The sequence below is a fragment of the Lagenorhynchus albirostris genome, chromosome 14, assembly GCF_949774975.1.
Source record: "Lagenorhynchus albirostris chromosome 14, mLagAlb1.1, whole genome shotgun sequence".
Classification (NCBI taxonomy): domain Eukaryota; kingdom Metazoa; phylum Chordata; class Mammalia; order Artiodactyla; family Delphinidae; genus Lagenorhynchus; species Lagenorhynchus albirostris.
In genome coordinates this window covers 70,359,683-70,473,073 of record NC_083108.1, presented here as the reverse complement: position 1 = coordinate 70,473,073, position 113,391 = coordinate 70,359,683, and the positions used below count along the sequence as shown (strand labels likewise).

Below are 113,391 nucleotides of genomic sequence, written 5' to 3'. Positions count from 1 at the left end.
GCAATCCAGAGGTACATCCTGTTCTGGCGTTGCCATGGACAGCCAAACATCTGCCACAACAGATGGCTGAGGCTGGCGGCTGGCAGCGGGGCTGCGGATGGGCGAGGGCCCGGACATCGCCCCGCCCCGCCGCCACTCACACGTACGCACAGACTTGCACCCACACGCAGGCACACACACCCGCACACACGCACGTTGGCCTCTTCCAGGACAGACAGATTTCCCATAGAGGAGAGTTCCCAATTCTTGGTTTTCTTCCTGGAGGTCCTGGAGAACAGCCCTGGCAGGACCGGGCCGTCCCGAATTCTTATCCTGGTCCAGCCCACAGCCAGGCTCCCAGAGCTGCCCCAGGCTCTGGCCTGCTCCCCAAATGGAATTTGCTTTCCTGGTTGTTATTGTCATTTTTCCTGATTCGGAAGTCAAGCGCAGTCATTGTAACACAGTCACGTGATGTAGAGGAGTGACGATAGCTGCCCTCGTGGTGGCAGGAGCGCGTACCTCTCACTAAAGATACACAGGCAGAAAGTGCAGTGCGTGCAGCAGCGTCTGACTCACAGTACGCGCTGTACACACGTCTGTGAAGTAAAACAATTGTTAACATGATCTGACTCCGTCTGGCCATGCAGGGATTAGAAACACGTTTTCTAGAGGAGGAAGCTGAGGCTGAGAGGTGCCTTCCCCTGCCGAAGGTCCCATAATGAGTGCCCGATGGGATCTGAACCCAGGTTATACCAACACTAGAGCTCTAAGCCCAGAACCTTCCACCCTCCCAAACCCCCACCCTCTGCTGCTTCCTGAACATCTTGGGGGGTCCCTTCCTCCCATCTAATCACAGGGCCCCAGCCCTGACTTCATTCCCGCTGGAGGTCCCAGTGGTCCCCCCGAGGTCACAGACCTGGCCCTAGACTCCCTGCAGCCACTCCCTGCCGGAGGCCTTTGGGGTTTCTTTTCACTGGTTTGCCCCGTGTTCTTAGGCTCCCAGGGTCTCGGCGCCCTCTGCCTGTCCCCAACCAGGGCCTAGAGCTCAATGGTGTCACACCCCTTCCCTCCCTGCCCACTTTCTCTGCCCTGCCGTGAGGGCTCAGTTGGGACCATAATGTGAGTAATGACAGGTGACATTTCTTGAGCCACACTGGACAAGGTGGACTTTGTCACCATTTTTCGGATGAAGACACTCAGAAGGTAAATGACTTTGGGGCCAGGTTGCCCAGCCAGAAGGTAGACAGAATTCCAGAGCCAACTCCAGGAAGCCATCCCTGGCAGCACCTCGTCCCGCCCCAATTCTGGAAGAGGTGGCTCTTCTGTCCGAGTACCCCATGGGCATGCTCAAGACCATGGACCCCCTGAGGGCAGTGGCTGGGGCAGGTTTATTGTGATCCACCCTGTGCCTGTACCTGACAGAGTAGATGCTCAATAAATATTTGTTGAATGAATAAACAAATGAATGGTGGAGCTGATCTCTTTTCCCCCTTTCAGGCCAGGAGAAGTTTGGGAGAATCAAGCCTGAGTTTGAATCATTCCTCTGCCACTTCCTGGCTGTGTGATCTTGAACCAATTACCTAACCACTCTGAGGTTTCCCTCTGTGGGGAGGGTTGGAGATGACCTACAATGACTGCACATAGTAGATGCTCAGTAAACACTGTAGAGAAACAATTGAGGCTCAGTAAACAGCACTGTAGAGAAAAAAAGGATTCAACTCTCAGCTTCGAAATGGACTATCTATGTGACTTCAAACAAATCACTTTCCTTCTCTGGGCTTCATTTTCCAGATACACCCCGTGGGGATGATAACAGCACCCGTAGCTCAGTGGTGGTGAATGAAGGGACATAGTGAGTCCCCTATAGTAAGTGAAGTAGCGGACGGCTTGTGTGATGGAGAATGAGCTCTTTGGGGGCAGGGATGGCTCCTACTCTCCCACCCGCCCCTCGGGCCCCACTCAGTGCCAGGCACACAGTAGGTGCTCAGATGCCCGAAGGAACTGAATCTTGTTTCAGTTCTTTGTGCTGCAGCCCCAGAGAGCCAGCGCCAGCTCCTGAGCGCCCTCCCCTCCAGGCCGACTCTCCTGTGTTTTTCCATCCCATTTCCGATGAGGTGGAGACAGAGCACCAGCCCTGCCCCTGCCTCTGTGCTGAGCCTGGTGGAGGTGGGGTGGCAGCTGCTCCTCCAGGGCACACCTCCCAGTGGAGGCTGGGAGGGAGGGAGGAGGGAGGGGGAGAGGAAGTCCCTCCAGAGTTAGCCCTGCTTTCCCAGGGGCCCAAGGTCCTCAGACAGGAGAGTGAGGCTTCAAGCCCAGCACCACTACTCCTAGCTGTGTGACTGTGAACATGTCACCCCACCTCTCTGAGCCTCCCTTCCTGTACAATGGGGCTGTTGCTGACAGTGGCAACCCCCTAGGGCTGTTAGGAAGCAGGTGAAGTGTGGAGTATACCGTCGGCACTCCATAAATGCACCAGGCACTGCTGTCTCTCAGTTTTTACAGCTCCTGTCTTGCAAAGATGGGGAAACTGAGGCCCACAGAGGGCCAGTGTCTTGTCCAACGTAGCAGAGCCTATATCTTGCTGATTACAGCCCTGGCCTTAGCCATTCTCCCTATGCAACCCCAAATAACCAGCAGGGCTGGGCGTCTGGGTAGACCAGGCAGGGGGCTCCTGGGTTGAGGGGTTGGGGGGAGTGGAGGAGAGCACAACAATAACAGACTCCCTTGCTGAGGGCCTACTTGTTTTCTCATCAAATCCTGAAATGCCACGATGAAAGTGGTATTACTGTCATCCCCATTTGACAGATGAGTAAACTGAGGCTCAGAGAGGGGCAGTCACTTGCTCAAAGCACACAGTGGTGGAAAGAAGGGTCTTGACTTCAGCCTCAGATCTGTTTGTTGAATGCAGGAAGAGGCAGTGGACAATCGAAGGACACTGAGTTCCGTGGTTTGGGGAGTTCAGTCGCCTCCCCCACCCTGGGAGGAGAGGTAGGGGAAAGACACAAGGTCAGTAGCATCTAGGGTTGGGCTGTTATTAGATGCTCACAAAGTATGGGGAGGGGGAGCCCTGTTACCCTTATCCACCTACCCCCGGTTCCAGAAGCCTCCCGGGGTGGCAAATGACCATCAAGGAGCCTTCTGCAGCTCCCGGAGGCGGGGCGGGGCGGGGCAAGGCGGTGCTCGGGGAGGTGGAAGCGGGGCGTTGCCTCCCGCGGCCCCGCCCACAGCGTGTGGCTGGAGCCTTGCCGTCCGACCCCACGCAGACGCCCACCGGGACCCGCACCGGCTGTTGCGTAAGGTCTTCAGGAGAGTGCGCGCTGCGTGGGCCTCCCGGAGCCCCCGGCCTCTAGCGTGCCTGCCGGCCTCCAGGTGCACCATCTCCAGTGCGCCCCGCAGGGGACCTCGGGAGCCATCTCTGCCTCCGATTCCCCACGGAAGGACCCACTAGTTCCAAGGTCCGAAAGGAGGAAGGCAGAACTCCCCCCCCCCACTCGAAAAGGTGAGCACCTTTTGGGGTGTCCCTCCGCTCCATCGGACCTGCAGACTGGACAGTTATCCCTCGGGGGCATCCTCACATCTGCATTTTCAGTACTGCTGCCCATTTGCTAGTGACTTAGGCAAACTCCTGGCCCTCTCTGACCCTCGGTTTCCTTATCTCTGCCACCATGGCTTGGACTTTGACCTTCCACCCATAAAACTCAAAGACAAGACTTCATTTTGTGAAAGGTTGCGGGATTATAATAACAGGTCCATACAAACCTCCTTTCCCTTATTGAATTCTCACAGTAACCCTCCCCGGGAGCTGTTGTTACCCCATTTTATTGATGTGAAAATGAGGGTGCTGGGACTTCCCTGGCGGCCCAGTGGTTAAGACTCCGTGCTTCCAGTGCCGGGGGCGTGGGTTCGATCCCTGGTCGGAGAACTAAAATCCCGCTTGCCACACGCGCCGCTGCCCCTCCCCCCCAAAGAAAAGAGGGTCGTGAGTGGGTGGAAGAGAGTTGCAGAAATAGGGCCCGGCACACCCCTCCCCCTGCCGCAGGCCTGGGTTCAAAGCCCCTTGCTCTTTCCACTGAAACACTGCCTCCTCAGATCATCTCCTTGAACCCTGCAAGGGCTGGATTCTCAGAGGAATGGCCAGGGGGTCCTTGCTCCTGTTTCTGGTCACCACTTTCAGGTCGCTGAGACCACCTTTCTGCATTATCCCCGGGGAACATCCTGGGGAGGAGGGACAGCTGATGTGGACATTGCATCACTGGCCCAGCCTGTCTGTGACCCAAACCTTCCACACACGATGGAGGAGGGCCCCTCACACAAGTCTAAACAGGGACCCCCGATTTGGGAATCAGAGTGAGGTGAAGAAGTGGGGGTGTGTGGGCAGCTGGAGGTGACAAGTGTTCTGGGCAGAGGGAGGTGCTGGTGCAGAGGCCCAGAGGTGGAGGCCAGCACTCTGGCTTCTACAGTCTAAGCAGTCAGTATAACAGGTAGAGCCTAGAGCTATGGGCCAGGTGCAGACCCTGCAGGGACTTGTGGGCCATTGTCAGGGGTCTGGACTCCATCCCAAGGGAGCTGGGGAGCCAAGGAGGTTGCATACTGTGGAAGGACATGGTTGGTTTTCCCTCCTGAGCCACACTGTCTACTATGGTAGCCACTGGCCACATCGTTATGGACTGAATATTTGTGCCGCCCTCCCCCAAAGTCATGTTGAAGCTCTAAGTCACTACGTGACTGTATTTGGAGATGGGGCCTGGGAGGGGAGATGAAGGTTAAATGAGGTTGTAAGGGTGGGGCCCTAAGTCTATAGGGCTGGTGCCCTTATAGGAACAGGAAGAGACACAGATCTCTCTCTCTCTCTCTCTCTCTCTCTCTCTCTGTGTCATGTAAGGACACTGTTTACAGGCCAGGAAGAGAGGTGTCACCAGGAACTGAATTGGCTGGCACCTTAAATTTGGACTCCCCAGCTTTTGGAACTGTGAAACAATATATTTCTTTTGTTTAAGCCACCCAGTATGAATTTTTTTATGGCAGCCCAAGCTAACTAATACACACGTGGCTCATTAAATTAAAAATTCAGTTCCTCGGTTGCACTAGCCACATTTCAAGTGTTCAGTGCCTACATGTGGCTGCCATATTGGACAGTACAGATGTAGAACATTTTCACCATCGCAGAAAGTTCTATGGACAGCACTGTGCTGGAGAGATCACTCGGGGTTCTGGGTAGAAAATGTTTTCGGAGGAGGAGACCAGTGAAGATGGGGTGCCGGGAATCCAGTGAGAGATGCCGGTGGCCAGCGCCTGACATGGTGCCAGAAACACCGCAGGTGCTCAATAAAATCCCACTGAATGGATGCACGGGCTGGATGAGAGTGAGGTGACGGGGATGGAGATGAGAGGATGATCTCAGGAGCCCGGCAGGAGGCTGAATTGATAGATTGTGGTGACTGGTTGGAAAGCCAAGGATGGCTCCTCTGTTCTGGCTTGGGCAGCTGAGTGGATGGCGGGGCTGTTGCCTAAGATGGGAACCTAGGAGGGAGGCAGGTGGGTGTGGGGGACGAGGACGAGCTCGTGTCTGGGGTGCTGGTGCAGTGGCCACATGGAGGTGTCCGGGAGGCCATTGGATATTTGGACCTGGAGGCTGGCAGTGAGGTGTGGGGTGGAGATTAGGTGGAGATTAGGTGGAGATTTGGGAATAGATGGGCACACCTACAAGAAGAAGGGGCCGGAGGAGGGCCCTGGAGATGCTGACATCGGAGAGGTTGCCAGAGGAGCAGCAGCAAAGCCAGGGGTGAGCAGTGCCAAAAGGGCCGGGATCACCGGGCACCTGTCGACCAGGACCAGCAGGCCCTGGATGCAGCCAGGTTGCTGGTGACCTTGGGAAGAGAAGATTCGGGAGAATGGGAGGGAGAGAGAGAAGAGGACAGCGATAGCTGGCCTGGCCGACCGGAAGTGAGAGGTAGGCCTTATTACTCTACCCTTTTTAAAGTGCTGCAGGGGAGGCAGAGAGAGACAAAGTGACCTGCCCGAAGTCGCTACAATTCTTGAGAAGCTTGTTGGTGAAAGAGTTAAGGCTGTTACTGAAGGTGACGCTGGGTGGGGGGAAGGGAAATTTTTCCTGGAGATGGGAAAACCCTAGCCTGGTCACAGGTTAAGGGGAAATGGGGATGGGGTGCTAAAGACTGGGGGAAGAGCAGGTGCAGTTAATTCAGTGAGGTCCAATAATTGGGGTTTGAAACCTGCTTGACCGTCTACACCAGATCCAACAGCTGATCTGAACGTCCCAGCAAGGTGGCTGTGTCTTATTTAACCCCATTTCGGAGGTGAAGAAACTGAGGTCAGGGGGGTTCAGCAATCTGCCCCCGTCACTTTGGGCACCTTCTCCTAATTCCACAACGGGTCCGCCTAGGCCGGCAGGGCCTGGTCTTGAGTCCAGCCCCCCTGGCTCTGACTCCAGGGTGCGTCCCCCACTCTTCCTCCTTTGGGACTAAACAAACCACAAAGTGATAAACAAGCACCACGATTTCCAAGTGGGAATAATTTAGCCAGAGAGAAGGAGCACGGAATGCCACTCATTTAGTGCTGGTATTTCCAGACTTACCACACATATATCCTGTCGTCACCGCATTCCCGAATATGGTGTCCTGTGACTGTATAATCCAACAGTATAATCCTGACGACCGTTCACTGTGCTCTCATCGTGTGCCATACACTTTGCAAGGCATTTAAATGTGATCTCGTTGCACCTCACAGCACCCATGAGAGGTAGGCCTTATTACTCTACCCTTTGTAAAGTGCTGCAGGGGAGGCACAGAGAGACAGAGTGACCTGCCCCAGGCCACACAGCACGTCTTTGGCAGAGACGGAAATCAAAACGGGGTCTGTCTGCTGCCAAAACCTGTGCTCATTTGCCAAACTGCTTCATCTGTGTCCAGATTATAGCAGGAAGGCTTCTTCGTTTTCTCTGTCGCCTCTGGTTTGCTGACTGAGGCAGAGGAAGAGTTGGCATCCAATTCTCTCACCCTATCAGCCTCTTCTTTAGGGATAAAATTGTCCCAGGCTCTGGGATAGGACTCAGTTTGATCTGCAGGGAGACTGCAGCAATCTGGCTGGAAGAAACCTGTATTTGCATCCACTAGAAGCTTTTTGAGATCCAGGAGCGGTAGGGAAATAGGGACACATGGGGCCATAGATTTCCAGAAAGGGTCTCATTTTCTTTGCTATCCCTGGATAATTAATGTGTCGGGGGATCAAGAAAATGGCTGATCATTTTCCACTGAACCGGTGGAGAGGGAGGGAGCAGGGGATGAACGTCTGTTCGTAATTAACAGGAGAAGGAGTCTCCTATGGCCCTTCCTGCCCTGGATGCTGGAGAGGACCCTCAGTGTCTTAATTGGTGTAGGTGACAGAGAGGATTAGAGAAGTGAATGAGAGCTGACCCCTGACATCTAGCTGGGCAGTCTGCTACTTGGGATTAAACCCTATAGCTGGCTGCTAAACCTCTGTTTGGAATGATAGCCTGGTTAAGAGGGTGTTTCAGCCACACAGGTACTCGGAAACCAAGGTGCTCAGCTTCAATTTTCTGGGGGTGTTGAGGAGAAAGAACCCAGCAGGATGGATTTATAAATGAAGAGCTAGCTTCCTTCCTACTTCACTCAGTCCCACATTGGGACACCCTGAACCTCAGTTTTCTTCCCCTATGACTCAATCCCATGCCCGCCCACAGAAATAACCATTGCTCAAAGTGGGATGATGTCTTCCCAGTTTTCCTCTGGGCATCTGCACATATGTAATCATTATTCCGTTGTGTGGCTGTGCTGAAGTCGACTCAGCCAATCTCATGTAGAAGGACACATAGGTTGTTTACAAATTCTTACTATTGTAAACAATGCTGTGATGAACATCTTCGTGCCTAAAACATTTGTAGCACCTGCCGTCTTTCCTTAGACCTGGTTCTCAGAAATGGCAGCCTACCTCCAAGGGGGAGGTGCAGCGATCCACACCTCCTAATATTCACACCCTTAATGTCACCTTCCATACTGAATTTTGCTGGCCTGAGTGGACAGAAATAACAGTGTGTGACTTTCAAGGCTAAGTTATAAAAGGCATTGCAGCTTCTGTCTTGGTCTCTTGAATCTCTCAATCTGGGGAAGCCAACCGCCATGTCTGAGGACACTCAATCAGACCTGAGGAGGAACTGAGGCCTGCCACCAACAGCCCCACCTGCTTGTCAACCATGCAGGTGGACCAACTTGGAAATGGGAGTGGGGTCTCAGGCAAGCCTTTTGCTGACTGCAGCCCTGGCTTTCATCTGACTGCAACCTCATGAGAAGCCCTGAGCCAGAGCCACACAGGAAGGCTGCTTCCAAATCCCCAGCCCACAAGACATGATAAATGATTTTGCTGTTTTAAGCCAATATGTTATGGTTGATTTGTTTCACAGCCGTAGATAACTAATATACTAAACCAAAGACTAGAGCATTCTTTAGACTCATGATGCAGAATGCCATTTTTTTCTTTCCTTTTTATTATTTTTTAAAATTTTTATTGGGGTATAGCTACCATGTACTTTATTTTTTTTAATTTAATGTATTTATTTAGGCTGCACTGGGTCTTCATTGCGGTGCACGGGCTTCTCTAGTTGCCGCCTGCGGGCTGTAGAGTACACGGGTTCAGTAGTTGTGGTGCGCATGCTTAGTTGCGGTATGTAGGATCTTAGTTCCCTGACCAGGGATCGAACCCGGCCCCCTGCATAGGGAGCGGGGAGTCTTAACCACTGGACCACCAGGGAAGTCCCCATCTTTCCTTTTTATATTGCCAGATTGTCAGCACTTACTTTGACATGTAATTGACCTGGTGGTCTAAAGTGACCTCTTGATAGGAGATCCTATCAGCTCTGGGCATGTGGAGTGCATTTGGAAAGCCCCGTACGTGACCAACAGCCCTTTCCAAACTGTTCCCATGTGAAGATTGGTTTTTGATTTGTGGCCGTGAGCCCTTCCAGGGAGAGATGTCCACAGCTTGCTTCTGTGGCCAGCTAAACCATCTAATAACCTGAGCCGGGCAGCAGAGAAAGCCCAGTCTGTTGTCAGTGAATTGCTCCTTGCTTTCTCTGAATTCTCAAAAGCTTTTTTTAAGGAGTGGAAGCAAAAACATCTGGCTCGCAAAGGAATATTTCATCAGAGGCCATGCAACCAGGATATGGGTTATCATGAGGAAGGCGGCTTCCATTTCTCTGGCACATGTGCTCAAAAGATTCCCCACGTGATGCGCAGACCCGAGGAACCTGCCTGAGCGCTTGGAGAGATACCAAGTGCTCCATTCATTCAGTCGTTGGTATGCTCGGTAAATATTTATTTAGCATTTCAGACACTGTTGAGACAATTCGAAGGAGTGTAAGTTATAGTTTTTGTGCTTGAAGTTATTCACAGAGGCAGCAGGTGGGGTAAAAAGTCCACAGTTGTTATAGTTTGTACTGGGTTCAAATCCCAGCTAGCCTGTCTACAAGCTTTGTGACGCAGGACAGGTTTCTGCACCTTTCTGAGCCTCAGTTTCCTCTTCTGAAAGGAAAAGATAATAGTATTTATTTGCAGTGGTTTGAGGATTAAATGAGATATGCCTATGAAACAGTACTGGACCTGGATCCTGGCATGAATTAACAGGTACTGAGTTTATTACTGTTGGTAGTAAAAGGTCCCACAATGCCTCGAATGAGCCTGCATCACAAAATACGACACTCATATACATACACACACACACACATATATATATATATTTAATTTTATTGAAGTATAGTTGATTTACAATGTTGTGTTAATTTCTTCTGTACAGCAAAGTGATTCAGCTATGCATATATATACATTCTTTTTCATATTCTTTTCCAGTATGGTTTATCACAGGATATTGAATATAGTTCCCTGTGCTATACAGTAGGACCTTGTTGTTTATAATAGTTTGCATCTGCTAATCCCAAACTCCCAATCCATCCTTCCCCCACCCCCCTCTTTGGCAACCACAAGTCTGTACTCTACGTCTGTGAGTCTGTTTCTAACAAGTACTGAGTTTCTTACTGTTGGTAGTAAAAGGTCCTGCAGTGCCTCGAATGAGCCCACATCACAAAATAAGACAGACTCCTATTTGAATCCCAACTGTGTGCTGTGGATCAAATGCCTGTACCACTCAGAGCCTCAGTTCTTGACCTGTAGACTAGGCATAATCAATGTACCTTGCTGGGTGGTGGTGCAGATTAAATAAGGCAATGTCTGCATATGGACACAGCACACGGGAGACCCGTAGTATATGGTACTATCTCTGTGAGGGAAGATGATCAGAAAAGCAAATTATTCCAACGCAGTGTAATAAATGTTGTAACAAGGTCTTTCCCTTGGGTTTTGAAGGCTGGGTGTGGATTTCTGAGGAACCATCCTGCAATCCATTTGTGTAGCTAGGAACTTAAAGAGCGAGTCCTCATTTGACTTTGGGGCAGGAACTCTGGCTGCAGAGGCAGGACCCTGGGTGGTGGGCAGATGGTCCTGGAACTTCCAGGCATGATGGAGTTGTCACCAGAGTCCGTCAGGCTAGGGTCCACGATTCTGCTCACCATCGACTTAGCTAAGTGAAATTAATCAGTGCAGTCACCTCTTTGAGCCTCATCACTGCTTCATCCGTAAAGTAGTGTTAATGATGACAGCTGGCATGCACTGAGTGCCAGCTACATGCTGGACCTTGTTTTCAGTACTTTATATTCATTAATGCGCTTAGTCTTCATACCAGCCCCATGAAGCAGCTGCTATTATCACACCCCCATTTTACAGATGGGGAAGGTGTGGCACAGGGAAGTTAGATCTCTCGCTGGTAAAAGGCCCGGCCAGGATTTAAACCCGGGCAATCTGAGTCCTCAGCCAGTGCTCTTTCAACTCTGTAGCTTTAGATCCACATGATGGGGTTTAGGGAAAGATAAAATTAGGCAACGCATAAAGAGAGCTGTACCCAGAGTCTGTAACATAGGTTATGCCCTGTAAAGGGAGTTGCTGGGTACTTTTTTTTGCTATTTTATTCCATCTTGTACAAGCAAAGTATTTTTTCATTCATACATATTTTAGAAAGGTCATACATCCCCCTAATGCTGCCATCAGATGCACAGAAGAGGTGGCTAGGACACAGAGGGGACTGGTGAACATTTGAGGGTCCCCCGGTGAATGGTAGGGTCTCGAAGAGTTTACATCCTCTAGCTTGTTGTGTGGGTGTCCACCCCATGCACCAGGCTAGACATATCTCTCCAGAGCTTCTGAGCCGCTGATTACAGGTCTTCCATGCTGATGAGGCCAAGGGCATGGCCCGGCTCTCCCAGCAGACCACGGAGCTGACCCAGTGAACACAGCTGTCACCCTGCCAGCTGTCTTATCAATAATTGGCCCTATAGGAATTCCCTGGCAGTCCAGAGGTTAGGATTTCAAGCTTTCGCTGCTGAGGGCCTGGGTTCCATCCCTGGTCAGGGAACTAAAATCCCATAAGCCACATGGTGTGGCCAAAGAAAAAAAAAGTTGGTCCTGCATCAGGGGGCCAGAGATGTCAGAAGGTGCCTCACTGCATGGTGTAGGGGAAAGAGACTGTGTGTTGGCTCCATGACCTCAGGCAAGCCTCTCTGAGCCTCAGTTTCTTTGTCTGGAAAGTGGGAGGATGAGGGCTATGTATCAGTTACCTACTGCTGTATAACAAACCATCCCAAAATGTTAGTGGCTTAAAACAATATATATTATTTAGGTGACCATTCTGGGGGCTGGATGGCTGTAGGTTTGTGCTTACATCTGTGGTCAGCTGGAAGGTTGGCTCATGGCTAGATGGTCTAGGATGTCCTCACTCATACGTCAGGTGGTTGGCAGCTTCTGGCTGGGCTGTCTGGGCCTTGGGACTCTCACCGTCAAGCAGGCTAGCTGCTTCTTCCTGGGTGGCTGGGATCCAAGGACAACAAGACAAGGCAAGCTCCACACAGTTTTCAAGCATTTCCATGTGTTGTGTTTGCCCATGTCCCATTGGCCAAGGCCAGTCACATGGTTAAAGCCAGAGCCAGAGTGGAGAGCAGCTAGCTCCACAGGGCATGGCTAGATGGAGGAGAATAATTTGCATTTTTACAATCTACCACAGTGGCCCTGGCAGAGATATTGGAAAGAACAAATGAAAAATGATGGGATTTTGAACAGTAATTAAGATCATAGAAATCATTTATTGGTACATCTGGGCTCAAAGCATGTTGAGTGAACAATGCTCACTTTCCAGACGAGGGAACTGGGGTTCAGAGAGGTTGATAACTTACCTAGAGCCACACAGCTAATTAGAGTGAAAGAGCTGGACTCTGAGCCCAGGGCTGATTCCAAAGCTCACGTTCATAGCTTTCCTTTCTGCTGCTTTTCCCAACACAGAAGAAAATGTAGTTCAGTACAGACATGAATAGGGACTCATAGAAGCCTCTCTGTGGGTTACAAACCCCATTTCTCCTGTCCCACCTTGAAGGTCTGGCCTCCTTTCAAAGAAGCGCTTGTCATCTGAAGTCCTAGACTGAACACAGTCGAGCCTGGCACAGAGTAGAAACCAGAAAGCATTTGCTTGAATAAAAGCTATTGCCACCCATTCCCTTAAGAATTTTAGCATCATGCAGACGCGGAGGGAGAGCTGCCTAGACTCCCATGTCGCACGGTTCCTTCCTGCTACTCGCAATTTTGGTGGCAAGAGTGTCTGTGTTTTGTTTCACAGCGTTCGTTCTCCCATCTCAGCCATTTATTCTCGCCTCTCAGAAAAGGAGGTGCACTTCCTTGGGGAGAGAGATGATCTTACACCCAATTTTTCTGCTGGGAAAGGCAGCAGCTGATGGGGGCTACGATCAAAACCTGTAAATGGAAAGGGAACAAAATCCAAACCACTTGACAGAGGGCGTCCCGTGGCCCTGAGGACCCCAGTCTGGTGTGATTTCTCTCTGTGTGTTCAGGGATTCCTGATTCTGTAGGAGAGCACAGTGTCCTTGAAGTTCCAAGTGCAGCCCTGATGCTGGAGAGTGGGAGCATGGGGCCTTCCTGCAATTGGTTTCTTTTGTTTCCATCAAGTCAGAAACTCAACTTGATTCTTTTTTTTATTTTTGACCACGCTGTGCAGCTTGCGGGATCTTAGGATCTTGATTCTGCAAGATGGAGTCATAATCTCAAGTTCCCTCCTTTCCTGGAGCCTCAGTTTCCTCTTCTGTAAGATTGGCATGTAATAGGCCCTATCTCCTAGGATTGCTGTGAGGATTACACGAGATCTTTCCTATAAAGCCCCTAGCCCAGCTAGACTTAATAAGGCTCCATATATCTGAGCCCTGGGTTTCTCAGTCTCACCACTACCAACTCCTGGGACCTAAGATTTCTTTCTTGTGGGCTGGGATGGAGGCTGTCCTGTGCATTGCAGGATATCAAGCACTATTCCTGGCCTATACACACTGGACGCCAGTAGCACCCTCCTAGTTGTGACAACCAAAAATGTCTCCAGACATTGCCAAATGTCCCTGTGGAGGGACATTTGGAGGGGGAGGTGGGGAGCAAAACTGCCCCAGGTTGAGAACCTCTGGTCTAAGCCTTTATTGTTGTTACTAATGAACACTAATTCCCTTTTTGTGTGAGTCTGAGGCATCTGATTTGGGAGGGGCAGCCAGGTTGAGCTTTGGAAGCTGCAGCTTATGCCGCTGCAGACAGTTGCAAGGTTTAGTACCTCAATAATGAGATTTACGCGGATGAGTGAGCACTTTTTGTGCCAAGATTCATGTTTAAATTTTGAAAAATCTTCACAGAGCATTGTCTGGAAATTCTTCCAGCTAGGTTCTGCTGAGGTTGTCAAAAGGTGACATTGGGCTTGGGGTCTTGATAGAACACCTTGAATTGATAGAATTCCTCCTCCCCCTTCAAAAAAGAGAATTTGTTTCCAATTTTATGCCGTTGAATGCAGTTTGCAAAAGAAGTAGGAAACACAGGACAGGAAATGAAAAAGGAGACTCACCCATAACTGGAATCCTGTCACTCAGAGATAATTTCTGTTACAATCTGTGTAAAGAAAATTACAGGCCAATATCATTGATGAACAGACGCAAAAATACTATTTTTTTAAATTAAATTTATTTATTTATTTTTGGCTGTGTTGGGTCTTCGTTGCTGCGCGCGGGCTTTCTCTAGTTGTGGCGAGTGGGGGCTACTCTTCGTTGTGGTGCACGGGCTTCTCATTGTGGTGGCTTCATTGTTGCGGAGCACAGGCTCTAGGCATGCGGGCTTCAGTAGTTGTGGCACGTGGGCTCAGTAGTTGTGACACGTGGGCTCTAAAGCGCAGGCTCAGTAGTTGTGGCGCGTGGGCTTAGTTGCTCCATGGCATGTGGGATCTTCCTGGACCAGGGCTCGAACCCGTGTCCCCTGCATTGGCAGGCAGATTCTTAACCACTGCGCCACCAGGGAAGTCCTCCAAAATACTATTACAATATGTGTTTGTGTGTGTGTGTGTGTGTGTGTGTGTGTGTGTGTTTTATAAAAATGGGACATACTGTTTTCCGGCCTGCCTTTTTCATCTAACAGCATCTGGAACATTTTTACATATCATTAAGCAACAAATATTCTTCCATGAAATTCTTTTATTTTTCCTGCTTAAAAACTTCCTGTGACTCCTGGAGGCCTGGAAATAGTCAGGATTCATAGGGGGAAAAGGATGAGGCCACACTCCCTGATTCGTGCTGTATAGGAGTTACGTGGAGACATGGAGGCAGAGACCATAGATCCCATGAAAGGAGAGGGCAGTGCTTGGGTTCTGGGAAGTCATTTTTGCCTCCGGGGAGAGGTACTGACGTTTTTGGCTGCTGTGCGTTCTCTCCTGTGCCTAGCCCCATCTGTCTTTTTGATTGTATCCTTCATTTATAGCATCCTGTCCAGTCCCTGCCCTGGAATGCATCTCCTCTGGTTGTTTGTGTCAAGGGCTGTTTCCCTAGCAGACAGTGGTGTGATAAACATTCTTCCACATATACAGTTGATCCTCATTATTTGCAAATTCAACAACTCCTCGTTAAAATTTGTGACCCCAGAAGCCATACTCGTGGCCCTTTTGTAGTCATTTGTGGGCATGTGCGTGCACAGAGTGGAGGAAAATTTGTCACCCAGTGCACACATTGCCAGCTGAGGTTGAATGAGGCAAAGCTCTGTCTTGTTTCAGCTTGTACTGTAAACAAGTATCCTTTCCTGGTATATTTAGTGCCACATTTTTAGCCTTTGTGTGTTTTGGCATGATTTTGCTACTTAAAATGGCCCCTAAGCATAGTGATAAAGTGCTGTCTAGGGTTCCTAAGGACAAGAAGGCTGTGATGTGCTTTATGGAGGAAGTATATGTGTTAGATTAGCTTCATTCAGACATGAGTTATGGTGCTATTGGCTGTGAGTTCAGTGTTAACAAATCAAATACATATATGTATAAAATTCAGCAATGTACAGTACATATTAAATAAGGTGTCTTTAAACCAAAGCACACATAAAACCAGGTTATATATTGATTGGTTGGCAAAAATGTGGCCAGAAGCCTGTAGGAACCTAACCTTTTATTTCCCCTAGGAGCAATGATTCAATATTCACTTGCTCAGTGTTTCTGTTGACTTTATAGAATATAACTACATAGAATAATGAGAATTGATTGTATCTTTGCATGTCACCATGATTATTGCCGTAGGATAAATTTCTGACAGTGGAATTACTGAGCCTGAGTAGAATACCTGTTCTGAGGTCAAGTTTGTATCAGTTAGTTCCTACTGTGTAACAAACCTCTGTTTCCACCTCTGTAAAATGCTGATTTAAAAAAGCCATATTAGGGCTTCCCTGGTGGCACAGTGGTTAAGAATCTGCCTGCCAATGCAGGGGACATGGGTTCGAGGTTTGGTCCGGGAATATCCCACATGCCACGGAGCAACTAAGCCCATGCACCACAACTACTGAGCCCGCGCTCTAGAGCCTGCAAGCCACAACTACTGAAGCCTGTGCACCTAAAGCCCGTGCCCCGCAACAAGAGAAGCTACCGCAAGCCCACGCACTGCAATGAACAGTAGCCCCCGCTCACTGCAACTAGAGAAAACCTGCACATAGCAACGAAGACCCAACACAGACAAAAGTAAATAAAATAAATAAAAAATTTAAAAAGCCATATTATTTCTCATCAGCTTAGTATGAGGATTCAAAGAGTTAGTGCCTAGCAAGTTAGTAACACTGGGCCTGGTGAGGACTAAGTGCTTAATAAATAAATACAAGCTCCATCATAGTGTTTATTTGTATTAAAGATCTGTGGCAGGTACTCTCACAAACACAATCACAGGTTAGTATTATTTCTCCCCATTAAAGAGATGAGGAAACTGAAGCCCAGGGAGGTAACATAACTTGTCCAAGATGTCCGAGCCAGGAAGTGGCAGGGCCAGTCATTACATCAGGGCTTCTACCAGCAACTCAATTCAGCAGGGCTATTGTGCATGGACTTAGCCTCCAGCACATGCCAGGCCCTAAGCCAAGCATGCAAGTTGCATTTTCTTCATAGATACATTTTCTCATGGATGCTCCCACAACACCAGTAGGACAAAAATTAATCCAACATGGATCACAGACTTAGATGTGAAATGTAAAATTATAAAACTTTTAGTGAAAGCATAAGAGAGGGACATCCCTGGTGGTCCAGTGCTTAAGACTCTGCGCTTCCACTGCAGGGAGCACTGGCTCAGTTCCTGGTCAGGGAAGTAAGATCCCACATGCCGTGTGGTGCGGCCAAAAAAAAAAAAAAAAGCCTTGGAGAAAATCTTTGGGATACATGCAAAGCATTCTTAGATCTAACACCGAAGCATGATTCCTAAAAGGAAAAATTGATAAATTGGTCTTCATCAAAATTGAAAACATTCTTTTCTTGTTTGGAAAAAACAAGAAAATGGAGTGAAAGACTCCATTAAGAGGATGAAAAAACATAAAGCAAACTACAGACTGGGAGAAAATATTTGCAAACCACATATCCAGCAAAGGACTAGCATGTAGAATATATACATATATATAATGCTCAAAACTCAACAGTAAAAAACCAAACAGTCCCACTTAAAAATGGCAGAAGAGGGCTTCCCTGGTGTCACAGTGGTTAAGAATCCACGTGCCAATGCAGGAGACATGGGTTCGAGCCCTGGCCCAGGAAGATCCCACATGCTGCGGAGCAACTAAGTCTGTGTGCCACAACTACTGAGCCAGTGCTCTAGAGCCCACAAGCCACAACTACTGAGCCCACATGCCGCAACTACTGAAGCCTGCGCACCTAGAGCCTGTGCTTCTCAACAAGAGAAGCCACAGCAATAAGCCTGCACACCGCAACGAAGAGTAGCCCCAGCTCGCCGCAACTAGAGAAAAGCCCGCATGCAGCAGCAAAGATGCAATGCAGCCAAAAATAAATAAAATAAATAAATAAATTTATTTTAAAAAAATAAATAAAAAGTAAAAATGGCAGAAGACATGAAGAGATATACAGATGGCAATAAGTACATGAAAAGATTTTCAACAGCATTAGCCATTAGGGAAATGCAAATTAAAACCACAACGAGGTATCACTATATACCTATCAGAAAGACTAAAATAAAAAATAGCTACAACACCAAAGGCTGGTGAAGATGTGGAGAAACTGGATGCCTCGTAGATTGCAGGTGGGTGGGACTGTAATATGATACGGTCACTCTGGAGAAGAGTTTGGCAGCTTCTTAGAATACTAAACATACAATTACACCCATACCTCATTTTATTGTGCTTCACTTTATTGCATTTTTTACAAATTGAAGGTGCATGGCAACCCTGCATCGAGCAAGTCTACAGTGCCATTTTGCCAATGGCATTTGTTCACTTCATGTCTCTGTGTCACATTTTGGTAATTCTTGCAATATTTCAAACTTCTTCATTATTATTACTATATTTGTTACGGTGATCTGTGGTCAGTGATCTTTGATGTGACTATTGCAAAACGATTATAACTCGCTGAAGGCTCAGATGATGGTTAGCATATTTTAGCAATAAAGTGTTTTTAAATTAAGGTATGTACATTGTTTTTTAGACATAATGCTATTGCACACTTAATAGACTATAGTACAGTGTAAACATAACTTTTATATGTTCTGGGAAACCAAAAAGTTTGTGTGACTGGCTTTATTGTGATATTTTCTTCATTGTGGTGGTCTGGAACCAAACCCGCAATATCTCTGAGGTCTGCCTGTACCATACGACCCAGCAATAGTACTACTGGATATTTTTCACAAAGAAATGAAGACTTACGTTCACACAAAAACCTGTACATGAATGTGTATAATGTTCATAGCAGCTTTGTTCATAATAAACCGCCCCAAACTGGCAACGACCCAGATGTCCTTCAATGGGAGAAGGGTTAAACAAACTCTGCTCTATCTGTGGAATACTTCTCAGCAATAATAAGGAACAAAAGGGACTTCCCCGGTGGCTCAGTGGTTAAGAATCTGCCTGCCAATGCAGGGGGGATCCCTGGTACAGGAAGATCCCACATGCCGCAATTAAGCCCATGTGCCACAATTACTGAGCCTGCGCTCTAGAGCCTGTGAGCCACAACTATTGAAGCCCATGCGCCTAGAGCCCCTGCTCTGCAACAAAAGAAGCCACCACAATGAGAAGCCCACGCACCGCAACAAAGAGTAGCCCCTGCTCGCTGCAACTAGAGAAAGCAGCAACGAAGACCCAACGCAGCCAAAAATAAATAAATTTATTAAAAAAAAAAAAGAACAAAAGAAAAATGAAAAGATAACAGCAACAAAAAATAATAAGGAACAAACATGTAACGACCTTGATGCATCTCCAGAGATTTACACTGAGAAAAACCAGTCCCCAAAGGTTGCACACTATATGACTTCATTTGTCATTCTTGAAATGACAAAATTATAGAAACTGAGAACAGATGAGCAGTTGCCAGAAGCTAAGGAGGGGATGGGGGCAGGAGGGAAGTGGGTGTGGCTATGGGTGTGGGTGGTCCTCCTGTTGATGGAAATGTTCTGTATATTGTATCAAGATATCAATATCCAGAGTGTGATATTATATACTATAGTGTTTTGTTAACCTCTTTATTGAAGTATAATTGCTTTACAATGGTGTGTTAGTTTCTGCTGTATAACAAAGTAAATCAGCTATACATATACATATATCCCCATATCTCCTCCCTCTTGCGTCTCCCTATACTATAGTTTTGCAAGATGTTAACCACTGGGGGAAACTCGTAAAGGGTACATGTGATCTCTTTGTATTATTTCTTATACTTGCATGTGAACCTACAATTATCTCAAAATCTAACATTTACTTAAAAAAAGGCATCCCAGGGAATTCCCTGGTGGTCCAGTGGTTAGGACTCTGCACTTTCACCGCAGGGGGCCCAGGTTCGATCCCTGGTCAGGGAACTAAGATCCCACATGCCTCACCTTGTGGCATGGCCAAGAAAAAAAAAAAAGGCATCCCATACTATTATATACAGAATGGATAAACAACAGGGTCCTACTGTATAGCACAGGGAACTATATTCAATATCCTGTGATAAACTCTAATGGAAAAGAATATGAAAAAGTATGTGTATATATGTATAACTGAATCACTTTGCTGTACAGTAGAAATTAACACAATATATTTTTTTGAATTTTATTTTATTTATTTTTTATACAGCAGGTTCTTATTAGTTATCCATTTTATACACATCAGATTACTCTAGTAATCTGAGATTACTTCCAGTCACTCATTTAATTAATAGTATTATTATTTGTAAATGCTTCCACAGGGCTAATCCACTCAGCTTCCATGTTGCCCTGGCAACCTAAGGCTAAGGTCTCCATTTGCTACTAAGGGAAACTAGAAAAATGATTTGCTTAGGAGCTTCCAAATGCAGGTCCCACAGTTCTTTCTTCTTCATATAAGACCTGGCCTGTGTATCATGTGGGGTATGGAATCATTCTTCTTTTTCCTGATCATTAAATTCATCTTCATCTAGCATCAGTCTTTTAAGGCTACTTCAGAAATCAGGTTTTGAGAGCAGGAAAAGACTCTCAAATCCAGCATCTTACCTGGACCTGAATCTCTCCATTTAGGGCCAGTTTGGACAGAACCAGGGTTTCCTTTCGGGCCCACGAAGGAAAGGAATTCAAGAACAATGGGATGATGGGGGAGGAGGGGTTTGCAAAGAGTTATGCAATTTTCCAGCTGCTTCTGGGAGTAGCAGCTCTCCACTGACCACATTTGGGTCAGGTGTGGTGAGGTGGCATTGCTTCTGGCTTTAGATGCTTTCTGTGCAAGAATCACCTCCCCCACCTTAAGGATAAAACTGGAAGGCAAAGGCCTTGGGATCTTTCTCAGCGTATTCTATGGTTGCAGTATGGTGGTGTCATCCTGGGGGAATTGATGTCCTGGGAAGTTTTACTTCTAATTTTATCATTTATAGAACTGGGAGATGGGAATCCACATGTTTTAAATACCTACTGTATGCCAGGCACTATGCTGGATACTTCTCCATGATTTAATTCATTGAATCTAAACTCCTGAATCTTCAAAACCACTCTCTGAAGTAAGCATTTAGACGAATCCCACTATATAGACGAGGCGAGCAGGGCACGGAGAGGGGAAGTGATTTGCCTGAGGTCACACAACTGGTAAGAAGTGGAGCCTAGATTTAAAGCCGAGTCTGTCAGAATCTACAGTCCATGTTTTTCTCTTCTGTCATGCTGCCAGAGAGGCATCTTTAGTGTAATGACTAACTGACGGCTTATGCCGAGTCAGGCACCCTGCTAAGTGTATTACTAACCAGGAGCTCATGGAGTCCTTCCCAAGGTGCATCTGCTATTATCCCTATTTTACTGATGAAGAAACTGAGGCTTAGAGAGGAGAAGTAATTTGCTGTGATAGCTGTTTTGGTTCAGGTGGGCCCTGATTTACATAACACATATTTCTGTGGCTGCTGCTTAACATGAAAAATTCCCCCGCTGTGAACTGCAAAAAGGCCTTGGTTTGGGAAGTAAATAGCCTACCCCACCAGCAGGTCTGCTTTGTTAATTCAGTTCATCAGTCCCAGTTTCCCCAAACCTTGGCATTTCAGAGCTCGGTATGTGAGAAAGGAACTCTGGCTATAAAGAGGACAACTTCACGCTACAGGTCAGGAGATTCAGGCCCACAGAGATGAAGGGAACTGCCTCAGGACACACAGTCTGACAGCAACAGAGATGGACTGGAATCCCGGTGCTCTGACTTTCAGGCCTGGGCCGCCCAGTTATTAAGAGAGGGTCTTTGGCCAGGAAAAAGAAGGGAGGGACCCTGTATCCTTCATTTCCTCACCTGCGAAATTGGGTCAAGATAGGCCCTTCTGTGTAGTGGGGGTGGGGGGATATGTGGGTGTGGTCCAGCCTAGGGGCCGCCACCTTGTGCTAGCAAAGTGACAAGGTCTAGTGGAAGGAGGATCATAGCGTCGCGAATCCCCAGAAGTGGTGGTGGGAGGGTGTGAGGGCAGCAGAAGCGGAACTTCGGGAGCCAGAGGCGGGGATTCGAGAATTCTGGGCGGGGCTTGGAGAATTAACGCTGTTAGATGGGCAGTGGGCGGGACTTGCGATGCTGCGAATAGGGTTACCAGCCCGTGGGCGGGGCTTCTAGAACTTGGGGCGGGGTTTGTGACGCAGAAGGGCCAGTTCTGAAGGAATGAGAGGGGAGCTGGGCTTAGGGAGCCAGGAGGCTGGCAAGGGGTTTGGATGGGGCAATGGGCGGGGTTCAGAGGAGCTGATGTTACGGTTTTAAGGGACTCTGGGGGAATTTTTGAGGAGCCGGGGGATGTGGCCCTGCCGAGCCGAACAGGTCAGTGGGCGGGGCTCTAAGGTAACTGCTCCTGGTTCTTTGGGGTCAGTGGGCCTGGCCCTCCGGCCACTCAGAGGACTAGCGGGCGGTGCTTGCAGTTGGGCACCGCCTTCCTCCGCGGCACTCCTGCATCCCTCGGCGCGACCGGAGGGGGCGCTAGAAAGAGTGAGGCGTGGAACGCCGGGTGGGAAGCGGGCTTCCCCTCCCGGAAGTGGGCGTGGTGCTCCGCAACCTGGCGGCCCTGGTTGGGCGCGGTGCGGCGCGGGGGCGGGGCCTGCGTGCAGCGGCGGGGGCGGGGGCGGCTGTCCGCGCCCCTCCCCGGGGCGGCTGTCCGCGCCCCTCCCCCGCGCGGCGCTCAGTGCCAGGCGGGAGGCGGTAGCGGTTGGAGGTTTCTCCGGGCTTTGCAGCGGGGACTTCGGCAGCGGCGCCTCAGGCACCTCAGCCCTGGTGAGCTGCGCGCGCCCGGCGGGGCGGATTGGGAGCGAGCCGGACGGGCGGACGGACCTGTCCTTTAAGCGTGTGCCGGCGCCGGCTGACAGGAGCGGGCGGGGCGTGGGACAGGGCCCGGTGGAGCGGTCAGGGCTGGGTGGGCGCGCGCGGCGCGGATCCTTGGGCCGGGGGTCCGCCCTGGCCGGTGTACATGGGGTAGGGGTAGGGGCTGCCGCGGGAGACTTGGGATCCGGTGGGGGAGGGAGTTGGGGACCGAACCGGTCGGCCTGGGGAGAGTGAACCCAGGTTCCTGTGGGGAGGAGGCTGCCCTGGGGAGACTTTTAGGGATCCGGAACCCTCCTGGACGGGCGAGGAGCTGACGGGGGACGAGGCTGCCCCGGGAAGGATTTTAGGGGTCAGGGCTCCGCCAGCTTGGGTGGGGTCTTGGGTGGGGAGGGGCTGCTACAGGCTAGGGCGCAGAGCCCGGGGGGCGCCAGGCCTGGGAGGCGGGACTTGAGCCGCCCTGGGGAGCGAGTGGGTGGGGGGTGGCTAGGGGCCGGGCTCACGTGGCGCCGGGGGGAGCTGGTCCCTGCGTGGGAGGGGCGAGGGCGGTGGTCCGGCCTGGGGGTTGCCAGCTTTGGGGTGCGAGGCCGGCTCTGGGCCCTGAAGAGCTGGGTTCGGGGTCGGGAAGGGCGGGGCAGGGCTGAAGCTGGGGTGATGTGGGTGGGGGCGACTCGGGAGGAGGATGAGCCGGGCGTTGGGAGCGGAGGGCTGGGAGTGGCGGGGGAGGGGCGGGGGGGGCGGGTTGGGAGAGGAAGAATGGGGCAGGAAGGCTGCAGGGTCGGGGGCCTGGAGCGTCCGCGTGAACTGGGTGATTCAGAGATACGCTCGCCTAAGAGCGGAGCAGCTGGCGAGGGACGCAGTAAGAAGGAGCGAGGTGCAGGTGGGGCTCCGCTGCGCCTAAATGACTGAGGATGAACTCAGACGTAGAGGTTGGAAATGCAGGGACCGAGCCCTCTCCCGCCTGTACACACAGGCGCGCGCACACAGCTCTGTGTCTCTCAAATGACTTGAATGTGCTGGGAAGTGGCAGGCTGCGGGGAGAGCCGAGAAGAAAGGGGCTTCCTCTTGCAGGGAGGCGCTGGCCCTGCCGTCCTTTTTTGGGAGTGTTCAAAGGGTTTTTGATTGCTGGAAAAGGAAACGTACGCTTTACTGCATCGCGGTTTAGAATCACATCCTATATTTGGCCTTAATGTAGGCTGTCCTTGTTTTGTGGTGTCTGAAGTCCTTGCTCTACATGTTGCAAACGTGGGATTCAGTGTGAGAAGCAAATTGCAAGTCGCTCGTCTCCCCCAGGAGAGCAAGAGGCCTTTCTTTCCTATAATACATTAAAACAGAATTGAATATAGTGCGTGTTTTTAAACTGGTATTCGGTGGCGAATGTGTTTACTTTTGCAAATAGTTATCACAAAATATAATATTAGGCCGTCTCACTTGCAGCCTTCCTGCCCGGGATTACATCCTCAAACAGTACTTGTAGGGCTCGTAGTCACTCTATGTAATAATGCATTTCATTGTCCTTATCTGGCAGAGCTCTCCTGACACCAGGGCCTGCTAGAATAGACAGAAACATGATTAAGTATAAGCAGTTGCTTTGCACCGTCTGTTCAGTTGTGAAGGCAAATAGATATCTGTTTATATGACTGCACTTTCTTCATTCCCTATAAAACTGAAGAAATGGGAAAAATCTATTTTGGACTTGATTCTGTATATTTCAGAAAACTAAGGAAACTAATTTTTTTTTTTTTTTGGCTTGGAGGTACATTTCAGAGTCACAATGTTTGGATATGAAGCCTAATAGTAACTCTTGGGTCTGAGAGGTTGCATAAATAAATAGAGGGGGGGAAAGTGAAATAAAAGTGGGAATTGTATATTAGGCCTTGAGGTGCCATGTTGTGTGGTAAATGTTTGTCGTGTGTACTGGGTATAAAGGTTGGGTACACCCGTTTTTGACAAATCTGGAATGTGCCTTGTCCGTATTTGTTTTTCATTATTTGCGGAAGGTACATGAAAGCTTGATGGATTCTAATAGACGCATACCAATGAGAGATCACTGCACAAAGTATTGAATTTTTCATGATCATTTGTTACTTTACCTGTAGATTGTGCTAATCAGAAGTTATGTCTATATATAATTTGGGATTAGATTCAGGGTTGACAGGACTTTCAGTGTGTGTGCTACTTCATTATTTTTTTTAAAAATTGAGGTATAATTGACATGTAACATTATGTTAGTTTCAGGTGTACAACATAATGATCTGATATTTGTATACACTGAAATGGTCACCACAATAAGCCTAGTTACGGTGTGTCACCATACAGAGTTACTTTTATTTATTTTGTGACGAGATCTTTTAAGATTTATTCTCTTGGCAACTTTCAAATACGCACTGCATTATTATTGACTATAGTCACCGTGTTGTCCATTACATCCCATGACTTAATTCATTTTATAACTGGAAGTTTGTACTTCTTGACTACCTTCACCCATGACATACAACACTTTTTAAATACTTGGATTTTTTTGATGTAAGTTTTATGCTTAACGCAGCTGTCACTTTTGAGATTCACTCCAACCATGAGGAGAGTCACTCAGATGCCTGTGAAACGGAACGTTCAAAAGAATAAGTGATCAGTTCTTAGTTATGTCACTGGGGGTGTGGAAATTCTGTATGATGGCAAATTATTTCTTAATACTTTGATTTGTCACAAACGGTGCTTTAGAAACATTATATTAACCAGGTTGTTTTACCTTTGACTTCTTTTTTCAGAGGTGGAACAATAATAAATTTGAGTGCCACTTTCAGATTCAGGGTACAAATCCTGTTTGTTTCCTTTTGGTGACTTCCCAGTGTCACCTTATTCCTGTCAGAGCTCTTTTCTGACACTTGTATGTCTTTTTAAACTTAAGATGCCTTTTCTTTATTAAAACATGGAAATACTCATGAATATTTCAGTATGACCTAGTACCTAGAATGTTAAGTAATAGAATCTCTCTGGGTTTTCATTGCCCTAGTTCAGATGCTTTAAAATGAGTGAACAAGATTCTACACTGCTTTTGAGAGCTTATTTTGTATTTCAGTGGCACATAATGGAATCTTCTTTGCTTTATAACCACTTTATTGAGATATAATTTACATACCATACAGTTCACCCATTTAAAGTGTACAATTCAGTGGTTTTTAGTATATTCACAGAGTTGTGCAGTCATCACCACATTTTTTTTTATTTTTTAATTTTTAAAAATAAATTTATTTATTTTTGGCTACGTTGGGTCTTCATTGCTGTGTGCATGCTTTCTCTAGCTGCGGAGAGAGGGGGCTACTCTTCTTTGTAGTGCACGGACTTCTCATTGTGGTGGCTTCTCTTGCTGCGGAGCACGGGCTCTAGGTGCGGGCTTCAGTAGTTGCGGCTCGCGGGCTCTAGAGTGCAGGTTCAATACTTGCGGCACATGGCTTAGTTGCTCCGTGGCATGTGGGATCTTCCCAGACCAGGCCTCGAACCCGTGTCCCATGTATTGGCAGGCAGATTCTTAACCACTGTGCCCCAAGGGATGTCCCACACCACAATTTTAGGACATTTTCATTGCCTCCAAAAGAAACCCCATACCCATTAACGGTCCCCCGCCCCCCTCCCCCCAATTCTTCTCCCTCACCTGCCCTAGGCAACCACTTATCTATTTTCTGTCTCTATGGATTTCCCTTGTTTTGGACATTTCATATAAATGGAATCATGCAATATGTGGTCTTTTGTGTCTTTTATTAAGCATAGTGTATTCAAGGTTTATCTATGTTGTAGCATGTATAAGTACTTCATTCTTTTTCTAATGGTTGAAAAATATTCCATTGTATGGATATATACCACATTTTGTTTTTCCATTCATCAGTTGGTGGATGTTTGGGTGTTTCTCCATTTTGGCAATTATGAATAATGCTGCTGTGAACATTTGTGTCCAAGTTTATGCGTGGATATATGTTTTGCTTTCTCTTGGGGCTTACTGGGTCATATTGGTTACTCTGTGTTTAACTGTTAGAGGCGCTGCCAGACTTTTCCAAAGCAGTTGCACCATTTTACAATCCCACTAGCAGTGTATAAAGGTTTCCGTTTCTCTACATCCTTGCCAACACTTGTTATTCCCTGACTCTTTGATGCTAGCCATCCTAGTGGGTGTGAAGTGGTGTTTCATTGTGGTTTTGATTTGCATTTCCCTAATGGCTAATGATGTCCAGCATCTTCTCAAGTCATTAGTGGACAATTGTATATTTTCTTTGGAGAAACTTCTGTTTAGATGCTTTTGCTCTTTTTAAAATTGTGTTATCTTTTTGTTGTTAAGTTATGAGTTATTTATATATTCTAGATACAAGTGCCTTATCAGATATATGACTTGCAAACATTTTCTACAATTTGTGAGTTATCTTTTTTTTTTAAAATAAATTTATTTGTTTGTTTGTTTTTGGCTGTGCTGGGTCTTTGCTGCTGTGCACGGGCTTTCTCTAGTTGTGGAGAGCGGGGGCCACTCCTCGTTACGATGTGCGGGCCTCTCATTGCGGTGGCTTGTCTTTGTTGCAGAGCACGGGCTCTAGGCGCGTAGGCTTCAGTAGTTGTGGCACATGGACTCAGTAGTTGTGGCTCGCAGGGTCTAGAGCACAGGCTCAGTAATTGTGGCGCACGGGCTTAGTGCTCCGCAGCATGTGGGATCTTCCTGGATCAGGGCTCAAACCTGTGTCCCCTGCATTGACAGGCAGATTCTTAACCACTGCACCACCAGGGAAGTCCTGAGTTGTCTTTTCACTTTCTTTTCTTTTTAAATTTAATTTAATTTATTTTTGGCTGCACTGGGTCTTTGTTGCTGCGCGTGGGCTTTCTCTAGTGGCAGAGAGCGGGGGCTACTCTTCCTTGCGGTGCACGTGCTTCTCATTGCAGTGGCTTCTCTTGTTGCAGAGCACGGGCTCAAGGTACCTGGGCTTTCAGTAGTTGTGGCTCGAGGGCTCTAGAGTGCAGGCTCAGTAGTTGTGGCACATGGGCTTAGTTGCTTCGTGGCATGTGGGATCTTCCTGGACCAGGGATCAAACTCGTGTCCCCTGAATTGGCAGGCGGACACTTAACCACTGCACCACCAGGGACGTCCCTCCTTTCACTTTCTTGATGGTGTCCTTTGAAGTAGAAAAGTTTTTAATTTTGGTGAAGTTTAATTTATGCATAATGGAGTCCAAACTGATAATGAGTTAGAAATTATTTAGACCTTAAATCACATCCTCACTGGTAGTTTGGTTATATAAATTAAAATCCAAATGTGAAAGGATTAGGGAAAGATTTGAGTTAGTTCTACATCAAAAAGGGTTCATCAGGGAACATATCATTACCTGTTTAAATCCTCTCGTGGTCTCCCACCCCATTGTCTGTGGTTAAAGTTCAGACTTAATGTGGTGGTGGATGAGGACAGCTCTGATTTCAGCCTGTCTCATCTCTCACTGCTCCCCTTCCTGTGTTTCCATCTCCATTGCCACTCCCTGAACTGTCCAGCCTTAAGATCTTGTGATGCGCTTACTACTCGGCTCCCCTTACACCTGGTGAATCCCTCTTGTCCTTTGGGATTCTCCATGAAACCTTCCTTAGTCCTCACAGGCAGACATTGTCCCTGCTCTCATGCATCAGACATTCATCACTCCTGTCTGCTACGAGGAACTGGATTTGAACTTGAACCTACCGTCTGAAAGGCGCCTTCCCATAGAAGGCAGAATGTGGGAGAGAAATTCACATGGAAAGCAGACCGAGATTCTGTTGCTCACAGCGTGGTCTCTAGTGCCTATTGGATATTTGCTGAATGAAAGATTATTTTTATTGACGTTAACTGGAAAGATCCTGAGGTCAGTGGGTTTCTCTGGTTATTATTTACACCTTTGTTGCCTATGTTAAAATAACGTGAAGTACAGGGGTAATTCCTCTCTGCCTTTCTGGCACCCAATTCCAGCTCTTACCAAAAAATTGCTCAGATGTAAACCGAGTGTTTGAAACATTTTCCTGAGGGCAGAATATTCTTGTCCAGGTTCTTTCCCCCTAATAAACAGTGATGACTGGCGCACAGCCTTCTCAGCAGGGCAGATGGCTAGGGAGCACATTTGGTTTGGGATGATTTACCAAGACCAAATGCAGCAGGCTTAGCCTGGTGGTGTTGAGGCAGTCAGTGCTGGAACTACCCCAGTGCACGCCTGATGGTGGGTGTAAATTGGGTTTTAGAGGTGTATACTTCCTTCCTTTTCATTCTTTTGTTCGTGCTCTTGCTTCTCTCAGAGCATCTGGTTAATACTTTAATTAAAAATACTGCACTTAGTATCTTCTTGAGAATTAGGAGAAACCAGTTGGCCATTTGGGGTATGTTTTCTATGTGTTCACTGAAGTGATTGGATCGTGGCAAGGTAGTAAAAAGAAAAATAAATTTCAAATTTGTTCTTTATCTCCTTAGGCTCAATGAGCTATCTGTACTTACATAGTTTCTTGCTCTAAGAGTTCTGTCTAGAGAAATTGAGGCAATGAAGGGTGCAGACCTTCAGAGCCAGACTGAGGTGGGTTTCACTTTCTGCTATGATTTTGTCAATTAACCTACTTCCCTGAGCCTCTTCTGTAATATGGAGATGCTAACGGTACCTTGCTGGGTTTTGAGTAGACACCCAATAAATTTGTGTTCCCTTTGTCTTCACTCTTAAATGCCTGTTTTGGTTTTTTTTCTTAATTAATTTATTTTTGGCTGTGTTGGGTCTTCCTTGCTGCGCGTGGGCTTTTCTCTAGTTGCAGTGAGTGGGGGTTACTCTTTCTTGCAGTGTGTAGGCTTCTCATTGTGGTGGCTTCTCTTATTGTGGAGCACGGGCTCTAGGCCCGCAGGCTTCAGTAGTTGTGGCATGCAGGCTCAGTAGTTGTGGCTCGCGGGTTCTAGAGCGCAGACTCAGTAGTTGTGGCGCACGGGCCTAGTTGTGTGTGGGATCTTCCCAGACCAGGGCTCGAACCCATGTCCTCTGCATTGGCAGGCGGATTCTTAACCACCGCGCCACCAGGGAAGTCCTTAAATGTCTGTTAATGAATGGAACTCGGGAGAATCAAGTAGGGTAAGTTTAATATATTTTATTTCTGATATTAAGCTATTGTTGTGTGGATTCCCACTCCTGCCTCAGCATTTTAGACTTCAAATCAAACTTGAATCATTGGAGAGGAAAAAAGTGTCTAATTTTAGGATAGGAAGGTAGTGTTAAAAATGGGGCAGTTTTTGGCCATCTATCTGAATTGGAAATGTCTATTCAGACAGACTTCTCTTATTCAGGCCTTATGCTTCTATTCAGTCTGTCTGTCTGTCTATTTTAAGGAAAAAGGTTTAGTTCCTGGCAAAAGATTGATCTTTTTAGGGTTTGGAAGGAGATTGCACTGCAGGGTGTGAGATGCTCATGGGGTTGAGTATGATGTGAATGGCAGCATTGTGATACATTGTAACATTCTGTGTGGGAAAAGAGCCTCCATAGTCTCATGGGATGTTAAATTAGGCCTGTCATTTGAATCTTACAATAATGACAAAAATTGTTCCTCCTGTTTGCCATGGTCAAGAAAAATCAAATTAATGCAAAGATCGGAGTAAGAGAAACTACTATAAATGGGAGTAGGAAGGCTTGTATTTTGTATGACTGAAGGTGGGTATTTCACAATACATATTTTTCCCCCTTCGGTCATGCAGTTATCTACATTAAAAAAAATTATGAATAATGGATCATATTTTTAGCCCCAGTATCTCACCACCTTTTGAAAAATATATCATATTGGGGGGTTGGGAGATTATTTCTCACGCCCAGAGGTCCTCAACTTGATGCCCGTCAGGATCAGCTCTAGACCTTGGTCAGTCCAGCTGCCTGGGCTCCAGCTCCCTGGTGACTCTGAATCACAGCCAGAGCGGAAGGTACCTTGCTGCCTTGTTCCTCATCTGATGGACGAGGGGACTGTGGTCACAGGTGCTTGAAAGACTTGCCCAAGATCAGGAACTTGACTGTGTCTCCCTTCTGCCCCCACCTCCTTCCATGGGTAGTGTGAATTCATTTTTGTAGTAGGTGGTGTGGATTTATACTATGGTGTGGATTTTTTTTTTTTAAACAGTGTGAACCCAGTGTTCTTACCCTGAGTTTTAGTCCTTGACCCAATGCAACAATTCCCTCTTAAGCTTCTGCCACAGACTTTTGCCAGATTTACAAACTGAGCCTACTCACTGTTTATCGCTTCAGTTCATCATCACAATTGGTAATTAGTACCAATGGGTTCCCCCCCCACCTCACATCTGCAGATTGTACATGTATTAAACTATGAAGCTTGGTCCAGATTTTCAGGGTTTCTTTTTAGATGCAGTTTGGGGAAACTTGAAAATACGTGGAATCTCTTGGAAAAGCCTTTGGTAGACTTCATTTCCTAGTTTACATGTAAAGTTCCTTGACAGTATTTTATTGATCCCTTTTTGTGTCCTCAATCATGCAATCTGACCATTAGTATGCAGTATGCAGTCTTGGTAAGGATTTATCTTGGGTGTTTCAAAGACCAATTAATATCGCAAAGACCAATTAATATCATCCCCATTAAGCCATCCATATATGAAAAGGCTGATTTTGACAGGAACAACATCCAGCCAGTACTGGAACTACAGACAGGCATAATGAAAACCCCGTGGCATTGGCAGAAGTTGATCATTACTTCACAGCGTGGTCATTCTATCTCTGGGGAACCAAGGCAGCCTGGTAATCTGGGCACGTGGCAGTTCGGTGTAAGAGCCTTATTTTGCCCCATTGTGGACTCATATGTGTGTCCCCACGTCCTGACAGTTGCTGAGGCCTTCATTCTGGATGAACAAAGCTGTAGTTTTTCAGTTTCGTGAACGGCCATAAACACACATGGGAAGGGAAGTGTTGGGAGTGTGAAGCCTTTGGGGGTGTATTTCCACTCTTGACATTGTCAGGGTTCTTGACAAAATTCACAAGCTCCCCCTCTGTAGGACGAATGTTTACTCACCATTATTTGCTTACTTCACATGAAAGATACTTAAATTCCTTTTCATAATGGTCAAGCATTCTTTTCTAGTTAAAGACTCTAATTCCTTTCATTCTTAGGAACTTAAAGAATTGAGGCTGGTTTATTAATGTAAGAACTCAAATGCTGCCTGAGCGGTGACTGAGAAGCACACATAAACTTGAGCTATCATCTCCGTTAAGCAGAAGGATTTATTAGGAGACTGACTAGTCACTTTACAAGCTAGATGGTGAATTAATTTTGCGGTTAGTAGTGTCTTTAGCTTAACAATGTCATCCGAGTTTTTCTTGGCAAGCAAGAGAAAGGCCAGAGCCAACAAGTGCTGGCCACAGCTCTTTGGGGTGATATTTAATAAGATGCATGTTGTCTGTTTTAGAAATAGAGTAACCATCCCTTAGGCTCTCTCTCTTATGGGAACCGCTGTTGCTTTACAGTGTTACATAGGAAAAAGGAAATTGGAAGTATTTATTTATTTATTCATTCATTCATTCATACATACATACATACATACATACCCTGAAACGTCCCTGGTCTTCTTATGCAGTATAGAGCTATCGTACATGCACTGGGCTGAATTATTATACATCGTCAAGTGGAACAAATGATACATCTTACCTGCGAAGGATAGTTGTGAGTCATGTGGTTCTCCAACCATGAAAGGTTGAGAGCCCAGAGGCAGCTTCTGTTTTGGAGGCAACGTGTACATTCAGTCCCCAACCCAGGACTGGGTTGTGTTCCAAAGTCTAACTCAGTTATTTGGAACTGAGAAGGCATTTTCGGGTACAGATTCAGTGTTACAGTGGTGGGTAGGTTCCCAGCCTAGACTGAAGAAATCTGTTTAATTCACAGCACAGCTTTTTAAACTGTTAATGATGATAGCTGAATTCTGGATCTTGGAAGCTGGGAGTCATGTGACAAAGAAGTAAGGAACCCTGCTCCACCCCAGATGCCTGTCTGTGTAGGCTGTGTGGCATCCATGCCACAGCAGCCCTCCAAGTTCATCTTCCTTCTCTCTTAACTTGAAGCTTCCACTCCCCTGGTTAAGCTGATCTCCTTTAAATAGTAGTCGCCAGGCAGATGGTTCAAATTCATTTCTGCTAATGTGCTCCTGGATGGCTACAGTTCCTACTAGGCTAGCACTGTTATTCAGTGCTAGAAGGACTATGGGCTTTGTCTTATTTCACTCATATCTCAACCCTTTTAGAGCTACAGTGTTAATATTTTTACAAAGGAAGCTCCTTATTGATAAACATCATCTCTCTGAAATGTTGGCATGTAGTCAGTATAACAGTGTTTCAAGGGGAAAGTTGAAGGAAGGCGAGTGGGGTCAGACAGAGCCCATATAGAAGGCTAGCCCTGGTTGCTGGAATCGGGAAGAAGCCTTGCCTGCTTTAGAAAGGTTCCTCCTGTAACCTCGAAAACAGTGAATCTGCTCAGCTTTTTTCAAAATACACAGGATCCTTTTTTTTTTCTCTCTTTTCATTTGGGAAACACAGCTTGAAAGGGTCTTATGTTTTAGCAGTGACTGGTTTCCAGGACCTTTGAGAAGTAGATCAGGGCAGGGTAATGGTTGTGAGTTGGGGCAACTTGTGCTACCAGAGCTGTGTGCTGGTCCCCGACTATATCTCTGTCCCTTTATAAACTCTTACCACAAAGCCCCTTCTTTCCTCAGAGGGAAATAATTGATCTTTCCTTTTTTGTTATTGCCTCTTTGAAGGGTTTGGATTGTCTGGTTTTTAAGAACGTCTTATTCAAGCATTTTATGATGCTAAGTGTGATAAGGATCAGGGACTTGATTTTTCTGGTGCAGTTAGAAAAAGTCTTGTTCACAAAGTGTTAATGGCAGGCTTAATACTTTGATTTACTTTTAAAAGATATAATAGTTTTAAAAATACATTACAAGCTTCTTCTAGCCCCCAAGTGTGTAATTCTTGACGCTGAATTCTCTGTGTGGAACCTGAGCTCTGCGGGGGTTGAGAGGACAGGGTGGTGGGGAGTCAGTGTCTCTGGGACACTGGGTCGAGGCCCTGCCCGAGGGTTTGTGAAATAGCGCTGGGCTGACTCAGAGGAGGTGTAATTGGGGAAGAGTAGTGTCAAATGGATAAGGGAGATGGCCCAGATTGTCCAGGGTTATGAGAACAGAATAAACATTTATATAGGTGTGTTTGTGTAAAAGGTAAGCATAGTTTAGATATAGAGCTATAAAGGTAGCTGGAAGTGTAATTTGTGGGTGTCCCTAACGTTATTGATTTCTGTGCTATTCCTAATTACATTTTGGGTTAAATGAGTAGAAATTTTAAGTAAACGTAAGTGTGGAATTATTATTTTCCACTTTGTGAAAGTGAACACTAGCCACGTTCTGTGGAGGCAGAGAATGTCACAATGTTTTTGTGCCTCCGTTTCCAAGTGGGCTGCGTGACACATGGTAGGTGCTCAGTAAATGTTAGTCGAATAATTGAATTTCAGTTTTACATGGTACACTTGTGATAGTGATTGCTAGTCTTCCCGTTTTCCTAGAAGATGAAAGGAAAAGAGGAAATTTTCTGTGGTGTAGAAGGACTACTGATTGTAAACATTTGCCTAGTAAATTATCTTATGATAAGCTAGTCATGATTTTCATTTAAATAAGTGTGTTAGCATATACACACATTTATTTACTGAAATGTTTTATCTGTAAAGCAAATTTTGGAGTTCTGGTTATTTAAAGTGTGAATTCTGATGAAAAATAGGGTGGCATTACATATTGGTACTTTATTGCAAATTTACCTAACTAACTTCTTGAATAAATTGAAAGTACTGGTGGCATGGAGTTCTTAGGGCTTTGATTTGTGGTTTGGTTAGCAACTTCGACTTCAGAAAGAATCCATGAAGGAACGTCCTAGTGGAAGTGTGCCTTCAGCTGGAGAGTTTTGTCAAAACAGATATGGGAAGAACCCTAATTTGTATCAAGATGAGGATTTAAAGTTAAGGTAGCCCTCGAAAAAACTGAGTTTCCCTTTCTTGTCTTTCTCCTTTCCTCGAGTTTCTTATCTTTTAATCGACTGCCTGTAAAGTGTCTGCATTGGACACTGAGGGGCCCCTAGGCCCAGCCCCAGGGGAATCACAGGGCAGGTCTCAGCTCATTTCAGTGGCTCCTGGATCTCCAAGGATTTAATGTGCTTGGGTTCATTTAACTTGAGAAATTGACAAGAACCAAGTACATTAAGAAAGGGTGAATTGGGCACCCTTTCAGCTGTTGAATCATTTAGGAGTTCATTTGTGCAATATTAAAATTTGAAAATCTGTAGGCTTTGGTTTATATCTTTTTTTTTTTTTACGGTACGCGGGCCTCTCACTGCTGTGGCCTCTCCCGTTGCGGAGCACAGGCTCCGGACGCGCAGGCTCAGCGGCCATGGCTCACGGGCCCAGCCTCTCCACGGCATGTGGGATCTTCCCGGACCCGGGCACGAACCCGTGTCCCCTGCATTGGCAGGTGGACTCTCAACCACTGCGCCACCAGGGAAGCCCTGGTTATATCTTATTAGTAACATGTGATCACAAAAAAAGAATCATTCTGTAGCTGCGTTTTTGTGTGTGTTATTTCTGGCCGTTTTTAGAGGTTACTACAAACCATACATGTAGTTTGTTTGTTGTAAATATAGTTTTTTAGAAGAGTACTGTTAGGGGTGGGAAGCCCCTGATCTTTCTGCTAACCTTCTACTCAAAATGCTTAGAAAAGGATTCTTCCTGCTTTCATTTGAGGCGTATGGAATTTCTCTTTTAGTAGTTACTATTATGCAGTCCAATTAATTTAACATAAAGGATTAAGGACTATGATTTTCTTTTCAAATCTTTATCCAGTTTGGAGGGAAATTGGGATGGTTAAGGTTACAGTTTTACCAGCTAAGGCTGGTAAAAGCTTCTAGTAATAGAGAATTCACTCCCAAAATACTTAGCCCAAGTGTTTCCTCCTTAAAGTGAGTTTTGTTTGTCTCCACTTCCCCGGAGGTATTTTCATTTTATTGGTAAAAGGAGATGTGTGGCGTTTTCCCCCTAAAGAACTGAGACCTTCGGAAGGTGTTGGGTGGTGGTAAAGTATTTATTTGGTAGTAACTACATTTTCCCCAGTTTCTTGTACTCTGTTGTAGACACTGATATTCTGAGTTTTTTGTTTTTCCCCTCTTTAGAAGAGAGGTGTGCTGATAAGGAAATAGTTTGTAATTTTACCAAAAAGGATCAGACAAAACAATTCGTCTGAAGGTGCAGTAAGATTTCAAGAGGTACAGGCACACCTCATTTTATTGCACTTCACAGATACTGTGTTTTTTACAAATGGAAAGTTTGTTAGCAACCCTGCATCCAGCAAGTCTATCAGTGTCATTTTTTCCAACGGCATATGCTCACCTCATGTCTCTGTGTCACATTTTGGTAATTCTCGCAATATTTCAGACTTTTTCATTATTATACTTGGTATGGTGCTCTGTGATCAGTGATCGTTGATGTTACCATTGTAATGGTTTGGGGGCATCATAAATCACGCCCATAATAAGATGGTGAACTCAATAAATGTGTTTTCTAACTGCTCCGCTCTCTGGCCATTCCCCTGTCTCTCTCCCTCTCCTCAGGCCTCCATATTCCCTGAGACACAACAATGTTGAAATTAGGCCAGTTAGTAACCCTACACTGGCTTCTAAGTGTTAAAGTGAAAGGAAGAGTATTATGTCTCTCACTTTAAATCAAAAGCTAGAAATTATTAAGCTTAGTGAGTGAGGCACGTCGAAAGCCAAGATAGGCTTACAGTTAAGCTTCTTGGGCCAGTTAGCCAAGTTGTGAATGCAGAGGAAAAGTTCTTGAAGGTCTCCAGTGAACCTGGAATGATAAGAAGCAAAGCAGCCTTATTGCTGATATGGAGAAAGTTTTAGTGGTCTGGAAAGAAAATCAAACCAGCCACAACATTCCCTTAAGCCAAAGCCTAATCCAGATCAAGGCCCTAACTCTTTTCAATTCTGTGAAGGCTGAGAGAAGTGAAGAAGCTCCAGAAGAAAAGTTTGGAGCTAGCAGAGGTTAGTTCATGAGGTTTAAGGAAAGAAGCTGTCTCCATAACATCAAAGTGCAAGGTGAGGCAGCAAGTGCTGATGTAGAACCTGGAGCAAGTTATCCAGAAGATCTAGCTCAGATCATTAATGAAGGTGCTCACTAAATAACAGATTTTCCACATAGATGAAACAGTCTTCTACTGGAAGAAGATGCCACCTAGGGCTTTCATAGCTAGAGAGGAAAAGTCAATGCCTGGTTTCAAAGCTTCAAAGGACAGGCTGACTCTCTTGTTAGGGGCTCATGCAGCTGGTGACTTAATTTAAAGCCAGTGCTCATTTACCATTCTGAAAATCCTAGGGCCCTTGAGAATTATGCTAAATCTACTCTGCCTGTGCTCTATAAATGGAACAACAAAGCCTGAATAACAGTACATCTGTTTACAACATGGTTTCCTGAATATTTTAAGCCTACTATTGAGACCGACTGCTCAGAAAAAGATTCCTTTCAAAGTATTGCTGCTTGTTAACAACTCACCTGGTCACTCCAGAGCTCCGGTGGAGAGGTACCACGAGATGAATGTTGTTTTCATGCCTGCTAACACAGTATCCGCTCTGCAGTCCATGGATCAAGAAGGAGTTTCGACTTTCAAGTCTTACTATTTAAGAAATACATTTTGTAAGGTTGTAGCTGACACAGATGGTGATTCCTCTGATGAATCTTAGCAAAGTCAATTGAAAACCTTCTGGAAAGGATTCACCTTTCTAGATGTCATTAAGATCATTCATGATTCATGGGAAGAGGTCAAAATACCAACATTAATAGGAGTTTGGAAGAAGTTAATTCCAGTCGTCATGGGTGACTTCAGTGGAGGAAGTAACTGCAGATGGGATGGAAATAGCAAGAGAAGTAGAATTAGAAGTGGGGCCTGAAGATGGGACTGGATTGCTGCCATCTCATGATAAAACTTGAACAGATGAGGAGTTGCTTCTCATGGATGAGCAAGGAAAGTGGTTTTTGAGGTGGACTCTACTGGTGAAAATGCTGTGAAGATTGTTGAAATGATAACAAAGGCTTTAGAATATGACATAAACTTAGTTGATAAAGCAGCAGCAGAGGATCGACCCCAATTTTGAAAAAAAGTTCTAGTGTGGGTAAAATGCTATCAAACAGCTTTTCATGCTACAGAGAAATCTTTCGTGAAAGGAAGAATCAATTGATGTGGCATACGTCATTGTTGTCTTATTTTAAGAAATTGCCGGGAATTTCCTGGTGGTCCAGTGGTTAGGACCCTGTGCTTTCACTGCCGAGGGCGCAGGTTCAATCCCTGGTCGGGGAACTAAGTTCCAGCAAGCTGCGCAGCGTGGCAAAAAACTAAAAGAAAAGAAAAAAAAAAGGAAATTGCCACAGCTACCCAACCTTCAGTAACCACCACCCTGATCAGTCAGCAGCTATCAACAGAGAGGCAGGACCCCCAACCAGAAAAAAGATTATAACTCTCTGAAGGCTCAGATTAGATAGTTGGCTTTTAACAATAAAGTATTTTTAAATTAAGGTGTGTACATTTCTTTTAGGCATAATGCTATTGTACGCTTAATAGTGTATAGCTACAGTATAGTGTAAACATAACGTTTTTTTTTTTTTTAAACATAACTCTTATATGCACTGGGAAACCAAAAACTTCTTGTGACTCGCTTTATTTTGAGATTTGCTTTATTGCGGTGGTCTGGAACCAAACCTGCAATATCGTTGAGCTGTGTATGCCTGTATACTGCTGCTTTTTCTATAGGATGGCTGAAAATTCATTTTTATTTTAAACAGTGTTAGTTTCATTTTCAAATAGCCTGTTCAATATGTTTTTTGTTTTATGGTTATTTTTTGGCTGCGTTGGGTCTTCATTGCTGCGTGCGGGCTTTTTCTAGTTGCGGCAAGCGGGGGCTCCTCTTGGTTGCGGTGTGCGGGCTTCTCGTTGCGGGGGCTTCTCTTGTTGCAGAGCAGGAGCTCTAGGCGCGTGGGCTTCAGTAGCTGTGGCAAGTGGGCTCAGTAGTTGTGGCTCACGGGCTCTAGAGCGCAGGCTCAGTAGTTGTGGCGCACGGGCTTAGTTGCTCTGCAGCATGTGGGATCTTCCCGGACCAGGGCTCAAACCCATGTCCCCTGCATTGGCAGGTGGATTCTTAACCACTGTGCCACCAGGGGAGCCCCTGTTAAATATGTTTACCTTCGAGCTCTGGGCACCTCTGTGGGCAAACTACCTTAATTTTGAAGCCACAGATCCAGTTATTAATCTGAAAAGGCACAATAAGTAATTTAAATATTTTCGCTATGTTTTTGCTGTTTTCAGACACCCTACTTGTAAAGAGAAGGCTCTTGGGAGCTGCTCCTAAGAAGTGGTTCTTTGTCCTGTATTGACTCCCTGCCCCCGTGAACTTCTGTGTCCCAGTGTTTGTCGCAGCAGCACAGTGACGTTGGTGTGAATAATTGATTGTGGTGTCTCCTCCTGGAGACTGTCAACTTCATGAGAGCTGGGCCCGTCTCCTTGCTCACCATTGCATCTGCAGCGTCTAGCATCACGCCAGGCGCACGGTCAGAGTTCAGTAAATAGTTGTTGAATAAATGCGTGATGAGTGACTGGGATTAAAGACCTCTTCAGCATTCACAGTCGATTGTATGTGTTTTGTGTATAACCCCGTGGGTGCTGCTAACTCCGTTCTCCTTGAATTGTGTGTGTTTTGTTAGGGGATGTGAACTGGATCCCAGTGAAAGTAGTGTTCTCTATAGATTTGTAGGCTTTAGATTATAATAATTATATTAATAATAGGACCCTAGAAATAATTTATTTTAGTTCTCCTATTTTATAGATGAAGAAACAACCAACCATATGACTAAAATGATTTAGTGGTTAGGTGACTGTGTCAGGATAAGCTAGTCTTGCATCCAGGCTAGAGTTATTCCTACTCTTACCTCCCCTTGAAATATGGTCAGGAGTATGTTTATTTAATCACTACTTGCCCAGGGTATAGGGTATTAAAAAGGGAAGACAGGGCTTCCCTGGTGGCGCAGTGGTTGAGAGTCCGCCTGCTGATGCAGGGGACGCGGGTTCGTGCCCCAGTCCGGGAGGATCCCACATGCCGCGGAGCTGCTGGCCCCGTGAGTCATGGCCGCTGAGCCTGTGCTCCGCAACGGGAGAGGCCACAACAGTGAGAGGCCCACGTACCGCAAAAAAAAAAAAGGAAGACAGAAATTCTTCAGTTGAATGAGATTACTCTGTTTTTTTGACATTGCTACTTTTGCTATGGCTAGCCTTATGAGGGTCTTCATAAAAATGCCTTAAAAATAAACCCACAAAAAGATCTTGGAGTCCAGTAATTCCATTTCCTGGTATAAGTATATTGCCAAAGAATTATGAAAATTTTATTCCAAGAGAAACTCCATCTGACTAAGTAGTGGAAACAGACTTAGCAAGTTTGAACAGTCGTACACAGTGTGCTTTCCCCCAGTTGTTGATAAGAAAAGTAGGTCATCAGTATAGAAAGAGTATTTTGAAACACATTCGTCATTAATTTTTAAGTGAGAGTGCTGGGCCAGTCATGGCGGTAAAAGTTCTTCAGTTGGGATGAGAGCTCTTGGGATTAATTTGGCTCTTTGAAGAGAGAGGCAGAGTCGAGCTTCCGAGCCTGATCTCCTGTGGGGCACTTTAGTGAGATGCTAGCAGCTCAGAGGATTCTACTCAGTTCCACCGTGTTGTCTGGGCAGGCAACGCCTGCTGCTGTCTGATGGGGTTTCTTCAGCAGTCCTTTCTCAAAGCTCCAGGGAGGGGTATAGTGGGTGTGTTTATAAAGATGCTGGTGATAAGCAGAAAACTGGGAGATAGAGGGATTGTAAACATGTCATCCTGACACATTATGTTCTGAAAAATCTGCTCTTCCTTTGATAATGTAGTAAAAAAAAACTCTGTCATTGAAGAGCTAGAGATGACCCCTACAACCTTGTAATCTCATGTGTTAGTAACTGTAAAATTCATGTCGTGTCATTCTTCTTTATTTTAAGGGAGTTCCAGGCCCTTTTTGGGCATCTTTTAGTTGTAAAGGGTCTCTCTTTAATACAAGTGTGAGAGAGTGGATTTGAGGATTTGGGGTTTCTGTATTTAGGATCTTTATCTGTTGTTATTTTGCTGTCCATGTCACGCTCATTTCTTTTTTTTTTTAAATTTCAGCCTTACTGAGTGTAGTTGACACACCGAATTGTAAGATATTTAAAGTGGGCCTCGCGGTGATTTGATGTACGTACATAGCTCGTTTGGTCTCTTGTCAGACTGCGTTTTCAGCAGTCACTCTCAGAGCTGCACGTCTCACTCTGTCATCGGGGAGCGGGGAGCGCCTGTGTTGATGGCAGGCAGCCCCCACTTCTCTTTGTAACCAGTTCCTAAAATGAGTACAAAATTGTAAAGTGTGAAAGTCGAGTCCTTTTCTTAGAAAGCTTTAAAAAGAGTAAAAGCCTGTCCGTTGCACCTCACCTTTTAGAACTTGTTCTTGATGTGTTGATTCCAGCCTTTTAGGCATGTCGGTTCAGGCTCTTGGACAGTTGACCACAGAGCCCTCTGGCCTAAGCCTGAGGGTTTTCAGTCAGAAGCAAAGATTGGTTTCCTTTGACACAGCTAATGCTCTCTCTCGTTGGTCTCAGCATATTTGAATGCGAACAGCCAGTTTGTGTATTGTATAAAGTGTGAGCCAAGCGCAGTTTCCTATTTAAAAATGGCACCAACAGGCCAGGTGGAACTGTGAGCTGTGGAGGCAGCACCCCATGGAGCGGTTCTGAGAGGCATCACTGGCTGACGTGGGAAAGCCAAACTGTATGTATGTGTGGAGTTTATCACTGAAAAAGTATGAAAGTTCAGGGGGTGAAAAGTTGAATTGCTCCATACTTTGTGGTTCGAGGTCATCGTGTCTCTCTCCGAAGTCCTTTATCTTTGGGCGAGTCACACAGTGTCTCTGGGCTGAAAATGAAAGTCCGGAACTGGTGACCCTTTTTACTCCAGGCTTCTGTGAGGACCCAGCCTGGATGTTTCTTGGTAAATCTGACTTGCATTTCTTTGTCTTTTCATTCCAAGAAACGTTTAAAAACCCAAATGATAATGGGTTCTTGAGTCGAAACAAAGTGCACTTAGAGTCGGTACGCCTCCTTCTTGGCATTTTAACCTAGTACCTGGGTGGATAATGGGATGAAAGCGTTTGGAAGGCTGTAATGAGCGTGAATTTTCACCCTTTACTTTCGCCATTCTTGGTGTCATGATAAACTGAACCAACATAAGGGCTGTTCCATACTTGCAGTCAGTTGTCTTAAGTGGAGTGCAAACCTTTCAGCCTTAGCTGCTGTGTATGAGGAATGTTGTGTATCTATCTGACTTTCTGCTGTGCTTTATATAAAGCAAATTGTTGCATGCGGTCTTTTTTCTTCCTTCGTAAAACAACTTCTATTAAAGTAGGTAAATTAGGCGTATTTTTCTTGAGTATCTCATATATGAATCTGTTAACTAAGGAATTGGATGCAGTACAAATGATTTGTTAGGTGAACTCTTCAAGTGTCACTGATGAATTTTGTTTAAGGACATTCAAAAAAAAGCACAGCCGTCTCATATCCAGAAATGATGAACGTTGAATTTTTGTATTTAATCAGAGCACCTCCCGTATTTCCTTTCGGTGTCTGCTTTCTTGTGAATGTGTCTTCTACGTAGGCTTACATATTACCTTTCTAACTTCTTACAAAGAATTTTTAACTGTTGGCATTGCCATTTAAATAGCTGATTTCGGGACATTTGTTTCCTCCTCTGCTGTCCTGCTTGCCACTTTCTATTAAATAACGTGTCCGATCTCTCCCACATTAAAAAGGGCCAGAAAAGCATCAACTTAGAGGGAATGTGTTCTTTCCCTATTGGGACATTCTGGAGTCTCCTGTGGTTGCTGCTGGCTAGGGGACGTGCTCAGCCTTCTGAGTCCTTGAGTAATTGACGCTCTGGAATGGTCTCAGTAATGTGCCGAGCAGGATTTTGCTGCTAGTAGGGGTTTTCCTGTATGTGTTCCTAGCAGGATGTGTTTCCTTTCATACAAACCATAGAAGTGCATCTGCTGGAATCTTTAAACAGGAAAATGTCAAAATTGTCGTCATTTTTTACGAGATTGATGGAAGTAGAGAGAATAGAGGAAAGGTAGTAACATTTATTCAGGTGTTTTGAGTATATTTTATTTGGTGCCATTACAGTATTGTAAACACCCTGTCTTGTCTACATTTTTCCCTCCCAACACCCAACACATTTCTTGTATGGCCTGTGCAATAAATTTTCTCTGTAACTTGACTAGGCAGTACCATAAGAAGCATGCCTTCACACTCCCCTGGAGGTTGAGGATGATCAACTGACTGTAAGATGGAAATTTTCTTCTGAGAATGATTTTTATCAAACTTTACTGTGATGCTTATAAAATAAGTCCTTAAACCATGGACCTTATTTTTACAGCTTGTTCTTGGTTAAGATGTTTACCCAACATGTAAAGAAAATTTTAATAATTTTTGTTTCCTTAGATGAGCTGCTAAGTATTGTGGATCTTGGTAGTCAGCTTTTAGATTTTCTTTATTTGGAGCAGAAAACAAGAATATATTATCTACTCATTAGAAATTTATGTGGGAATGTAAAATTGGTGCAGCCATGGAAAATGGTATGGAGGTTCCTCAAAAAATTAAAAATAGAGCTACCATATGATCCAGCAATTCCACTTCTGGGTATTTATCCAAAGGAAACTAAATCACTGTCTTGAAAAGATATCTGCACCCCTGTGTTCACTGCAGTATTATTTACAATAGCCAAGATAGTGGAAACAACCTAAGTGTCCATTAACAGATAAATGGATGGGAAAATGTGGTATGATGGAATATTATTCAGCCATTAAAAAGAAGGAAATCCCGCCATTTGTGACAACATGGGTGGATATTGAGGGCATTATCCTAAGTGAAGTAAGTCAGATAGAGAAAGACAAATAACATTTCAATATATCAGGGGTCCACAGCCTGTTAGGAATCAGGCCACACAGCAGGAGGTGAGTGGTGGGCGAGCGAGTGAAGCTTCATCTGCTGCTCCCCATGGCTCGCATTACCGCCTGAGCCATCCCTGCCACGCCATCTCACCTCGGTCCATGGAAAAATTGTATTCCATGAAACCGGTTCCTGGTGCCAAAAAAGGTTGGGGACTGCTGCTCTATATCACTTAACATGTTGAATCTTAAAAATGAAAACAAAAACAAAACAAAACCCAAACTCATGGAGACAGCACATTTTGGTGGTTGCCAGAGGTGGTGGATTAGGGGGGTGGATGAAATGGGTGAAGGGGTCTAAAGGTACAAAATTCCAGTTATAAGATGTAATGTACAGCATGGTGACTATAAAAAAGATAGATAAACTAAAAAGAGGTTTACTACGATGGCTGCTGGACAATCAAGACTTAACTCTTGCTTGGCCTTCAGTGTCATCTAGAAACTTGGGCAGAGGAGACATGTGTCTTTGTTTCTAAAACTGAGGTTTCAACCACATCTTAGAGCATTTCAGAGTTGGGCCTGTGCTCTCAACCTGCTCTCACATTGTCTTTCAAAGACACCTCAGTTTTTATTATAATGAAAACCATTCTAGAATAGTCCCAGTCTTATTGGAAATTTGGGCAGGCCTATTATAAGGCCTTGGGTAAGGTTTGTAATTCCCAACATTTTGTGGAAATTAAAAACCACGTTGCATTTTTTCTAAAATCAGTTTATTTTGAAATTTGTAAACATTTCTTTCATTTGCTTAATGAATGACTTATTGCTACATTGTCTCCCTCCTTATTACTACGAGGATCCTTTATTACTGTGATAATTGCTAAGAAAAGGCCCTCTGCAGTTTGAAGAATTTGTACTTGAAAGACCTAATGAGCAGGCAACCTCTCCAAGGTTGAACTCTGACAAGACATTTAAAATTGAGAACTTCCCTGGTGGTCCAGTGGTTAAGACTCCGGGTTTCCACTGCAGGGGGCGTGAGTTCTATCCCTGGTGGGGGAAGTTATGCATGCCTTGGGGTGTGCCACCCCCCACCCCCACAAAATTGAATGTACTCTATCCTTGGACTTTGTGTCTATGTATTAGTTCAGGATTCTTTCACTTACTCCTTTTAATATAACTGAAAATTAGATTTCTTTATAAAATGCTTTAGTTTTGGGGACACTCTAGTTGTATAATTTGGAATAAGATATTTAATAAAAGAACGCCTAAGTTTGATGATATGACGTTTGGAAATTTATAGCCAAGCGTTTAAAAAATTGGTGAAACACTAATACCATTTGATAATGCAGGCCTCTTTCTCGAGAAGAGGGTTTTTTTTTTTGTAGTAAACAGCATGCTGAGGTGGGAGAACATAAAATTTTGTAAAGGTTCCTTGATAACTGATACTAGTTCATTAACGTGAAAATCATACTTTTGGCTCATAATCAGTAGGAAATTGATTTGGGTTTTCTCCCTTTGGGTAGGGAAACCTATTAGCAGTCTCTTAAATAACAATTGTTGACATTTATGGGACAGTGCCTATTACTATGCTTCAGATTCTATGCTAGGTACTTTGCAGATTTTTAAAGAACAGCTTTATTGAGGTATAATTCACATATCATACAACTCACCCTACTTGAAGTGTACATCAGTGCTTTTTAATTTGTTCACAAATATGTGCAACTGTCACCACAAATTACAGAATATTTCCATCACTTCGGAAAGAAACCCCGTGCTCTTTAGCTGTAACCTGCTATTCCGCAGTACCGCTTCCTCCCCTCCAAGCAACTGCTAATTTACTTTCTGTGTCTCTAGGTTTGCCTATTCTGGGCTTTCGTGTGAATAGAAATCATAATATGTAGACTTTTGTAATTGGCTTCTTAGCGTAATATTTTCAAGGTTTATCCAAGTTGTGGCATGTATTAGTAAGTACTTTATTTTATTTTATTTTTTAAATATTTACTTATTAAAAAAAATATTTACTTATTTATTTAGGCTGCGCTGGGTCTTAGTTGCGTCATGCAGTTTCTTTAGTTGCGGCATGCAGAATCTTTAGTTGTGGCGTGCGAACTCTTAGTTGCAGCATGCATGTGGGATCTAGTTCCCTGACCAGGGATCGAACCCGGGCCCCCTGCACTGGGAGCTCAGAGTCTTAGCCACTGGACCTCCAGGGAAGTCCCCAACTTTTTTTTTTTTTTAATTGCCAAATAACATCCCATTGTGTGGATATATCACATTTTGTTTTTCCGTTCATCCAGTGGATATCCAACATATGGGTTGTTTTCACCCTTTGGCTGTTGTGAATACGCTGCTATGAAAATTCCTGTACAAGTATTTGTGTGAATACCTGTTTTCATTTCTTTTGGGTATATTCTTAGTTGTGGAATTTCAGGGTCACATCATAACTCTGTTTAATCGTTTCAGAACTACCAGACTGCTTTCCAAAGCAGCTGCACCATTTTACATTCCCGCTACCAGTGTATGAGGGTTCTGATTTCTCTGCATCCTCATCCGTACTTGTTATTCTCTGGCCTGATATTAGCCATCCTAGTGGGTGTGAAGTGGTATTTCATTGTGGTTTTGATTTACCTTTCCCCAATGGCTAAAGATGTCCAGCACCTTTTCATGTGCTTATTGGATGTTTGTGTATCTTTTTTGGAAAGATATCTATTCAAGTACTTTGCTCATTTTTAAATTGGATTATTTGTCTTTTTATTATCGAGTTGTAGGAATTTTTTATATATTCTAGATACAAGTGCCTTATCAGATATATGATTTACAAAAATTTTCTCCCATTCTGTGGGTTGTCTTTTCACTTTCTTGATGGTGACTTTGAAGCACAGAGGTTTTTAATTTTGATGAGGTCCATTTTGTACACTTTTTATTTTTTTGCTTGTGCTTTTGCTGTCATATCTAAGAATCCTTTGCCAGATCCAAGGTCATGAAGATTTATTCCTATGTTTTCTCCCAAGAGTTTTAAAGTTTTAAGCCCTTATAGTTATATCTTTGATCAATTTTGAGTTAATTATTTTATATGATGTGAGGTCAGGGTCCAGCTTCTTCTGTATGTGGCTATTCAATGGTCCCAGCACCATTTGTTGAAAAGACTTACTTTTCCCCTCATTGAATGGTTTTGGTACCCTTGTCGAAATCGCTTGACCAAAGATGTATGAATTTATTTCTGCGCTTTCAGTTCTATTCCGTTGGCCTATATGTCTGTCCTTGTTCTGATTTTGTCAGATTTCTGTGAGATGATCATGTGATTTTTGGTTTTTATCTGATTGATACATGTTACATTAATTGATTTTCAGATGTCACACCAACCTTGCATTGTGGGATAAGTCCCACTTGGTCATGGTGTATAATCCTTTTCATATGTTGCTAGATTTGGTCTGCTAGTATTTTGTTGGGGATTTTTGTGTCTATATTTATAAAAGATATTAGTCTAGTTTTCTTGTGATGTCTTTGTCTGATTTTGGTATCAGAGTAATACTGGCCTCATAAAATTTGTTTGGAAATTTGTTCCTGTCTATTCTTTGTAAAAATTGGTGAAGAACCGGTATTAATTCTTTAAATATTTGATAGACTTCAGCAGTGAAGCCATCTGGACCTGGGTTGTCAGATGTTGTTTTTAATTCTTATGATGGGTATCATCCCCTTCATTTTATAGATGAGGAAACGGAGGCTCGTAAAGGTTAGTGGCAGAGCTGGGATTTGAATCTGGATTACCTTATGTTAAGTACTAGGATGATAACAATAGCTGACATATATTGTGTATTTAGTTATGTGTTTTTAACCAGACAGGGTACTTTAACGAAATCATCTCCTGCTATAGTCCCATTAGCAAGTGCTCATTTAATGATCACTTTAACTTTATATGTAATGTACCCATTTCCAGATAGAGGATCTGACACTTAAGGAGATTATGACTTTGCCCTACTGAACCACGGCCAGGAAGTAAATGGTACAGCTGTGCTTCTCACTCACAAGATTGCCTGACTCTGGAGCCTGCCCTCTTAATTGCCTTTCTCTATTGTGCACAGCAAAAGCAGCTGTGCCACATGTGGGCAGCTGAGCCCAGATCAGATTCGACCTTGGATGTGAATGGCCTGGCCCAGACAGCACAGCACTCCGGGAGCCCCGGCTTTTCTCACTCTCTCTGCTCTATAGCTAACTGTCCTCCATGGTTGTAGCAAAAGAACCTGTCTATCATTCTGACTTCGTGTAGTTAGATGAAAATTTGTGTAACATACGTCACTCTGTGTAATACAGAAATGACTTTTAAAGGTGTGTCAACCAGCCGGCAGATTTGTGTGATGTCTTTCAGTGAAGACATTCAAAGCACTTTCCATATTTATGTTAATATTCATATTGTTGGTGAGATTAGATGGTATCTTGGCCTATTTGAGTGAAGAGGAAAGATTGTCTCCATTTTTCAGGTTGAAGGGCTTCCTCAAATGTCCGTTCACATTGATTAGTGGGCCCCAAAAAACTGACCCCAGTGCCTGTGTGGGTAGGGGGGCTGGGTGGGTGGTGGACCTCACAGAGGGTGGTGAGGGCTGACTTCCTGTGGGGCAGGGCGGGTGCTATCTCAGCCAGGCAGCCAGCCTTCTGGGAGCTTCCAGAACACAGGGCTGGAGGCTCCCCTGTACAGGACCAGGTCGTCTGTTTGGTACCTGCTGGTACCCGTGCTCACCTGTGCTGGTGTTGTTCTGTCCAGGGCCTGCCCTGTGGCTTCTGGGACGGGTGAGGGGTGGCCCCTGATGGTGCAGCACTCAGGAGCAGAGCTGGGTGTCTAGCTGCTCCTAATTAGGTTTTTGGTCAGTTTTCCCTGCAGCCCCTCTCCCACGTCTGTTTCCCTTCTGAGTGCTCGGCAGTTTCACAGTGGGCCTGGTGTCCTTCTGTGAGCCGCTCCTCCTGAGACCTCAGCTGAGTGGAGAACACTCACTTCTGTCAGTTACACTTGCCTGACAGCTTTCGTCTTCCACGGTTTTGTGGTCACATTTGCTCTCTTGTAGGCTCCTTTCCAGTGTCCTTTCGCTTTTCCTTTGGTGTTTATACCAGCTTTTATTCCTTTCCTGTCATTTTGTTAGGATTTCAGGAAGGAGTGGAGGTAAAATGCCATTTGTGTTTCTTTTGTAAATTACCTCTTCATGTACTTTGTGTAATTTCCTACTGGGATTTTCATGTTTGGAATCTATAAAAACTTTATATATGAAGGATATCAACTCTTTGGTATATGGTGTAATTCCCCCTTCTTCTTTGTTAACTTTACTTTTGAAACACTTGCTGGAAGGTAATGGCAGGGATTCCGGCTTCTGCTCACTTGTGCAGATGGTCGTGTAGGGAAATGGATCCTGAGACCAGCTGGCTGTACCTTGGCTTTTGTGTGGATGTGCTTTTCTTTTGGTTTTCACCACCTCATGGAAGCTGTCTTATCTCCTCCAGTTTGAGAAGTATTCATACTGTTTCACACATGGAGGACCCCGGCCAAGCGGAAGCAAGTCATTTGCCGTCTCCTCCACCAGGTGCTCTCAGCCTCTGGTCCTGGTGGTCAGCTGGGAAGGTCTGGCAGCAGCTGGGCTGAGGAACACGCCTGCTCACCAGCCTGCCAAGGCTTTGTCACCTCAGCCCAGCCACACGCCCTAGGCTTGGAGAGAGGCCGCTTCCGCACATGCCTTGAAACGGTAGAAGGAGACTGGCAAAACTAACTTCTCTCCTTTTGTGCTTAGCAGTGGGCCCAGAGCCACGAGGAAGGGAATTCAAGGGGAGGAATTAGCAGCAGCCCCACATGTGTCCCATTTGGCATGAGTGGACAGGTGTTAGTTAGCCCTCCTGTCCTTGGGGATCAGGGGCACTTGTTTTCAGCTGAGCTGTGAAGGTTTGACTGTGTTCCATCTCCACTTGTGTTTTCTCGTGGCTCCTTCCTCCCTAGCCTGCGTGAACAGAATGTGCTGGCATTAGCAGACGGGAAAAGGACACTGTGGTGCAGCCCAGGAGACCTCAGGCAGGTGGGGCTGCTGATCCTAAAGCCTGAACGCTGTCAGTGCACGTGTCATTTGGACAACCCCGTGGAAGTTGGGGTCCGAAATGACCCATGAGGAAGCCTGGGAATACCAGCTTGGTGTCACTTCCTGTCCCCTAGGCCCTCTGGTTTACTTGGGAAGTGGCTGTGGTGAGTGATCAGCTCTGACATCCTGGTTTCCTTTACACTCCCTGAGTTTTTCTGTTCCTCTGTCTCACTGCCGCTGCCGGGATCACTACAGGCCTTTCTCAGGCCCAGTTCACCGTCACAGCCTCTTAGCCCATCCCCTTGCTTTTCGCTTCTTGCTGTCTTAAGAGGTCCAGTGTGCTAGCGTCAGACCACTTGTCATCCTCGTCTCTACTTTCCATTAAAATTTTTGCTACTCTTTTCCAAGACCTGGCTTTTGCCCCATGGTAGCAGTCAGACTTCTGGTAGCAGTCAGCACCAGGAGTTTGGTTCCGAGTTGCTCTGATTGTCCTGCCTGTGTTGGAAGCCTCTTGAAGGCAAGGGTGGTTTGCTTGTGCTGAATTCTCCACTGCATGTAGTTGGTCTTGTGGAAACACTCGTGAGCAGTCTCCGCTCTCAGACCAGAGTGCTGATGTCTGGAGAAAAAGCTGAAAAATGGAAAAATTGCCTTGGCAGACTGAGGAAAAAGCCACAATATCATAATTTGGGGGCGGAAGGATTCCTCAGTTTCAGATCTATCAGATAACTTCACTTTGGAGTTTCCTTATCTGTAAAAGGGGAGGGCGGGTTAGAGTGGATTGTCTTTCCATTCCCACCCAACTCTGAAAGGCTAATTTCCCTTCATTCTTTTTTTTTTTTTTACATCTTTATTGGAGTATAATTGCTTTACAATGGTGTGTTAGTTTCTGCTTTATAACAAAGTGAATCAGTTATACATATACATATGTTCCCATATCTCTTCCCTCTTGCATCTCCCTCCCTCCCACCCTCCCCATCCCACCCCTCCAGGCGGTCACAAAGCACCGAGCTGATATCCCTGTGCTATGCGGCTGCTTCCCACTAGCTATCTACCCCAAGCTTGGCAGTGTATATATGTCCATGCCTCTCCCTCGCTTTGTCACAGCTCACCCCTCCCCCTCCCCATATCCTCAAGTCCGTTCTCCAGTAGGTCTGTGTCCTTATTCCTGTCTTACCCCTAGGTTCTTCATGACATTTTTTTTCCTTAAATTCCATATATATGTGTTAGCATACGGTATTTGTCTTTCTCCTTCTGCCTTACTTCACTCTGTATGACAGACTCTAGGTCTATCCACCTCATTACAAATAGCTCAATTTCATTTCTTTTTATGGCTGAGTAATATTCCATTGTATATATGTGCCACATCTTCTTTATCCATTCATCTGATTATGGGCACTTAGGTTGTCTCCATCTCCGGGCTATTGTAAATAGAGCTTCAGTGAACATTTTGGTACATGACTCTTTTTGAATTATGTTTTTCTCAGGGTATATGCCCAGTAGTGGGATTGCTGGGTCATATGGTAGTTCTATTTGTAGTTTTTTAAGGAACCTCCATACTGTTCTCCATAGTAGCTGTACCAATTCACGTTCCCACCAGCAGTGCAGGAGTGTTCCCTTTTCTCCACACCCTCTCCAGCATTTATTGTTTGTAGATTTTTTGATGATGGCCATTCTGACTGGTGTGAGATGATATCTCATTGTAGTTTTGATTTGCATTTCTCTAATGATTAATGATGTTAAGCATTCTTTCATGTGTTTGTTGACAGTCTGTATGTCTTCTTTGGAGAAATGTCTATTTAGGTCTTCTGTCCATTTTTGGATTGGGTTGTTTGTTTTTTTGTTATTGAGCTGCATGAGCTGCTTATAAATTTTGGAGATTAATCCTTTGTCAGTTGATTCATTTGCAAATATTTTCTCCCAGTCTGAGGGTTGTCTTTTGGTGGTGTTTATGGTTTCCTTTGCTGTGCAAAAGCTTTTAAGTTTCATTAGGTCCCATTTGTTTATTTTTGTTTTTATTTCCATTTCTCTAGGAGGTGGGTCAAAAAGGATCTTGCTGTGATTTATGTCATAGAGTGTTCTGCCTATGTTTTCCTCTAAGAGTTTGATAGTTTCTGGCCTTACATTTAGGTCTTTAATCCATTTTGAGCTTATTTTTGTGTATGGTGTTAGGGAGTGATCTAATCTCATACTTTTACGTGTACCTGTCCAATTTTCCCAGCACCACTTATTGAAGAAGCTATCCTTTCTCCACTGTACATTCCTACCTCCTTTGTCAAATATAAGGTGACCATATGTGCGTGGGTTTATCTCTGGGCTTTCTATCTTGTTCCATTGATCTATCTTTCTGTTTTTGTGCCAGTACCATACTGTCTTGATTACTGTAGCTTTGTAGTATAGTCTGAAGTCAGGGAGCCTGATTCCTCCAGCTCCGTTTTTCGTTCTCAAGATTGCTTTGGCTATTCGGGGTCTTTTGTGTTTCCATACAAATTGTGAAATTTTTTTGTTCTAGTTTTGTGAAAAATGCCAGTGGTAGTTTGATAGGGATTGTATTGAATCTGTAGATTGCTTTGGGTAGTACAGTCATTTTCACAATGTTGATTCTTCCAATCCAAGAACGTGGTATATCTCTCCATCTATTTGTATCATCTTTAATTTCTTTCATCAGTGTCTTATAATTTTCTGCATACAGGTCTTTTGTCTCCTTAGGTAGGTTTATTCCTAGATATTTTATTCTTTTTGTTGCAATGGTAAATGGGAGTGTTATCTTGATTTCACTTTCAGATTTTTCATCATTAGTGTATAGGAATGCCAGAGATTTCTGTGCATTAATTTTGTGTCCTGCTACTTCCCTTCATTCTTTACCTTGATCTTTCTCTTGAAATTAAAACTGTTGAGCTGTTTCTGGATCTTGAGTTAGGAATTTTTCATTTCTTTGTCATTCTTGCCCTGACACATTTTGCAGTTTTCTCTGGCTACGTGCTGCTAAAGGAAATTTGGATTTGCCATTTGGCTACATATTAGAAGAGCAGACAAAATGCCATACCATTCTGTTATTTTTCAGCTTTTCATTTGTAAAAGTAAAACTTTCACTCAGGGGCATGATTTTAATATACTTTTTGTTCTCCCACAGACACGATGAGGCGAGTGGTACGACAGAGCAAGTTTCGCCATGTATTTGGACAGGCGGTGAAAAATGACCAGTGTTACGATGATATCCGGGTTTCTCGAGTGACCTGGGATAGTTCCTTTTGTGCTGTCAATCCCAGATTCGTTGCCATAATCATAGAAGCGAGTGGGGGAGGAGCGTTCCTTGTACTCCCTTTGCACAAGGTAAGTCATCTGACTTTCCATCCTGTGAGACACCCTCCGGTAATCTCTGTTTAGTCTGTAATAGATTGATTTTGGAGATTGATAGTCACTAAGCATTGTGTGATTTCTAGGAACATTAGACTTGGATGTAATTGAGCTTAAGTTCCACACGCTTTACTAACCACATCAGTTTTTCTCTGACAGAGAATCATTAAACAGAATGGCAAATTCTGTTCCGGGTGTGCTCTCTGCGGATGAAAAAGATTCTTATAATGATGCTGTGAGCATGGACAGGCACAGGAATTTTATGATTTGGTTCATAATCGTCCACTTTTCATAAAAGTTTTTCCCAAAAGTGCAATTTTAGAAACAATTATGTTTTTAAATGGGCAGAAATTGATAAGATTATAAGGGAATCTTTTTTGTGTGTGAGGTCATGAGGACTGAGACTTTTTGGTTTTGCTTTGTTTTTGGTTTTGAATGGTAAATGGGATGAGGGCTCAAGAAAATGTCCGCAAACAATGCAGATTTCAAGTCTGGACAGTAGTAGGTTTCAGCATAGGATCTAAACAGCGTTAACAAGCGGTGGAAATAAAGGCTCTGTATTGAAAGTGGTTCTGTGTGAGTTTGAACCCGCTGGGCTTCCTAGTTCTCCCTTCTTCTGACTTTATCCTTCCAGAGAGCCCTCTCCAGTATAGGGGAGAAGATAGGAGATTTGTAATTTTCTGCCTGTTCTTGAAAATTGTAGATGAAAGTCTGTACTAGCTTTAACAGGAAATCCCAGAATTGCAAATAATGGGGGGTGGGAAACACCGTGGAGAGCTTGGAAAGAGTCATTTTCTGATTAGCTTTTAGGAGGAAAATAAGTTTGGTGAGTCCTGAGCCCTAATGATAAGGATGCAGATGTTGGGTCATGTTACAGCTGTTTCCACTCTGCTGGGAACAGTGGGTCTCCCTGAGTCTGAGCCATGCCTAGTAGAGGCATGTCTCATCATAATGGACCATGTGATTCTGAAAGTGGTTACAGTAACATGAATTTCTGTCAAAGTATTGTATTTTGGTGTTTTTTCCTTAGGAAAACTCTTGCTGGGAAAACTTCCAATTCTCTTGTACTTTTTTCATTCTCTCAGATGCTCATGACTAACTTGTTTTATTTTAACATCTGATTTGTATCTCAGTGGCTGGATTGATGTGATATTACACAATAGAACCATCTCACTACAGAGGAGATGGATGCCTTTGGGGAACAAATCTGACATATGTTTCCAAACGTACTTTCTTATTGGCGAAGTTGTTAATCATGTTTTAAAGGAGAATCTTTTCATTAAATTGAAATTAAATTTTCTACTCAGATACTTTTGCTTTTGTGGAGGAGATTGTTGTTTCAGTGATGAACAATACATTACACTATTGTAGCTGTACTTACCTGATTTGGGAGTGGGGGTTGGAGTTTAATGCCAGTCGCGTTTGATCTCCACGACTTTCTAGTCGATTTGTTCACCAAGAGCAAGGAGCATTTGGAAACTTGACTTTTCAGTTGTGGGTCTTATGGCAGCCAGCTGAAAAGACACCTCAGCTTGTCAAGCAAGGTCAGGCACTGAAGTACCATGATCTCTTTTGAGTCCAAGAGGGATAAATTTACGACTTTTTGCTTCAAAGAAGGAGAATAAGCCAATTAAGAAGCCCCAAATAAACTTTTGAACGGCTAATCTTCCTCCAAGTTCAGACAGTTCTCTTCAAGTCCCACATTCACAAAAGGCTCTGTGAGTCCACCTTTGCTTTCACAAACACATGCTTTAGAGTTACATTTATACTGTTTAAGGGGGCCCTGTGTGCAGGTCCTAAGCTAACTGGATCTTATGCTTTGGTTTTCAGTTGCATTAAGTGACCAATACCTAATAAATAGGTTTTATTATTTTGTTCTTCAACCAGCTGTTTAGGAATTGGGACAGAATAAGTTGCTTCAGAAATTATCATGTTTGAACGAAACTTTGGTTTTTGGAGGAGCCTCGAGGGTCTGTCTTTTTCCCAGGCTTATAATACATTCTGTGTGGCTCTACTCCTTAAATATTAATTTGTGTTGGAAGAGGTGACATTGGCATAAACTAAGCACAGTGACACCCATTGGAAATAAGGTCAGTACTTGGGGTTATCGACTTTTATAATCGACAGGTTCACACGTACTCTGGGATTTTTGTGTATTAAAGTGTGTGTATTGAGCCCTTAGGGTCAGTGTGGCATCGAGGAAGGAACATGGGTCTGGAGCCAGGGGTTCAATCCTGTCTTGGTCACCGACTTGTGGTGAGACATGGATATGTCACTCTGTCCTTATGCTCTCCCGTATCTCTACCTGTAACGTGAGGGGCTCTATATAAAAGTGATTTTCTAAATGGTTCTGAAGAACTTAGGGGCAGGATAAAGATACAGACGTAGAGAATGGACTTGAGGACACGGGGAGGGGGAAGGGTAAGCTGGGACAAAGCGAGAGAGTGGCATGGACTTATATATACTACCAGATGTAAAATAGATAGCTAGTGGGAAGCAGCCGCATAGCACAGGGAGATCAGCTCAGTGCTTTGTGTCCACCTAGAGGGATGGGATAGGGAGGGTGGGAGGGAGACGCAAGAGGGAGGGGATATGGGGATATATGTATATGTATAGCTGATTCACTTTGTTATACAGCAGAAACTAACACACCATTGTAAAGCAATTATACTCCAATAAAGATGTTAAAAAAAAAAAAGTGGTTTGCTACCCAAAATTCAGCAAAGGAAACACTGTTGTTCCTTTTCTTTCCCTCCTTAGTGTCAACACGTAACTTTGGGAAGTAGATGCCTTTTTACTCGTGGCTGCTTTTCCTCCAAGGGCAAGGCTGAGCCCAGCAAAGAAAAGTGGTCTGTGGCTCCTGTAGACAGTTCTGTGTCTCGGGAGGTCTTAGAAGGATCCGCTGTGATGGCGGGGCCTAGCCCGGAGCCCCGAAGTGTCAGGTGACACCCACCTTTCTTTTCTTCCTAAGACCCTGTCCCTTGACTACTTACTACCTAGGCTTTTAGAAAATAGAACTATGCTCCACGTTGTCAGAAAACCTGCATTTCTGCCTGCATTAAAGGGCTGATTGCCCTCTGGATATCTATTTCCTTATAATTTTAGTATAATAATGAAGATTTAAATACGGATCGTAAGTTTTACATTTTTACAGATATTTCGTTGTTCATATAGTACGAGGTCTTCACTGTTCTTTGACTATGCACGTGTAGTTTGATTGTCTATAGACTGAGTGTCTGCTGGGTGCCATCTTTGCTCTCCAGGAGCACTGCATCTGCTTTTCATTGTGGTCAGTTTCCTGACCACCCCCCGGCCCCCAGGAGATTGCTGGTACTGCGGTGTTTGTCTCACCTTTAGAAGTGCAACCTTGAAGGACGAAAACATTGGGGACCTGAGTACATGGTGAACCCACTGATCCTAGTACAGGACTCTGCCCTGGAAAAGAGATCCTACAACTTCAGTGTCTTGGCAACTTTGAAATAGTTTTACAATGAGGTGCTGCTTTTGTTTAAAGGCAAAGAAAAACCAAATTCCCACATATAATAAGAAGTGATGCTTGAAATGAAGATTGTGGGAAATGATGCTCTGGGTGTGTACTGGGCTCCTGTACGTGTTGATGGCAGTCTAGGATTTCTCTAAACATGAACTTAAGGAGGTGGGTATGGTTTTTAATCACTATCTCAAGAGACTTCTGGCAGTGTGTGTGTGTGTGTGTGTGTGTGTGTGTGTGTGTGTATGTGTGTGTGTGTGTGTCTGTGTCCCCCCGCTGCTCTTTTTTTTCCTGGTTATAGTCAGCCAGGTTGGTTTCAGTGATGCTTTGGGGGCTTTCTGTCCATGTTAATATTGAATATGTGTGTACTGATCTTAAGATGTATTGTGACTCTGAAAGGCTCCCATTTTAAAACATGGCCTTCCATGAATTCTTCTTCAAAGTTAGTTAGCGTCAGCAGTAAGTAGGACTTATTGCAACCTCATGAGGCTTCTGATTAGATTCCAGGAGAATCATGGTCTCTGTCTTCCAGGACTTCAAATTAAAAATGGAAGGAGTGGTAGAGACAAATACATTGACACATACACAGCAAGAGGTAAGCTTAGGAATGCATATATGTTTATTTAAGTGTATGGTTTATGAGGTTTTTGTTCGAAAGGTTTTATTAGAGAAAGTAGGATTTTAAGAGATCACTGCTGGGGGAATACGGAAAGTGCTCAGCCCTGAGGTGGGGCGATTTAGATTAGCACACATGATTCAGGGTTTCTTTTGTCATGCTTCCCTCAAGCTGTGGCATGCTGTTCAGTCATGACTTCTCAAGGTGTGGCTTAGTACATTTTCTTATTCTTTGGTCTTTCATAGGATGAATAATATCAGTCTTGTTGAACAGAAGTTGGCTTTGTGGTTTTGGCCGTTGCGTTCTCCCCACAACTACACAAGCTGCCTTGTCAGGAGCACACAGGTTCCAGCCCCCTGTGCGCTACCACGTGGGCACAAAGGGCACGAACGAGCCTCTCCTTGTGCAGGAGCCATGCTTGTGATGTGAGACCAAGGCATTCCCATCCCTGTTGTGAGCCATGGTGGCTCCTACAAACAGCAATGTTAGATGTGTGTGGGCACAGGCGTGCACATACACACTAAAACTTCAGATCACAGTGAACCTGGAACAAGGGTTGAGGGAGTTGGTTAGAATTCTATGCTCTTGATGTCTTGACATCCGCTTGGAGGGAGGATGCAAATTGGAGGGCTCCTGTCTTCCCTAATCGCTTTCTCCCTTTCTCCCTTGACTGTTCTTACTTTGGAGGATTGGAGTGATGGCTAATTTCATCTTCCCAGTAATTGCCTAGGAGAGCAGCTCTGCTCTGGGCCATGATGGGATGGGTGTGGCCAAGTCTTTGTCAGCCTTTTGGGTCACTGTCTCCTCTCTCTTCTTGCTCCTCTGGTGTAGCTGTGAGGTGCCTTCTTATACACAGTTATGTTTCTCCCATATATTTTAAGAACTGTGTGTGGGAATATTTGGGATCTTGCTTTATTTATGTCTGTGAACTATCTTTTCAACTCATTTTGTAGTCTTTCTCAACTAGAGTTTTGTGAAAGAATTCAGCCCCTACAGAAAATCATTTCAGTGAATATTTTCTTAGTTTTCTCAAGAAAGGGACATAGCTAAGCCTTATAGATGGATAGGAGAGAAATTAATCCATTACATAAAGTAGCTGCCTTAGGGCATTAGGACTTAATTCCTTCACAGAACCCAGGTTGACAAGGGCTGCTTTAGAGTATTTTTCTGTCATATTTATTGAAGAAGAAATTTATTGAGGAAGAAATCTTGATTCATTTCAGTCAGTGTTCTAAGTGCTCCTTCTTAATGTTTAGTATCCAACTCAAATTTTATCTCCAATTTGCTGAGACAGTGGAAATCATCCTCTGGGATTCCTTAGCTGCTTGTCTCATGCCACTAGTACCACAGGCTGCATTATCACATTGTAATGTAATTATTTTCTTAGCCACATAACAGATAACGGGAGGGTGGTTGGAATTATATGCTCTTGATCTCTTGACCTTCGCTTGGATGGAGGATACAAAATGGATGGGTGTATGGTAGGGTTCTCCAGCATCTCACCTTACTCTCTTGTGGTAGCAGCCTCCAAGATGGGCTCCAATGGTTCTTGCCTCCTTGTGTCTTGCCGTTGTGTGGTTCCCTCCCACATTAAATAGGGCTGACCTGTGTAGCCACTAGGATATGGAGGAATTGATGGAGTGTGACTTCTGAGACTCGGTCATAAAAGCATATTGGCTTCTTTATTTCTTTTGGAGCTTTCATGCTGTAAGGACACTCAAGCAGCTCTGTGGAGAGGTCCATAGGACCGCCCGCCAGTAGCCAGCACTGACTTACCAACCACGTGAGTGTGTCATCTTGAAGGTGGATCCTGCAAACCTAGCTGACACCTTGACTCAGGAGAACCCTCAGCCAGAACCACCCAGATAAGCTGCTTTTGAACTCCTGACCCACAGAAACTGTGTGAGATGAGAAATGCTTATTGTTTTAAGTAGCTGAATCTTAGGGTAACTCATTAAGCAGCAGTGATAACTAAAACATGTACAGTTGACCCTTGAAAAACCTGCCACGGGGGTTAGGGGTGCAGACCCCTTTGGCAGTTGAAAATCTATATATAAGTTTACAGTTGGCCCTCTGTATCCATGGTTCTGCATCTGTGGATTCAACCAACCATGGATCTTGTAGTACATATTTTTTGGAAAAAATTTGCATATAAGTGGACCTGCATAGTTTAAACCTGTGTTTAAAGGGTCAGCTGTATTCTCAGGATATGGCACTTGACTCAATAATGTTAGGTCACACAATGCACAAATAAATGAGTAATTCAAAGCGGCCTAAAAGGCCTTTGGATAATTTTAAACACTCTTTCCACCTCTCCTTTTAAAAAAAAATCTGTATAGATAGATACATACATATAGATATACAGCATTCTATAATAAATCTTAAATGAATAATTGAGGGATTCTGTAGTAGTAATATCAGAAATATTACCAAAGCTCTATGAAGAGTGAATTGTTGTTTAAGCTTAAGTGAAATCTAAAACAGTACTTTAAAAAAATTACATTAATTCATTCACATACTTATTTCTCAGACATTTGAGCACCTGCTCTGTGCCAGGACCTGTTTCGAATCTTGCTCTTAAAAAAGCTTTGCTAACAGTTGACCTCGATCTCTCCAATGGGGAGGTTTGTCTGTGTCTAAAGGGCTCTGACACAGCGATGGGAGATGAGTTCTCAATGAGGCTCAAGGAAGATGTCACAGAGAAGGTTCTGTTGGAAGTTGGGTTTCTCCTGAGTGTAGGAGCCAGGGATGAAACAGAAGAGGAGCCCAACCAACTCACTAAACTGATGTGTTAGAAGAGGGGCTCTGTTCCCAGGAGGGCGAAGAACGGGGGGGGGGCCACATTCCTTCTTTCTGCGTTGGGATGGCCTTTTCTCGTATTGGAGAAATGGAATGCTTGATTGGAGGGGGATTGGGAGGAGCTGTAGGACAGCTTTTTGGTAGAAAAATTACACACTTCTTGGCTCTTTTTTTCCTTCACTTCCAGTGTAAATAGTACAAAACTAGTGTTTTCCTTCACTGTTATACGGAGAAGAACCAGGATAAGCACTGCTCTGCATTTTAGGATTTTTGTTAAAACTGGATCTACGTGGCATCTTTCCACTGTTTCAGCTTCAGGAAAAGGCAGTGACTTCATGTTATATTCATAAAAATAAGGCTCCAGAGTGACATCAGAATGTGCTTGGAGGGTCCCCTTCATATATGATGTCTTAGTTTTTGCACACGGTGGGGTTGCTGTCATACCTCTGTTCTACAGTTGCAGAAATTGAAACTCAGGCTGAGTGACTGCCTGGAGCTGTGGGGTCTTCCGTGGATTAGAACCTAGGTCTCTGAATCTTTATTTGGTTGGTACATGTATATGTGTGTGTATATATATATATATATATATATATATATATATATAGTTTTGTTTTGTTTTGTTTTTTCGAGGTACGCGGACCTCTCACTGTTGTGGCCTCTCCCGTTGCGGAGCACAGGCTCCGGACACGCAGGCTCAGCGGCCATGGCTCACGGGCCCAGCCGCTTCGCGGCACGTGGGATCTTCCCAGACCGGGGCACGAACCCATGTCCCCTGCACCGGCAGGCAGACTCTCAACCACTGCACCACCAGGGAAGCCCTGTACATGTATATTTTTGATTAACATTTTTTTCCCACTGAGTGTGAAAGATTTTTTAATAGAAACCGTGGTCTAATTGACACTTAATCCTTTGCATTCTTTCTCTGGGATTAGAAGACTTAATAACAAAAACACTAGCCTGTCAGGGCTCTGATTCTGGCAGCTCGGAGAATTGTCTCAAGGTTTGGAAAGTGCTTGGTCTCTACCGCGCCTTGCGAGTAGACAGTGGCAGTGATGGAGTCGCAGCAGCTCACATCATTGAGGGCTTCCTTTAAGTGCCAGGCGCCGTGCTGATAAGTGCCTTCTTTCATGGACTAGTTCAAAAGAAATGGCAGTCTCCCGATGGTGCTTTTCTCTGTGACCCCCAGTTACTGCCAGCACCTGCTGGATTTGCATTGGCTGCGCCTCCCCCTTACTGTACGCTGCTGACAGGCAATTTCCATTCCCACAAATAGCGGTGCCCCATTTTGGACAAGGGTGGCGATGCTAGTAGCCCTTTGTACAGATGTGGACATCTGGCACAGGGTAGCTTTGGTGTGATGGGCAGGGGCTTTTATTCAGTGCCAGTGTCCTGATGTGTCCTGGGATGCCCATTCACCGCCTCCTGAAATAGATGCTGTCTGTCTGCTACCCTGAGCACCTTAACTGTCAATTGTGTGGGCTGTGAAAGGCTGGGAGGCAGGGCAGGGCCAGCAGTGGAGGATGCGGGGTGGGGGGCACCAGGTGCAGAACAATGACTTCCAAATTACTTCCGAGCTGCCAGCCCCACGAGCATTGCACGGCCTCATTACCACATGAAGTGCCACAGAAGGACCTTTTCATCTGCTCCCAGTGACTGTTTTCCACAGTCTTGTTGGGTGGGGGGGGGATGGGAGGGGGACACCCTACTCACCCCCAGTTAACAATGGAGCACAAAGTCCTGGCAGAAGGAATCTTACCATGTACCCTGGGGCTATTTTTGATTACAGTGAGTGGCTGTGACTCAGAGTGTGCCCTGGCAGATGACGGCTCCCCCCTCCCCTCCCCTGCCTTCCTCCTACCCCCTCCCCTGGAGATGAGCAAGCAGCCTGTCCTTTGTGCGTTTCCTTGGCCGGCCTCTCACGCTGCTGCAGTTCACTGATATGTCCACAGCAGCCGGCCTGCAGGCCTGACAGGGCTCTGACAGTGGTTTTTACCATATATGGCCATCAGAGCGCTGGGGCTGTCAGCCGGCCAGGATCATTTCCTTCCTTTGCTTTGATTGGCTGCCTGGCTCGGAGAATGGTGGGATCTGGGAGTGTGTGGTGAGGGGAAGCCACTGAGTCAAGTGCAAAGAACATTTAACTCTTTCCTGGTTTTCTGGAGCGTGAGTCTGGGCTGAGCACATGGGCAAGTGCTGCTGCCAGAAGCCGCCTTGTATAAACGTGATGATGACCCAAGTCAGGGAAGCAGCGAAGAGCAGGTTTCTGAATACTGATTACTCTACTAAAATAGACTCCAGGTGCAATGGACAGATTTCTGCTGTCCCCGTTTGTCCAGAAGCCTCTTTATAACCATATGTAGTAAACGTTCTGCTCTCACCAAGTTGAATTCCATGCTAGTTGGGGGTGGGACCTGAGCTGAGTCCAGGGAAGGCTGAGCCTGGAGGGCAAGTGATGAGCACAGCACGTGTTGGCTTTCTCAGAGGAACGGGGACTTGGGTTTCCTTTCTGGCTGAGCTTTAAGTCGGGAGTAAATGATACAGGCTACTGAATTGGGTCTCTGCTCCAGTCCTCCTGCTGTTTACAACCACTGCAAGATGTGAGCTGCCTCGGCCATGCAGCCCAAGGCATTTGCCTAAAGAAAGAGAAAAAAGAGAGCTGTGATATTTTTCTGTTTTTCATCCCCACTTCAAGAAGGGTGGGTTTTTGTTCTGAGGCTTGTGGGTAAACCAGTGCAGAGCTGGGATTGGAAGGGGTAGCTCTGGGGCTTTTCCTCATTCACCAAGGGTCCCATGGGAGGAATCTCCAGTGTCATTGGAGATGACACTCAGTACCAAGGGTTAGGCAACAAGTTACTCTCCTTTCTGCTTGGATATTAAATGCTTTGTTTTAATTTCCTATATTTGCACTTAGTTCGATAGTTCTTTTGCTTTCCAGTTTTTCCTTTCGAGCTGAATTGTATTTTGACCAGGTTCTACCTCATCTTGGGCTCCTAGTTTTTCTTTGTTCTCAGACCAGAGGGATCGTATGGAATTACTTGTCTGCATTGATGAGGATTTTGCTTTATAAATTTTCTGCTAAGTCAGGAAGTTAAGAAATAGAGCTTCTCCATTTGCTGTTGTGTATTTAGGTGTGGTTGAGTAAGGAAATGCCAACTCTTCCACCTTTTTGCTTTGTGATAATAAAATATCCATAGTTTTATAGTAACTGCCCTCAAGTTCTTAATGGACTTTTAAAATGGTCTGTTCACTATTCAACGCAGTTTTTAAAGAGGACCTGTGATGCCAAAATGGTTTGCTTGGCATTTTCACTTGTGCCCGTAAAGACTGTTCCTTTTCACTCACAGGCAGGGGAGGGCTCTCAGCACCATGCTGCCTCTCCCTGGCAGCTGTGGCGGCTGGCTTACTTTCCAGGACCCGGTAACCCAATCTCTATGTGCTATTCCAGAGCACCTCCTCTCACCCTCAGGGTTGGCGTTTCTGGTTCCCTTAAAGTAAAACCTCCCCAGAATGTTTTATTCCTGGGCCACGAGCTGTCACTCTTGGTGACCAGCCTGTCAGCAGGCCCTGTATTGTGTGCATCGGTCTTCCTGGTAAGCTGCAGGGGTCCCTGTCTTGCTCTTCTGGCCAGTCTCTCCCCTGTGCCACGACCACTGTCACTGTAGCTCCTCCCTGTGAGGGAGCAGGGCCTGAAGAGATTGCAGTGGAACATGTATCCACATAAATAATACTGTTCCAAGAAAAAGGAAGTTGAAAAAAAACGAAAACCCACTTCAATAGATATCCTTTTTTGACTCCTTTGAACTCTGCACAATATGAATGGAGGCCTTATGCCCAGGCTGCAAACTTTTCCTTTGCTTCTGAGCACATGTTTGACTTAACCATTCTCCTTGTGGAGGGTTCAAGAATTCTCAGGGTATTACTCCAAGGCCAGTAATGAGGTATTATCTCTGCCTTTGAAAAGATCTTTTAATGTATGGACAATATGATAAAGTTACTGAACTTTGGACACATCAAGTGATTTTGATGAGCATTTTTTCCTAAAATGAAAACCTGTATGAATATAAAGTAGGGAATGAACAGTTTGAAAATCTTTGTTCCTTGAGTCAGGGTGGGGGGTGGAGTGGGGCCTGTTTGGGCCTTACATCTGAGGGTGGTGTAACCAGTTTGGATAAATAATAAGCTCAGATTATAGTAATGGATTATAAAGTGGATGGATTATAAGAAGAATGCAGATGAGAAGTTTGGAGGGAGGTCCTGGGAGGGAGCTTCCTGCTCTGGACTAGCTGAGGGAGATGGCCTAGGAAGCGGTCACAACCCACCGCCCCAGACCAGCTTGCATTTCTAGAACTGAATCCAGAGTGTAAACTAGAAGGACATTGTATGTCGAATACCGTGAGCATCTGAAAGGGGAATATTTGATTTGAGTGATAAAAGTAATGGGTGTCACTTTTTGGCACCATAGGAGTTTTTTTTTTTTAACTTTGTGGAAATGTATGTTAGTTGTGAGAAAGAGTAAGCCTGCTGGGTAAAGTGTTACATGGCTTTAACCAATGTTACTTTTGGAAGGAACCAGTAATTATTAGATTGAGCCTCGTTGGCACCAGTTTGGTAGTATCTTCAGTCTAATATTGAGTGAGCTAATGTGTGGATCGAAAACAATTACCATGTGAGGGGTCTGTCTTACACTAAGAAACAATCATTCTGAATGATTAATGCAAAGGTCATATGGGAAGCATCCCAATGTTGTATTTTGAGACTTTGGGAGGGTGAAAATGTCTGCACCTGTAAAATACGCCATTAGCTTCCTTGAAAATACATCCTAGGGTGGAACTCCTTTACAGAAGCATCTATGAGAAGATTTCTGTACGTGTCTGTTTGTATATATTAGAATTCTTTTGATTGAACGGTAGTGTCTTCGGCGTGTGGGATGAGTGCACTTCCTAAATATGGATGCCTTTTTGAAAGGAGATATGACAAATAAGTAAGATAGGACCTCCCTGGTGGTGCAGTGGTTAAGAATTCGCCTGCCAACGCAGGGGAAACGGGTTCGAGCCCTGGTCTGGGAAGATCTCACATGCTGCAGAGCAACTAAGCCCATGTGCCACAACTACTGAGCCTGTGCTCTAGAACCCGCAGGCTACAACTACTGAGCCCACACGCCGCAACTACTGGAGCTGTGTGCCTAGAGCCTGTGCTCGGCAACAAGAGAAGCCACTGCAATGAGAAGGCTGCGCACTGCAACGAAGAGTAGCCCCCGCTCGCTGCAACTAGAGAAAGCCTGCGTGCAGGAGTGAGGACCCAACACAGCCAAAAATAAATAAATAAGTAAAATAAAATTACTAAAAAAAAAAATAAGGTACACTATTTGATATAAATGGATGCAGTTGTGGTTTCCTATTCAAACTAATGGGAAATACCTTTACAACTAGAAATATCGTTTCATAAGAGTTACATTGAATTTTGTATGCCTAAGGAGGAAATGTTTTTGCCAACTTATTTAAAATTATAAACATTCCTTCTTAGAGCAGTTTTACAAAGATATGTATTTACTGATGCTTCAATTTTGATTTTTTTACCCCTCCCCCCCGCCCCAGAAAGAAAGAAAGCGAGCCTGTAGGAGGAGAGTATTGCCTAACTCTGTGAGCTTAGTTGAAGCATCAGTCTCCACGAGCTCTGCTGAGGCTTTTGGCTGCTTTGAAATTTTTGAAGACCTTCCCCATACCCAAAGTGAATGATAGTGCCGGTGTCTAGGTGGTTTTCTGCCACCGTAAGGGTTGCTAGCCAGAACATGTCAAAGCCATCAACCTCAGCTTGGGCCGCCACATGGAAATTGTGCTGTCACACCTCTCCCTCGGGCCAGCTGTAGGCACACTTTGGAGGCTGCATTTTCCCTGGGGCTCATATTGCTGGGCCTCCTGCAGGCCACCGGATCTTTTAGATAATAATAGTCCTTAAGCCAGTGCCCTGACCTATTTCACCAGTGTCCCACAAGTGTATGAACTGGGGTCTGGGCCAGAGCCTTTGGGAACCTTGGTGTTGGTCATTTTCGCCACTTGAGTTGACTTGCTGGTAATTCTCATCACTTGGAGTTTTAGCTAGAGAGGTACCATAAAAGCTCTATGGCATGTGATCGGGATAACTAGTAAGTAATCAATACATTTGAATAATTATTTAAAGCAAGAAATCTGAATCTCCAACTGGCTAGTCTCAGCTAAACTTTCAATTCCATGCTAGCAAAGTAGTAATATTCTAGATGATGTAACTGAGGTGATGCATCCTTAATGAAACAGTGGACTGATTTGTTAGTAAATGAAATTATTCTATATGTAACCCTTGGGAAATTGATGAGTAGTTATTAAATCACTGTTCAGCCAAAAAAGATACTTTAAAAGGTGTTATTAAGTTCTTGTCAGTCTTTCTCCCAGCCTCAGCATTCATTTAAACTTGCTGCTTAGACATGCAGGTAAGCCGTGTTGTCACCATGACTTGCAATGATGTCTTTCTGAATGGTCCTTCACAATCTAGAATTAGACATGGATTCCTTGGTTTATTCACGGGATGATAAATGAGGATGTGTCATGATTATGAATGAGAAATGCATTCTCATTAGATCCCAGGGCAAAATGACTTTCAGAAGTGATGTGCCCTCATCTTTACCATATAAGGCCGTTACTGTATGGTTTCCTTCAGTTTCCATGGACTTGAGCTCTCAGCAGTTTATAATTGCCCAGCTCCGCCCTTTTAAAGATACATACTTATGGGTGAAATATGTTGTTGTGCTTTAGGTTTGATTTTGTTATGGGTAAGAAGCTATTTGGAGGTGCAAGCCCTTGGAATCACAGCAGCTGATAACTTGACTGTGTGGAGCACACCCTGTGTGTAAAACCATCATTGCACATTTAAAACGGCATTTTTTTCTCATACTTCTTTTTGTTCCTCTATCACTGTCAGACATTTAGTCGATTCCCTTTCTGTTGTGCTGCAGGATGATGCTACTTTCCCTGTTTTATTTGTTGTAAGGATTTATGATGATGTTATAACCAGAGGAAGCAGCTGTTTGCAGGGTATCATTTTTTATTAACTTGTGTTTCTGATGACCAGCTGCCACTAATTTCAACATTACTCTTGTGCCTTTTTCACAACCCCATGGCATAGTGGAAATGTTCTTTCTCTGTAGAAACCTAGTAGGATTGTCAGTGATATTTTAGATGTCTGCTTCTTGGTTTTCTCTGTTCCTATTTCTTTACTTACAAAGTGGGAATAACAGGGTTGCTGTTTCATGAAGGTAGTTGTGATAATGCCCATAAAAGATTGTCATACAGTTCTTAGCATGTAACGTAAGCACTCTGAAAGTGCTAGCGATTTTTATTACTAATTATTTGTTTTTGATAGAAAGGGGGGAAATAAGTGGCAGTTGTCTTTTGAATTACATTCAAGTTCCCGTGAAACTGTTGGGCTCTTTATTACTTTTATGCTATAGACTTGTCGGGGCTGAGTTGAGAATGGCAGAAATGCTTCTTACTATTCTCAGATATCTTACTTGATTGAAGAATACTGGTGAGTAGCTATTTACTTTTGGCCAGGGTTGTATAATTTTAACCTTAAAAAGAAAAGTCATTTAGTAAGCTTCTGAGTATAATTAAGAGCAACTAGTATTAATGTACTACCAGATTCCCCTCAAAATTGCTGTATATCTGAGCAAAAGCTCTTCCTAGCCCAGATTGAAAAAAATTATTTGGTGTCCTTGGATGTTTAGAGTTCAGTGACTATACTCTGCCATCAAGGATGCCAGATGGGGTGTGCTGGAGTGAGCCTCCGAATGCAAAGACCCTGGGATACAATAAAACATTTCAGGTAGAAAAACTCTTTTCCTTGGGATTAAAGGGTTTTTTTTTTAGATTTTTAAAATAATTAATTAACTAATTAATTTATGACTGCGTTGGGTCTTAGTTGCAGCACGTGGGATCTTTGTTGAGGCATGCAGGATCTTCACTGTGGTGCGTGGGCTTCTCTCTAGTTGTGGCTTGTGGGTTTGCTCTTCTCTAGTTGTGGCGCACAGGCTCCAGGGTGCGTGGGCTCTGTAGTTGCGGCACGTGGGTTCCAGATCACGTGGGCTCTGTAGTTTGCGGCTCACGGGCTCTAGTTGAGGTGCCTGAGCTCAGTAGTTGTGGCATGCCGGCTTAGTTGCCCCACAGCATGTGGGATCTTAGTTCCCTGACCAGGGATCAAACCCACGTCCCCTGCATTGCAAGGCGGATTCTTTACCACTGGGCCACCAGGGAAGTCCCATAGATTTTTTTTTAATGTAAATTAATAACAATATATTGGTGTGTTTCTCAACTTTATTATATTTTAATTATTTTTTAAAAATAGGAAACAAAATAATAGGACACTCATGTACTCACCTACAAGGTTAAACAGATGTTAATATTTTGCCATGTTTGTTTCATATCTCCCTTTTTTTGAAAACAGTAAAGCATAACAGATGTAGCTAAACTACCATTCTGCTTTCCATCTTTTCTCCTTCCCCAGAGATAATTGTCTCCTCAAAGTTGGTATGTATCATATGTTTGTACTTTATTACATGTGTATGTACCTATAACATAGACTATTATTTGGTATGTTTTAAACTTTTATATAAGTGATATTTATTCTCATACCAAAGGACAGTTACATTGCTTCTGCTTTTTTCACTGTTTCCAACAGTGCTTCCATGAATACCCTTGTGCAAAATATGGGAGCGTTTCTCTCGCACAGACCATCGAGAAGTGGTATTGCTGAGGGGCGGGCAACTTCAGCTCCAGTTGTTTCCAAATTGCTCTCAAAAGGAATCGTAGCAGGATACTCTCCTGTGCGTAGTTTTTATGAGTTCCTCTTTCCAAACATGTTTGCCAGCACTTGTATTTAGACTTCTAAATTCTTGCCAATTTTAATAGGTGTCAAATATTACCTTATTGTTTTAATTTGCAGTTCCCTGATTACCAGTGAGATGGAGTACTTTCCATACATCTGTTGGCTTTTCAGGCTTCCTTCCCTGTGGATCCCTGTTCATATCATTTGCCCCTTATTCTATTAAGTTGTTTATTGATTTTGTCAGGTATATATTTTATGTATACATACATGTATATATGTATGTATATACACACACACACGTAGATATAAAATCTTCTCCCAATCTGCAACTTGTCTTTTCACTTTACTTGTGTTTTTTGAGAACAACCCACACTGCTGAATTTGCATTACTTTTTTTCCCCCTCCTTTTTTTTTTTTTTTTTTTTTTTTTTTTGCTGTATGCGGGCCTCTCACCGTTGTGGCCTCTCCCGTTGCAGAGCGCAGGCTCCGGACACGCAGGCTCAGCGGCCGTGGCTCATGGGCCCAGCCGCTCCGCGGCATGTGGGATCTTCCCGGACCGGGACACGAACCCACATCCCCTGCATCGGCAGGCGGACTCTCAACCACTGCGCCACCAGGGAAGCCCTCCCCCTCCTTTTTTGAGGGGAGTTTGCATCAATATTTATAAGTCACATAAGCCTAAGTTTCTCTTCCTTACACTGTCCTTCATATCAAGGTGATACATTCCTTATGTAGTGAGTTCAGCAGTGCGCCTTTATTTTTTATTCTCTGGCAACACTGGTTTGAGATGATTTCTTCCTTGACTGTTTGGGAAAACTCATCTGTAAAACCATCTGGGCCTATTATTTTTGGTATTTACTGATTGATTTTGGGTGGGCAGTGATGTATGGAGTTACAGTACTGGTTCTTTTTTTTTATTATTATTTTTGGCTGCGTTGGGTCTTCATTGCTGCATGCGGGCTTTCTCTAGTTGTGGCGAGCGGGGGCTACTCTTCGTTGCGTTGCGCAGGCTTCTCATTGCGGTGGCTTCTGTTGTTGCAGAGCATGGGCTCTAGGTGCGCAGTCTTCAGTAGTTGCAGTATGTGGGCTTCAGTAGTTGTGGCTTGCAGGCTCTAGAGCGCAGGCTCAGTAGTTGTGGCACATGGGCTTAGTTGCTCCGCGGCATGTGGGATCTTGCTGGACCAGGGCTCGAACCCGTGTCCCCTGCGTTGGCAGGCGGATTCTTAACCACTGCACTGTGGGAAGCCCACAGTACTGGTTCTTTTATGATTCTGGGTCTCTTTAGGTTTTCTGTTTATTGAAGGAGTTTTGATACATCACACATTTTCTAGGAGCTTACTTATTTCATCTGGAATTTTAAGATTTGTTTTAGCTATATCCCACAAGTTTTGATATGGCATGTATTTACTGACCAATTTTAACCTTTTTCTGTTGGCTATTATGACTTTCTATGTGAATTATTTAGTAAATTAGAAATTTTGGGGGGACTTCCCTGGTGGTGCAGTGGTTAGGAATCCGCCTGCCAATGCAGGGGACACGGGTTCGAGCCCTGGTCCGGGAAGATCCCACATGCCGTGGAGCAACTAAGTCGGTGAGCCACAACTACTGAGCCTGTGCTGTAGAGCCCGCGAGCCACAACTACTGAGCCCGCATGCCACAACTACTGAAGCCTGTGCACCTAGAGCCCGTGCTCTGCAACAAGAAAAGCCACCGCAATGAAGAAGCCCCTGCTCACCACAACTAGAGAAAGCCCGCGCACAGCAATGAAGACCCAACGCAGCCAAAAATAAATAAATGAATTCATTTTTTAAAAAAAGGAAAGAAGAAGAAGAAGCCTGATACCGTTTATGTTCCTGGTACGGTAGGAAGGGTAGGAGTGATGTCGAGGACTTGGATAGGTTGGCAAACACTTTAAAAAAAAACAAACTTTTCAGATGCTTTGGAGCTTTTTGGCTTGTACTTTTCTGTTAATTTTTAATTGTATTGCGTTGTACTCAGAACATGTTCTGTACAATATTGATTCCTTGGTAGTTTTTGAGATTTGCTTTGTGGTATTCTATTTGGTGATTTGAAAAAAAATGTTTATTAGTGTGCTTGGAAACAAAAAAAAAATGTGTGTTTTAAAATGTTGGCTATGGGCTTCCCTCGCGGCGCAGTGGTTGAGAGTCCGCCTGCCGATGCAGGGGATGCGGGTTCGTGCCCCGGTCCGGGAAGGTCCCATGTGCTGCGGAGCGGCTGGGCCTGTGAGCCATGGCCGCTGAGCCTGCGCGTCCGAAGCCTGTGCTCCACAACAGGAGAGGCCACAGCAGTGAGAGGCCCGCGTACTGCAAAAAAAATAAATAAATAAAAATAAAAAATAAAATAAAATGTTGGCTACAAGTTATATATATCCGTTAGATCAAGCTTGTTACTTTTGTTAAAGCCGTTTATATTCATGCTGATTTTTGTCTGTTTGATCTCTTAAGTCTTTATTACAATCTCTTAAGATTATGGTTTTGTCATTTTCTCCTTGTACTTCTGTCAATTTCTGCTTTAATTATTTTGAAGCTTATGTAGTTAGATGAGTTAAAGTCCATAGTGACTATAGCTTTTCTCTGATTTGTTTGTTTAAATGTTAAAATGTAATCTTAAATAATGCATTTCACCTTAAAATCTATTTGTTCTAGTATAACCACCTGGTACATATTTTTATATCCCTTCCCCTCCTTTAGTTGCCTTTTTGTGTTATTATTTTGTAAATGTGTCTTATAGCTGGTTTTAATCTGATCTGAAGCACCTCGTCTTTTAGCGGGTGAGTTTAAGTCATTCATATTTACCGCAGTTTGTGATTTATGGTTGGTTTTATTTCCACCATCTTATTTTGTGCTTTCTAGCTTTCATGCTTTTCCTTGCCTTTTTTTCTTTTTATTTCCTCTTTCTCTTATATTGAATGAGTTTTTAAAATTCCACTAACCTTCCTACCACTCCATACACTTTTTGGAAGTTATATATTCTCTTTTAGTGTTTACCCTTAATTTTAACATACTTACATGACTTAAAGTCTAAAACTAGTCAAATTTTCTGCCTTTTTCTAGGGAAGGGCCCTGAAACCTTTGAATTCTGATCATATCTTTCTATCTTACATGTTATTGTTGTTTAGTGTTTTAGTTCTGCCTTGTCTTACCTGTACTCCAGTTAGTCATAATTACTACTGTTCTATACAGTCAATGCCTATTTACATTGACCACATTTACCAATTTGTTTGCTCACTTCTTGTTTTGGTATCCCAGTTCTTTCTTCTGGTTCACTTTCTTTTCTTGAAATAAGTCCTTGAACTTAGTTCTTTGAAATTAATTTTGAAATTCTTTGAGATAAGTCCAAGAACTTAATTCTTTGAATAAGAGTCTTTAAATGGTAAATTTTCTGTATCTTTTTGTTTAAAAATGTTGGGGTTTTTGTTTGTTTGTTTGGTCATCACTTTTGAATGATAGTTTATCTGGGCATAGAATGCACAGGTGGTTGTTTTTCTTCCCATTTCTGAGATAGTTTCTGATGTCTTTGTTTCTGTACTTGCTTTTGAGAAGTTTGCTCACAGCTAGTCTAGTTATTCTCTCTGTAGGTAATCTGTCTTTTCTCTATGGCTGCTTTGGTTTGAGATTTTATCTTTGTTTTAGGTGTTCTGAATTGCACTAGGATATTCTACTTGGGACCCGTGCTTCTTCAATCTGAAGACTTATGCCCTCAGTTAAACGTGGAAAATCCTCAGCCCTCATCTCTTCAGTTTTTTGTTTCTCTTGCATTCTCTCCTTCTGGAATGTCTGTTGCAATGTGTGTCAGACCTCAACCTGGCCTTTGTGTCTCAGAATGTTTTAAATTACTAAATATCACACATTCAAGAGAGTAACTATATCTATAGCTTAAATAATAATAGTACATAATAAAACAGTAATAATATTAGAAAATAAAACACTTGTGAGTTCACCGCCAGCACCTTGCGTAGTAGACCATGACATGGGGTAGGAACTCCAGGGGAGGAGCACTCACAGGGGGAATTAGGTGAAACTACCTGGCTTGGGTGCTTAGTAGCAGCTCCTTCTTTAAGGAAGGATACGGTCAGGGGTGTTGGTAGAATGGATTCCGGCAGTTGTTAAATTTTGGGTAACGTTTTTTGAGCACTAGAGGTGCTGGGGCGGTACCAAGTGCTTTACCTTGATTGTCTCAGTTAATTCTCACCTCAGCTCTTGAAGAAAGAATTCTAGCGTTCTCATTTTACAGGTGAGAAACTGAGGTCATTTGGCCAAAGCCTCGGGAGAAAATGGCAGCGCCACACCCCAGCCCTGGCAGCCTGGTCCCTGACCCTCACTGCTTCTCAGCCTGTCAGTGACCCACGTGGCTTCTCATACAAGACCCAGGTTCTCTGTAATATTGTGTTTCTTCCTTGGCATTTTCGTTTATGAATTCCTGTTTTTGGTGATGCAATTCAGGAGACCGAAACTCTGGGTTGAATTAGTTTTGCAAGAGAAAGGGGGAGCGTGTGAAAAAACCCAGGCCTCAGGTCCGTAGGCTGGTGCACCTTCACACCTCAACTCAGAACTCACCTTTCTGCGCAGAAAACCTTCCCAAAGGCTGGAGCCCCCGCACAGCTGCTTGAATGTCCTTCTTCTGTGTTCCTGCCGCCTTGGGCCTGTCCTGGTGCTGCACGTCTTGTGCTGCGCTGTAACTGGAGCTTTAGATGGACTCCACGCTCGGCCAGGACGTGGAGGGCGCCCTGCTCACCTCTGTGTCAGCTCAGCTCAGTGTCTGGCCCAGAGTTCACGGATAACACACGCTTGTAATTCTTTAATGATTGAGTAAGTTAACATTATACAGGAAGAACTAATAGTAAGCGCCAGCTTTTTATTGAGTAGTTACTGTGCTCTGGGTACTCTAATTAATTTAGTTACTGTGCTCTGGGTACTCTAATTTTTTACACACCTTATACAGATGGTTGTAATGCTAGGTTATGATTTACCTCATTTCTCATTTACTCCTCACGGTAATCCTGGGAGGTAAGTATTACTGTTACTCATTTTACAGATGACAAGCTGAAGCTTAGAGAGATTACCTGTCTGAGATCACACACTGTTTAACCAAGAGAGCCTGGACTTGAATCCATATCTGTCTGACTCTGGAGCCTGTGGTCTTTGTGCTTTAGCACACTGCTTTTCTGGAGATTTCCACAGTCAAGTCAAAGTGGAGAAATCCAAATTTACTGATCTTGAAAATTTTCCAAGAAGCCTGACCCCGTGTTGTGACAGCTGGCCATAACAGGAGAGTAGCATCAACCAAAAAATAGGTTCACTTTTGCATTGTGGTGATTCCTTTCTGTTCACCTGCGTTTAGCATATGTAGAAGAACGTCAGCAAGGACTGGCATTAACCTTTTTAAAAAGAAGCAGCCTTTGTACAGCTGTTGTTGTAATAGCATTTGTCTTGGTTAACACCAGACAAAATTGGTCCGATAAGCCAGATTGGCTGGTTAGGTTCAAGTGTGTAACATGAGCACGTTGTGATGGTTGCTATGACCAACATTAGAAGTTGTGTTCTTAATGAGATGTGGATCTGGGTAATGGCTGAGAGCTAAGCTGGTTAATTAGAAGGCCCAGCTGGCGTTTCTGTTGACGGAAGAGACCGAGACATTGAAATGTACTATGTCCTTCCGCCGCTGAGCAGTGGTTAAAGCTTTTCTTTTCATTACCTTCACTTTGCTTGCTCACTGGAAGTGCCATCCACTTTCAGAACTGTTAATTTGTATATTCAAGGGCATTAGCTTATCATATTAAAGGTTATATTTTACATTTTGAATAATACCAGGTTTGGTTTTTTTTTTAAACAGTAAAAACACACCTATAATTTACAATAGGGTATTGTTAGAATTGTATTGTGATAAAAAGACTCTTGTATTCTCTTTTGCTGTGTCTATTAATGCCGTTGATTAAATAAAGTCTCTGTGGTTCTGGAAATGTAGATCCTTAATTTGATGGAGTATCCTTGGTAGTAACTGTTTTTAGAAATGCAAGTTGACATTTCTTAACAGTTGACGTTGGCTGATATGAACGTCATAATTTGTAGATTCTTGAGAGTTTGGGGTAGAAGTAATAAAGGAGGAGTGGGTCTGACAAAACATAAAAACTCTGTGGCATTGATGTTACATAATAGGTCTGTTTCTCTCTCCTTTCAGACTGGTCGAATTGACAAATCCTACCCCACAGTGTGTGGTCACACAGGACCAGTGCTGGACATAGACTGGTGCCCACATAACGATCAGGTCATTGCCAGCGGCTCAGAGGACTGCACGGTTATGGTAAGTTCCCTCGGTGTGGCGGGCACACAGGCCAGCGAGACTCACCTACTGCCTTCAAAGAGTGTGTGTGTGTAGGCTTGAAATGCAGAAAATCATAGAGCTTTGATTGTCCATTGGACTATACAAGAATTTAGTGACACTGAAGTTTAACTGCAGATAAGCCGTTTTACAAGTTTATATCAAGGAGTTGTACTCTCTCGTCTTTTTTCTTCTTTTGCTTCTGTGTGTACGCATACTTGTTAACAGTTGACACATCTGCTTGATGGGAAGATTTTAGGGAAAGTAAAATGACTTTCAAATAATTCTGTGAATGCCGTTACACCACATGACCTTCCTCCCCTCTAAAAAAGGAGAGATAAAATTGCTACCATGAATTGCATATTACAGTGAAATACGATGCCAAAGGTTATATAGATAGATGGAATGTGAAACAGATACTGAAAGATAATAAAGAGTTTTTGTAGGTGCTTATTTCCAAGCTAATGTCTAGTGGACCCTGGTTAACGAAGTCCTTTTTATGCAGATATACAAATAACCAATTTGAAAGGTTGTTAAAGTAAGTTCTGTATGTTCCCCAGTTTAGATTCCAAAGGTAGGTTATGTATGAAACCAGGCTTTGGACTACTTGTGAATGTGAAGCTTCTTGTTCTTGATTATGTTCTTCTTAGCCTTCAAATGTAATTATGAGTTTGGATCCATTTTTAATCCTAGCGCAACATCTGCTGCAAAGACTGGGCAAGAGCGCAGACAGGGAGCCCTGAAGTCATGCCTGGAGTGGATGCAGGTCGTCCCTCAGGCAGCCTCACACCTGGCAGGTGGAGAGCTGCAAGAGCTGCACTCTGGTTATCCCCCTCTTGGTTTTCTGTGCACTGAACCAGACTTAGAAACATTGTTTGGAAGGCTTTGTTAATTACAGTTATTTTACGTAAAAGGAAATTAATTCCTGAACTGTGCCATTTAAACATTTACCCATTTTTCCTCATGGACTTTTGACTAAGGATAACTCCTCCTGTGATCTCATGATTTTGGCAGCCAAAGTGTATTAAAGAAATATGCTGCTATTAAAAGGAGTTGTTCCGTTTAACATGCCTTGCTAAATTGATCATTTGAATGGCTACAGACACATTTTGCTAAGGGGAAGGAACAGTATTTAGACCTGATGCCCAAATCTTAAACTGAGAGTCTTAACCTTTCTTGGAGAAGCGGGTTTGATCCATCCCTCCCCATCTCCAGCATTATTGGTCACATTGCCCTTTAAAAAAAAACCTTTGTATTATAAAACACACTAAAAGAGCAGTTAAGTGAGTTCAATTAAGTAAAAAAGTGAATTGAGGGACTTCCCTGGTGGCACAGTGGTTGGGAATCTGCCTGCCAATGCAGGGGACATGGGTTTGATCCCTGGTCCAGGAAGATCCCACATGCTGCGGAGCAACTAAGCCTGTGCACCACAACTACTAAGCCTGCGCTCTAGAGCCCGCGAACCACAACTCCTGAGCCCACGCGCCTAGAGCCGGTGCTCCGCAACAAGAGAAGCCACTGCAATGAGAAGCCCGCACACCACAACAAAGAGTAGCCCCCGCTCGCCACAACTAGAGAAAGCCCACCCACAGCAACAAAGACCCAATGCAGCCAAAAATAAATAAATTAAAAATAAATAAATTCATTAAAAAAAAAAAGTGAACTGAGTTAGGAGGTTTATTACTGAGTGAACACCCTGTGACTGCCACCCAGGTCAAGAAATGGAACTTTCCCAGGCTTCTCAGTCTCTTCCCTGTGCCCCATCCCAGTCCCCATCCACCCCTCCCTCTCCAAGTAACCAGTAAAACTCACTTCCTTGCCTTTCTTTGTGGTTTTAATCACTCAAGTGTGCGTCTCTGGACGCTAGAGCTTAGTCTTCCAAGTTCTAAAAACTTGATATGCCTTTTAAGTCTTTCCTAATCTACAGGTTCCTCCTCCATCCTTTTCTTGTTGAAGAAGCCTGATCTTTGACCTGTTGCTTCCAGAAGTCCAGAGTTTGCTGATTGCACCCTCGTGGTCCAGTTCAACCTGCTACTCTGTCTTTCAGATTCCCTGCAAGTTGGCAGCTGGATGCTAGAGCATGATTAGATTCAGATTCCATCCCTTTGACAAGCCTAGAGCTCGTGCTCTGGTCTCCCCTCAGGAGGCACGAGGTGTCAAGATGCCTGGTTTTTTGCTGTTTTTTGATTTGTGCAGTTATTGATGCCCAGCACCTAGATCCAGCAACTCATTAGGGGGTCTCAAAATGGTGATATTAAATGCTGTGATTTTGTTTTCAGTTTTCAGCTGGTAAAATTTTTAAGGTGATGCTCTCTCTTATCTACTATTTAGTTACCCAGGAGTATAGTTCATATAGGAAAGCAGGATAAATGCTTGATTCTTTCCTTTTATTTACCCAGTTTTCAAAATAATGAATTGGTTCTTTATCTTCCTCAGAAGGTGACCAATTAGTTTTTCGTTTGGAGGTTTTTTTCCCCCTTTCATTTCATTTTGAACTGAATGGGTTTCAATCTGTTACAATTCTTTTCTCAAAGCTCAGGGGATTCAGTCTATGTTAATGGGAACCTCTTCACAGTTCCTGAGTCCTTCTGAAGTGACCCTACTTGTTTCTGTTGCTTCCTCGCTCTTCTGTATGTCCAGGTGTCCCAGGCCCATCCCTGACCCCACACCTCAAATCCGCCACTTCTCTCAGAAGCTCTGGTTTGTTTTAATGGAAAATGGAGTTTCTAGATCACTCTCTGAGTGCTTAGGGATGCTCATTGTTACCGTAGCGATCATTGTTTTTAAGACTTTGCAGTAAATTTGGCTAGAATATACATATATATTTAAAGATATAATACCTTGTGACTTCATCTTAATCTTTCCAGTTCAAATTCAGGACTGTATAGTTTTTACCTAACTTCTTTAACAATACATCTCTGCTCCTTTCTTTCACACCAAGAATCCTGGTTCTCAGGAGTTCAGGATGAATTAGAATATCCTAATCTATCTCATTTGCTTTTTCACAGTATACATACAATAGTCTCACACTAAAAATACTAAGAGTATCACCACCATTATGATTACTGAAAGCAGTTTAAAAAAAAAAGGCACTTGGATCATCTGAAGCTCCTTCTCTAGTAGATTCTAGACCCCAGTACTCTGGAAACCAACCAGAGAGGGCTCCCTTCCAGGACAGGCCCCACCCTGAGGAGCAGTTCCAAGGGATGGAATCAAATAGGAAAGGCTCGTGGGAACTGTATTCTCTAAGTTCTTCTATATTGACAATAGCTTGTTGTGACCTTTATACTTAAAGGTGAATTTTTCTGGATATAAAATTCTTGGCTTGCAGTATTTCCTTGAGTATCTAAATATTTCATTTTCTTTTGGCATAAAGTGTTGCTGTAAAAAGTCAGATGATCAGAAAAAATCTGATTTTCTTTTCCTTATAGACTATATGTTCTTTTTGCCTAGATGTTCATAAGATTTTTTTTCTTAAAATGTAGTAATTTTACTAGACTATTGTTGGTTATTCTGAGTTGATATTTCTGTGTGTGATGTGCTCTTTCAATATCTGGTTTCAGGTCTTCCCCGCCCCGCCCTGCCCCCCCCCCCCCCAGGGAAGTTTTATTGACTTAGAGTCTTCAGTATTTGTTCTGTTCCTTTGCTTTGGTTTTTCCCTTCAGGGACTCCTGTTATCCAAATGCTTTATCTTATTTACCTATCTTCTTAGATATTTGTCAGTTTCTCTCCAAACCTTTTTTCTTACTCATTTCTTTTAGGCTAAAATTTTTCTGCTTTTTACCTTTTATTTCTTTGGGGACATTATTTATGTTTATTTGCTCTTAGCTTCTTTGTTAGTCTTCGTTTCTAAAGTACTTTTCCTTTTATTTCTATTTTTTTTCTTGATTTCCGCCACCTTACTTTTGAGTTTTTCAAGTTCTGATTTATGTTTCCTGTCTTGTATTGTTTTCTTAATAATGTCTTTCGAAATGTGTGTGATAGTTTTTATCTTTCTTTGGAGCTGGTCTTACTAGCATTCTTGTACTGTCTGCAGGGATGTATTCTCTTTTTTTCTCATAGTAATTTTGGAGCCTTGATTTTTTTTTTTTTTTTCTCCCTCTCTTTATTTTTATGTGAATTTAGTTTTCCCGAGCTTTCAGAAGCTGGCTTCCTTCATAAAGCTGTTCTAACTTCACAGAGCTGCCTCTTCTGTCCTTTTCAGGTAGTGTTCAGAAACATGGTGGCTTGCTGTCAGATTTCCTGACCTGCTTTTTTTTGGTCTTTCTGATTCCTTTGTCCATCTTATTTCTGTCCTGCTCAGATTTGATTCCATTTCTTGGAATTTCCACTCAGTGTGGGCCTGTCTCAGAAGGGAGTCCTCTCTGGTTGGTGTCTAGGGTATTGGGGGTTTAGATTTCTCCAGCCCCTTCATACCTTTTTCGTTTCGGGTCCCTGTTCTCACCTGCTGTTGGAGAAGGCAAAGGCCCTTCCCGTTTCCGTTGTGGCCTCATATTGGCCTGCTCTGCTCAGATCTGTGGGGCACCCCATTGCTGCCCCATGATTTTTTTCGCACAGAGGCTGACAACACACGGGTTGTGTGGCTGTTGGTGGTTTTCCTCCACACACTTGCATTTGGGTTATCACCTAGTTTTGTGTATATATTGTCCCTGTGTTTTTGTTTGTTATCTGCCTGCTCTGTGTTTTTCTTGAGGGACTTGGGAAGATCCCAGAACTGTGCTGCCACTGACACCACCATTGTCCCAGAATCCTCTGACGTTGCCCCTTTATTGCTATTGCCAGAGTGAACATTTTGTAAATTAAATAATGCTTTGGGATAAATCTTCCTCCTAGTTTTCTTTCACTCCCTTAACTATGGTGCTGATATTTTAATCACTTAATGTCTCCCAAATCATTTGTTATTATTATTGGGGTAATTACAAAATGCTTTAACAACTCAGCAGTTGAAATAAAATTTTAAAGAAGTATTTGATCTTCTACCCCACCTGCTTCTTTTTTTTTATTTTTGAATTTTATTTTATTTATTTTTTATACAGCACGTTCTTATTAGTTATCTATTTTATGCATATAAGTGTATATATGTCAATCCCAATCTCCCAATTCATATCACCACCACCCCCATCCCTGCCACTTTCCCCACTTGGTGTCCATACATTTGTTCTCTACATCTGTGTCTCTATTTCTGCCCTGCAAACCAGTTCATCTGTACCATTTTTCTAGGTTCCACATATATGCGTTAATATACGATATTTGTTTTTCTCTTTCTGACTTACTTCACTCTGTATGACAGTCTCTAGGTCCATCCACGTCTCTACAAATGACCCAATTTTCTTCCTTTTTATGGGTGAGTAATATTCTGTTGTATATACGTACCACATCTTTATCCATTCATCTGTCGATGGGCATTTAGGTTGCTTCCATGTCCTGGCTATTGTAAATAGTGCTGCAATGAATATTGGGGTGCATGTGTCTTTTTGAATTATGGTTTTCTCTGGGTATATGCCCAGTAGTGGGATTGCTGGGTCGTATGGTAGTTCTATTTGTAGTTTTTTAAGGAACCTCCATACTGTTCTCCATAGTGGCTATATCTATTTACATTCCCACCAATAGTGCAAGAGGGTTCTCTTTTCTCCACACCCTCTCCAGCATTTGTTGTTTGTAGATTTTCTGATGATGCCCATTCTAACTGGTGTGAGGTGATACCTCATTGTAGTTTTGATTTGCATTTCTCTAATAATTTGTGATGTTGACCAGCTTTTCATGTGCGTCGTGGCTATCTGTATGTCTTCTTTGGAGAAATGTCTATTTAGGTCTTCCTCCCATTTTCTGATTGGGTTGTTTCTTTTTTTAGTGTTGAGCTGCATGAGCTGTTTATATATTTTGGAGATTAATCCTTTGTCCGTTGATTCATTTGCAAATATTTTCTCCCATTCTGAGGGTTGTCTTTTTGTCTTGTTTGTAGTTTCCTTTGCTTTGCAAAAACTTCTAAGTTTCATTAGGTCCCATTTGTTTATTTTTATTTCCATTACTCTAGGAGGTGGATCAGAAAAGATCTTTCTGTGATTTATGTTAAAGAGTGTTCTTCCTATGTTTTCCTCTAACAGTTTTATAGTGTCCAGTCTTACATTTAGGTCTCTAATCCATTTTGAGTTTATTTTTGTGTATGGTGTTAGGGAGTGTTCTAATTTCATTCTTTTACATGTAACTGTCCAGTTTTCCCAGCACCACTTATTGAAGAGACTGTCTTTTCTCCATGGTATATCCTTGCCTCCTTTGTCATAGATTAGTTGATCATAGGTGCATGGGCTTATCTGGGCTTTCTATCCTGTTCCATTGATCTATGTTTCTGTTTTTGTGCCGGTACCATATTGTCTTGATGACTGTAGCTTTGTAGTGTAGTCTGAAGTCAGGGAGACTGATTCCTCCAGCTCTGTTTTTTATCCCTCAAGACTGCTTTGGCTATTCAGGGTCTTTTGTGTCTCCATACAAATTTTAAGATTTTTTGTTCTAGTTCTGTAAAAAATACCACTGGTAATTTGATAGGGATTGCATTGAATCTGTAGATTGCTTTGGTAGTATAGTCATTTTCACAATATTGATTCTTCCAATCCAAGAACATGGTATATCTCTCCATCTGTTTGTGTCATCTTTGATTTCTTTCATCAGTGTCTTATAGTTTTCGAAGTATAGGTCTTTTACCTCCTTACGTAGGTTTATTCCTAGGTTTTTATTCTTTTTGTTGCAATGGTGAATGGATTGTTTCCTTCATTTCTCTTCCTGATCTTTCGTTGTTAGTGTATAGGAGTGCAGGAGATTTCTGTGCATTAATTCTGTATCCTGCAACTTTACCAGATTCATTGATTAGCTCTAGTAGTTTTCTGGTGGCACCTTTAGGATTCTCTATGTGTAGTATCATGTCATTTGCAAACAGTGACAGTTTTAATTCTTCTTTTCCAATTTGTATGCCTTTTATTTCTTTTTCTTCTCTGATTGCCATGGCTAGGACTTCCAAAACTATGTTGAATAATAGTGGCGAGAGTGGACTTTCTTGTCTTGTTCCTGATCTTAGAGGAAATGCTTTCAGTTTTTCACCATTGAGAATGATGTTTGCTGTGGGTTTGTCATAAACGGCCTTTATTATGTTGAGGTAGGTTCCCTCTCTGCCCACTTTCTGGAGAGTTTTTTTAATTATTATTTATTTTTTTTAACATTGTTATTAGAGTATAATTGCTTTACAATGGTGTGTTAGTTTCTGCTTTATAACAAAGTGAATCAGCTATACGTATACATATATCACCATATCTCCTCCCTCTTTTGCGTCTCCCTCCCACTCTCCCTTTCCCACCCCTCTAGGTGGTAACAGAGCACTGAGCTGATCTCCCAGTGCTATGCGGCTGCTTCCCACTAGCTCTCTGTTTAACATCTGGTAGTGTATATATGTCCATGCCACTCTTTCACTTCATCCCAGCTTACCCTTCTCACTCCCCGTGTCCTCAAGTCCATTCTCTACGTCTGCGTCTTTATTCCTGTCCTGCCCCTAGGTTCTTCAGGACCTTTTTTTTTTTTTTTTTAAGATTCCATATGTATGTATTAGCATATGGTATTTGTTTTTCTCTTTCTGACTTACTTCACTCTGTATGACAGACTCTAGGTCCATCCACTTCACTACAAGTAACTCAATTTCATTTGTTTTTATGGCTGAGTAATATTCCATTGTATATACGTGCCACATCTTCTTTATCCATTCATCTGCTGATGGACACTTAGGTTGCTTCCATGTCCTGGCTATTGTAAATAGAGCTGCAGTGAACATTGTGGTATATGACTTTTTGAATTACGGTTTTCCCAGGGTATATGCCCAGTAGTGGGATTGCTGGGTCATATGGTAATTCTATTTTTAGTTTTTTAAGGAAGCTCCATACTGTTCTCCATAGTGGCTGTATCAATTTACATTCCCACCAACAGTGCAAGAGGGTTCCCTTTTCTCTGGAGAGTTTTTATCATAAATCGGTATTGAATTTTGTCAAAAGCTTTTTCTGCATCTCTTGAGATGATCATATGGTTCTTCTTCTTCAGTTTGTTAATATGGTGTATCACATTGGTTGATTTGCATATATTGAAGAATCCTTGCATCCCTGGGATAAATCCCACTTGATCACGGTGTATGATCCTTTTAATGTGTTGTTGGATTCTGTTTGATAGTACTTTGTTGAGGAGTTTTGCATCTATATTCATCAGTGATATTGGTCTGTAATTTTCGTTTTTTGTGCTATCTTTGTCTGGTTTTGGTATCAAGGTGATGGTGGCCTCATAGAATGAGTTTGTGAGTGTACCTTCCTCTGCAATTTTTTGGAAGAGCTTGAGAAGGATGGGTGTTAGCTCTTCTCTAAATGTTTGATAGAATTCACCTGTGAAGCCATCTGGTCCTGGACTTCTGTTTGTTGGAAGATTTTTTTTGTGTGTGTGGTATGCGGGCCTCTCACTGTTGTGGCCTCTCCCGTTGTGGAGCACAGGCTCCGGACGTGCAGGCTCAGCGGCTATGGCTCACAGGCCCAGCCGCTCCGCGGCATGTGGGATCTTCCCTGACTGGGGCACGAACCTGTGTCCCCTGCATCGGCAGGCGGACTCTCAACCACTGCGCCACCAGGGAAGCCCTGTTGGAAGATTTTTAATCACAGTTTCAATTTCATTCCTTGTGATTGGTCTGTTCATATTTTCTATTTCTTCCTGGTTCAGTCTTGGAAGGTTATACCTTTCTAAGAATTTGTCCATTTCTTCCAGGTTGTCCATTTTATTGGCATAGAGTTGCTTGTAGTAGTCTCTTACGATGCTTTGTATTTCCACGGTGTCTGTTGTAACTTCTCCTTTTTCATTTCTAATTTTTTTGATAGGAGTCCTCTCCCTCTTTTTCTTGATGAGTCTGGCTAAAGTTTTATCAATTTTGTTTATCTTCTCAAAGAACCAGCTTTTAGTTTTATTGATCTTTGCTATTGTTTTCTTTGTTTGTATTTCATTTATTTCTGCTCTGATCTTTATGATTTCTTTCCTTCTGATAACTTTGGGTTTTGTTTGTTCTTCTTTCTGTAGCTCCTTTCTTTAGGTGTAAGGTTAGATTGCTTGAGATTTTTCTTGTTTCTTGAGGTAGGATTGTATTGCTGTAAACTTCCCTCTTAGAACTGCTTTTGCTGCATCCCATAGGTTTTGGATCATTGTGTTTTCCTTGTCATTTGTCTCTAGATATTTTTTGATTTCCTCTTTGATTTCTTCAGTGATGTCTTGGTTATTTAGTAACGTATTGTTTAGCCTCCACATGTTTGTGTTTTTTATGTTTTTTTCCCTGTAATTGATTTCTAATCTCATAGTGTTGTGGTTGGAAAAGATGCTTGATATGATTTCAATTTTCTTAAATTTACTGAGGCTTGATTTGTGACCCAAGATGTGATCTAATCTATCCTGGAGAATGTTTGTGTGCACTTGAGAAGAAAGTGTCATCTGCTGTTTTTGGATGGAATGTCCTGTAGATATCAATTAAATCTATCTGGTCTGTTGTGTCATTTAAAGCTTGTGTTTCCTTATTAATTTTCTGTCTGGATGATCTGTCCATTGGTGTAAGTGAAGTGTAAAAGTCTCCCACTATTATTGTGTTACTGTCGATTTCCTCTTTTATATCTGTTAGCATTTGCCTTATGTCTTGAGGTGCTCTCCTATGTTGGGTGCGTATATATTTATAATTGTTATATCGTCTTCTTGGATTGATCCCTTGAGCATTATGTAGTGTCCTTTCTTGTCTCTTGTAACATTCTTTATTTTAAAGTCTATTTTATCTGATAATGAGTATTGCTACTCCAGCTTTCTTTTGATTTCCATTTGCATGGAATATCTTTTTCCATCCCCTCACTTTCAGTCTGTATGTGTCCCTAGGTCTGAAGTAGGTCTGTTGTAGACAGCATATATATGGGTCTTGTATTTGTATCCATTCAGTGAACCTGTGTCTTTTGGTTGGAGCATTTAATTCATTCACGTTTAAGGTAATTATCGATATGTATGTTCCTATGACCATTTTCTTGTTTTGGGTTTGTTTTTGTAGGTCCTTTTCTTCTCTTGTGTTTCCCACTTAGAGAAGTTCCTTTAGCATTTGTTGTAGAGCTGGTTTGGTGGTGCTGAATTCTCTTAGCTTTTGCTTGTCTGTAAAGCTTTTGATTTCTCTGTCAAATCTGAATGAGATCCTTGCCAGGTAGAGTAATCTTGGTTGTAGGTTCTTCCCTTTCATCACTTTAAATATATCATGCCGCTCCCTTCTGGCTTGTAGAGTTTCTGCTGAGAAATCACCTGTTAACCTTATGAGAGTTCCCGTGTATGTTATTTGTCGTTTTTCCCTTGTTGCTTTCAATAATTTTTGTCTTTAATTTCTGTCAGTTTGATTACTGCGTGTCTCGGCGTGTTTCTCCTTGGGTTTATCCTGCCTGGGTCTCTGTGCTTCCTGGACTTGGGTGGTTATTTGCTTTCCCATGTTAGGGAAGTTTTCGACTATAATCTCTTCAAATATTTTCTCTGGTCCTTTCTCTCTCCTCCTTCTGAGACCCCTATAATGCGAATGTTGTTGCGTTTAATGTTGTCCCAGAGGTCTCTTAGGCTGTCTTCATTTCTTTTCATTCTTTTTTCTTTATTCTGTTCCATGGCAGTGAATTCCACCATTCTGTCTTCCAGGTCACTTGTCTGTTCTTGTGTCTCAGTTATTCTGCTGTTGATTCCTTCTAGTGTAGTTTTCATTTCAGTTATTGGATTGTTCATCTCTGTTTGTTTGTTCTTTAATTCTTCTACATCTTTGTTAAACATTTCTTGCATCTTCTTGATCTTTGCCTGCATCCTTTTTCCGAGGTCCTGGATCATCTTCGCTATCATTATTCTGAATTCTTTTTCTGGAAGGTTGCCTATCTCCACTTCATTTAGTTGTTTTTCTGGGGTTTTATCTTGTTCCTTCATCTGGTACGAAGTCCTCTGGCTTTTCATTTTGTCTGTCTTTCGTGAATGTGGTTTTTTCCCTCCACAGGCTGCAGAATTATAGTTCTTCTTGCTTTTGCTGTATGCCCTCTCCCCACCTGTTTCTTAATACCTCATTTTCCCTTTTGTTCTCCTGAAGATGAAAGACCAGTGTACAACGAATCAAATGATTTCAAACAGCAACATTATTAATTTAAAAAAAAAGCAGAAAAGTTCTCTGTAGTTTCCCAAGCGTAGCCTCCTGGTAATAATAGCCCAGGACCTGCAACTGTAGATGGATATCAAGGTCCAGCTCCAGTAGAGAAAGGATGCTGAGATAAGCCCAGGTCACTTAAATGCTCTCAGCCTCAGTTGCCTTACATGCTTAAAAAACTAAATTAAATAAAACAAGCCAATTGAGAGGATCCAGGAAGTATAATGAGTTACTGTTTTTTCACAGTGAGTTTTGATATATACTTATAGTGGATTCATGGTAGTAAGAATATCTTTAGCAAATAATTCAGTAGAAAAAAACAGAGTAGAACCAATTTACCAAATGATCTGTAAAATGATTAACTTAATTAAAAAAAATACTTTTTGTATTTATAGTATAATTCCATTATGTCCTCTGCATTTAAGCAGTGATTTATTCACTGTGTGAGAACTGATTCTGTGGCAGTCATGTTACATTGATTGCAGTTTTAGAGAGGGAATGCCAGCCTTATGGTACATTCCTCCATCTTTTAGAGATGGCTTCTTTAAGCAGCCAAAAAGTAAATTATATTGGCATGGTTTGCCTTTGGTGTACTACCTTTTCTTTCTTTTTTTTTTTTCTTTTCTGTTTTTTAGCCGCATTGCTTGGCATGTAGTATGGGATCTTAGTTCCCCAACCAGGGATCAGAACCTGTGCCCCCTGCAGTGGAAGCATGAAGTCTTAACCACTGGACCGCCAGGGGAATCCTGGTGTACTACTTTTTTTTTTTTTTTTCCCGGTACCCGGTCCTCTCACTGTTGTGACCTCTCCCGTTGCGGAGCACAGGCTCTGGACGCGCAGGCTCAGCGGCCATGGCTCACGGGCCCAGCCGCTCTGCGGCATGTGGGATCTTCCCGGACCGGGGCACGAACCCGTGTCCCCTGCATCGGCAGGCGGACTCTCAACCACTGTGCCACCAGGGAAGCCCCATGGTGTACTACTTTTGAAGTGATGTTTTGTATGAGCAGATAGCAATGATATAAACCCCTCTTCCCAGAAACTATACTCTGCTCCTAAGTTTTCCAGATTTTTGGTACTGTGAGTTCTTTTTTCTAACTCTCCTCACAGAGAGTTTTAACGATTGTAGCTGTTAAGTATTTTACTTGGGAAAATTTTAGCTCTAAGAAAATAACAGTGTTTAAATAATACAAAGCGCAGCCAAGGGGAATCCCCTGGCGGACCAGTGGTTAGAACTCTGTACTTTCACTGCTGAGGGCCTGGGTTCAATCCCTGGTGAGGGAACTAAGATCCCACAAGCTGAGTGGTGCGGCCAAAAATAAATAAATAAATAAAAGAGCAGGCAAGGCAAGTTTAGTGAATGATGTTGATTCAACACTGTCCCTTATCTGCAAACACAGATGCAAAAACTGGCGAATTCAGACAGTGGCGCTGCCTGACTGGTTCTTCCAGAGTCTGGGAGAGGGAAAGATCTTGCAGGAGGAGCATCTTATTTGCCTTTACCTAGATGTTCTGATTGGTCCCAAATGATGAAGTTTAAATGGACACTTTTCCCTTTTCTCAAATCAGTCTTAAACTCCTGTGGAAATCAACAAAAATAAACTCCCTTTTTTTTTTTTTTTTTTTTTTTTGCGGTACACGGGCCTCTCAGCACTGTGGCCTCTCCTGTTGCGGAGCACAGCCTCCGGACGCGCAGGCTCAGTGGCCATGGCTCACGGGCCCAGCCAGTCCGTGGCACGTGGGACCCTCCCAGACCTGGGCACGAACCCGCGTCCCCTGCATCGGCAGGCGGACTCTCAACCACTGCGCCACCAGGGAAGCCCTAAACTCCCTATTTTACCCATTTTTGCTTCTGTTGTAAATTTTCCTATTGCAGTTTTTGCCTTGAAATAAAAGTAGAAGTGATGTGGTTGGTGATGGGAGTGCATTCCCCAGGACTCTGGTCCTACTCAGTCATTCAGCAAGACTTCTTGTTATTTCCATTCTGTACAGATTGTGTCTGGGCCATTGGCCAAGTGGGTATTATAACCTTGGCACATCGGAACCCAACTCTCACTTCTTGATTTTCTCAAAACCAATGTTGTTCTCAGTGTCATGGTTCATTTAGGGATGTCCTGACTCTCTGCATCCTGCCCCTTGGGGTGTTGGATCAGTGGCTTCTGCAGGGGGTTTGCTGCTCTGCAGCTGCTGCAGAATCTCAGACTCTCCCTGTCTCTTTAGATCAGCTCTTTCCTTAATTCTGCCTTTGGAATTGGTTTCCTCTACATTTTAAAAATGCGGCGTTTGGGGGGAATAGCCGTTTTTATTGCTGTAACTCTAGTGCCTAACCTGGTAGCAAGTTCACGATGGGTGATTAAAACAGGGAGGCAGTGTCTGGAAGCACTTTGTGTTTGCATTAAATTTGCGCTGTGTTTGAGAAATAAAACCGTCAAATAAATGTACTTTTAAATGACTACTTGAGAGAAACCCACTCTTAACTTTCCTCGCTTTTTTTCTTGTTAGAACTGTTCTCTTGAGCTGTCCTTTTTCCATATTTAGAAATTCACATGGGAAAAGGATGCCAGTGATATAGTCATTCCTGAATGGATGCTTAAAGTTGTTTTTTCCAGAACCATGTTGGGTTTTCACCGATTGATTCACTTTTTCATCTGGAAGCCCTAGAGACCAATTGTGGTTTTTTTCCTTTCTTTCAAAACAAAACAAGACAAAACATTGCCATAGTAATGTGTTGTCCACATAGAAAATTCCAGGAATACACAGTATTATTTTTAAAAAAAGAAAAGAAAAAATCAGGAGGAGAGGGGATAGCTTGTAGTGGCTGCCGTGCTGAGATGCCCACTCAGGGCACAGCAGAGGGTGTTTGATGCCACTTTTCCTCTCTACTCACCACATACGTTTTTGGAAGAACCGAGTGGTATGAGAGTCCTAGCCGCAGCCACGGAACAGAGAGAAGCTGACGGACCAGCCTGGAAATCAGAGCCGATCTCATTTGTGCTAATTGGCCCGGGCATGAACTGGAGCTTTCACACATATGATATCTTGGATATAAACAGCCCTGCAGTTGGGTACAGGGCTGAATTAATTTGAAGACAAATTAATTTCATTCCATAGAATCTTGCTGTCCAGACTTGAAATTACATGTTGGGGTCATAGGGGTCACAGTTCCAGCAAGAAAAATAATCATGAACGTATAGTAGATCCTTTTTTTGCCAAGTGCTGTTTTAAGCGTTTATGTGGTGATTATATTTAACCATTGTTAACAGCACAGTGAGGCAGGAGTGTGTCCCATTTTACCACTCAGGAAACGCAGGCCCAAGGGGTGACAGTTTTGTCAAAGGTCACCCCGTTTGCGGTAGTTCACATTCGGGTAGTGCTTGGGGGTGCAGAATGTATCAGCTCATTTGACCTTTGCATTTACCCCTGAGGAGGCAGAGCCGCTGCTGTCCTCCATATGGAACAAGGAAATCAAGGCTCCCGGAAGTGAGGCCCCTTCTTAATGCTGACACATCCAGTTAGTGTCCCAGCTCTGGTGGAGACCGTGTCTTCTGATGCTCCAGGCCAGCATCCTTTCCACCACACCAGGCTGCATCCCAGGTTATGCACAAGAAAACTAAACAGGGACTGAATGGGACTTCTGCAACCTCTCCAGTCCAAACTGGAAGGCCGTTGCCGGCTGCAGCAGAGAGCCCTACAGAGGGCAGAGAGCCGCGTACTGACAGGCCTGTGAGCAGGGCCAGCAGGCCCGAAGCAGGGCTGTGTCCTCTTCGTGTGGAAGGACTTACAGATGTGCCGGCCCTTCCCCACAGGCCGCCTTTCTCCCCACAGAGGCCGGAATGCCACTGTCTTTGCATTTCATCGTACAGGCTTTTCTGGTCACTCTCCCCTGCCTCTGGGAATCCTCATGCCGGTGTTATCTTTCTTACTCTGGTGACTTTTTCCTGTCAGCCCCTCAGCCAGCCTCTTTGGAGCATCAGCTCTTTAGAAAATTGCTCTCTGCATCTGTGTTTTTTATTTTGAAACTGGATCGTTGATTTCCTTCCTTCCTTCTCCCTTTCCATCTCTTTTTTTTCTTTATAAATTTATTTATTTATTTTTGGCTGTTTCGGGTCTTCGTTGCTGCACTCAGGCTTTCTCTAGTTGCGGCGAGCGGGGGCTACTCTTCGTTGTGGTTCGCGGGCTTCTCATTACAGTGGCTTATCTTGTTGCAGAGCATAGGCTCTAGGCACACAGGCTTCAGTAGTTGTGGCTCGTGGGCTCCAGAGCACAGGCTCAGTAGTTGTGGTGCATGGGCTTAGCTGCTCCACGGCATGTGGGATCTTCCCGGACCAGGGCTTGAACCCTTGTCCCCTGCATTGGCAGGCGGATTCTTAATCACTGCACCACCACGGAAGTCCCATCTAAGTGCTTTAGATTCATGTTACCACATCGGTCTCCAGACAACCCCAGTGAGGGCAGGTTCATTATTACTCCCATTTTATTGGCGAGGAAACTCAAGGCCCAGATAGGTTAGGTGAATGTCCCCAAGGTCATACAGCTGATACGTAGCAGAATCAGGATATTCTTCACCCCTGCACCGTACTGGGGGCACAGACTGTGTGCCAGGCACTATTCCAGGACTTTCTTAACTCCGTCCTCACAGCAGCCCTAGGAAGCACAGGTACTGATGCTTCCCTGTGCAGTGATGTTGAACTGTTTGCTGAGGACCATCACAGTAAAAGGCCCGGGCAGGATTTGAACCAGGGTTCTTTGGCTCCAGAGCCCATTCTCCATCCAACTGCTTGTCTTTGCTGTCTTTTTGACTTTCGGCCTCATAGACAGCTCTGCTTTGTTAGACCGTAAACCCTTTGAGAGCGGGACCTGGGTTTAGTTGTCCTTCCCCACTTGCCTGGTAATGGGCCTGCGTTACAGTGGCTACTCAAGAAAAGTGCTGCACAAGTGAGTAACCGAGGTAGTGAGATGGGTTAGGTGCCTGGATGAAATACATAAGCCTCATTGAGGGAACCATGGAACCTGCCAAAAGTGAGATAAAGAAAGGGACAGAGAGTTTCCTCATTTTTTAAATTATATAATAAACGTTTTGTTCCATCATTAACATCTCCTCGCCATCCAAGGAAAAGATGCATGGAGAAGCTAGAGAAAGGAAAAGATTAAGTGCCATTATAAGCTCTCATGTTTAAGACAGGAAATGCTGCTTATATCCAAAGCCTCCCATCACTCCACGCCTCATTAGGGATTTAGAAAACACACTGCTTAATCTCGGTCATTCAGGCAGTGAAGGTTTTACTATCCTTGTGGGAAAACCCAGCAGCCCGTGGTCACAGTGCCCCCTGGAGACGGCAGGTGGAATTACCACGCTTTCCGTCCTAAGCGTGAGTCGGAATTCATATTGCAAAATGCATTTCCTGTTGAGTCTCTGAAGTCTCGTTTCATAATTGTTTCTCTGCCGACTTCGTGCTTTGATTAAACCAGTAGTTGTTTTCTGTTCCTTCTATTCACAGTTTCAGTCCTGCTTTACATTCAAATAGCCAAGTTCAATGTGGAGCAGTTTTACTGTTCATAAACCCTTGAATAAAAATAGGTGAAAGCAAACAGATAGCTCTGGAGGGTAACAGATGCCCACGCTCGGAGTCTGTTATGTTTGGTGGAGAGAGGCAGTGGTCTGGGTGAGGGGTTGGGAGAGGCAAGGTAGGTTCCCTTTGCCTTCCATGCTTGTTCATATCTGCCGTGTTTAAAATCTGCTGAAAGATGAGCGTGCAGGGGAAATTGGGTGACGTCCTAAACTTATGCCCTCAGAAGGCAGGTTTATGAACGATCGCTTAATTCACAACTTTCCTGCAGTCCTCAGACTGGCAACATTTTTGTTCTGATTTTTTTCAGGACGACAGAACCGAGCTGAACCTTAACCACTCCTAATTCAGACTCTGCCTTTCCACCAAGTAGTCAAAAACAGACAGTTGTTTGTCTCCTTCTTAAAAATCCCCAACAAGGGAAAATTCTGTTTCTCACTTGTTCCACTGTTGAGTATGATTTTTCCCCCTGGCAAGTTCTAAATTTGTTATGAACTAGTTCCATAAGATCTTTTTTGGTAGAAGATTTACTCATTTTAATCTTCATACAGAAGAAGATAATTGTTTTAAACTTTAGCCTGTTCACAAACTTAAATGTTACTTAATATCTGGTTTTAACAGCTTTATTGAGGTATAAGTCACATACAGCTTACCCATTTAAAGTGTACAATTCAGTGGTCTTTAGTATATTCCTAGATATGTACCACCATCACCACAGACAATTTTAGAATGTTTTCACCACCTCAAAAAGAACCCCCCCAAAAACAGAAACCCCGTATTCTTTACCTATTGCACCCCTCCCCCACCCCCAGCACTAAGCAACCACTAATCTATTCTCTGTCTCTATAGATTTTCCTTTCTGGACGTCTCATGTACATGAATCCTACAATATGCAGACTGTCATCACTGGCTTCTTTACTTAACCTAACATTATCAAGCTTCATCCATGTTGTAGTGTGTGTCAGTACTTAATCCCTTTCTGTGGTCATATATTCCTTCATGTATCACATTTTGTGTATCCATTTATCAGTTGCTGGACATTTGGGTTGTTTACACCTTTTGGCTGTTATGAATAATGCTGCTATAAAATTTGTGTACAGGTTTTAGTGTGGACGTATATTTTCATTTCTCTTGGGTAGGTACCTAGGAGTAGAATTGCTGGGTCATAGGTAACTCTGTGTTTGATCATTTGAGGAACTTCCAAACTGTTGCCCAAAGTGGCTGCACTATTTTTCATTCCCACCAGCAGTGTATGAGGGCTCTGAATTCTCTATACCCTCGCCAGTGCTTGTTGCTATCTGTCTTTTTGATTCCAAACTCCTAGTGGATATGAAGTGATGTTTTATTGTGGTTTTGATGTGCACTTCCCTGATGGCTAATAATGTTGAGCAGCTCTTCATGTGTTTTTTTTGCTCTTCATATATCGTCCTTGAAGAAACATCTAGATTCCTTGCTCATTTAAAAAATTTGGTTATTTTCCTTTTATTGTTGAGTTGTAAGAGTTCTTTAAATATTCGAGATAAAAGTCCCTTTTCGGGGGCTTCCCTGGTGGCGCAGTGGTTGAGAGTCCGCCTGCCGATGCAGGGGACACAGGTTCGTGCCCCGGTCCGGGAAGATCCCACATGCCGCGGAGCGGCTGGGCCCGTGAGCCATGGCCGCTGAGCCTGCGCGTCCGGATCCTGTGCTCCGCAACGGAAGAGGCCACGACAGTGAGAGGCCCGCGTACCTCAAAAAAAAAAAAAAAGTCCCTTTTCGGATAGATATATGACTTGCAAATTATTTTCTCTCATTCTGTGGGTTGTCTTATCACTTTCTTGACAGTGTTCTCTGAAGCACAAAAGTTTTAAATTTTGATGAAGTCCAATTAATGTTTTTCTTTTGTAAGAAGATTTCTTTAGTACATGTTACAAAGCTATTAGCTATCTTTTCATTTTCTCAATGTAGAATTATAGAAAATATGATGTTTGAAAAACTGCACCACCCCCCAAGAAGGTTTGGTGGATGGAGTTTGCTTTCCCCTCAAGAATCATGGACTTAGCTAGGGGTTTTCACTCCAATGCGTCTCTTCATGGGTGCTTCAGTCATTTTGTATTTTTCTTTCAATTTTTTGGTATGCTTCTAACTGGAGAGTTTTGAACTTAACAGGGAATTTATTTTGTTTTATTTTTAAAATTTTTTTTGCGGTATGCAGGCCTCTCGCTGTTGTGGCCTTTCCCGTTGCACGGAGCACAGGCTCCGGACGCGAAGGCTCAGCGGCCCTGGCTCACGGACCCAGCCACTCCGCGGCATATGGGATCTTCCCGGACTGGGGCACGAACCAGTGTCCCCTGCATTGGCAGGTGGACTCTCAACCACTGCGCCACCAGGAAGCCCCATTAACAGGGAATTTAAAATAAAATCTCTACTAGTAGTAAATAAAAGCAGAGAGGTCTAACATTTTTAGACCTTATGGATATTCTGCTCTTTGCTCTCCTACTGCATTTGAAAAACAGCTGTACGTGTTTCACCACATTCTGCCTTTCATCCAAAGACCACTGTATGTTCCGTTTATGCAGAGCAAGGCTTCACACTGGATGGTCACAGTAAATGTGATAACGAAAGCCGACCACTTTCATGTGGATGACCTTTCTTCCTTTGCCAACAGGTATGGCAGATCCCAGAAAACGGACTCACCCTTTCCCTGACTGAGCCCGTGGTCATTTTAGAAGGCCACTCAAAGAGAGTCGGCATCGTGGCCTGGCACCCGACGGCCCGCAACGTGCTTCTCAGTGCAGGTAGGAGCCGAGCTGACCTCTGCTTTCTCCTTGCCCTCACTTCTCGTGGCCTCTGTGTGGAGGGAACAGCAGATGCATGCTGACTGTGCTGGCAGTTGTGAAGCAGATCATTGGAACCCACGACAGGCTGCCTAAATGTGGGAGTTCCCCAACACCCGTGTGCGTGTGTGTGTGTCGAGGCCACTTGGGCAAAGCCAATGGAAGCTGTGGACTTCCTGCCTAGAATTAGGAACAGACACATGCTTACTTATATAATCACATTTCAGCAGAGTCGTGGTTCCTACTGGGGCCCTCCATGCCTCCATGGCCCTCAGTTGTAGTTATTCCTGATGTAGTAGAAGGAGCCCGAGTAGGAGCCAGGAGCCCTGGGTTCCAGCTTTGGTGTTGCTGCCAACTTTGGGGTGATCCTGTTAGTCAAATACCCTCCTTCCTTTTAAAAAATACTTTCATCTTTCTCCTTATACTTGTAGTCCACGTGTACTGTGGAGAATATATGTAAACAAAAGGGAGAAAAGCAAAATCATTTACAATCCCACCACCCGGAGGAAACATCGTTATTACCCTTCTGATGTTTCTTTCCAGAGATATTTCTGTGCCCATAAACAATTTTACATACAAAGATGGGTTCAGACACTTTACATGTGACCTGCTTTCTGCACTTGCTGGTACACTGTGGTCCTTTTCAGGTGCCATTACATGTTGTATGATATTTTTAATGACTCCATTAATAGTCCATTGTCTGGATACCTGTTTATTTAGTCAGTCCCCTATTTTTGGACACTGAGGTTGTTTCCGATTTTTCACTGTTAAACAGCACTGCAGTGAACCCTGTGACCAAGTCCTAGTGTTCCTATTGGTTTCCCACTTGTGTAGTTTCCAAGTTTCATCTTAAAGAAATCTTTTTCTTTGTCTAAAATCTGAGATTTTATCTGCTTTTATAGAAGCAATACAAAGGACAGGAAGGAGCTTTGTGGGGTGATGGAAATGTTGATCTTGACTCTGATGATGGCTACACGAATATGTACATGTATCAGAACTTAACCAATGTATACTTAAAATAGGTGCATTGTATTTCATGCAAACTATACCTTAATAAGATTGGCTTAGTAAAAAAGCAGTGCTAATGTTAGCGGTAGAATTTTAAAGATCTTTCTCCTCACCAGTAAAAAGGAGAGGAGCAGTTCAGTTTTTAACTGGGTATGAAAGGTATTTGTGACGTAGTGAGTTAAGTTAAAAATCTAATGCCTGGTACCTATTGAAACCAAGAACTACTTTAAAAAAAAAAAAGTAAGACTCTCTTTTTTTAAATCACAATTGACTATAACTGGGAAGCCTTCCAGTGTTCTACTCAGAACCTCAGTCTGATAAGGAGAGAAAACAAATCCAAAGGTGGAATTCCCTCATGGAAAATACCCTATTGGCCGCCTCATCAATACCCTAGAGGTCAAATCTAGGGTATCGTCAGCAGACTGAGCCCAGTCTCCCTTTTACACGCAGAGGAGGATGGTTGATTGCAGCATTGTGCATAGTTTTGCATAGTTTAAGACTACGTGATCCATCCACAGTGGCTGAAGTTACTCATTTGCCTATGATGAACGAGGCAGAGGATGGGTTAAATCTCCATCGCAGAGTTTAGCTCCAACTTTTCATACTGTCTGTCGTACAGTTTTTTTCACCCATTTCCTACTTCTGACCCTAGGTAACGTAGGTGTCCTAGTTATTAGTGGCTCATTTTTCTAAGTGCTTGCAGAATTGGCTTATTGACAAGAATCCATCTTGAGGATGTCCGTCCCTTATTTTGCTTCATCCTTGAGTTAATGTCCTGGAAGCAGCAAATGGTGCCTCTTTTTAAAGGGGCCTCGGGGACTTGGGGCCAGCCCTGGAGGGAAGGGAGGATGGAGCTGAAGAGCTGAGGGGCTGTGGCTCAGTGGACCTGTGGCCTCTTTGGGGATCAGGTTCTGAATTCACGTGCCTGTTTGACGACAGTTGACGACAGTTTGTGCTTCTCAAATCAGGCCAGTCTTGGCCTATTTTTCTCTCCTTTTAAAGATAAAGATCTGCTGTGAGCAGATGGCTAGGCATTTCCCTTCACTTGTCATTTCCATGCTTTTGTGCAAGAGCATGTCTTAACAGCATGGTTGATGGGAATAACCTGCCATCCAGTCTTTGTCTTGAGCCTCCTAAACCACCATTTAAACCCTTTATTTTTAGTTCCTCTGGAAAAAAAAGAAGCTGTATTCGTTCTGATGCTTGTTTTACTAGAAAAGGAAACTTAAGATCACTCAGGGTCCACCAGCCCAGTTAACTCTTAAAAAAAACCATAGGGTTCTATTTTTCTGTTGTTCTTTGGTTGGTTGGTGTTTTTGTTTGTTTCACATGAGCCCAAACTTCACAAGCTGTATTTTTCCTTTAATGTGTTTCTTTTACACAAATTTCTTTTTTTCTTGGTCGCATCAGTTTTTGACTGCCAGTAAGTAAGCCTTCTTATAATTAGCATCTCCATTTCAATACATAGGTGTGTTTATCCTCCCTGTATTTGTATCGATAGTTTTCACAAATGTGTTGTTGTGCAGGCGTTTCTTATCCCTGCTTGCTTTCAGGCTGTGATAACACCATCATCATCTGGAACGTGGGGACGGGGGAAGCCCTTTTAAACCTGGACGATATACATTCGGACATGATTTACAATGTGAGCTGGAACCGGAACGGCAGTCTGATCTGCACAGCCTCCAAAGACAAGAAAGTGAGAGTAATCGATCCTAGGAAACAGGAGATTGTTGCTGTAAGTATTCTTAGGACAAAAGCCCCAGTATGTGTAGCGCTTTAGGGAGTGAGAACTTTCTGCGTTTTAAGGCAGACCACAGGGGCTGGGACTGCCAGTCCGTGGACCTTTGCTGTGTGCAGACGCCAAACTGTGAATCAGAAGAGTCTCGGCCAGGCTTCTGTCTCCCAGTTGCCCTTCTCTCCAGAGCTGTGCATTTCTAGCTTTTACCCAAGCCTTCCCTCTCACTTGGCGACCATTTCTCACAAAGAAACAAAGTTTTTTTTATCAGTTTGCTTAAGAATGTGCACGTCTAGAGCAGCTAACCCACAGCGTTTACTGCATGCTGGCTTAGGACTGCAGGTGGATCTGTTGATTCCCTCCGCTGCTCCCCAGTCGGTCTTTAAAGGGCCTGACAAGATGCCATGGGTTCTCTCCACAGCTCAGCGTCCCCGTTTCTGCCACCTGAGCTAGGCCTCCACAGAATCACACATCACAGCAAAAGATGGACACTCGGGCCTTTAGTCAGGTTGATACTGCAAGTGTCGAATCCAGAGGTGCCTCACTTCCACCCCACTCTGCCTCGTCACGGCCCTTCTCTGAGAAGGTGGCTCTTGGCCAGTGATAATTCCCAAGAGTCGGGTGACAGGCATGGCTGGTGCTTATCAAGGCCCCACACCCCGTGCTTTCTCCACTAGAACCTTCCAAGGGGTGGGGCTGGTGGGCTCCCGCTGAAGAGATGAGGCTAAGGAACGGGTTAGCCAGACTCCACTTTCTGTCCTGTGAAATTGCGAGATGCTGTAGCGACCGTCCACCTTCAGGTTATCATCATACTCTTGAGAAACAAAGGCTTGGCAGAGCTGTTTCGTGTGTTTTGTGTTTGCAGAGCCTGGACTTGGGTTGGTGGCAGGGGCTGGTGGAAGGACTGAGGCCTTTCAGTCCAGACCTGGCGCGATTGCTCGCTCACCAGCCGAGGGGCCTTGGCCAGATCCCTTGGTGTCGCTTTGTTTCCTCCTCCTTCAGGGAGGGGAGGTGGCCAGTACTGACACGCTCGTGCACGTACGTGCACACGCACACACACACACCTTTGACGTGAGTGCCATGTGGGGTGGCGGGGTTCACTGTCTGAGCCCCCGCTCTCCCCCACTTTTCCTTCCTGCAGTCTGACTGTGTAAGCTGCCTCTTTGCTCTCTCGCCCAGGAGAAGGAGAAAGCACATGAAGGAGCCCGACCCATGAGGGCCATCTTTCTGGCTGACGGCAACGTCTTTACCACTGGTTTCAGCCGCATGAGCGAGCGGCAGCTGGCCCTCTGGAACCCGGTACGCCCCTTCCCAGCCCTGCCACCCCTTCCCCAGCCTCGAGTTTTCTCTTTTCTGAGCGGGCCTTTGGGTTGGTCAGTAGATGATAGGGTTCTCAGTGTCGTTTGCTGAACTCCTGCTTGTCTTAAGTTGGATGTGAAGTTCTCATCCTCACTGGAGACTTACTGTGAAATGTATTTTAAAAATGCATTCTTGATACTCCCAAGGAGTCTCTGTTGACTGTAGATTTTAGAAAGAATGCGTGAAGAATCCAGTGTTTTAGACTTGGGAAATAAGTTCTAAACTTAGTTAAAATATTTCCTAAAGAACATGATCAAATGTCTAAATCAAAATAGTCATGCTTGGGAAAATGTTCATGACAGCACAAGTGGGAAACACGTACTGAACTGCATATATGGTATGATCCCAATCTGTGTGTGCTTCTATGTTGGAAGGAAATAGGCCAAAATGGTAATTGTTTCTACCCCCCACTGGACCGTGGGATTACGGAATATGGGATGATTTTTATGTTTTTCCTTGTACCTTCTGATTTTTAAAAGAACATGAGTTTATTTTTGTAATGAGAAAAAAGTACTTTAAAAAAAGAAAGCAGTCACAAAGGAGATGGGCTCTCATCTCTGTCATGGGATCACACTGATGTGTGCATTATGTTGCCAAATCAACACAATTTTCAGTGAGTTGGATCTCATCTAGTATTCCTGTTGGTAATTACATGTATGAATATCATATGTGCATTGTTTAAACTTTCATTATTTTAGGGAAATGGCTAACTTAATTAGGGATGAAAAATGTATCATCTTATAAAAGTTCACCTTTTAAAAATGTGTGTGCGTGTGTGTGTATTTTTTTTTCCCAGAAAAATATGGAGGAACCAATTGCTCTTCATGAAATGGACACTAGCAATGGGGTGTTGCTACCTTTCTATGACCCCGACACCAGTATCATTTACTTATGTGGAAAGGTAAACAGTAGTTTTGCTGTTTGATCTTAAATTTAATCCTGTAAGAAGAAAAGTTTATCCTTCAGAGATTTAGTAGATGAGCAATTGTATAGAGAATAGTGCTCCATGGGTATAAGCTTTTGAGGGCCTCAGAGACTCTCCAGAGGGTTCTCGCTCCCGGAGTTCAGTGTTAAGGCCCGGGCCTTGCAATTACATGGCCTGACTCAAGTGTCAGGAGGTGACAGTCGTTACAGGAAGACCCCACACTGAACTCAGGACACCTTCCTGCTGCCTGATGATTTCTGCCTAACTAAAGTGTTGGTAGCTTTATTATCGTTACTGTTACTTCATTTTAGAAGGTAAAGACCTCAGTATTCCTCATTCTTCTGTAGGCTCAATTTCTCTTAGAATTTTTGTAGTTGAAATAAATGAATTAATACAAATGGAGCTGTTGATATGTTCCCTTCCCCAAACCTGTCAGATAGTCCCTTGCTGGGGATGAAGCTGGGGGTGTTTTACTTCTGTTCACAGTTGATGGAGTGGGCTGCAGACCTGCTTGACATTTTTATAGGTCAGTTATTTAGAAACTGAGATCTTGTCTGTTTCCTTGAAAGTCATTTTACTTGAGATGTTAACAGCTGCCATAGACTACATTGTTACCCAGATGTTACTAACACTGGGTGGAAAGTTACTGTGAGTATGTAGAAAACAAATAGTGTATGATTAACTTGTCTTCCATTGCTTTAGATAGTTACATCCTTGAAACAAATGGAAATATGAGAAAGGAGAGGGTTGTTAGGGCAGAGTACCGCCTAGCTATTCATCACTTCTTCTTACACACACATCTCTCCCCTCAGGCAGGATTGCCTTCATTGTTCAGGTTCATGTAACTGTGCAGACAGTTATTTACACTGAGAGAGGCTAGCACGTTCTTCAGGTCTTCAAAAAAATCTGACCATTCTAAGCCAAATTATCACAGAACTTGACGCATTGTAATGGGATAGCATTCTCCTCTGAAGTTAAAGGTTACTCACTAAAACTAATGTCTCTTCATTAGAAAAATCTTACTTCTTATTATCCGATTGTCTGGTGTTAGCGCCCTCAGGTCTGTGCCCGTGGAGGTATGCTGAAAAGTCAGTAATTGCCCGCTAGCCCCTCTTGGTCTGCTGTTTGTTTGTTGTGGCGCAGTTGTTGGGCGGAGGTGTCAACCTTTCTGCTCCGACTCTGACTTGGGGCCAGACTCAGTGCAGGAAAGTCAGAACCTTCAGGAGGAGGCAGAGGAGGCTGTTTAAAGGGCGAGCTAGCCTTGCACAAGCGAGGGCTTGCTCTGCCAGGAAGAGAAACCATCATGTGCTCGAGGCAAGCCTCCTAAGGGGAGGAAAGGTCAGCCAGCGTAGCGGAGTCCCAGTCAGTGCTGGGTGTATAGAGGAGAGAGACACCCACCTAAATCAGATATTTCGGCTAACGTGAAACGCAAACCTGTCTCCGATTCCTTGTAGGGTGACAGCAGTATCCGCTATTTTGAGATCACGAACGAATCCCCGTATGTCCACTACCTCAACACATTCAGCAGCAAGGAGCCTCAGAGGGGGATGGGTTACATGCCCAAGAGGGGACTCGATGTCAACAAATGTGAGATTGCCAGGTAAAGAATCGGTATCGGAAAGTGTTCAGCCTGCTTACGCCATTCGTGTCCACGCCTGAGTCTTTCTACCTGTGTGTGTGCAGTAGAATCGTAGAATTAGTATCTTGTTTCCTGCCTGTTCTTAGAAACGTGGAGTTTGAAAGCAAGAAGAAACTCTTCAAAATCATTTCATCCAGCTGTGCCCTCCCCATCCTTCAGATGATAAACTTGAAATGCAGCGGTTAAGAGGCTTCACTGGGGCGTATCACACCCTGATTTAAGTAGTGAAACCATCGTTGCTTGTCTTCAGGCTGCGACTGTGGCCAGTGTCCCCTGGGAGGCAACCAGGAAGAGCCTGTCCCTGGGATGGAAATGAGGGATGGTTTTTCTGCCCTGCAGAGGGACCAGCCAGGTTCCAAACCGGGTTGTGGAGCCCGCAGATCCGAAACTAGAGAAACAAAGTTCTACAGCGGGTGTTAGGTTAGCTTGGCTTAGGAAGCTTGGCTGTGTGTTGTAACTTCCGCCTCTCCGGACTACTCTGTGGAGTTTTTATAACGCTGCGTTTATATGGACATTTTTCTAAGCGTGCTGACCTGGTCACGCAAATAATTGACACTTACGTCTTTAAAAATATAAGAAATCTTTATGAGCCCTTTTTTTAATATTAATCACTGCACGGTTCTTTTTGTTTTTGTTTTTTTTATAATACCTTCAACTCTATACCTAGAGTAATGAAGGAAAGCTGTCACAGATAATTCTAAATTGTGGTTTAAATCAAACTAATCAAAATGTGGTTCAAAACAGATTGAATCTGAATTTCAAAATTACATTCAGGATTTGGGAACACATTTATTTTACTGTCATCTAAAAGTTTAAAAGACGTAGTCGGCCCTTTGTATTTGCGAGTTCCAAATCCAAGGATTGAGCATATTTGGAAACAAAAGTTCCAGAAAGTTCCGAAAAGCAAAACGAATTTGTGGCGCATGGGAAACCATTTACGTAGCATTTACTTTGTGTTTACAACTGTTCACATAGCATTTACGTTGTACTGGGTATTGTAAGTAATCTAGAATGACTTAGAATATAAAATGCTATGCCATGTTATGTAAGGGACTTGAGCATCCACAGATTTTGGTGTCCACAGCACCTCCTGGAACCCACCCCCCGCAGATACCGAGGGATGACTGTATAAGGAAGTCATTCAGGACGCCTCCTGGTTACTCAGTATTTCTGGGGCTTTGGTTACGTGTTGGGCGCTGTGCTAATCACACGGCCCGGATCCCCTTTCTCTTTGTACCCGTGCTGTGAGGCGGGTGCTGGTTTATCCCCCATGTGGATGAGGAGCTCGAGGCTGGGTCAGGTGGGCACATGCCCAGGGGTGGGGGGTGGAGCTGGCCATCCAGCCCAGGCCAGCCTTCCCACCACTGGGCCGACCGCACAGGTTTTGGGCTTGGTCTTCCTACTCTTCCCACACCCTGGATAATTCCAGATTTTTCTTGAGTGTTATGCATGATGTGGTTTGCTCGGATGCCAACATTTAATTCCTAGGATTGTCTTCGTTTCCTTTTTAAAAATCCTATTTACACTTAACGAAAGTTCAGCCACTTCACGTTGGCAGAAGACGTGGCATCCAGGTCATAGGTACTCTCTGAGACATGGGTGTTCACTGTCTCCTGGCTTGGTCATTGTCTTCTGGCTTGGTAATTTTCTCATAAGCGGCTCATTGTCGGTGGTGTTAATCATTTCCCCACAGTTGATTTGCCCCCGGGTAATTGGAACTTGACTGTCACCATGATGCATAGGCCTCTGTTCGGTCTCCTATCCGCTGTTCCCTAGCATAGCTCCTCTCAGCTTCTGTTTTCTCCTCTGTGAAATGGGAACGCTGAGTTCTACCTGCTCCCCACGATGCGTCCGATGAGGTGATGGGCAAACACAGAATGTACGAGTGAATTATTAAGCCTGTTACTTGGCCTCCTGTTTCACTTAATGCAACTTTGCCTTTATTTCTTCTTTGAAGATTCTTCAAACTTCACGAGAGAAAGTGTGAGCCTATTATCATGACTGTCCCCAGGAAGGTAAGTGCCCAGTTGTCTAGGCAATCCATGTTTTTAAAAGGTTTTAAAAATCCCAGAGCTCCCTTCTTTACCTGTGGATTTCTCCACTGTGTCTCGTGTAGTCTGACCTTTTCCAGGATGACCTGTACCCTGACACGGCGGGGCCCGAAGCGGCGCTGGAGGCGGAAGAGTGGTTCGAGGGGAGGAATGCAGATCCACTCCTCATCTCCCTGAAGCACGGATACATTCCCGGCAAAAACAGGGACCTCAAGGTGGTCAAGAAGAACATTCTGGACAGCAAGCCCACGGCAAACAAGAAGTGCGACCTGATCAGCGTCCCCAAGAAGACCGCAGACACGGCCAGCGTGGTAAGGACCGCAGGGCCTGGGGCGTGCTGGGCCGGCTCAGCCTGGCCCTCCCGAACACGCCTGCCAGCCTGGGCGTCTGCGGGCACTGTCCCCGCTGGACGGATGGGGTTCAGTAATGGTAACAGGCACTGTTTGTAGGAACCACCTTGATCACGTGACATTTATGAGTTTGACTCCTTTAGCTCTCTTTTTTATGATGACCAGGATAGAAGTCAGTCTGTTACCGATGCCGGGAAGATGAGGTCCCAGGAAGGAGGGAGTGGTGAGAGATTTTAGAAGTTGCTAAGTGTTTGAGTGGCAGAAGGATCTGGGGTGAGTGGGACTTAGAGGCAGAGATGATCCTGGGCATCTTGGCAAGAATTGTTTCAGGGGAGTGATGGAGACCAGAGGCTGACAGAGAAGACCCCTGTGGCCACGGGAGAGCAGGGTCGAGCCAGGGAGGAGAGGGGGCTGGTGTCGGCAGGCTGTAGAATGGAGTTCTGGGGGCCAGGAGGGGCCGGGAATTGTCGATGTGGGGGTGGCAGAGACAAGAGGCAAAGTGCCCTCAGGAGCTAGTGATTTGACTGTGACCGAGCAAGCCACATGAGGCACCACAGCTTTGGGGACTGCAGGGTTTCCTGCAGAAGAATCAGCTCCACGAGGGAGAAGCTCAGGCTCTTTAGAGGAGCAGGCAGGGCAAGGGATGTGGTTCCCAAGGACCTTTCTAGGAGCTGATAGGAGCTCAGTAGCCTCTGGCGGGTCACCCGTCACCCTGGTCACATAGAAGATGCTCCTGCTGGAGTTGGCTGATCGGGGTGGTTGGGATGTGGGGCAGCCTTGCAGGGATCAGTCTCTTCCTGCAGTTTAGTTGTGTCCCAGGAGTCTCCATCCAGGTAGGCGCACAGGTGGGGCCAGGAGCCGTGATACACTGTTGCTTTGCTGTGGGTGCCAGTTGGCGCAGCCAGCATTCCTGGCGTTCCTACAAGGCTCAGCCGGGCTGCGGCAGCCTGCCACTTCCAAAATGGGAGGCCACAGTTATACCCCGTGCGTTCCACCTGTGCTGAACGTTGCTGCTTTTTAGTCATCCTCTTCCCTCCCCTCTTTTTTCGTTTCCTTAGCAAAATGAAGCCAAATTGGATGAGATTTTGAAAGAGATCAAATCTATAAAAGACACAATCTGCAATCAAGATGAGCGTATTTCCAAGTTAGAACAGCAGATGGCAAAGATAGCAGCCTGAAGGCCCACCCCCACCCCGCAGACGGAGCAGGAACGCGCTCGTGGCTGGTAGTTGGTGTGGTCCCAGGGAGGGCGAGAGGGAGGCACTGCCCCTTGGAGACATTTCAGATCTGTCGACCAGCGATAGGCCACATTCCAGTAAGGACTCAACTCGTCTCCCAAATTTGCAGAAACAAAATGTGGTTTAAAAGCTGAGCTTTTTACCAGAAAGCTTTTTTTGATGTTTTAAGTGTTATGTGACTTGTGAACTTCTAAAAGACAAAAGTGCTACTTTGATAATCCCAGATATTCTGAATTTTAGAAAACCAACCAATTCTGATTCAGTGTCCTGCCCAAGTACCTTTGTTTTTTTTTGTTTTTGGTTTTTTTTTACAAACAGGGACCAATGCCACATTGCTTTTTATATTTCTTTTTTTTTTTAATGTTGCCAAAACCAAAAGTAGCTTTTTTTTCTTTGTATTTTGCTACTTTGCAGTATTTGTGTGTGGGGTTTTTTTTTCTCCTTAATTTGAAAGGGACAGCACTGTGTATGTTTATAAACTAAATGAAGATATTATTTTGTATAAACATTCATCTGAGAACAATCAGAGCAGTAGCCACTCTGTGCTGGCTTCTTTGCAGCACAAACCTGGTCATCTTAATGACTGTACAAAAGGAAGACTTGAAAAATCACGTGGATTCATATTCCCACCCCTCCCTTTCCATCGAGTCTTCTGATCAAAAAAAAGCTCATATCGAATCGTTTCCTTTCTCTTTTCTAGAAATTGGGTGGTTGTACCAGAATGGAACTTTGCTTCTTGGTTATCCTGTGCTTCAGATGATTATAATCGAACCTAAACTAGCATGTGTTTCTGCGATTTTGTTACACACATAGAATCTATTACCTTCATCACGTTAACGTCATGTTCCAGATTTTGGTCAGTACTTGACAAGGGTGTCCAGGACGAGGAGCCACACGTGCCGTGAGGTGTTCCTTCTTGTCCCTTTCAGCAGCTGGCCTGGCTCCCGAGTACCCTGGGATGGGGTGAGACAGACTAGGGAACCTGGAGGGAAGCGTTCACCCCACGTGATCCTCTGCTTTCCCGCATGTCCCGTGCCGCCCCCTCGCTGTGCTAGACAGGTCCCCCACACCCCTGGAGCTCCTGCCCTTTCTTCTCCCTCCTGTATGCAGCCCCCTCTCTCAGGGCTCCCTCGGCCATCCTCCCTTCTCCTGCCTTTCGGTGCTAACTGCATTCTGCTAAGCTGAGGCCAGAGGGTGCTGTTGAATATTGATATTGAGACTGGGGAGGAGGGTCGAGAAGGAAGCAGACGTCTGCTGTAGCTTTGATGGTGCAACTGGTCCCTGCGCACCCTCTTCATGAACTCCCCCGCACCCCCCTGCAGCTGCACTGTGGCTGGATCTGAGCACAGAGACTACCCAGCCCCCGGCCAGACACTGATCTCCCATGGCCTGCCCCACTCCCGGGTTAGCTGGGACTTCTCTCCATTTCCATTTTCTCAGAGTGCGTGCTTGAGGAACAAGATTTAAAGAGCCTCTGCTTTGGAAGGGCTGAAGGCCTGTGGTGGAACGGGAATCGTGTCAAGCATTAGGACCACGGCGGGGACGCTTGCACGTGCTCTTGCTGGCGTGGGGACGGTTTGGGACTGGCTGGAAGCGTCTGTGCGCAGGGACCCAGGCTGAGGCAGAGCGTGGCGTCGGTGGGTTGGGCTGCATGGTCAAGCTGTCCTCGTGTCTGAATAGAGAAGAAGGTACCGTGTTCTTTATCAGTCGTGGGATTGCCGTCTCCATGGTTTCAGGGCATCTGAATGTTTGGTGTGGTTTTGTGCGTGCGTGCGTGTGTGTTTTAAATATTAAAGTGGATAATGAGGTGTTAAGAAAACAATAATAGTGATTTATATTCAAACCTGTATGTGTTTCTTTATCAACATAATCTGTTGAGGACCTTCATTTTTAAGATTCAGAAGTGTTCTAAGGTTCAGACACCCCATTAATTAAGTGAACAAAATTGTTGATGGCGGTGAAACACCGTAGGGAATGCGGTTCGGAGAGAAGAGGAGGGTGAGGGCGAGTTATCCTGATCTTAGTGTGTAGTGTAGGCTTATTTAATGGACGGACTCCCTGCCAGTCTCAGTGGGCGCCTCAAGCTCTGTGGATTATTTTTCCTGTTTTGCCTTTTTTTTTTTAAATCCGTGCTATCCCAGAGGAAAACCAGTGAATTACTCCTAGATCGGCTCTTATAGAGCGGCCATCGTATTCTGTCAAAACACTTGCTTCCATTTTCAAAGATAAAAAAAAAAAAATCATTGGTTACTAAACGGTGTCCGTGTTTATTTCGCACGCCACTGTCTGTGAGGCAGCACGCGGCTTGCTGCCTGACCCAGCGTCTCTGACTCGGTGGAACCACCCTCTCAGGGGGTAAGTACGGGGCACATGTGGGTGGGCCCCAGGTTCCGCAGATGGAGTGGGGTCTATCCTGCCTCCAGCCTCTGCCAGGGGCGGATCTGGGGCAGATAGCCTAGTCTGGATGAGCCCCGAATTGTGAAGGAGGGACGAGACTTGCGTAGAGTTCAAGTGAGAGGAATAGCCACGTCTGGCCACCCAAGGAGCCCACTGCACGGCCACCATGGGTCCCACGACAAGCTGATTCCCTGGGAATGGGGGCCTTGGAAAGCAGCTCTTTCTTCAGTAGGAAGCCCAGTACTCCTGGCTTAGCTGTGCTTTTTATTCCAGCAGAAGGTTTTCAAGGTCACTTGAATTTCTTGGCCCTCTCTCCTCTTCCCTCTTTGCACTGAAACATTGTCCCATGACATCTCAGTGATGGTAGCAAAGAATTTCCCTCCATTTGGTTTTTCTAAATGTCACTATGATGACTACTTGGCACAAAGCCTCCCGTCCTCAAACACCCTCTTCCTGAAGTTGCTGTAGTCTGTGAGGAGAACGGCGGCCAGGGTCGTTGTCAGCCCTTCTGTGGTTGCAGGAAGTGGAAGTCGGCTGCTTCCGTCTGCAGCCCCTCGGTGCCCCCAGTCAGGGGGCAGATGCGTGGTGTGGGGCATTTACGACCGACTGGTTTCTCACCTTGGCCACCGTGCTCCTTTGCCAGAAGACCCAGGGTTACCACGTTAGCCCCAGACAGCCAGCCAGGCCCCGTCGAGGGAGAACTTCCGTTTTTTAAAGCCTACTTCCCTTGCTGTACTTGGTGTTCTGTGTCCAGAAGAATTTTGGTTGGCTCTTCAGAATCAGTTAACTCGAAGCAGCCCTTCCCTTTCTGCTGATAGAACATTCCCACATCCTAAAGCCATCATTGGGTCACAGACCCGAGACGGTCAAGGACACACACCTCTCCTTCTGCAGGTGGGCAGCTGCACAGTGCCCTTTGTTCCTTTTTCACATGAAAAATGTTTTTTCCTCCACTGCTGGAGGGAGCGTGTGTAAATTGGTACTCTTGCCGAGGGCAGGTTGACAGGGTAGATCAGGAGTTTTCGACGTTCTTACCTGTTAGCCCAGGATTTTCACCTCTGGGAATTTTGTCCCAAGGACAGTAGCGGGAGGCATGTTTGGGAACTGGAAGAGTGAAAATTAGTCCAGCAGACGGTGGCTCAGTTATTAACCACCCCGGAATAGATTGTTTTTGACAAACCCTTTGAGGGATATGTGCCTATATTGATAATAATGAATATTTCTGTGTAGGGTAAAGACCACAAATGTTGCTATGTAGGGTAGCAGTTGTGGGTAATTTTTCATTAATTGGATTTTTTCTGAATTTCTAAATTTCCTATAAATATCTTTATTCCCAGAAAGAAGTTATTTAAAGTAATGTATGGGGCTTCCCTGGTGGCGCAGTGGTTGAGAGTCCGCCTGCCGGTGCAGGGGACGCGGGTTCGTGCCCCGGTCCGGGAAGATCCCACATGCCGCGGAGCGGCTGGGCCCGTGAGCCATGGCCGCTGAGCCTGTGCATCCGGAGCCTGTGCTCCGCAACGGGAGAGGCCATAACAGTGAGAGGCCTGCGTACCACCAAAAAAAAAAAAAAAAAAGTAATGTATGAGTGAGAAATTAATAGTACCTTGAAGCAGGCATCGTAAGTCAGTGGTGGGGAAGGAAGTGGTGGGACATTAAAGTCGCTCTGGGGGCAGGGACTCCTTAGCGCCTCCCAGCAACACCAGTGTCCGTGGTTAATGGGGTCAGTAGTTTTGTTTTCAAATTTAGAAGTAAAAATAAGTCCCTTTTTATCTAGACTTCAGACTGGCAATAGAATAAATCACAAGGGAAAAGATAGGTTGGCTGCGTAAAAATCAAATTACATACTCAATATGTCCAAAAAGCAAAGGCCACAGAAACCGGGAAATATGTTTCCAACCAATACAATATGGGATAATATATTGTAGTGTGCTTAATCTGAGTCCCAGCTGCCGCCTCTGTTTCACCTCCCTGGTGGAGTGTGTCCAGTTTTAAGTCCGAGAGGGTCTTGACGTGCAGATAGCAGTGTTCTTTGTCCCACCCCCAGGAATTTAGTCCACCAGCGACTGGTTTAACACAAACTTAGAAGTGGAAGGAGTTTGCTAGGAGACGCTAGTCATAGTGTGCTTGGGGCAAGTTCCTGGAATGGAAAAGTGCAGGGAGAGAAATTACTCCAGGTCCAAAGATCCTCAGGGGTCAGGTGGCTGCCAAGTTTGGTAGATGGGTTGCAACCTTGAGGAAGGTGAGTTGAGAGAGGCTGGTGGGCTCTTTGAGATTCAGTGTAGTTTCACGTTACTGCATGGAAATGAAACTGGGTGAGAAAGCTGATTTTCAGAGCCTGAGTTCATGAATGGGGGGCGGGGAGTGTTGCGGGGAGGAACCCAGCTCCCGTGAGGGGAGAGCAGTGCCGGTCCGGTTTCCCGGGGAGCCGGGTCAGACCGGAAGTTAATCCACTGAAGCACTCAGCTCAGGAGGTTGGGAAGCAGTTGAAAAGCAAGCGGACGGATCTCTTCTGCTACCAAAATCACTAGGTGCTGAGGTTTTTTTTGTTGTTGTTTTAATGGAGGCTTCCTCATGCTGATCTGAAAGACTCAATGAATATTTTTGGAAAGGATGATGTGGTGGGTTTGGAGCAGCCCTGGAGAGAAACGATTCAGACAAAGGCCCGGCAGACAGTTGTGGGTATAGGGAAAGCTTTGGGTTGAAAGAAACGGACAGTCATCAGTGTCTGAAAGGGGAAGAGCAAGGAGCTGGCCTGGTGTCGGGTGCTCTGCTTGAGGGCTTCAAACACAAAGTACCTTCCCCACCTTCACGGCCAACTAGTCCAGGTGATGCAGACCGATCACAGTGTGAACGGGTCACACACAGAGTCCCGGGGCCCCTGAGGTGCTACAGCAGCTGAGGGGGCAGGGCAGCCTTCACCTTCTTCACAGCCCTGCTATCTTCTCATTACTCATTTCTAAACCACCTCTCCCCACCATGGTTCCATTCATCTTGGCATTCACTGAGGAAATACGAGATTTTAAGGGGCCTGCAGAAAATTGGAGTGGAGCCAGTGACCAAGTGGCCCAGCCAGGAAGCATTGTTTGGACTGAAGCTCAGTTCCCTGAAGGTCGAGAAATCAACCTTCAGGGTTTCAGCAACAAAATCCAAGCTTTGGAGCTCTAAGCGACAAGGTCTGAGAACTGGGAAGTTGCCCCATACATAATAGGAAGTTGTTGCAGGTTCATTTCTGTGCCGAGATGCTATTTGGATTGTAGAAGGTAGACGAAGCACCTCCTGGTTAACGTACTGCCGTTCTCCACCGCAGTTCCCAACGTGACAAGCGAGTGCTTACTGCCCTGGCCAGTTTCTACCAGGGCAGTGGATTAAATGTCACAAAAGACGGCAAGGTGGAGATTCCCATATGGGCATCTGGGCACCTGCCAGAAACCCCCCCTTGTAGAGTGACCAGACTATTGTTTGAACAGCCTTGTAACTGGTTCCTCTACCTCTGCCTGCCTGTTCCCTTTTTTGCTTCCAGAGTGATGTTTTCTAGAACAGAATCTGTCAAGATCTCTGAGAGAGACACAAGTGGTTCCCCTCCTATCTCCAGCTCTTCAGCTTCCCCTAGGAGAGCCCCCTTGACTTGCCCCTTCCTCCCTCCCACCTGGTTCCTGTCTCCTCTCAGCCACTCGTGTTGGCTCCAGCTTCAAAATACATCCATTCCAGCTACTTCTCACACCGCTGCTGTAACCCTGCTAGTTCATGCCCCCGTCATCTCTGAAATGAGCTGAGCTTCTTCTGTACTGTGTTCTCCAGAGAAACGGAACTAATAAGATGTGTCCATATACATAGTGAGAGATTCATTATAAGAATGGGCTCGCATGATTATGGAGGCCAAGTTCCCATATCTCCAGTCAGCCAACTGGAGACCCAGTGTTTCAGTTTGAGTCCAAAGGCAGCAAAAAACCAAGCTCAGAGGCAGTCAGGCAAGGAGTTCCTGCTTACTGAGCCTTTCTGTTCCAGTCTGGTTTTCCACTGATTGGATGAGGCCTACCCACTCACACTGGGTAGGGCAGTCTGCTTTCCTCAGTCCACCAATTCAAATGTTCATCTCACCCAGAAACATCTTCACAGACACACCCAGAATAGTACTTGACCAAATTTCTAGGTACTCTGGCCCAGTCAAGTTGACACGTAAAAGTTAACCATCTTCCAGACCAAGCTTCCTGTTGTCCTCTGCTTTAGTCTGTTCTCCACACAGCAGCCAGGGTAACCTCTTAAGGTATGAAGGCAGGGTTGGGTAAGCAAAGGCCCACAGGCCAAATCCAGCCCACTGAAAGTTTCTGTACAGCCTACAAGCTAAGAAGAGCTTTTTCACATTTTGAAATGGCTGGAAAAAACCCAGTGACAAATAAAAATTACGTCAAATCCAAGTTTTAGTGTCCATAAATTTTATTGGAACATAGCCACGCCCATTTGTTTGAGCAGCATCTATGGCTGCTTTCACTCTGCACCCTCAGAGTTGAGTAGTTAGAATGAAACCCAATGGTCACAAAGCCTGAAATATTTACAATCTGGCCCTTTAGGAAAAAGTTGGCTGACTCCTGTTTTTAGGCCCAAAACCCTCCATTGGCTTTTCATCCCACTCAATAAGGGCTGTAAGATCCTCACAGTAAGTTGAGGCTGGCCCTCGACCTCCTGACCTCGTCTCCTGATGTCCCCTTGTCACAAGGCCTCCTACCTCTGAGCTTTCACGTGTGCTGTTCTCTCTGGACCACCCATCCTTCCCCCACCCCCAGTGTCTATCACCACCAGCTCTATCAACTCATTGAGTTTCTGTCTCTCCCAAATTGAGTGAGAACAGGACGGGAACTTGACTATGGTATCCCTAGATTCTGGCATATGGTGTTAATAAATACTTGTTGAATGAGTGAATTGAAAATATAGACATTATTATCTGAGATGGGGATACCTATGGGATTATCTGGGCAACAGTGCTTTGCTTCCAGATTATGACCCTCCCCTGACCACAGTCCACCCCAGGCTGGACCAGCGAGCCCGCCACCTTCCGTGCCGGCAAATCTGAGTTCTCCTTTACAAAGGCCTGCGATTTGGGGGTGCAGGGAGCTAGCAGGCAGGACAGGTACACAGTGATGGAGAAAGCGCTCTGGGTCCCTTCTGCTCCCTAAGTCCATGCCCGAGATCCTGCTGCACGAGTTACCCCAGGAATCCTACTGCCACCTAAGCCGGTTTGAGTTGAGTTTGTCTGCAACCAAAACTCCTGCCTCATGCAGCTCTGTCTCCCTCACCAGAGCCCCTTGAGTTCCGAGGTCCAGAGTTCTTCATCTTTGTACCTTTAGGGCCAAGCCCAGGCTTGGGGTGGCTCCTTGGAGACATTGGTTTCTTCAGCTGCTGTGCTCCTTGGAAAACTCATGGAGTCTGGAGCATTTTAGATTTGACTGCCATCTGGCCTTCTAGGCCTGGGACCAGCCCCTGCGCTGGCCACTGTCCACCCTAAGCTGACCCAGTGAGCCCTGGAGAGTCCCTGTCCACTCTGGAGGACTGGCTTACTTTGCAGGCTCCCATCCCAGCCGCCAGCTCCTGAGAGGCAGCCAGAATCGGGCTGAACGTGAACTCCTCAAAGTTCTGTTCCCATTTGAGAGGGGAATTGTTGCAGGAGGGGGGACCCCTTCCAGGGCCCAAGAGTGGACTCTTGTCTAACAGTCAGAAATGAACTGTCCGAGGAGGCACACGTGCTGACACAGCAAGAGACTTTATTGGGAAAGGACGCCCAGGTGGAGGGCAGCAGGGTGAGGGAACCCAGAACTGCTCTGCCACGTGGCTCGCGGTCTCGGGTTTAATGGTGATGGGGTTAGTTTCCGGGTCGTCTCTGGCCAGTCATTCTGACTCATGGTCCTACGCGGTGGCACACGCGTCACTCAGCCAAGATAGATTCCAGCGAGAAGGATTCTGGGAGGTTGGTAGGGACATATGGACCGGCGTCTCCTGACCTTTCCCGAATTATTCTGGTTGGTGGTAGCTTGTCAGTTCTGCATTCCTCACCAGGAGGTCCTGTTGCCAGGCAACTCATGCAAGTGGTTACTATTGGGCCTTGCCAGGGAGGGCAGTTTGGGTCATTGGTTCCCCTAACAGAATGACGTCCTGGCTGTGGTGGCGCCCAAAGCGGCCGTTTCCCCTTCGGACAT

General features: G+C 44.6%; 1 protein-coding gene and 1 non-coding gene across 6 annotated transcripts; both read left to right on the top strand.

Moving 5' to 3' along the window:
- The first annotated feature begins 19,365 nt into the window (after positions 1-19,365).
- TRNAE-UUC (transfer RNA glutamic acid (anticodon UUC)) lies at positions 19,366-19,438 on the top strand. Its single transcript has one exon. It is a non-coding gene; the product is annotated as a tRNA-Glu (tRNA).
- A 2,751-nt stretch (positions 19,439-22,189) lies between these two features.
- Positions 22,190-105,587, top strand: CORO1C (coronin 1C). 5 transcript variants are annotated; one of them, XM_060170335.1, is made up of 12 exons: positions 22,244-22,310; positions 38,755-38,996; positions 52,610-52,809; positions 74,790-74,912; positions 94,333-94,462; positions 97,063-97,244; positions 98,424-98,543; positions 99,400-99,504; positions 100,983-101,128; positions 103,125-103,182; positions 103,284-103,529; positions 104,627-105,587. In XM_060170335.1, the coding sequence occupies exons 3-12, from the start codon at positions 52,615-52,617 to the stop codon at positions 104,744-104,746; spliced, it is 1,425 nt and encodes a 474-aa protein (XP_060026318.1). In that variant the 5' UTR covers positions 22,244-22,310; positions 38,755-38,996; positions 52,610-52,614; the 3' UTR covers positions 104,747-105,587. The 5 variants fall into 5 exon arrangements, with proteins under 5 accessions (XP_060026316.1, XP_060026318.1, XP_060026319.1 ...); XM_060170333.1 differs by lacking the exon at positions 38,755-38,996 and having other exon boundaries at positions 22,190-22,310; XM_060170334.1 differs by lacking the exons at positions 22,244-22,310; positions 38,755-38,996 and adding an exon at positions 41,130-41,266.
- The last annotated feature ends 7,804 nt before the right edge of the window (positions 105,588-113,391 follow it).

Excerpts from the sequence above, each read along its gene's own strand:
- CORO1C (XM_060170333.1), top strand. The coding sequence starts at position 52,615 with ATGAGGCGAGTGGTACGACAGAGCAAGTTTCGCCATGTATTTGGACAG. Across the intron at positions 94,463-97,062 it reads CAACGTGCTTCTCAGTGCAG|GCTGTGATAACACCATCATC; the intron begins GTAGGAGCCGAG and ends GCTTGCTTTCAG. Across the intron at positions 101,129-103,124 it reads AACAAATGTGAGATTGCCAG|ATTCTTCAAACTTCACGAGA; the intron begins GTAAAGAATCGG and ends TCTTCTTTGAAG.